This window comes from Falco rusticolus, chromosome Z (assembly GCF_015220075.1).
Source record: "Falco rusticolus isolate bFalRus1 chromosome Z, bFalRus1.pri, whole genome shotgun sequence".
NCBI classification, from domain to species: Eukaryota; Metazoa; Chordata; class Aves; order Falconiformes; family Falconidae; genus Falco; species Falco rusticolus.
The window spans coordinates 48,959,068-49,103,246 of record NC_051210.1 but is presented as its reverse complement, the minus strand read 5'-3'; the positions used below and the strand labels follow the sequence as shown (position 1 = coordinate 49,103,246).

The 144,179-nt window shown below is 40.4% G+C and overlaps 2 protein-coding genes across 3 annotated transcripts in view; both read left to right on the top strand.

The window, feature by feature from the left end:
* Positions 1 to 2,256, top strand: part of CNTLN (centlein) — a 191,432-nt gene extending 189,176 nt beyond the window's left edge. The window contains exon 23 of the mRNA XM_037372632.1: positions 1,500 to 2,256. Coding sequence (XP_037228529.1) covers positions 1,500 to 1,592 — 93 coding nt within the window. The 3' untranslated portion in view covers positions 1,593 to 2,256. The remainder of the gene's footprint in view (positions 1 to 1,499) is intronic.
* A 34,868-nt stretch (positions 2,257 to 37,124) lies between these two features.
* Positions 37,125 to 139,016, top strand: SH3GL2 (SH3 domain containing GRB2 like 2, endophilin A1). 2 transcript variants are annotated; one of them, XM_037373590.1, is made up of 9 exons: positions 37,125 to 37,319; positions 117,911 to 117,979; positions 120,201 to 120,273; positions 126,131 to 126,274; positions 128,087 to 128,220; positions 129,535 to 129,693; positions 131,214 to 131,317; positions 134,611 to 134,741; positions 137,529 to 139,016. In XM_037373590.1, exons 1-9 carry the CDS (start codon positions 37,275 to 37,277, stop codon positions 137,726 to 137,728), a joined length of 1,059 nt encoding a protein of 352 aa, XP_037229487.1. In that variant the 5' UTR covers positions 37,125 to 37,274; the 3' UTR covers positions 137,729 to 139,016. The 2 variants fall into 2 exon arrangements, with proteins under 2 accessions (XP_037229487.1, XP_037229486.1); XM_037373589.1 differs by lacking the exon at positions 37,125 to 37,319 and adding an exon at positions 94,399 to 94,479.
* The last annotated feature ends 5,163 nt before the right edge of the window (positions 139,017 to 144,179 follow it).

Below are 144,179 nucleotides of genomic sequence, written 5' to 3'. Positions count from 1 at the left end.
AAAAGGGAAACAATGCATATTACTGTATTTTTTCAGTAACTGCAAAGTGACTGGTGACCAACACGTAGGATTGCCATTACAGCCATTTCATGACAGATGCTTGCTATTAACAAGATTTTCCTTGCTACCATTTTAGGTTTTTTGTATTTTCCTGGCCTGTTCGTAATTATAAATATCAATATATTGATTCATATCTGTATATCAGTTCAGACATTACACCAGCATTTGTATTTGATAGACTTTTATGTCTGGGGTTTTGGTTTTGGTTTTGTTTTATATTTTTTATTCCACATATCTAGGAAACAGGCAGTACTCTATCTGGTGTAAGTACCGTACAGTTTTCTCTCTAAAGATGGAATAGAGAAGTGAAAAAATAAAATCAGAGCAGCGATACTCAAATGCAGAAACAGAGGGTGGTCTAGATGCAGAAGTATTGCCTTGAACTACAGTTGTGAAAAGCAGAAGAAACTGGTGATTGCCCTGCTCAACCAACTGCTGTATATTACCTAATCTATTTCCTGTGGCTTTATTAAAGTCAAATTATCTTTCCTTCTGATATGAGCATCGGCTGTTACTTTTGGCGTGGGGCTGACCCCTCGGTCACGCTGGTCTCAAGAAAGCTGACAGAGCTCTGTGAAGCTGACAAGACTTTTCAAGTGTAAACAGAAACTGTTCTGCTCTCCTCTGGCACAGCATCTGTGGCTGGAGCTGCAATGACGAGTGCTTTCTACCACCTCCAGAAGTACGTTCCAGCATACAGTGCACTGATGCACCAAGACTGTGAAAGAAAACCTCTTTAAGCCCTAAACCAATGACACTGAAAAATACACCAAATCTCATTCTTTGAAGACATTGATTGTGTAAATACGTCTTTTAGGTTGGACGAGATGTAAAAGGGATACAAATTCACTTTTCTCTGTAAATACGTAAATACAAAATTTTGATAGTGTGTTTTAGAGGAGCAGACGTTTCTGTCATATCCCAATCCATCAAGGCAATTGGAGCTTTTGGGGTTTTGGGGTTTGTTTTGCTTTGGGTTTTTTTGTTTACAAGTTTTCACGTGTGAGTGTAAGACAGTTGCCACAGTACTGAGAGCTGAACTGGTAGTTCTATCTCATCCTCCTGAGAGTAGTGAACATACACTACCTTTTCTGCATGCCCTAGAGATGACTGTAACCTTTTATTGATCAGCTGATTGAAGATAAATGACAGAGATGCTGGTACTGCAGTTTACATCATTAACATGGTCAGTAAAGCATGAATTGTTCAATAACGCGTTTATCTTTTTTCATTTTACTCTGTTCTTTTATCATTTTTATGGTAGAGAGCAAATTTTCAGACACTAACCAGGCAGGTGAACTTTAAAGATCAGATGTGTGCATGTGTGGTAGTTGTCAGAACCAAGTGAAATCTGATGGTTTAAAGATACTTAATAAATGTTTTTCACATGAAGAAAATAGAGTTCAATGATCATTTTTCTTACTATTTTTCTTTTTCAGTTTCCTTTTGCCTCATACTTAATGGATGCCATACTGGAAAAATTAAATGAGAAGAAGAAACTGGTAGAAGAGTACAGTTCTCTCATGAAATAAACTGTATGAAATTGCTAAGACCTATCTTTGCAAAGTGTGACTAAAATATGTGTTTCCTCCTGTCTTTCCTCTTCACATAAAGAACTGTCAATATGCATATCCAATACATAAGTAGAAACTCTGAACTAATTAATTGTTGAACAAGAGGAATTAATTGCATTCCTGTTCAGAAAGGAGTGTGGTATTTGATTCCCAAAGACAAAAAATGCTGCAAATCAATGCAAAGTTAGAAATTATTTTCCTTCAGGTCTGTTAGCAGTGAACACCAGTACAGGCTTTGTAGAAAGGGGATGTTTTTGCTACAACCAATACGCATCTGTAAAATTCTGAAAGTACAAAAAGCAGCTAAGTAGCTCCTGGTTGTACTAGTCAGACAGTAGAAGTAGAATTTGCGGAGGAACTGGGGATATCATTGAGATTTTGCATACCTAATTTCTTTTAGCTTCTTTGTAAGTCCCAGCTTTATGATATATGCTACGTAAAATAATATGCTTTATGTTGGAAAACATGAGAAAAATGAATGTAGAAAAAAGTATTCAATGTAGGGTAATACTCCTAAGAAAACCTGTATTTTCTTCTGTGTTGTAGTGTATTGTGTACAGTGAATTTAATTGTATTTTAAAAATTCAATTCAGTAAAGTTATTTCCAGTGTGGGGTTTTTCACTAGTAGTCCCAATTCATTCTCAGCTAACACCAAGCTGCAAGCTCTTACTTCCCTTGGGAAAGTGGTAGAGTTTTACCCAGTTGCTTCCATAGGATTTCTCTGGCAGTACTAACAAATAATTGCTGCTTCTTCACATTTCTGATGTTAAAAGAATTAGTATTCCTCCGGACCAACCCACCTGAAAAAAACAAAAGACCCAGGCTTCTGAATTCATGTGGCAATAACATTTAGCTCTTATATATGGCTCTTTGTCTGTGGATAGCAAGTTGTTTTACACAGGTATCATTATTCATGTCGAGTGGGGAATCGGAAGCAAAATCTATTTACTCAACAGAAGCATGAAACAGAGAAGTTTTCTGCATGTCAGTCCAGTGCTTTTCCTGCGATATCACTGTGCTACTTTTAATTTATGGAGTTCATTATTTGGTGGCTCTAAGAAAAGGATGAGGAAGACATCACTTAACTTCTGCTCAGTTTCATCTGGTGATAACCGGGGCTTGAGAGAATTTTTATTGCAGTTACTGAAAAATCACATAAACATATTCTACCTGCACCTGTAAATTAACACCTAGAACTAGCCCTATATAAAATAAAGAAATACATCTTGAGGAATGGTTGACCACCAGCTTTTCCAAAGGAAGAAATAAGGGAATCATATGAAACTATTAGGTGATATATTCAAAGCAAGCAGAAGGAAGCCACTCCCATGCAAAGGGAACTGAGCTGCGGAACTGTATGCCTCAGAATTTTACTGAAGCTAAAAATTTACATGGGCTCCAGTGCCAATAAAATTATGCCAGTAACAATTACGGAAGATAAATCCATCAAAAGACGTGGAAACCATGTTCATATGATTTTCAGCAATTCCAGTAAAATGTATTTGAAAATAATTTCAACATAACATGTATTGCTGGGTAGTGGTAGAGGAAAGAACTTCATGAGGCTGGAACTCTGTACAGATTAGCCCCTTTGTCTTCATTTCCATGCTCCAAAACACGTGCTGGTGTAAGTCTGATCCTGGTGCTGATCTTCTGTCTTACTGAAAAAGCAGGAACGTCAGCTAATTTACACGGAAGACTTTTTGAGACAATTTCCCAGACTAAGACCTTTTTCTTGTAACTTAAACATCTTGCTTTACTGGCCCTGCAAATTCCTTTTATCTCCTGGGCACCTGGGTATGGAGAGAGCTCTTTTCTTGGACTGACAGTAAACAAGAGCAGTGAATGCTTGTAGTGGGTTTTCACAGCAAGGTTTTGATAGTGGAGGGGCTACAGGGTTGGCTTCTGTGAGAAGCTGCTGGAAGCTTCGCCCACGTCCAATGGAACCAGTGCTAGCCAGCTCCAAGATGGACCTGCTGCCAGCCAAGGACAAGCCCATTAGTGGCAGTGGCAGCACCTCTGTGTTAACATATTTAAGAAGGGGAAAAAAAATATGCGCAACACAAAATTGCAGCAGAAGAGAGGAGTGAGACTGTGAGAGCAACAAGTCTGCAGACAGCAAGGTCAGTGCAGAAGGAGAGGGAGGAGGTGCCCGAGGCACCAGAGCAGAGGTTCCCCTGCAGCCTGTAGTGGAGACCATGGTGCTGTCCTCCTGCAGTCCGTGGAGGTCCAGGATGGAGCAGGTGGATGTGCCCAAAGGAACCCATGGGAAGCCTGTGCTGAGTCAGGCTCCTTGTAGGACCTGTGGATCTGTGGAAAGAGGAGGCTGTGCTGGAGTAGGTTTGCTGGCAGGACTTAGTGACCTCACAGGGGACCCATGCTGGAGCAGCCTATTCCTGAAGGTCTGCACCCCATGGAAGGACCCACGCTGGAGCAGTCTGTTCCTGAAGGGCTGCACCCCATGGAAGGACCTACGCTGGAGCAGTCAGTGAAGAATTGCAGCCCATGGGAAGGACTCATGTTGGAGAAGTTCACGGAGAACTGTCTCCCATGGGAGGGACTCCACACTGAAGCAGGAGAAGAGTGTGAGGAGGAAGAAACAGCAGAAACAGTGTGTGATGAACTGACTGTAACCCCCATTCCCTGTTCCCCTGTGCCACTTCAGGGGAGGAGGTAGGGAAATCGGGAATTAAGTTAAGCCTGGGAAGAAAGAAGGGTTGAGGGCAAGGTGTTTTTAAGTTTTCATTATATTTCTCAGTATTCTACTCTGATTTGAGTGGTAATAAACTAAACTAATTTTCCCCAAGTCTGGGGAATTAAGCCTGGGAAGAAGGGGGGTTTGGGGGCAATTTGTTTGTAAGTTTTGATTTTATTTCTCATTATTCTACTCTGACTTCAATAGTAATAAATTAATTTTCCCCAAGTCAGGTCTGTTTTGTCTGTGACAGTAATTGCTGAGTGATCTCCCTGTCCTTATCTTGACTGACAAGCCTTTTGTTATATGTTCTCTCCCCTGTCCAGCTGAGGAGGGGAAGGATAGAGCAGCTTTGGTGGGCACCTGGCATCCAGCCAGTGTCAAACCACCACAATGCTGCAGAACCAAATTATTATTTACTTCATCTGAAGAGAAAGCACAAAACAAAATCCTTAAACCCAGGTGGAGCCAGAATTACCACCATTTTTTCAAGGAATGGAAAATACAGCAGGTGTTGCTTATTTGCAGCTGTTTCCTTTGTGCATCATGTCAGGAGACTCAAAAATGCTCTGCAAAGAATTCTTCATAAATCTCCATGGCCTAGGCCCTAAGAGTGACATTTATTTTCTCCTTTTGAAAATTATTAGTGTCAGTAAGCCTGATAAGCTTGCTTGGCCAAAATATCGTATTTGGACTATACCAAACCAGGCTCTGCAGAACATACTTCAGTAGAGATACATCTGTTTCCTTTCATCCGAGTCTTCTGTAATTGTCTGCCTTGTCTCTGATGAGATACTAACTTCTTCAAGTCAACGTGCTCTTGCTCATAAGTGAGCCAGCAGAGCTGCCATCAGCACTTTTGCTCCATGGAAGAGACAGATGACAGCTCACTCTGGCAAAGTGAGTCACTGATGGCAGCAGCACAGCGCCTTAATCAAGTGACTATGTTGGGATGGCACATACTCTTCCAATGAAGGAAAAACCTCCCTCACTCGATCTAGCAAAAAGTCTTTCTAAAAGATCACCTGAAGAACTTTTTACCCTATGTTGTCATCACGGGCAACACAACGGCTTCACGTTGGAGAATTTCCATCAAATTAATTTATTAACAAGCTTTTAATTACTGATTCTGGTATTGAGAAAGAAACAAATACATGAGTGCCTTGGGCAGTCCCAGGCCTGGTCCCACACAGGTTACCTGCAGTGCCACCACCTGCCAGCTGTAAATGGATGCTCTGTCCTTCCTGCCTGCGTGTTAACCTGGAAGCCTCACCAAGGAAAAGTCTCAAGTTTATACTGAGGAAGCATGTGGTTAAGTACCTGATGTAAAGATTGGACACAAAATTATACAGATTTGCAATTTCTGCATTATTTTAGCTACCTGAAGTCTGCATGGCATTGCATCCCCAACCACTGCCTTGGGATATTCAGTGGGGTGGCCATATTTGGCCTGCACTAGCAAGCAGTCCTCAGAGACTGCTGTACAGACCTGGCTGCTTTCTTTGGCCGTAGGTCTTTAAGCTTGCTAACGCAGTAGCAGAGTTAAATGAATTCTCAAAAGAAATCATGGCAGCTATAGGGTTGCTTTTTCAGTTTCTAAATTTAGAATTACAACATACAGTCCATTTCTACCATTTATGCCGTTCTGCTCAGAGAAGCTAGTGCACACAAGCCTTGTGAGCCATCAAAAATGCAAAATGAGTGGTTGCCAGGTCTGTTTCCTCAGTCCCTCAAGCAGCCTGTTTCTGGCTGGTGCTTTCTCTTGAATGCAGACATGTGGAAAGAGGCAGAAGAAATCTCACGACATTTTATTTGCTATACCAACTTGTTCCTTCTGATGCAGAGAGGGTTAACTTAAAACATATATTTTAAGAAATGTTTTTTAAAAACCTATATCCAGCACTAATATTTGTAACTGGCTTTTCTGAAATATAAAAAGAAAACATTTTGAAAATAGGAGCACGCAGACAAAGGCATGTTTTCCCTTGGATTCTGGTGTGTCTGGTGTTCTTTCCATGGCATTTATCACTCTTTTGGGTCAGTGGTGTGTCCTTCATCTCACAAGCCAGCTTCTAATTTCCAAAAACATCAGACTGGGGGAGCAAGGCTCAGATTATAATTTGCTGTCTCAGTTCTGCAGTGAAAATTCTGGATCAGCCTACTTGGATGTAGACTCAGCTTAGAGCCTGGGAGCTTGGTGTCTCCCTTACTGTGCTGCAGGGGCGCCTTCCCTGTGGGAAGGACGGAGCCTGGGCATTGATGACATGGCTGAAGCTCTGGCCTTTAACTTCCAACACCTGCTTATTAAAGACAATGCCGCAGCACCCGTTGCAGCAAGACAGAGGTTGCTATTAGCAAGCCAGTGTAGGTAGAAGTCATGACGCCAGTCTCCAAAGGCTATGGGACACTTCATAAGTCATCTGCTTATTAAATTCAACAGTAAATAACTTTATCTCTTCCTCTTTGTACATTGTACCGAACAGGGTATCTTGATTCACCAAGGAAGATGGTTCCAGAGAAAGAATACATGTATTGTCAGGTACCAGTTTGTCTCTTTATAGAAACCTCTGGAGTGGCTAGGATGGGATGGGAGGATGGTGGTTATCACTTGAAGTAAAACCAATGTCTGCTGAATACCTCATTACTCTCCTAAAATTATTGAGCCTACCGTGGCAAAGATTTTCTTCCTTCTTACATTTTAAAGTGGTGGGTACAGTTCCCTGCATTTTAAAAAGATACTTTTAGTACAGTTTTGTAGTGTGCAAATGGAACCCGAGTACGCTAATGAGAAAAGGAGCAGGAAAACAACCCAAAGCATAAATGAGATGTTATGATGAAGAGGAAGAAAAATAACTATACTTGACAGGTGCCTGAAATTATAGCACTGCTAGTCTTTCTGCAAACTTTGCTGGAAAGGTCTCTAAGTATCTTTGATGTCTCTTCATCTTTTAAAGGTATTTCCATTCAACATTTCTGATTTTATATATACAAATGAAAGTGAAAGTATCAGCATTTTTCAGTGAAAAAGTTTTCATCTAGTTTGAGTATTTTGTAAGGAGAATAAAAATGCTGGTATTCCAAAGAAAACGAATTTTTACCTTTTTCTGCCACGAATATTGAAGTCTGTCTCTGCAATGAACATACTTGGGTTTACTGCTTATTTAATCTTTGACCCACCAACAGAAGAGGAGGGGGCTTCTGAAATAACCTATCTTACTACAAAATGATTAAAAGTACATGTCTGTATTATGTTTTATGAACAGTATAAAAATCCCTTTTTTGCTGGAACCAGGCTCAGATTACACATGCATGTTACAAATTTAGCAAAGAACTGATACTATTTTGGGGAAAAGTATTAGCTCGACACTTTCAAGATTATATTGCCAACAAAGCTAAATATAACAGATAATAAAAGCAGTGCTGTTTTGAACGAAACCTACAAATATCCAGAAAATCCATTTAATCTGTGTTTCTTTTATTAAGGTAGTAATTTTATATTTTGGTACTTGCTGATGTGGCCTCTAGATGGCAGACTTCCACAAAAAATGGGTCAGTGCTGGCTTCTGACAACGGCAGATGGCGGGTTCCCCCACGCAGCCTGGCTGGGACCTTGATTCCTGCAAGCTTCCAAATACTGTGTCAGACAAGCCTGTCACATAGCTGATATCTCAACATGTGGAATATATTGGCTATTTATAACCATTACGTACAGTGTCTCAAGGGTGGGTGAGTCCCTAAAATTTAACAACTTAGACACACACACACACATACATGTGCGTATGCACACAAGCATGTGTGTGTACACATACATGAATGTGAAAGCTTCAGAGTTGTGCAGAGCTTCAAAGTTTTTTAAATGTTCTAACCCTTTCAAAAATTTTCATTATGTACTCTAAAATGTCAGAATTCAAGTCAGAGCATCTGTCAGTAGTGACTTCTCACTTTATGTTTCTGTAGTACCATCTGTTTAATCCGCACAAGTCCTAATTTACTCTGACAGGAGTCAAAGACATGAGTCTTCCAAAACATAGATTTCGTATTACAAATTATATCCATCTGCTTCCATCCTGAGGATTCTCTATTAGACAAGTCACTGTGGGTGTCTCCCCATGTTCCTCAGCACTTCCTCATTGTCTGAATAATCTGGTTATATTCGGGGTGCAATTTTTAAGGCTAGGTATTCACATGATTGAGACTCTAGCTGGGTAGTGTAATTATATTATATGACCTAATGGTCACAATAAAGAGGAGTTCAGGGAGAAATCAAAAACATTCCAAAGTGCTCATGTAGCCATCATGCAGTGTCTCACTTTTTGTATTCTTGCAAAAGAAGGGGAAACCTGTTTACACTATTATGTTTTCTCTGTAGTGCCTTGAAGAAAAATATGTAGAATAAAATATTATGCCAAGTCTGCAAGTCCTTCAGCCATGTACTTCCATGCTTTGCTTTCTTTCATTATGCACTATTCTCGTACATAAAATAAGGGTCTATTTTTGCAATTTCCTGATTTGAGATTTAAGAATTCCCATAGTACAATTATATGAAATTTCTTCTGGTATAATGAACGCTTGAGAGAGCTGGGAACACTCCCTGACTTCTGCTATAATCACATATTTAGAAATTAGTTGTGTTGCTAGCTGCGTTAATTTTTTGTTACTTTCAGGAATGCAGAGAGGCTATGGAGTCAGGAAGGTCTGTGTTTTAATTCTGGCTGTCATTCCTTCAGCCAGGTTATTTGCCTTTTCTGTTTTGTCTTTGCTATTGAATTAACATTTAGCTAAACTACAAGGGAAAAGGGAGCTAATTTCAATAGCTGAGCCGTTGTACACAGTTTATGCATCACCATTGGATTGCTTTGTATGATTAAAACTGGATATGAAACTAGTATGTGAAAGCAGTATGTCTCCAAACAGGTAGGTCCAGAGCCCAAGAAGCAGAGTCCAGCTTGTTGAAGATATTGGCTGGATATCTTGAGGGTTTTAGGTCTGAGATAAATGGATTAATATTTGCATCCTTCTCAGCTATATAGAAATCCAGCTTTCTGTGAGGGCTGTTTTACAGCATATTTAACTTGCTGGGGAAATTTAAGGCTCATGTCTTTCTGAAAGAATAAGCTTACCATACTAACAGCCTATTCTGATACCTGTGACAGACACTATAGAGAAATAGTTCAAACTCCAAAAAAATAGGGTTTTTGGGTTTTTTGAGTCCAAATCAACAATATTGAACTTACTGCAGAGCACTGATTTGACATCTTCCTGAAACAGGATAACTCCCTTGGTAAAAGAATCTGTAATTCAGCCAATCCTAGCTTTTGAAGAATGACAGTCAGATTTCCTTCATGGTTGGTTCTTGTTGAACAAAACAGAATTTGCAGCTTAAAATGTCACGATTTGTATTTAAGAAGGTACTGAACCTGGGCTGAAGAACTGATGTGATGGAGAGTCCAGTATAGTAGCCCTATGATCGATAACTCTCACAACTCAAGATTTCCTATTGAAATTGTCTAGCTTCAGTTTCAAAGCTTGGCATTTATGACTATCAAACAATTCCCCCTGTGCAGGAAATCAAGGCTGTGAGCTAGACAGAACTTTAATTTTAAGTCATGGTGTGCATATGGGGAGGAGAAGCATGAGTGGACCACAATGGATCTTTGCTACATCTTTACACATTGCTTATTCTGCAGAAAAACTGTTTAAATTATGTGCCAAGTAATGGTCTCATTACACAATTATTATTCAAAAAGTAGTGCTATTTCCCTATTGTATTTGATCGTTCTCAAGTTACACATGCAAGAATCCATTTACACTCTTAGCTACAACTTTGCATTAGGAGCTCATGTTGAACTGGTTATTTCAAGGCATTAACCTTCATTCTCTAAGTATGGCCAATGTCTTTATTCCTTGGTTTATGACCACACTTCAGAAATAAGTGTAGGCAACAGGAGCTCTATCTATATCTTATCGATGTGAAAATCAGGGTTTACAGGTGTCAATTGAGAATGCAATGATTTTTATTCTAAAAATACTGATTTTCTCTATGGTGTGCCTTTTACAAATGTAAATGGAAGAATAATAATGACCTTATAGAAACGCTAAGATGAATGGTTACTTACACGCTTATTTATGTAACTTACTATCTGTATTAAATTTAATTGAAGGTGTTCTTATAGTTGCTAATTCTACACTTTTGAAAATTGGACTTCTAAGTTCTGAAGAAAAATAATGCTTCAAAAATGAAACCTGATTGTACTAGAAGAATATCATACACATAAGACATTTACTGATTTGGGAGTGCATTGCTGTGTTCTCCATACAGCCTACCCTTGAGCATCTGGCTCAAGACATGAATTTCTCTTGTCAATTTCTCTTATTGTCATGCATGTTTTCCTAGCACTAAAAAGCAAGTGAGGCTACTAGCTGGCACAAGTGAAGCACGAGCTACCCCCAGGGGTCTGTGATCTGTTTCAGACAGGACAGACAAGCTCGATGCTCTGAAAACCCAAAGACAGTGTGAACTGGGACTCCACCCCACCGTGTTCCCTGGGCCCTGCCATGTGCTTACTCCAGAAGCAGTCTCATGATCCATGTCCAATGTCAGCCCAGGAAACCCAAACAATTCAGCAGCCGCAGGAGACAAGACTGGAGATGGGCACTCCTACAGCATAGCTCAGCCTAGGACTGGTGCCTGAGCCCGAGCTCAGGTGGGCTTCTGAGCTGAGGCGCTGGGAGTGCTGGGTGAAGGTTCCTAGAAGAGCTTGTGTCTCTGAAGAATTTAGGGCTCTGACAGCATTTTTCCTTCCTTTTCTGGCAGAGCAGAGTTCACTCCCCACTTCAGCCCATCAGGCTCCATTGTGTTGCTCCTCTCTTAACTGTGCTTTTTGATTCCTTCCTCTTTCTTGGCTCCTGCTGTGGTCCTGACCTGGCTTTCCAAGCCTTCACTGGATTAACATGGCTGTGAAGTTAATGTTCATACGTTGTTCATCTAGTTGTTGTCTTCACATATTATTTCAGAAGTAATGCATACTAGATAAGAATGCCTGTGAAGTGAGTCTGAGCTACTAGAGCTCATGAAAAAAATCTAGTACAGCAGTTCAACGCTGACTGAAGATCATCTTCTTTAAAGTCAGCAAAGTGAAATGCCATGGTCTCTTCCTCTGTCAGTTCAAATGGAAGAATAAGCAGTGATATTTTTTTTTTAAATGTTCTGACATTAAAATGGTTTCCTTCAAAAGAAGACTTTAGTAGGGCTTCCTATGGAAGGAAGTGGTTACAGGGTGGGGTTTCAGTCTTTTAAGACTGAAACAGCCACGTCCTCCGGATAGGATAGACCTCCCCTCCAAAAATGAACAAACAGGGAGCACATTGTTTGAAACTGATCTGAACTGCCACTAAGACAAATAGGATTCAAATGACCTTTGAACACAGAATTTCTCAGATCACTGTGATCCTCTTCCTTTTCTGTTTAGCATTTGAAATTCAGTAACTGGATTAAAATTTGAATGTTTCTAAAAGATGTTGAGACAGTAAGTGGGTGGATATTGAACATGTGCTGTAAACTTTTAAGTGGTAAATCAGGAACTGAAGTATTAAAGCAGCACAGGTTACCTATTTTAGGTAAAAGACCTGCCTAACAGTGGATGGCACTGAAGTACACACTATGAGGCCAAGTAGGCTACAGGAAGTGGCTAAGTTCCACTACAAAGCTTCATTTTGCATGGAATTAACTGGATAAGGGGTTTTCCTAGTATTAACCTCCCCCAAAATAGCATCTGTATTTAAGGTGCCATGCAAAGAGGATTTCTAAGTCATCTGTGAGGTCTAATTCAGAAGTAATCTTGGCATTATGATGGAATCTCAGCAGACACTTGGCATAGTGATGATTTAATAATTTACTTTGGGACTTCAAGGAAGGCTTTGATACGATGCAGGCTAACATTCTGTCTGGTTTGATATGATCCTGGCTTACCTACTGACTGACATACACAGTTTGCTGAGACTTGAATATGTGCTTCCTGTTAAAGAGGAAGATTTCAGTATTCAGCAATATAAAGGGTTTGCAGTGGTGCGACACAGATGAGGAGGGGAACAGATTAAGTGCTGAACTTGAAGTACACTAGAAGTCACCTGGATATTAAACAGCCTCTTGAATCAGTGCTGACTCTGTTGCAAGAAGAATGAAGAACAATGATGCAATCAAAACACCAGATGAGCGGCAACACCTCCTTCCTGCCTTCTCATATCTGCATCTGCTGTGTATTCTACAGAAGGAAAGTCTCAAAACAATGCATTGTGGGGTGACTTCAAAGAAGTTGTCTTGCCAATATTTTAATTTCGCATTTTTGTTACTCTTAGAGCTCTCTGGATCTTGATATGTCTTGTGATTAGTGGAGCAATGAAAGGTCAGGATCCCTCCTGTTCTGAACCTGTCTTAAGACCTTGTCAAGTCACTTCTTGTTTGCTGTGACAGAGAGGCTATTTGCAGGAGCTGGTCGGATTCCTTCATATGGCTTTCCTTTAAAAAAAAAAAAAAAAAAATTAATAGGCAGTATTTTCCACAATTCATTGTTCTTTTCCAAACCATAATGATTCATTATGATCTATTTCTACTCTTGTGCTTGCATATGTGCTTTTAATTTTGATCCTTGCACTTACTTGGAATATGATTCTGTATTTAGTCAGAGATAGATAAAGAATCAGAGGCTGCTCAGTTATTAAAAAAAAATCACTTTCCTTGAACAGTAAACATGGCCTAGTAATAATTTTAATATTATAATTTTTATTGCAATAATTACCTGAATTAAATCTCCCAGCTTCCTGTATATGCAAAGTTTATTCGTCAACAGCTTCCTGGTGGCCTCAAAAACACCTTCTTTGTTACAGCTTTGAACTGGAGGATGTTCTGTGTTGTAGGTATAAACTAATCAAAGCCTAATTTTGATACCCTCAATCTAAAAAGTACCTTTGTCCACAGACTACTGAGATCTACAGAGTTTTTATCAAGAGTTGTATGATGGAGACTGGCACATCCAGATGCAGCAGCATCTGGAACCAGACTAGCAGCAGCATCTGACTGGTAATTAAAATTTAAGCTCAATGATAAAAGCCAACACACAGATACAAGCTATCTAATATTATTTGTGTCTTACATCCAAGGAACACTTTGCATCCAAAGAACTGAAATATGGGGACAAGACTACTGTGTCCATCTAGAGAGATGGAACAAATCAGTTGTAGTCCAAGTCAGGCATAAAAAACAGAACTGTTGTTTTCCAGTGCTGCACCACACAGGTCACAGATCCTGATCATATATGACAGCCAGTGGAATTCATGTTTCTTTTTAGCTGAGATGGGCACCCATGCTGCTTTTGCTACGATTTACTTCTATCACGCTGCTTTGCTGCACACTATCCTGTACCAGTAGGTTGTAATTCAGATACCTAAACCTAAATGCCAAGTGATTCTGTTTTGAATCTGCTGAAAGAACTGGAGATTTGTGCAGGTACTATGAAAAGGATAGGAAACCTCTGCAGCAAGGAGATAACCTGAGAAGCACATTTTAGTAGTTATGTCTTTTATGAGCATTTGCAAGAAAAAAAAAGCACACTAATATAGAATATGGTTTCAAAAAAGGTTTTAATCATTCATAAATGGAGATGCAAACCTATTGTAATTTTAACATAACCTTTACATTATCCAGTAGTAAAATCTGACATCAGTGACTCACTCCTTCCCTCCCTATTCCCTCCAAACCTCTAAGAAAACTTTGTGACAGCGACAAATAGTGGCTTTTCACTTTTAAGCTCTATTCCCCTGAAACCTGCTGACTGAAAAAAAGCAGTGACTCATTGTTCTTGTGTGTAGTTCTTCACTACATCATATTTATTGATAATGTGTGAAATGGTACACATATAAACCAAAAAGAAAATGCCTTTTGTTACGGTCTGTAGGTTGGAGTCATAAATCCTAAAACACTACTAAAAAGACAGTGACTTTCCAACAAGTGAGTGAAAAGTGTCACACTTTTTCATTAATTGCTGATGCCCTCAATTAGTCAATGACTTGGTTTAAAAGGAAGTGTGGGTGCATAGAAAAACAAGCCTTCTGTCTTGTGAAATATCCAATGGCACTTACTTTACAGGGGTTACATAGAAGTCTATCAAAACAGAGAGGAAAATAAATCAGTTGTAACATGTCTATAGGTGGTCCCACAAAATAATCCTGATCGATGCTCATGAAATTTTCAGTAGAGTTCAATCCTGAGTAGCAGTAAATTGCTTCTGACATTGCAGTGGTTTATATACCATTTTTATTGGCTTAATGAAATATACATGTGTACATTCTCCCTTGTCTGCCCTTGACTCTTCTTAATGAGCTCATCTTTTTGTAGCCTTCATTTGTCACAACAACCACCTTAAAGCAAAAGGAAAAATATAAACAATTTGATAACTGCTGCAAGTTAAACATGATATTAGATGTATTCTACATATTATGTATTATCAAGACTTCATACCATTGCCCATTCAAGCCATCTGTCCTAATTCTGCTTCTGAAAAAATATCGGTTGTCATTGAAAAAAAAATTATTAGAGAAAATTATTTGGCCATAATTATTCTAATCAGGTTATTAATTATTAATCAAAAATTTTTATATTAACATCTTATAACCCACCATAAAACCAAGAAGGCAATCAGGAGGAAGTGATCATTTTTAATGAAGAAGAGATCTATGTTTTAGATGTTGATTTCTAATCAAACTGAAGTCACAGGAGAAATGTTTGAGCTCACTCTGGGAATAGGACAATGCTGAGGCCTTAGAATTTAGTCAACATTTTATGACCCAAGAGCAATAATCTAGGATACCTTTCTGGCTGGTTAATCTGTGAATGGTTTTGATTTAGACCATTGTTTGATATTAGTGGTAGCTGAAGGGGAAAGTGCACGGAACTGAATTAATTTATTTAAATTCTGATGGTATTATTAGCTCAGGATAAGCTCATCACTCTTAGTCTTGTTCACCTGTTCTACCATACTTTCTGCTTTGCTAGGACACTTTTTGCCTCCAGTGTCTGCTGCATAAATGCCACAATTGTCCAGCCTTATTCCATTGCCAGAAGAAATAATTTTAGCACATGGCTGATGTCATCTTTGTACAATGAACATAACTTTGCTGATGTTTGGAAACTTCTGAATTGTATTTCTTGGCTGGTTCTCTTGTATATTGAGAATTTACTGTATATATTTCTCTACATTTTCTTGTATGTCTCTTCTAGCCATCTAACCTTTTATACTTGTTTTGTCTGAAACAGAGTTAATTTTACTTCTTAGCAGCTTGTATGGTGATGTGTTTTGGATTTGTGACTAAACCAGTGTTGATAACAGACCACTGTTTTAGCTGCTACTGAGCAGTGCTTGAACAGTGCCAAGGCCTCCTCTATTTCTCAAGCTGTGCCCCCAGCAAGTTGGCTGGGGGTGCACAGGAGTTTGAGAGGAGTCACAGCCAGGACAGCTGGCCCCAAAGGGATATTCCATACCATATAACATCACCCTCAGCAATAAAAGCTGGGGGAAAGGAGGAAGGGGAAACATTTGGAGTTATGGCATTTGTCTTCCCATGTAATCATTACACGTGATGGAGCCCGGCTTCCCTGGGGGTGGCCGAACACCTGCCTGCCCATGGGAAGTGGTGAATGAATTCCTTGCTTTGCTTTGCTTGTGTGCACAGCTTTTGCTTTCCCTGTTAAACCGTCTTTATGTCAAGCCATGCATTTTATCACTTCTGCCCTCCTGATTTTCTCCCCCATCCTCCTGAGGGTGCATGTCGGTGGATAGGTATGAGCGAATGTCTGTATGGGTCTCAGCTGCCCACTGGGGATAAACTGTAACAGTCTTCCTCAGACATGGTTTCTTAAAGGATTGCATGCTCGGTTACAGAGTGCTGTGAACTCTCACTTAGCTTCATTACAGACTCCGACTTCCTGTCCCTGAGAAAGTCTTACTGTTTTGTTAGGAATTCATTGTGTTCCTCCCTCCCTGCCCAACCCCAGTAAATCCTGTGAGCTTCTTGTCCCAGAATCTGCTCCTGATCCACTCTCTCAGTAGATGTCCAGCCCTTCAAAATCATAAGACTGGTTTGTTTGTTTTAATGAGGTTAGGCACTCACTGTCTTTGTGTTTTTTAAAAAATAGAAATGTTTTCTTACATTGCACTTTTGTATAGAGTGCCATTCTCCCTGGCTTCATAGAATTCAGTTGCCATTGCCCAGCTTAACTAAAAGGCATTCAATTTATCATGTACTTCAAAACCAGCTATTGTCTTCAACTTGCAAAGTGAACTTTTGTTTAAAACTTTTTCCAATATCCATCTCTACAGACTCAAAAGTCTATACTCATCTGCACAGACTAAACTTGTGGCAGGTTACTTTGGCTGGATGCCACGTGCCCACCAAACCTCTCTATCCCTCCCCTCCTCAGCAGAACAGGGAGAGAGAAGATAAGACGAGAAAAAAACTTGTGGGTCAAGATAAAGGCAGTTTAATGAAGAAGCAGCAAAAGTCCTGCATGTGGAAGCAAAGGAAAACAAAAGGTATTATTCTCTAGTTCCTATCAGCAGGTGATGTTTGGCCACTTCCCGGGAAGCAGGGCTTCAGCACAAGTAGTGGTTGCTCCTGAAGACAAATTTAAATAATGAATGCCTCCCCTTCCTCCTCCTTTCTCTTAGCTTTTACTGCTGAGCTGATGTCACATGGTGTGGAATATCCCATCGAGCATATTGGGTCAGCTGTCTAGCCTATGTCCCCTCCCAAGATCTTGCCCACCCACAGCCTACTGGGGAGGGGGTGGGAAGGTTGGAGAGACAGCCTTTATGATGCCTGGTGTGTTATGGCCACCTTTTCAGCTACCAATAGAAAGCACAGCACTATGAGGGCTGCTATGGGGCTCAGCCAGACCCAGTACAAAACCACAGTGGGGCTTTTAACTGCTTCATCTTTCCCATTAGAGTTTCTTTCCCCTGTAAGTGATGACCAGGCATTGCTTAGGTTGTGGTTTTACAGCCACCTAAGCCAACAGAAAAATTCACTGTCATTAAAAGTGACAACCTTTCCATCACTTTCCTGCTTTGGCTGCATGTTCCCCGTACTCCCTTTGGGCTAGCGCTAGCAGCTGTGTAGGTAAATGCAAAACGAATCTTCTTTCTTTCCTTTGATTACTTTTCAGTTGTGTCAGTTTCCTGACCCAGCTTGCTACAGAGATGCAGAAATGAGCAGTTCACAGTGTGCAGGGGAGCAGAGGAGGGCAGAATAAGTATGGACTTGGGGAGGACGAAGTGGCAGGAGATTCATCATGTCTTAATCTTCCTGCAAGAGATCTACTTTGCGTTCACCTGCATCAGCCTTGTCAGGCGACCTGTCCAGACCCAGGTGTAATACTGAGATTCTAAATTCAGGTTCTCCTATGTGTCAAGAGATTTTTTTTTCATCAGATGTAAGACCCCGTTTGACTTAAACAGAATAAAGACTTCACTTTGGGGAACACAGAAATCAAAGTAGTCCTTGTTGGCTGCTATGTGCTAGACATATCTTTCAAACTGTTTAAGCACACTTAAGAGTGCTAAGGCTGGGGATGATCCCAAAAGCAGAATTGATTGGAACCTGCAGAAAACTATGTAGCTTTTGTATGCTGTAAACAAGTAGTACAGGCAAACAGGATAGTCCCACTGTTATTACCGAGCATTATGAGCACAGCCCTCAGTTTTACCTTTGAATGTATAGATGGTATCAACTCAGATTCCGACCTTGTGGATACATCTACACTGCAGATTTGGTATGTAACCTCACAGGAATGTCAAGGTATGTTGGGTAGACCCTGCTTGGATGCCAGGTGCCCACCAAAGCTGCTCTATCCTTACCCTCTTCAGCTGGACAGGGAAGAGAACATATGATAAAAGGCTCATCGGTCTAAATAAGGACAGGGAGATCACTCAGCAACTACTGTCACAGACAAAACAGACCTGACTTGGGGAAAATTAGTTTAGTTTATTACCACTCAAATCAGAGTAGAATACTGAGAAATATAATGAAAACTTAAAAACACCTTGCCCTCAACCCTTCTTTCTTCCCAGGCTTAACTTAATTCCCGATTTCCCCACCTCCTCCCCTCAAGTGGCACAGGGGAACAGGGAATGGGGGTTACAGTCAGTTCATCACACACTGTTTCTGCTGCTTCTTCCTCCTCACACTCTTCCCCTGCTCCAGCGTGGGGTCTCTCCCATGGGAGACAGTTCTCCATTAACTTCTCCAACATGAGTCTTTCCCATGGGCTGCAATTCTTCACTGACTGCTGCAGCGTAGGTCCTTCCATGGGGTGCAGCCCTTCAGGAACAGACTGCTCCAGCGTGGGTCCGCCATGGGGTCACAAAGTCCTGCCAGCAAACCTGTTTCAGCTTGGGCTCCTCAGTTTCTATGGGTTCACAGGTTTTGCCAGGAGCCTGATCTAGTATGGGCTTCCCATGGGATCACAGCCTTCTTTGGGTATCTACCTGCTCCAGTGTGGGGGGTTCTCCCTGCGCTGCAGGTAGGTGTCAGCTGCACCATAGGCTTCACCACAAGCTGCAGGGGAATTGCTGCTCCGGTGCCTGGAGCACCTCCTCCCTCTCCTTCTCCACTGACCTGGGTGTCTGCTGAGTATTGCTCTCACACATTCTCACTCCTGTCTCTGGCTGTAGTTGTGCGGTTTTCTTTTTCCCCTTCTTAAATAGAGTATCACAGAGAAGCACTACACTGTTCCTGATGGGCTCGTCCTTGGCCAGCAGTGGGTCCGTCCTGCAGCTGACTGGCACTGGCTCCATCAGACACAGGGGAAGCTTCTAGCAGGTTTTCACAGAAGGCACCCCTGTAGACCTCCCCTCCCCCTCGGCCCCCCCCCCCCCCCGCCCCCCCCCAACAAAAGCTTGCCACGCTTTTTAAATTTTATTTTATAATTTTTATTTTATAGTATTTTATTATTGCCATAGTGCAAATGAGAACAGTGTAGCAAGTGCACCATGGATCTTTTCAGGTGTCTCCTTGTGGAAATGACCTGCAAGGTCCTAAATACTGGCAGAAGTATTCAGAAAGGAAAAAATTAGTTTTAAGTTCAATAGAAAAGTTGTTGGTTCCAGGACGCTTTGGATTAAGTAGCACCTTAAGCCAAGTTTCAGTAAATGCTAACAGTATTGTAGACATTAAAATAGTGAGTGCCCAATCTCATTTGAAAAACCAAAGAAACTGTTACAGCTATGTTCAAAACTATTTTGTGACACTGTTTCAGAATGTTTTACTCTACCATGATAAATAGAATTTTTTTGTTTTATGAAAAACTTTTCTTCCTTTCAGATAACTTCTCATGACATCTAAATAACCACATCAGTTTATTTCTTTTTTTCTTGGCATAAGGTACTAGAGTGCCAGTCATAGCCCCCATTGTAAAGAACATGGCACAAAGAAGGAGAGTGCTTTAAGGTTATCTAGTGATGTTGAAATCGCAAACCAGGTGTTTTAATTTGAAATCTAAACACAGAACAATGTTGTACAGATACAGGGAGTAGACATAAAGAAAAGCAATGCTTCATGTGTAGATGTGGTGCTTAGTGGTATGGATTAGTGGTGGACTTGGCAGTCCTGGGTTAACAGTTGGACTTGATGATCTCAAAGTTCTTTTCCAACCTAAATGATTCTATGATTCTATATATTTGTTTTAAAAGGCAAATCAAAAAGTCTTTTTTCTTTACTTCCAGATGAAAAGCATTAGTGCTTATCCACTGATAAGTAGATCATTGTGGATTCAAAGTCAGCAAACTATTCTGCTGTGCTCGATTTTCTATTTGGAAACTCCGTTCAGATTAAGATCACTGCACACATCAAAGAGGATACAGCTTTGGAAATCATTCTGTCATTCAGATTGCCCTTTGGAAACAACTCTGTCACTTTTGCACAGATAGTATGCTATTTCTTGTATTTGAGAAATAATTTTGCAATAATTAAGATTTCCCAACCAAAAATCTTGCCCTTATCTGCTAAGTAAGGCAATGTGCAAATCTCCACCTGAAGCCTTTCCATACATCGGCTTTTATATTTCAAATAAAAAATCTATTGCTAAACATTATCTGATAGAAGCATACACATGAAAATCTTTCTCACTGGTTGAATAAGACCAGACACAACATTGATCAATTTCTTTAAAATGATACTGTATTTGGAGTCATTAATTCCCCAGCTTTCTTTTTGAAGGAACCCATAAGCACAGGCCATTATTTTTAAGCAAGTTTCTTTGAAGATCTGGACATTTATTTTTTTTTATTTCCTTTCCACCGTGAGAAAGAACAGTATCCTCCCAACAGATGCAGGTAACTTCCTGCTACTTCCTTGTGATTTCTTTCCCTTGTGAAGTATAACTTGGCACCCAAAAGACAAAATACACATGGAAAGAAGAATGATTACAAAAGAATGAAAAGATCGTAAGAGAATAGTGTGTTTAGTGGATGAGGGTCAGGAGGAAATTACAAGGAAAGACAGTTTTCATGGCTTTGAGTTTGTTAATGACTGCTTTGAAAAATCATGCGAAAGACTACTCTTTGGATGGTTAATACAAGTTGGGTACCTTATCAGATACACCATACTTTAGCCTCTTTCTATAGTGGCATAACTGGAACTATCTAAACACATGAGAAAATTAATGTTAAAAGCAATGTAATGCAGAGATCACACTGAATAGGAATTGGGAAGATTTGGGATTTGGGGCTTTTTATAGGTACCCCTTAGAGTTGCCCTTTCCCACATGCAATGAATAACTCCAGAAAGCATGATGCTGAGATTTTGGAAGTGAAATAAAATAAGAACCTGTTAAGAGCTGTAAGAACAAAACTGCAAAAATCTTATTCTTTGAGCACAGAATCACAATATACAGTTCAAGGATTTCATTCCTTAGTTATTCTATACATTTTTGCTTTCTAAGCAGGTCCACTAATTGTGATGATGTGAGAGTTCAATGCATTAATGATTGTTCACTGTTAATGCTAATCCACTGACCTTAAGCAGCTTGAGCTGAAGATATTTATAGTTTGGCACTGCCTGAAGTCTCAAACGTTGAATGGGAAAGCAGTAAGTGCTTCCTTCGATTGTTCATTTCAGACTGTCAGCTTGGGCTCCTGGCATTCCATCAACATCTGGGAACAGCTGGCCTATTTTGTTTTGTATGCACTACTGTTGATAGAATATTTAAAATGACATTAGTAAGAATGGTCTGATGACAGTACTGTGCTACATGACCCATCATCCAAGGTCAGTTTCCAATTTTAAAGCATTATGAGAGAGGCAAGTGTAGGGCAGTACCACTTTAAGCAGTTCTTGAGACCCTAATGGGCTCTGAAAGACCAAACAACAGATGGAAAAGAACATCTAAAGCATTTCTTTTCAGAACAGGCCTAAGGCAAGTCATTGTTCTTTAGAAGAGGAAACAAAAGAGGTAGTTCTTTAATGCTTGGATTAGGTCATTGCAGAATCTGCCTCTTTTTTTTTTTTTTTTTTTTCCCCCCTTCTTTTTTTGTAAAGTTAGTTTCAAGAACCCAAATGCAATCTTGGGGGAGGAGACTGAATCTTTACAGCTTCCATCTCTTTTACAGTAGGCCTGACTTTCTCACTAGGCTTAAAATCCAGTTTGCAAAGGAAAGTGTGCACAAAAATAGGGATTCTTAAGATGGGTTTTCTTTTAACATTGATATTTAATTTAAGGAGCATAGACCAAGAAGTAATAATAGCAGAGTTCAGGGTATAATGTCGGTACTATGTTTTACTTAATATGGTGAGCAAGGACCGCACCCCTGAAAGTTTAAAACCACCTTAGAAGGTCCCACAAGTATGCAGACATCAGTACTCCCTTTCGATAACCAGACTGGCATACTTGGAGAAAGAAGTCTTCTGCACAAAGTCACTAAAGTTTTTAAATGTACCAAAACCCTGCCTGTTTTTCCTAACCATATCCTTTGGTCTAATGACCTACCTATAAAATATGCTTTGTGTGCATTTCAACAAAATACCATGGCTACACAATCAAATAAAGTTCACTTTTGCTGTTTACATACACAGTGTTTACTTCTTATGGAAGTCTCACTGGGACTTTAGCAAAGCATACCTACTCATGTTTAACTGGAAGGGGAGACACTATCCCTTTCCTAACATGTTAACCACATCTCTTTTTCCTTTTATTAATTCATCTTCTCTCCCAAAGCATCATCACTCACATAATATTATCTTTACAAAGTGAAAAACTTTCCAGCAAATAAATATTATTTTTAAATGTTGAATATTTATAACAGCAGAGTTTTTATTGATTTTGAGGTGTTGTTTTGGCAGTGTAGAACCTCAGTGTAAATCGTTGCTATATATAAAATACAAATTTACTGATTCATAGTGAATGTGGCATCACTGGCAAAGAGCAAAGATACGTTGCACTAGAGTACAAAACCACAAATGATGTTTCTTTCCAGCTATGAGGAAAAGGATTGCTTAGAAAGAGATTTTTGTTTCCAAAGGTAGCACACATTTTTCAGTTATTGATTTCTTACCTTGAACACTTCTCTTCCAGATACGATGTAAGCAGTCCTCAGTTCCAGAATTGCCTGTCGGACAGGAAATTTAGGTTACTTACAAGTTAAAAAAACAACAATCAAACAATTAAGTCTGTAACAAGTAGCTGCAGTCTTCCAATGGTAAATTAGTCTGAAGAGTATCTGAACTAGCTGCAAATTAAAAAAAGTATTAATGAAAAAAAGAGAATTCCCCAAATATTATAAAATAGGCACCACAAATTAAAATGCTTCTGTCTCTAATTAGCTCTTCTGTCTCTCCTTTTGCCCTCTGTCATGAAGTTTTAGGGTTATTTTTGTAAAGAATTAAATAATCTCTTCACAGTAGAGCAGAGTCTCTCTAGGGAAGAAATTGCATCCTGTGGGCTTATCAGGGAAGCTGTGAAATCCTGCCTGAATTCTCTTTCTTGAGATGTCAGCATTGTTTGGTGTGTGAGTGTCCATGACCGGTTTAATCATAAAACCTCCAGTTAGCAATAAGTGGAAGTATCTCTGTTTACATCTGTACCATTGTGAAAATCTGTCTTCTGCATATCTTTTGTACTTTTAATACAAAAAAAAATATATACTTCCGCCCCTCCACCTATGCTGTCTTCTCCTCTGTCCCCAGCCATATTACTGCCACCTAATTTTAGGCATCTGCTTTGTAAGAAGTCTACATCTAAGCTGGTTGTCTAGTTATCTCTTAGAGTCCGTTGAGAGAACAGGCCTATCTGGAAGGCAGTTCTTGTCATCTGAAAACATACAAATAAGGTAACTCCTACTCTAGAAGTAAATATCTCTTTTTGTTAATTAAAAAGAGAGCTGTAGAGAGAGATTAGATCCACCCTTAGCAAGTTTGTGGATGACACCAAGCTGAATGGTGTGGTTGATTACAAGGAAAGGAATGCCATCCAGAGGGACCTGGACAGGCTGGAGCGGTGGGCCTGGGCAAACCTCATGAAGTTCAGCAAGGCCAAGGCCAAGGCCCTGCACCTGGGTTGGAGCAATCCCAAGCACAAATACCGGCTGGGCACTGAGTGGATTGAGAGCGGCCCTGCGGGGAAGGGCTTGGGGGCGTTGGTGGATGCGACACTCAGTATGAGTGGGCCACGTGCGCTTGCAGCCCTGAAAGACAACCGTATCCTGGGCTGCATCAAAAGAAGTGTGGCCCGCAGGCGGAGGGAACTCTCCCCCTCTACTCTGCTCTGATCAGACCCCACCTGGAGTGCTGCCTTCAGCTCTGGGGCCCTGTCATGGTTTAACCCCAGCCAGCAACTAAGCCCCACGCAGCCATTCACTCACTCCCCTACAGTGGGACAGGGGAGAGGATCGGAAGGGTAAAAGTGAGAAAACTCGCGGGTTGGGATAAAGACAGTTTAACAGGGAAAGCAAAAGTCACGCAGTCAAGCAAAGCAAAGCAAGGAATTAATTCACCACTTCCCATGGGCGGGCAGGTGCTCAGCCATCCCCAGGAGAGCCGGGCTCCATCACTCGTAACGGTTACCTGGGAAGACAAACGCCATCACTTCAAACAGCTCCTCCCTTCCTCTTTCTTCACCCAATTTATATATACTCAGCATGCCATCCCATGGCATGGAATACCCCTTTGGCCAGTTGGGGTCACCTTTCCTGGCTGTGTCCCTCCCAATTTCTTGTGCCCCAGACTTTTCTCTTGCAAGGTCTAAAAAACTGAAAAGTCCTTGACTTAATAATATAAACATTACCCAGCAACAACTAGAAATGTCCCTGTGTTATCAACATTGTTCTCACACTAAAGCCAAAACCCAGCACTACACCAGCAACTGAGAAGAAAATTAACTCTGTCCCAGCTGAAACCAGGACAGGACCCCAGCATAAGAAGCACGTGGACCTGTTGGAGCGAGTCCAGAGGAGGGTCATGAAGGTTACCAGAGGGCTGGAGCACCTCTCCTGTGAAGACAGGCTGAGAGAGTTGGGGTTGTTCAGCCTGGAGAAGAGAAGGTATTAAGAGACCTAATAGTGGCCTTCCAGTACTAAAGGTGACCTACAGGAAAGATGGAGAGGGACACTTCATCAGGGAGTGTAGTGATAGGATGAGGCATAATGTTTTTAAATGGAAAGAGGGTAGATTTAGATTAGATATTAGGAAGAAATTCTTTACTGTGTGGGTGGTGAGACACTGGAACAGGTTGCCCAGAGAAGCTGTGAATGCCCCATCCCTACAAGGCCAGTCTGTATGAGGCTTTGAGCAACATGATCTTATGGAATGTTTCCCTGTCCATGGCAGGGCAGACAGGTAACTAGCTGATCTTTAAAGTCCCTTCCAATCCAAACCTTTCTATGACTCTATGTCTTTTTTTGTCGTGGTTTAACCCCGGCTGGCAACCAAGCACCATGCAGCCGCTTGCTCACTCCCTCCCACCCAGAGGGGTGGGAAGGAGGACCCGAAAGAAATGTAAAACTCAAGGGTTGAGCTAAGAACAACTTAATAGGTAAAGCAAAAGCTGTGCACACAAGCAAAGCAAAGCAAGGAATTCATTCACCACTTCCCACGGGCAGGCAGGTGTTCGGCCATCCCCAGGGAAGCCGGGCTCCAGGCAAAGCTCCCGGTTACTTGGGAAGACAAACGCCATAATGCCAAATGTCCCCCCTTCCTTCTCCTTCCCCCAGTTTATATACTCAGCATGACATCAGATGGTACGGAATATCTCTTTAGCTAGCTTGGGTCACCTGTCATGGCTGTCTCCCCTCCCAGTTTCCAGTGCCCCTCCAGCCCTCTGGCTGGCAGGGCCCAAGGAACTGAAAAGTTCTTGATTTAGTATAAACATCACACAGCAACAACTAAAAACATCCATGTGCCATCAACATTGTTCTCACATCAGAGCCAAAACACAGCACTCTACTAACTACTAAGAAGAAAATTAACTCTATCCCAGCTGAAATCAGGACATTGCTGTACATATCTAAAGCCAGGTGAGAAGAGTAGTGTAACTGAATATTTACAATTTTTTTTCTTTTTGTTTTCAATATGATATGCTTACATGAATTGAGAACGTCCATTTGTTTCTACCTTACAGATTTCCATTGCCTTCAACACTGCAGCACCTTCATGCAAATCAGAGTTGCACTTACAAACCAATGTGGGTTTAGCCTTGTGACATCACACTTGAACAGAAATTACAGGAATGCTAGCCCATTGGGAAAAATGGGGAAAATGCTTATGAGTTTACTAAATAGTGTGTCTTTGAACTGTATAATCTACCACTGAACAGTAAGAGACAATCTTGTTGCCTAACATTTTTTTTTGTGTGCAGGGAGTGGTGGTTCAAATATTACACAGACGACTACACAAGAACAGAGAAATGTGGTTATAGCATGTGCAAAAAAATGCATGGTTGTCAAATTACAGGTGGAAGCGGTTGTGGATCCCTGCAATAACTGGATATTAAACCTCTGGCATGAGCAGATTGATAAGCTAATTTCTGTATTCTCCTGAAAAGCATCACTATTGTACTCTGGAATACGGGTGTTTGTTGTGGATGTATATGCTGGAGGTAGGACAGGAAACACAAAAATGTAACTTTTGATTATAATCCAGACAGGAAGGAATGAAATGAGCTACCCGATGCTTCAAAGAGGTCATGTGTCACAGAATCCCAGAGATGATGCTATATTATAAAACATAGGCTAGCCAATAGTCATAACCTCTTTAGGCTACTCAGTAGAAGATGGGTTGAGAGGTTTGCACAGTGCTTAACATTCACTCTTTTCTTTTTGACTTTCTGCTTCCATTTCTTGTGGGGCATTTACATTTATTTTTATGGAGTACTGAACACTTGTACTGCTACTTGCATTATTGCACTTCCAGAGTTAATGAAGTCTAAATACTGGAAACTTTCTTAAAAAGCATTGTGTTCTGGCAGGAGGCTGCTGTCTGCTTTCATGAGGCTCTATCTCCTCTACAATGCAGTGCAAGCTCAGAAGAGGCATACAGGAACTCTGCCTGTTTCAGCCGGCCTGCTCAGGTTGCACCGATTCCCTCATGCAGGTACAGAAAAGGTTATGAGAAAATACAGCTTAATAATCCTGCAATATTTTTGTGAGTTACCCTTACATTTTTTGAGAGAATGGCTAAGAAGCCCTGTAGCAAAGGAGCAGATGCTGTAGTGAAGAAAGAAGAAACCTTTGTTTCCACAGTATATGACCAGAACCATTTCTTCGTTTTTGTGTCAGTGGAGGTGTGGGACTTGATATATATACACATACACACACACACACAAACATTATATATATATATATTTATATATGTTGGGGTGTGTCTGTGTGTGTAGAAGCAGCAGAATTTATTCCTTTTTCTTTTTCTGTCTAGTTTAATCCTTGAGGTTAGTCCAAACTGTGATTCCTAATCAATTGTATAAGCCAATTACATTTGCAGTATGACTTCACTGTAGCCACTGGAGATGCATTGATGGTCAGCCTTCACTTTCTGTACAAACTCTGTTATAACTCCAGTCTGATCAAATAAATGGGACAAAACCCCTATACTGGAATTCTGAAAGCCCCTCGTGCAGGGAAAAGACAAAATACTAATTATCTTGCTAGCTGAGAGAAGTGTACTGGTTACTTAATCAACAGAAAGGAATCTATAAAGTGAAAATTGTGCGAGTGATGCCAAGTTCTGGTTTGGATGCTCTGCCTGTTTCAGCTTCTCTTACCCAGTGATTTTGTGAAAGTTTGGTCACTAAGGAGAGGGTAACACAGGGCTGAGAACCTGGGGCATCCCAGGCTCATATTAACACAGGTACTTTTGCAGTACCAAACCAAGTGAATGTAGAAACATTCCACTTAATGGGGGCATGATGTATGCCGTGTAGCAAAGGCCTCTTTCTTTCCATCTTCAGTATCAGCGCTGTACAAGTCAAGGCACATGCATTTTTGATTGCGGTCCTTGGCTCAGTACCTAGTTGGGTCCTGTTACATGGTACAGTATGTAGCATTCTTATGCGATAATTACTGCAAGTTTTTTACTGGAGCTGGTAATCCTCCTCTAATTAGTGGAAAGAAACAAATTAACAAAAAAAACTCAGAAAGGAGGGAGAGGAAACTGAGTGTTTCATTCACACTACTAAATATTGAAAGTTTATTATCCAGTTATTATTTATCCAGTCATTATTGGGCATTCAGTAGTACAGAACAACCAATCAGTGCCCAAAACCTCACACAGATTTGCAGTAATGCTGTGAAAAACACACATATATGGGCAAGAAATTGCATATTTTGTTCTGACAAAGGTTAAGAAGTAATGGCACATCACTGAACCAGAATTCACTGCTTCAGCTGTTGCTGCAGAGCTGAAAGAGCTGTTTGTCCTTTAAAGATCTTATTATAATAAAATTTGCTGTGAAACTTCAGTTGTTTCATGCTGACTGCACAGGTAATTTGAATCTCTGAAGATACTTTCACCATAATAAATCCATAAAAATAGAGTACATTGGAGGTTCCCCAGTTCCATCTAGTATTTATGTAATTTACTCCTACCCCACCTGTCTGAAATGTTTTGTCCTCTATTAACCAACCAATGCTTCCACGAAAGAAAAGAGATTTGAAAGGTGAGTGGAAAGTCTGGAAAAACTGGCCAGTCACTGATTCTCAGGGCTTATAGTCTGAGGAGCCAGGAGTTTCTTTAGAAGGTCTACATTAGTTTGTATGAGACGCACATGCACCGCAATAAGACAAAGATAATAGGCTAAACGTTTCTAAAGGTTAAAATCCTTAAAAACATCTCCAAGGGACAAAAAATAAAACCAAATATGAAATGGTCATTTAAGTACAACTGGAAATATAGCACTGAATTGAAAACCTGAGTAAGATTTTCGCAACTTTATTTATACATATATATAAGCAATTGTGATGAGTTTTCACTGCACAGTCTCTGTCTGAACATTGTAAACTATAATGAACAAAACAGTGACATATTTGCACCAATAGTGAAATATATCACCATGTGTACATTAGACTAAGTTATCTGAAATAAGACTATGCTTGCTGCAGTGCTTTATTTATGAATCTTACTGATACAGTACTGTGAGGGACAGCTCACCAACACAGAGATCACAAGAAGCACTCATTGATTTTGTCAAGAATAAAAGATGCTTACATTTTTGCAGTCCTCTATCTCCTGGGAATCAGGGATGTGGCCAGGCTAACATCTGTGCAGCTTAGTAGCTGATAGTGTGTTGCAAATAGTGACAGAGTATGAGCAATTAAGCCTAACTCTATTGCTGATTAAATTTTCAATTAAAAAATCTAAGCTAGCTGCACATCTAAGGCACATTTTTTATTCTACTACACACACACAAACACAGGCATGTGTGTGCATGCCTCTTGTCTGCACAAGAAACAACCTGAAGGTATCCAAAATCCACTCCCAGGACTTCTGGCCCACTAAGATGCCAATGCCTAGACAATGCAGAAGCTATGTAAGCAGAGTAGCTGTAAGGTGCTCCAGCATGTCTGAAATTGAGCTAGGTTATTCTCTGCTGCTAGCTGCCCTAGCTAAAAACTGGTGCTAAACGCCCTGGCTAAAGGCCTCTGTTTTGTCTGCAGACATTTTTCTGATCTTCCTTAGTTGTTATATTGACAGGGCTGCTGCCTCAAAACATACATAAAAACTGCTAGTCAAAAAAATAAAGGTGTCTGAAAATTAATTTCATTTGTGTATCTTAATGATCTATTTATTATCCAGATTAACCAGCATCCAGTGAATGAAGGCTCTAACTACTTAACTACTTGCAAAGCTGAAATTAAAGGAGACTCAAAGATTGAAAAAAATCAATCCGTGCTATCTCTTCATAACAAGTGGAAACTTACTAGCTTACCAGTGGTGGTAAACTACAATGACAAGTTTCATGATTGCATTGTCCTGCATTTTTCAAATATGGAATTAAAATGGACAAGGCAAGACATATGTGCAGAACAGCACGATTGAGAACAGACCTCATTCAACATGGAAGGGAACTACGTAAGTACCTTTGGGAACAGACAGGACAGACAGTACCCAGCAATCAATAAACTTATCAAAAATGTGCTATCGAAAAAGGCTCTTATCAGCTAAGACAAGCAAAAAAAAAATCAGCAAGGTACTATGGAAAGCACACAGACCTTGTTTTCTGTTGAGCGTGGTAGCAAAAAACCTGCAGTGCTTTAGCAAACGCATGTTGAGCAAGTATACAATCAGAGTATTGGTACTGTGTCAAATTAAGCTTTGTGTACTTTTATAAAGAACTCTTGGACTTTATAGGAAACCTCATCTATCAAGAAAGAAAACTGAAGCTGCAAATCCATGAGACTGGAGATGGATGATTTGGAAGCGTAAATCTATCAGGACTGAACCTGGATAGTCTATGCTATGCTTAAAACAAACACGGAAATTCAGCTATTTAATTTGTAAGCTACTGTGTTTGGAAGAACAATAACACCTGCTAGGAACAATGCTGTTAATCCTGCTTTATTTTATTGGTTTGTGTGAAATGAAATGGTTTATGTAATTCATACAAGAGGATGGAGGTTATTGACATTTCTCTGTCCTGCTTCCTTCCTTGTTAGATGTTTCCACTGTAGAATGAATCATAGCATAATAGAATGGTTTGCGTTGGAAAAGACCTTAAAGATCATCTAGTTCCACTCCCCTGCCATGAGCAGGGACACCTTCCACTAGACCAGGCTGCTCAAAGCCCCATCCAACCTGGCATTGAACGCTGCCAGGGATGGGGCATCCGCAATTTCTCTGGCTAACCTGTTCCAGTGTGTCACCACCCGCACAGTAAATCCTGTTTCAGCTTAAAGCCATTACCTCTTGTCCTGTCACTACATGGCCTTGTAAAAAGTCCCTCTCCAGCTTTCTTCTAGGCCCCCTTTAAGCACTGGAAGTCCACAGTAAGGTCTCCCTGGAATCTTATTTTCTCTAGGTTTAACAGCCCCAGCTCTCTAAGCATGTCTTCACAGAACAGGTGCTCCAGCCCTCTGATCACTTTTGTGACCTTCCTCTGGACCTGCTCCAACAGATCCACGTCCTTCTTATGCTGGGGACCCCAGAGCTGAAGGCAGCACTCCAGGTGGGGTCTGATCAGAGCAGAGTAGAGGGGGAGAGTTCCCTCCGCCTGCGGGCCACACTTCTTTTGATGCAGCCCAGGATACGGTTGTCTTTCAGGGCTGCAAGCGCACGTGGCCCACTCATACTGAGTGTCGCATCCACCAACGCCCCCAAGCCCTTCCCCGCAGGGCCGCTCTCAATCCACTCAGTGCCCAGCCGGTATTTGTGCTTGGGATTGCTCCAACCCAGGTGCAGGGCCTTGGCCTTGGCCTTGCTGAACTTCATGAGGTTTGCCCAGGCCCACCGCTCCAGCCTGTCCAGGTCCCTCTGGATGGCATTCCTTTCCTCCAGCACGTTGACCTCACTACACAGCTTGGTGTCATCAGCCGACTCGCTGAGGGTGCACTCAATGCCACTGTCCATGTTGCTGACAAAGACTTTAAACGGCACTGGTCCCAATACTGACCCCTGAGGAATTCCACTTGTCGCTAGCCTCCACTTGGACATCTTCCCTTGCTTGGAATTTGTTACCTATGTCATTGTAACTCCTTAACTTCAGAGGCTGCCAAGATATCTCCTAATCAATGGAGGAATTAATCTTTTTAAGACATAATGCAATAAGGGATTATTTTGTTTGTTTCCTTTATGTCTCACACTTACACAGTGTCCTGGTTTCAGCTGGGATGGTTACTTTTCCTCTCAGTAGCTGCTGCAGTGCTGTGTTTTGGCTTTAGTGTGAGAACAATCTTGATAACCCACGGACCTTTTTAGTTGTTGCTGGGTAATATTTATACTAAGTCAAGGACTTCTCAGTTTTTCAGACCTTGCCAGAGAAAAGGCTGCAGAGGCACAAGAACTGGGAGGACAGGTGACCCCAACTGGCCAAAGGGGTATTTCACACCATGGGATGTCATGCTGGGTATATAAGCTGTGGGAAGAAGGAAGCAGGGGACATTTGGTGTTATGGCATTTGTCTTCCCAAGTAACCATTACACATGATGAAGCCCTGCTTTCCTGGAGAAGGCTGAATACCTGCCTGCTGATGGAGTGATGAAAGAATTCCTTGTTTTGCTTAGCTTGCATGCACAGCTTTTGCTTTCCCTATTAAGCTGTCTTTATCTCAATCCAAGAGTTTTCTCACTGTCAGTCTTCGAATCCTCTCCCCCATCCCACTGTGGGGGAGTGAAAGAGTGGCTGCGTGGTGCTTAGTTGCCAGCCAGGATTAAACCGCAACACAACACCCAACCATCATGTTTCATTCTTCTTTAAATTAAGCATTGGTTTAATGTTCACATGGTTATTCAGTGCCTGCTGATTTACAGCCCTTGAATTCCCCCATCTTTGCTAATTGACCTGTAGTAGACTAGCTCAGATTAGGTTTCAAATGAGAACTCTGACACATAAGTTTTAATTTCTGGCTTAATTTCTGACTGAACTATACAGCTTCTAAACAATTATAAGCTATTGACTAAACCTTCCCCAGCGCCCTGAAGTCCCACTCATAAAGGTGGTTTATATTTTTCGGTCTTATGAAGATAATATCAACAAAGGTTTCACACAAAATCATTGAAAGAGCACCATAAATAACTTCATAAATACACAAATTCTTCCCCAGTGAAAGCTGAATGAACACTTTAAGTACATTTTGGTATTTCTATGTTACTTACTTTGATAAATTTGTATTTGTAATGCCTGATGGTTTCTTTTTTTGTTTAATTATATTGACCTTTGATTTTCCAATGTGCTTTTATAACCTAAGTGCTGAGCAGAATGATTTGCTTCCACTGCACATTCTGCAAGGACCTAGAATATGCAGCCACACCACCTTCCCCTGGAATTAGTTTTTTCCATCCTCTGGCTCAAGTACTTTTTCCTAAAATTTTTATATTTTTTTTTTCATTTTGTTTTATTTTGGTAGGCAACTTAGCAAAGGATTTTGTTTTGCCTTACAACCCTCTGTGCTGTTGCAGTATTAGCTAACTGAGTTTTAAGAAAAAAAAACTTCTAAAAAGCAGCTTGTATCAAAAACCCCGTATGAATCAAATTCATTGGGATATACTGAAGTGAATTTTCCCACTTATTTCACAAAATGATTTTCAGAATAAGAATAGCTGTACCACCTTTCATAGAAGCAATGTATAGTTTCTAAAAGAGATATTTAACTTGCGTAGAATTTGGATGTGAGATTTACAAAGCAAACTCAAGAGACAATGGTGCCATTCTTCCTTTTGAATGAAGTTCTCCAGTATGAGTTAGAGAATATTGGTGCAGCTTCAATTCTTAGTGGCTTTAGAGCTCAGCTTTGTGCAGTAGAGCTGCATCTTTAAATTATGTTACTTAGGAAAGGAGTTACAACAGCATGGGAGTTATTCTGTCTCATGTCACTGCTGGAAGGTTCCCAGACTGCTAACTCTACCTCTGTTGCAAACACCCTAGCAGAAACTCTATCTGTAGAGACTGAAGCCGTCTGGAGCTTTGCTATGCATCTTCACCTCTCAACACTGGGAAGAAGACCAATTCCCAAATCCCTACAAATGACCTAATTATGTTGCCCCTTTACCCTCTGTAAAACGGGTTTAAGTTCCTTGAAGGAAAATAGGAGAACTCGAGAACTAATCTAAGAATGGCCAGATAACAGGAATGAAACATCACTGTAAATGAATTACATGAGGATTTTGAGAAAAAACTGAGCACATTTAGTTTGCCTGTGCTCAAATGAAGTAACAGAAACACAAGACTGAAATCAGGGTGCAAATCGAATGGAAACAAGGTTTAGACCATGTGTTAAAGAAAATACTGATGACTGCCAACATTCAAATGTGGCCAAAAAACAGTGGAAAGGTTGTTGTACCATTAGGCTTAATGTGGCAGTGCACTGCAAATTGCTACAATGACATTTATAAGGAATTTATTTACCATCTAGATATCCATAAAAGATTTTTACACGGTGTTTTGCTGAGTAACACAGTTTAGATTACTTATATTTTAAAAAAAGATGGTGCAATTTCATGTGTTCTGCTAGAGAAAGCCAAGGTACAGTTTTCAGAAATGTTCTGTCCCAATAACCCTGACAATGTTTGTCAGAGGTTCTGAAAATCAGGCAGCTTCAATGAGTAGCTTAACATATGAACTATCTCAGATTAGTTGTTCTTTTGAAGATCAGGTACAAGATAGTTTTGGTGTTTTGTTTTCTCTTTTTTCCTGTTTTCTTCTACACCTTCTCTGAAAAACAGATTTCATGACCAGGCAACTGGAAGAATAGAGAAGAATCTTATTCTAGATTCTTTGGAATGATATCATCGTGTAGGTTAATAAAAGCATCTATCTGCCACACTTACCTACCTACTATCAGTATTTACAAGGTCACACTAGAGCCCTTTGGTGATAAAAAATGCAATTCTTTCTGTGCAGATGGGTTATTTCCTATGTATTACTCCCCATTGTACTTGCATGACAGGTTTAAGTTAGCAAAGATTTTTGCTATTAAAATCATCAGATAATGCAAACAAATATTGCTAGAAGTAGCATGCAGTTCTAAATTTGCAAAATCAACTATATGTAACATAAGAACAGATGTGATTAGCAACCTAAAGTCATAACGGTGTGCACAAAAGACAGGATTAGGGTTGCACTGATAAAAGCACTTACTGCATTTGGTTATTGCTTGCATATGCAACAATGATGTTTCCTTTATTTTTTTATTGTTAGAATTTTATTTTGCCATATAGAATAAAAAGAAGTGCTTAGCATATTACATTTATTTATGTTAAAATGGGATTTGCATTTGGAATATATATAGACACATATACGTACATGTAGATCTCATAAATACATACAAATATTTCAAAATGAGATGTGATACATTATAGGCAAACATAATTTGCTATTGTTCACTACAGTGTATTAAAAACAGAAGTTATCTCACTGGAGCAGATTTAAAAGCATTATTCATGTAGATTGCTCCAGGAGATGAAGTCAAAATGGCATGATATACTGAAGGGCAGACACTAAATTAAGTTCTCTTTGGCTGACAAGGGTCACCATTAAATTTACTCAAAGTAGTTTTAAGTCCATTGACACTGACACACATAAATTTTGTTGTAATAAAGAAAATATTTTCCGCTCCCAGGAATGTAGATGTTCTAGGAAAAAAAAAAAAGAAAAAGAAGTGTGAGCATGAGTAAAAGTGTTAGATTCAGCTCGGAGAATACAAATATGCATAGCCAGTAATATACGGTGAGTCAGGGCATTCAACTCCTTTTTGGTCTGATTTATAGCCAGGCAGCATACTAGTAATCTCAATCAACAGTCAGTGGAAGCTCCAGGGGCATAATACCCTTGAAAACAAGGCCTTGTATCACCAGGCTATCACACAGAAACTGAATTTGGTGGACCTTTCTATGCCCACATCGTCTCTTATTTATACTTCTGTTCACCCAGTTTGTACGTAAAATTTGCAGCAGACAGGAATATACTCTTTTGAAATAGCCAGCAAATGCCAGATCCTGAAATGTAACTTATTCAATTCTTATTCAAAATTTATTCAATTCCACTTATCTGGTAACATAGAAATATATTCTAAATTTTCTATAAATAATTAAAATTATGACATATATAATTTTCATAGGACTGCTTTCTACCTCTCACTGTGTTTTGCAGACAATGGAGCCCTTTCCCAAATACTAGGTACAATGGGGGTTTTCTGTCAAAAGCACAATGGCTCGCACAAGAAACACCCACTCCTTTCCTGGAATCTCCATATGGTCTCACTTTTCATACTTTAAAATAATATTAACACGAAAGTGGATGGAAGCATCTCTATGTGGACTTGGGACTAGGCCAGGAAGTGGTGCCTGCTACCATGCCCAGGACAAGGCTGCGGTAATCTCCCACTTAGTTTGTCGTTCTTCACTTTGGTAATATACCCAAAAGCGCCGATGCGACTCGTGTTCAAGATCCTTTCCCTCATTGCAAGTCACTTCCAAGAACTGCATTAAGTCAGTAAGACTCGGTGATCTGGAGGCATTGCTCTGCCTCTGGATGCCCTGCTGCGTGGTATAGTTGCTTCCCCAACACCTCATAGACCCGAGACAGGAGCATCAAGCCTGTGTGGTGGGGGCACAATGGCAAGCAAGTCCACGTAGAGTTTAGAAACAGCTTTAGGTACTTCTGAAAATGTTGTCACCCTGTCTGACTAGCTTGTGTTGAGCATTTGTTGTGACGGAATTACAAAGCCAATATAGGATGGCTGCTTTCAACCCGCTGATAAGAGCTTTGTGCGAGTGTGCATCTCCGTCGTACTAATTTGCAGCACACATATGCTGTGACTGGTCCAGCCTGCAGAGAGGGATCATTATGTTTGGATCACATTGCTCATGTTGTTTAGCCTTTTGCTGGCAGAGCCTGAGTTGTTAATTACTGTTTTGCTAGTGTTTTTAACACTGAACAGCTTAAGTACACGACTTTCACCTGGGTTCTAGACGTTTACCTTCAAGCCAACAGCCACCCCAGCAGGTTAGGACAGGCAGGCTTTAGATTTGCTTTTCTACACATCTCTGACATTGTGATGGGAGAAAAGCACTTGTTGAGGGATCCCAATTAGGCAGGCTATGACTAGCATCTGTGGTGTAAGGCAAAGCGGGCCTGAAGGAGCTGGTATGGCTACAAACGTTTCCTCAGCTATCTGGGCCACAGCGATCCTGCGTTTGCTACAGCTCTTTTCCTCGTTACCGTTCCACCGATTCCTTCCCTGCGGGCTCCTTTACACCGGTGGTGCCGTGCGGGGCCAGGCGCCCCGCTCCTGGCCGGCGATGCTGTTGAGACGAGGCCGCGGCCCGCGCAGGGCCAGGCCGCCGCGGGGTCCGGCACCCGTGGGCCGCACGGGGCGAGCGCGTACCCCGGTGCTGGGGCCACTCCAGGGCGGGGGGGCCCGGCCGTCGGTCCCGACCGCTGGGCCGCCGCGGGCGGGCGGGGTGGCGGGCAGGGTCCCTGGGGCCGGCGGCCGCGCTGCGGCGGCCCCGCTTGGCGCCGGCGGCGGGTGGCTGCGGGGGCGGCCGGCACCTGGGGGGCGGTGGCGAGGGGCGGCCCCGCGCGCCCGGTGGAAGGCGGCGCGTCACCCCCCTGACGTCACGGCACCCCCGCACCGTCGCCACCGTCTGACAGCCTCCACCGGGCGCGCGGTGCGTGCGGCGCGAGCGGGCAGGCGGGCACCCCGCATCGCCCCTCGGCTCCCCTCGGCTCGGCTGCCCTCGGCTGCGGCGCCGCCCTCGCCATGTCGGTGGCCGGGCTCAAGAAGCAGTTCCACAAAGCGACCCAGGTACTCCCCGCCCCGCGGCGGCGGGCGGGCGTGGGGCGCACGCGTGGGTGCGCGGTGCGGGGTTATGCCCGGCTGTGCGCCCTGCGCCCGTGTGCGTGGGCATGCACGGGTGTGCGAGGCGCACGAATGTGCGCGGGTGTGCGAGGCGCACGAGTGTGCGTGGGCGTGCACGCGTGTGCAAGGTGAGTGCGCTTGGACGGATGTTGTGCACGGGTGTGGGTGATGTGCGCGCGCACGAGTGCGTGAATGTGTACGGGTGTCCGTGGTGCGCGCGTGTGCGTGGTTCACAGGTTTGCACGAACGTGCACGGTGCGTGAATGTGCACGAGTGTGGGTGGGTCTGCACGGGTGTCCGGGGCTTTGTGTGAGTGCGCAGGTTTCCCTCAGCGAGTGGGCTGTGCAGTACACGCGTGGGTAGGCCAGGGGCTGCCGGCCGGCCGCATCGCCGCCCCCCCCCGTCGCCCCCCGGCTCCGGCAGCGCTGCGACAGGCGGGCAGGGGCTCCCGGGGCGCGGGAGCGGGCACTGAGCTGGCCCGGCGGGCCGGTGGGGCACGGCGGGGCTGTGGGCAGCCAGGGTGGCCGCGGGCCTCGGACCTTCGTTACCGAGGGCTGCACGCCGTGTTCCCACTGGCGAGCCTGACTGTAAATCAGCAATAAACATTACCTTTTTGTTCTGTTTTCCGGCTCCAGAGTACAGCTGAAATCTGAATGTTGAGGTTTGGTCCTGTTGCTTTAGGCACAGTGTGATATTGCAGGAAGGTCAGAGTGGATGCTTCACCAATCTTAGAGTTGTTTCATAATACAAAATCTCTGTGTTGTATTCTGTAAGGGTACTGTTTCTGAATTAGGTTCTGACTCAGCATGCTTTGGCGATAAATCTAAAATGGTTTCATAGAAGTCAGGGGAATTTTTTTGGAATTCAGAGTTTTGAGAACAAGACCAGCGTTATGTGACTTTTTTGTGGTTGATTTTTTTTTGTTTGTTTTTGTTGGTTTTTTTTTAGTTTGCTTACAACTAAGTACAAAAATCCTGGTTATTTCCTACTAATTGTGTTTGCAGGCGTCTTCAGGTACCAGTCTTGGTCACTGTAAGCGGTCTGTAGGTGCAGGCATGCAAGATGCAGCAGCTGTTACGCTTTCAGCACCTGTGTTTTTCCCTTTGTCATCCATCTCATCTCTTGTTGCACTGTGGGGAAACGTTACTGAAAGAAAAATTCTTAATACAAGCTCTCATCCAAATTCTGATTCTCAGTGCCTTGCATTCGCAGCAATACCCATTATGATTCTAAATGCAGTGGGATATGTCAGGTCCTGCAGGTGCTCATGCAGGCATCAAATGACATTGTGTCTCACCTTTCATACCACATTGAGCTGCATCGTTGTTAAAGTAAGCTTCACAAGAAACCGGCTGTACTCATGACAGATGTAGGAAGGAGCAGTTAAGGGTATCTGAGCCCATCCTGCAGTGCCCATCTGCTGCTGCTGCTGCTTTGTTATTTCTCCCCCCACTACCTACAGTGCTATCAGAAGCCCAGGAATCATCATTGCGGTACTGAGTTCTGGTAGTTAAGAACTACATGTCTGTGTTATCCACATTTAGCAAGCAGGCAAGCTGAAGTTCACTTTTTAATAACAGAAGTCTCAGTTCGCTATGATTGTAAACTAATGACCATGCCTCCACAGCAGCAGAGGTAAACATCTTTTTTGGAGGGCCCATGGTGTGAGAGGTCTGTGCATGCTGTTCTGTCCTTCAGACGACACTCCCACACTGATTGTCAGCAATAATGTCATTTAGAAGGAAAGGTTTTAGCTGGCTGAAACCAAGAAACTATGTTTTTAATGCCAGATTTAGCAGCCTGACATCAGATGACCCAGGAATTTTTGGGCCCAGCCTTGACTTTCACAGACTGTGTGTATGCAGGCCATGAAGACGGGAATGACTCACAAGTAGGTTGCGAGACTGATCTGTTTATTGGCTTGTTTTCAGTATGAGTGAGAAATCCAGGACTTAGTTGTGCTGACCTTACTCTAGGGAGTAATCCTTTTGGCTAGGGGTTAATCCCCAGGTGAAACATGGATTGACATTGCTGGTATGAATGAAGCTTCCCAGATAGGACCAAAGTTTGGAAGTTTTAAAAATTCTCGATTATCCCTTTGGTTCTTATTCATGTAAGCACATGTGTATGATGTGCTGTCATAATAGAGCCCTAAATCATACCAGAAACAATTTCAAGTTATTTCTCAGGTTGCTATGTTCTTTAACCCAGTTCGGCATTGTGAAGTCTTGAAGTCTTTGGTTTAGTTTCTTTATATCTTTAATGCTATTTTTCTTGTTGTAATGTCAGTACCCCTTATACACAGAGAGTTTATGATCATGAGTGTACAATATTGTTAATACAAAATACAGTTCCAGTTAGAAGTGTAAAGATTTGTGGCCCAATTTTAATGTTCTTAAGAAGTTTTTCTCTCATCCAGAAGCCCACTTTCCATAGCACAGCTTAAAATTATGTGACTTCTGTGTCTGGATTATTTTATACAATGTAAGCATTTTGCTTTCATTCATCGTTTTCTGACTTGTAAAATGTCAAACTAGCTTGCATGAAATAGGGCCATTCTGTTTTTTTTACTAGAAGCCATGCTGAAGAACTTAATGCCTGTCAAATTCCGTGCACCGACTGCAACAGCAGGGAGTCATTGAAAAACAGGAGGAAGCTGCTCCTTCCAGAATGAGTGGAGTGTTCACCCTTTTGCCTTTCATAAAAACTTCAATGGTTTTACCTCTGTGTGGCATCATAAAGTTTAGACAAAATATTCCTGAATTTGTAAAAGGAGGGTCAGCCTGGAAGTAGTGACATTCATGCAGAATTGCAAGGTGTTAGATTGACAGGTATGGAACAGGTTAGATTATTAACTACTTTATCCCAAATCTGGGTTCTTCACCTGGCATGCAAGAACCGATCCACACACAGAGTCGCAATGCTTGTTTATTGCCTGTCTGTGCAAAGATGGGTGCTAGGTGGTAAATCCACAAAGCTAGTGCACCTCTTAACACATGGTGAAACATGTTATACTCTTTGAACATTTGTTGATAATTATGTTTAATCACACTTAATTCTCGGTTGTTCTAGGAGTATCTTCATTTATAGGTATAATACTCTTGCGCATGTTCTGTGGAGAGGGGGCTTTGTTAGTAGGTGGCTGTCTTTGCTCCAGGGTGGATCTTTTAGTATGCCAATTAGGGTAATTTAACATAGTTCAAGAAATTTTCTGTCTGGTCTCATTAACCATTTCTCCTGGTGTTTATCTCGTTATTTCTTAGCTTGACATATTTATGGTGTCTATTCCTTCTCCCAAGGCCACGTCTTGTTAACTGTTTGTAAGGGTTAATTAATATCCTCTGTTTTTCAAGTTCTTTCTTGGTTTTCATTATAGATATTGACTTTTTTTTTTTTTTTTAATAAATCATTCTTGTATAACTGTTACCCACAGAACACTTAGGAAGAAGTAACGCTATTTGAATGTTAACTGTGCTGCTGCAAATCTGTCAGACATCCTGCTCCAAAGGTTTTTTTTCTAGAAATGGGCAGCTAAGTGGTGTGCCACCAAAAGGTCCCTTTTTTATTTAGGCTTGCAAAATCCTCTGCCATTAGTGCTATGTCAGTGTGACCAAGAAGACTGTTACTTCCTATAGGTCTGTATACAGTTTTAAAACCACCAGAGTAATTTTGGGTCATACAGATTTGACAGTCTGGGGCATTTGAACAGAGTTGTTTTAAAATAGCGTGAGCTTTGTTTCCACATGACTGCATTCATTGTATAATATGGCTCTTGTGAGGCACAGTCAAGACTAAGCTTTCAGAAAATAATTTCATACAGAAAGAAGTGAACAAAACTCCTGGGAATGGCCACATCCAACTTTCCCCTGGGAACCACTGACATTTAAACATCAGTCTGAATGTGGTGATTTGAACAAAAAGGCCTGTAATATGATTTATTTCCTACCACTGTGTTCTGCTTTTATGATAGAACATGATTTGTCTTAACACTAGGACAGAAGTCGCCAGTTTGCACAGTTTTATAGAGAGACAGGTTTATTACTGACAGAAACAGCTGAAGACACAACTTCTACTCCACTCGTAGTTGTCAGTAACTTGTTACATGCCCTGGTTTTCGGGTGGAAAATACCATGCTTCCTCTGTAACAAGGCAGCCTGTGAAGAGCACAGTGAGCGACTGACCCTAGTGTTTAGTAAGAAGCAAATGAGACTCCTGCCTTGCTGTGGTATTACCCACATCATGGGGATTCCGCATTGATTCAGATCTGTCTATATAGGTTCATTCACAAAGAAGAGCACATTAGGGTTGAAGCAGAGTTTGAAATTGTTGATAATCTCTTTTGAAAATGCCCTGGAAGAGTGTCTGGTTAGTGTGGATCCAGCAAACCTTCTGTGTGGACCACTATAAACATGAGAGTAGTTCCACTGAAATCAGTGGGAATATGAGTGTGACAGAAATTCATCACCTTGTCAAATGATTTTTATGTTGTGGTTCATCTAGCTGAATGTTTGTTAAATTCGTTGGTCAGAAATGTGTAAAATATTTTTCACTGGGGTGAGGGAAGCAATCCCTTATACACAGCATGCGTTCCACATTTGCTAAACTCTCAAACTGCAACAAACCAATTGATATACCATTCCTTTCGTATTGATAGAGAATGTGGACAGTGATGTGTTGATACCAGTATTTCCCTAAATCCCCATCAAGTCCCATATTCATATATTCCTGACTGTCCCACGGTGTTGAGTGGGACCTGTGCATGCTTGTCACATGGATTTTTCCAGTAAAAGCACGTCCCGTGGCTTTTCCATCTGACTGTGACTGAAGCTGGGCTCACACTGGGTCTGCCTGTGTCCTTCCATGTTTTGCCTCAGCCTTGCCCAGCAGGTTATGCTAGTTCCCATGTATGTATGTGAGCTGGTCTGTGAAGCTGGACAATGCTGTATTTTTCCTGGTGTGTCTGCTGCACTGTGTGTTGCTTATGTTGGGTGCAAAAGAGCTCCATCCTCCTGTGGTGAGGAAGCTTGTGAGCAGGTAGAGGAAGGAGAGCCATTTGCAAGGTGGTGTGGCTCTCAGGATAGTGCCCAGACTGGGTATTAGAGACTTCTCTTCAAGAGCCATGTACCACCAACAGTCTGTTGGTTCTGTCAGTGCAGAGTGGTACGTTTTGAGATGAAGGAAATTTTTGATCTGGGAATAAAGACTATTTTTAGAGGAAAGCATTTACTTAGCTGTGGAGGGAATTATTTCTGCGGCAGGTAGGGGAGACTCTTTCTGTTTGTGCACTCTGGCTTGATTGCCAGATACAGTATTCACATTTGGCATCATTCCCATGTGGCCCTTTATTGATACTACATAATTGAAAGGGTGAAAAATTGACTGTAATCTAAATTGCCCTTTGGTTGGATGCTGTGTAACCCTTCTGAGTTGTTGATGGCCTAAAAAGCCTGTTCCAGTTTCTAACCCTGTTTCTGAATCTAATTGAAAGAACTGTTGCTTTGTGTACAAAAAATATAATAGCTTGTTTAGGGGGTAGGATTTCTCAAGCACCTGTTGCTACAGTATCTTTCCAACTGATATATGCAGTTTCCGGTTTTATGTATAATATGTATGTATATATAAAGCTGGAGCACTGATTGACGCCCATCTGCAATTTTTCTCTCAGTGATCTGCGGAGGCAAAGAATATCTGTGGAAGCGATGCTCAAAACACAGCCTGCATCAGATTTTTTATTTGTTATCTTGACTTTCATCTTTGCTGGAGATGTTACATAGCAAGGAAGAGCTGCTGCTCTTGTGCATTCATGCAAAACAGTGTCTTTAACACTTAAGTGTGCCCTGGTGACCATGACTAACATACTGATTGATAGTGTGCTTTATGAAGGTGCTGAAGCAGTGCAAACAGGTTTAACCAAAAAAAAACCCCAGATTTTGCAGTGGTTACTGTGCAGAACATTCTGTAGTTCTACATGCTGTGGAGTGCAGATGGAAGGGAGGTGCCGGGTTGGTCTTAGACATTTGTTATGGAGGATGGAGGGTTGAGGGGCTTGAACATATACTGTCATGACCTATTAGTGTGACAGTGAAGTCTTTGACTTTTAAAAGCTCAACAGGAGGGAGGGAGTTGAAAATCTGCTTTGCAGGCCACAAGGGACTGTTGCAACTCTGTAGTGCATCTGCAGAGAAATTGCAAATCGACAGCATTGGGTGGAAAATGCCCTGATGAAGCAGGCCCATGGCCCAGTGAAAGTGTGTGGTACTCTCAAGGGCAGCTGAAGCATCTTTTCAACAATCTTTTCTCCTGCAACTAAAAATCTTTGTGCTGCTTTCTGGCAATTTCTGTGACTGTGGTCTTCATTTTCTTCTCACTTAGTGGTCCCTGATGGACAATGGTGGTGCCAATTCTGTCTTAAATATCTGTAGGTGTGCAGACAAAAGAAAACTGAGCGACAGCATGGTATTATTGTGACGATCTTTGCCACAGCAGAATTACCTAGCCTTCAGTGCTTGTCTAATCCTGCACTTAATCCTGGAGACAAAATAGTAGCTTTTTTAAACCCGAGGTTACAGCACATGTCACAGGAATCCATCCAATCTGTCACAGAAGTGATGGGAATTAAAATAACCTTTTTTTCTTCTGAAGTGAAAAAAGAAAGGATGGAAATTCATATATACTGTGCAAATGTTTTTCATAAGCTTTCCCTTTATGGAGTCTCTGTAGACGTGCATAGGAGAAAATAAAAAATGAGAAGCGGCTGTTTGAAGTTCAGCATAATTTCAGCTTGTCTGTGGATGGAAACCACCGTGGCAGACCTGGACAGAGTGAGTCATGTGTATGTAGCTGTAACAGATGTATTACTGATGGTGCTCTTGTGCCCATGATGGAGGGCGTATCTATATAACTAAATACTGTTTATTTCCTATTACATAGACTGAAATTGTTAGCTGAAGTAGTCGTTGCAACATCACTTGGGTCACACCAAGAAGCAGCAGCAGTGTAACCTTGCTAGTGGCAGCCTGTAATGGTGGCTTGGTGTGATGCCAGAGGGGCTCCTGAAAGAACGAGAAAGTCAACCACTGGCTTGGTTAAGGGGCCTGTCACCAGAGGAGGGCTGGTGAAGTAAATATGCCACTGTTTCAAAATAGATAGGTGCCACGCTGGGTTCATGGTCAGCAAAACAGCAGGTATCGTATTGATGTGATTTCCCATTGGGCTGTGTTTTGGTCATACGTTCCTTGGGTTTGTTATCACTTTGTCAAATGGGGATACTGTACCGAATCCTTTGTAAGCAGAAGTTCTAAAATAGAGAAAAGTGTTGGCTTTTCCCCCTGCTGTGATGGCAGAAAAGCACTTTACACTGTTAAAATGTTTATATCCTCCTCTGCCTTTTTTTTTTTTTGTGAATTTGATTTTTTAGTCATTTGTGTTATTTATGTATTTATCTACCAATTGTTAATTTTTTGATTGCCTAAATTGCAGTTCTTACTTGCCGCAAAAGGTCTTTAAATATTAAAACAGTTTATCTAAACATTTTAAAATAGGGCTTGTTTTTCACCTTTGTATTAAGAAATAGGTATGGTGTTGTGCAGTAACAGGGAGGATACAATTTATTTTCCATTTTAAAGTGTCCTTGAGCATTAGACATCATTTCTGATCTGCTTCTGTGGGGAAGAGTGCCACCACAACAAAATAGTGTGAAAAGGGGTTCAAAAAGGAATGAAAGTTGTTGGGTTTTCTTCCTTAGAAAGAAAATTCTGGAAATTATTCTTGATTTTATCTTTCATGTCTTTCAGTAGACTTAACAGCTCTTTTAAGCAAAACTAGCCAATTAGGTACTTTTGCTGAGTTCTGTTCCAGTCTGTACAATTTTCAGTCTTCAAGATATATGCCAAAAAATCCTTTTCATGTAAAATCAATCTAGATGCAGCAAACGAGTTAATAATTCATAAGGTATAAATGTCAAAAATAATGCTTTTCTTTCAGATGAGTCACTTAAGAGTTTGTCTGTCTTGGAAAGTTATAGCATCATCGTCTAAGGACTGAACTTGACGTGCTGCAATTTTACAAGTATAACTCTAAAATGGATGGATTTCATTCTCCCAGTAGATGAACAGCTTTTCAGCTTAATTGATTTTGTTTGGAAAGGGATCTGAGGACAGCCAACTAGGCCCCGTCCTTCCATTGGAATAAGAGTGTTTGCACAGAGCTGGCCAAGGCATTAAAGATGACCAGTTCGTGTATTTTTCTCAACCAGTTCACCAGCTGAATTTGTATTTCTCTAGGAATGCTATCTTTGGCGTCAAATCAGAGTTAGTTAAATGTGGGTCTGGCTTAAAGTGAAAGGAGGTTTCAGTACTTACGAGCAGGTCCTAACTGAGCTGTCTGTTAGTTGCTTCATGCCATTTTTTGCATTGTCAGGAACAGATGGAATTTGATTTTACTTTCTGCTGTAATGAAAGGAAGTAAGGATGTTTAAAACAGAGCTGAGGCACAAGGAAAGTTCAACAACTTGCAGGTATTTTTAGCAACCAAAACCTTTGAATGTGGCAATGTGCCTTGACATGCAGAATATATATATATATATACATATATATATATACACACACACACGTGTATATATGGTTTACTGATTAGACTCTGTCATCCAAGGAGCCTTCCACTAGCATTAACACGTGGAAGTTTGTCTCAAGAAGGATGGCTAGATCTTATGGTACTTCTGTTACTTAAGTTTAAATTTGTTTTTTAAACTATGACCATACTGCTCTGAGGCTGGCAGGGAAGTCTCCTTCCTTTTCCACAAAAGTGCTGAAAACCATCCTGCTGTATATGAGGCAGTTCCACTGCTGTCAGAAGTGAATATGACTTGCAGGTAGTAGTCATAATGTACCATACGTCTGCCCTGTCTTAAGTGTAGACAGGTAAAATGGGAGTTTCTGGAGGAGAAGAAGACTTAATTGCTGAAAGCAGAGGCAAGCTTAGATAGGTGAAACAAACTGGACAAAACTGGTAGAGGAAAATGTTTTTTTCTGCATTAAAAAAAAAAAAGATTACATCACCTATGTAAACTGCTACAAAAGGGCACATGGCAGCAAAAATTAAGCTTTGCATGATAGGAATGGAATTCTCTAACTAAAGTAAGAGCCACAAATACCTGATAGCAGAAGATACATGACTTTTTTTCTTTGTTTTGCAGTGTTGTAATTCAAAATAATTTAAGTCAGGCTTATTTGGGATGTGTAGTGTTCACGGATGTCACGTCCCTCCTCCAAGGTCTGGATTGGCACATTTCAGAATGGCTACATTGTGGTGGCCAAAAAACCTGTAATGTTTTGTCAGGGTTTTGGTATTCTCTGGAGAGAATTCTGGTTTTTATTTAACTGTAAAGATGGGAGGGGAGTGAGATATTCCAAAGGAAGATGAAAGAGGATTAAAGAATGGAAAGGTCCTCAAGAGGAATCCCCGAAAATGTAGCAGAGGCAAATTCTGTGCACTGGTATGTATGAGTGACTCTGGCTAGAGGCAGAAGTGGCAGGTATTAGTGAATGAAGCCAGCACTTTCTATTTGCTGCTTCATTAGCCTATTGTGTCCAGGATCCTCAGTTCCTGATCATATCCAGCTTAAATAACACCAGTGGGTTAAAGGGGTAAGTGTGGATGTAATGGTGTCCGTTGCTATGCATAGAATCAAATGTGACTAAGGAAGGGGAAAGCCTACATTGTTTCTAAGATGATGATGATCCCATCTGTTGCAGATTTCCTGTCTCATGGGGAGGAAGAATAAGGAAAAGGAAATACTCCTCCAATCCATGGCTCTGATTTGGGAATAATCTTAACAAAAAGTGCTGGACAGTCACTGGAAAGTAAGCTCTCCGTGACTCAGGTGCTTGTTCCTTCCCCTAGGGAGTGTTTGCTGTCCTGAGTAGGCTGGCAGAGTCTTTGTGTTTTGCACGTGTAAAGTTTCCCCAGTGCTGACTGCTAAAGGTTCTGCTGGGTTTTGATCAGCGAAGCGCCTGCTTCAAAGCGTCGACTCATTCAGACAGTTCAGTGAAGTTCGGAACTGTCCTGGGCAGAAGCTGAGCTCTGTGTCAGCATGTTCCTGGGGCTTTGCAGCGCTGTGACGTATGCGTGGGGGCCTGAGGTGCTGTCAGTGACTGAAAGCACCTGGCTGGGTTGCAAAGGCAAAATGCGCTAATGGATTTATTAGCTATACACATATATGGCTTTTCATGATGAAAGGCAAGGTTGTCCCCATTTGTCTTGCTTCTCCGTAACCCTGATGTAGGAGGGAAGACTTACTTTAATGTGAGAAAGCATTGGTGCAAACTCTTAAGGTAGGTTTCAGTGTATTTTTAGAAAATCAGCTATCCTTCTGTTCTGTGTTGCTCAGTGCTTAGCGTAAGTGACTAAATTATCTGTCCTTCCTCATATCACTGTTAATCTCTGGACATACATGTACTTGTGGCACTTAAAGTCTAGAAAACCTCAGCTCCAGGAGCTTAGCTGGGGTTTTGGCTGTTGTGTTTCTTGATGCTCATCACAGATATACTGGCCAAGAAAGCAGCCGAGCACGCTCGGGTTGACTTTTTTGACTGGAGCCTACTGGTACCACTGCAGAATCCATTTTAAAAATAAAGTAAGTTCCTGAGATAAAAACAAATTGGAACATGGATGGACTTAAATTTGAAAATACCTGCCAAACTATAGGAGAAAATTCAGTGATGTCCGAGGGCAGGTGTTACTCTAATTTCAGTTGTTGTGATTTTGTCTCTGGTAGGGTAATTGCTGATTTACTCCTCTCATCTTGAGAACAAGATGACTTCCCAAATTGTACATTAAAATCAGCTATATGGGATTTTTAACAACTTTTACAAAAAGTAGGCAGTTTTCCTGAGCAGGTTTGGAAGGTTCTCTAGACGCATGCAGACATGGTGCTGTGCGTGCTTGTTCACTTGTATTCTGTGAAGGACTTTTTCTCTCTCTTCTTGCACAGCACATTGGAGCAAGAGAGGTTTGAAAATTTAATGAAGCTGCAATAAACCAGAGTATTCTAGTTCCATATTTTTCTCATTTGTGTTTGCAGATTAACTACCCTTGTGTCCAGGGAAATTTCTTGATCTATAAGAACTTAAACAGATTCACTGCTGTAGACTTTTTTTCCCCCGATTTCCTTCTGATAATTGTTTAAAACCTTTGTAAAATATTATTACTGAGAACTGTATTTCCTTTAGACTCTACATTCATTTTCTTGCAGTGTAATTAGTTGGGAAGGTAAATTAAGCAGCTGAGGGAGAAGCCATGCATGTCAAATGAGCTTTTTGTTAAAGAATGAAGACCAGACCACTACAGCCTTGTGGACAGCTGAACCAGAGGTGAAGTTTGTTTGAATCTTAGGGCATTTGTGATCACTTGAATTGAGCAGGTAGGAGAAAGCCAGCAAAAGGCAAGAGTAGGACCAGGTGTTGACTTTGCATGCTGTGTTTTAGGAATTTTATTAGCACTACACTGAGGACTTAATAGAAGAGCATGTGAGGAAGATTATGACGGTTTTATTGTGTTTTCTATTCTCTAATGCAACATCATGCAAGTAGGACAGTACACTGGCTGTGTCACTTTCAGAAGTCAGCATTTGATTGGGGTGTCAGTTTTCTGGCTTAAAGTCTCCACTGTTGCCCTTGAGAGTGACTGGGTTTGTGGTTATAGATCTGAGATGCGCAATGTTGAAACTTGCTGGCATGAGTAAGCATGGATGAGCTAATGACAGCTTGCTCTGTAGTATTCCTTAGCGAGAGGCTCAGAGTGCTTTGAAGTATTGTTGCCCCATTTTTACTTGCATGGGCTTGCCTTGGAGGTTACCTTCTGTACATTGAAGAAGGAGGTGATAGCCGTTTCTGGCTTTCTTATGCTAAGCTAAGACTTAAGGGAAGGATACGGGAACTCAGTCCTGTTCTATCATAGATAAACCTACCTTCCTGACAGAAAAGCTCAGGGATGGGATTTTGATCAGGTGGGGTGGGGGTGGTGGGGTGGGTGGAGAAAAAAAGAAATGAAAGCTTAGTAAAACAGCAGATTTGTTTCCTGCCACAACCCTCCCCAGCCTGTGCCAGCAGGGAAAACTCTACAGTGCACTCTTCTGCAACCATTTTTCTTCCCACATCTCTGCTGCAAAGTGACCAAGAGGGATGAAAAAGCAACCTTTGCCTCTTTTTCTGTGCCATCCTTTGACATCTGAGGAATTTCTGGCAGAGTTCGTGAGCCTGATTTCCTCTGCACCGTCTCAATGTCACCAAGGAGCTGGGATTTAAGCAGTTAATTCATTGTAACTAATTGTGACTCCTTGGCTGTACTGACATAATGTGGTTGGTTTGCAGGTGGAAAACCTAGGGTATTGTTCTGACACCTGATCTATTCTTAAACAACAAGGGTGCTGTCATTTGCAACTGCTCTAAATTATAAAACAATGTAATATGGCTCTTAATTCTTAAGTGTACTTAAAAGGCAGCTAAATCAGTTCACAAAAGCAGACAGTGTTCTTTTAGTAGCAAAGGTGTTGCAAGCAAGCAATGCATTACCAAGACAGTCATCAAAAATGTTCCTAAAATTTCATCTGCCACTGATAGTTGTTGCAAATGAACAATGAATGTGACCTGGTTGTTGATAGGAGACATTCACTAATGTATGTGCTGTTTGCCTTTACTTAGCAGCAAGAAAACATTCTGTGGACTAAATTCTGCTGATTTGGGGTGTTTTGCTTATTTATTTTATTTTAAGTGTTCAGAGGTAATTTCTAACAAAGCTTTTCTTTTTCTTTTTCTTTTTACTTTTTTTTGAAATCAAGTATTTTTGCAGCATATGATCCCAAACATGAAGAAAACATTACAAGATCAAGATGTTTTAAAAATTAACAATGCTGTCTCATTTTTCTTTTTTTTTTTTTTTCCTGAATTGTCTTGACATCAGGGTTTAAATTGTTAGTTCTTCTGACCGTAAAAGCTAATGTTTTGTTATAGCCATATGATTATAAGACTTAAAAGTTAGTTATGAGGGGAAAACAATGCATTGCAGCAGACAGATGACAGCCATATCAAAGACCTGGCAATAATTCCTCTGAGCTGTTTTGTCTTCTTAAAACTGAGCTCCTTTGGGAGCTGTTCCAGTTTAAAATGTGTGCCAGATCTTTGATGGGTGCATGGTTGTGGCTGTCCATTTTGCTTTCTTTCAGATTAAGTGATGTAGCAGCTGATCTGAACTTCTGAAGCTATGTTGGTATTGGAAAGCAACAGTGCAAAATGCATGGGTCTGTAGAACAAAACAATTGGCACAGAGGATGCAGTGTCCCCCAGTGGAGGTGTATGATTTATTTATAGTTTGATTTTGGACTATTTCTAGTCTGGTCCTGTGAACTGAATGCCTGTTACTGGTTGAAGCACATCAGGTGAGCTCCTGGAGAGAAATTTCTGCTTCAGTTTCATTCGAAAGAAATCCAGGTCACACGCTGTAAGACTGCTCTGCAGTCTGAATCTTAGTAGAGTAAGTGGGGATGACCATGAGATTTATTTAAAAATAATATTAATAATAAAATTAATAATAAAGGCATGAATTTTAACTGCCTTCCCATCCTTTACTTGCACTGCAGCTAGCTTGTTGTGTGTGGTAGGAGGAAGATGGGGACATACTGTACATGTTACTGATCTGCACTGAAATGATAATGCACCTGCAATCTGGAAAAGGTACTTGCTAGTTGCTGCACATTTGTCTTTTCAATTTATTTGCACTACTTAAAATACTTTTACAAGCCAGGTGCTTGTGAGAACTGCAGGAAATAATCCAAGTCCAGGAGGACTTTCCTATGTTGTGTGAATATTTAAAGTCTTGTTTTCACACAGCTGTGAACAGCTCTCTGTTCAGCTGATGCATTACCTTGAGTTTTAAATTTAGTAAATTGCTTGGCTACTGCTAACTTCCTTTGCAAGCAAGGGTGTAGGTAGATAGAAGGAGAAAAGTAACATCATCCACAGGGAAAAGAAGTAATTCAGATTTATGGACAGAGATGGCTGTATTTTAAGTAATGGTGTAATAGTGAACAGATGTGGCAGAGCAAGTTGCTTTACCTTGAGCGCTTTGTAAAGAACTAGGTTGTATCTTCTGAGACACAGACCTACATGGGGGCTGTTACAGAGCCATGAAATATTAAGAAGCCATTGACTGCTAAAAGCAGTGTGTCTCGCTGTGATCTCTGGTACTCTGGGTACTGTCCTGCCATCAAGGAGCTGATCTGAGGTACTGGATGCCGTGCTACAGCACTGATTGTTCACATCGCCAAAGTTTGGATCGTGGAAACCCAGGAGGCTGTTGAGGAACCACTTCTGTTGCTCTGTTGTGAACTCTGATATCTGCCTTACTTGGCCTGAAAAGTAAAGGATCCTTAACCACTACCTTTCTGTGCAGCCAGATAAAAGCTGGGCAATAGATATGCCTACTAACTAAGGGATCCCCACTGGCACTGCAAGCTTTGAAGAGATTCCTCTCTCCCTGTTCCGTGTCACTTTTGTCTCCCCAATAATATGCCAAAGCTGTGATACTGAAAAACCAGCTGCAAGCTAGTGAGGAAACTCTGTGAATTCTTGGTCTCTTGATATGCCAAGAAGGATAGTTATTGTAAATGTGGTCCTTGAGGCAGATGTTTAGTTATTTGGGTTTTATTGCTGTTACGTATCTCTTTGTTTATTGCTGATGGGAACCATTGCTGTCAAACGACCAGAGCCCAGTTAGTAGAGTGGAGTATGGTCTTGCCTTTGCTAGTCTTGCTGCAGGGGCATGCTGTGTAATTCCTGATGTGCCAAATTGCCCAAATACACAGTGCTGGTGAGTAATGGTTCTGCCATACCTGTCTGTTGTCACTGATTTGAAATATGTTGTTTTAAAACTGTGGTTTGCAGCCAGAGATAGACCCACAGTTTCACTGAGAGATACCAGCTGAGATTTTGCCATTGATCAGGTATGCAGTGGGGCTGGAAAACCTGATGGATTTAATCTACACCCAAGAGGCAAAGCTTGTTGTAGGAACTGGAACATCTTTGTTAAATAAGGAAGTCCCTGGACTCTGATGCTGCTTGGATTCTGAAGGCTTAATCTTTCCTGATACTTCCAGTCAAGCAATGCACTTCATCAGAGCCACATGGCATGAATTTTAACTGCCTTCCCATCCTTTACTTGCACTGCAGCTAGCTTGTTGTGTGTGGTAGGAGGAAGATGGGCACGTACTGTACATTTACATGATTTTTAAGTCCTTATATTTAACTTCTTTATAGAGTTGAAGATTTGGATGGGGAAAGTTTATTTGGACAGGTAAATGTTCTGCACTGACAATAAGTTGATCATAATGCATCATCTTTTTAAAATTTGGGCTCGCTACACTTCCCCAAAATTCTCACAAAAGCTTGAGAAATTGTAATAAACACTGCTTCTCATTAATAATTTCACCAAGGAGTTTGTAGTTTTGTTGATATATATAGTGAGAACCATTCTCTCTTTAAACAGATTGGTGTACCTCCTATTTAACCGTAGTTTACTCCAGACATGGAAGTTAAAGGCTTTTCCACAGGGGTGCTCCCTGAATCTGCTTTTTTTGTGTGAACTTTCTTAAGTTGCTAGACATATAGGTGGAGCAGAGTTGGCCCTGAGATGCATAAATGTGACTTCCGGTTTTAGAAACAGAGATAAAAAGCACCGTAGGGTATCTTCTGTTTTATCCATGAAAAAGCTACAGCTAGCATGAAAAAGTGTTTTCTTAGTAGAAGAGTAGGAGACGCCTTGGAGCACTCTACGTGTGTCTCCTGGGCAGTCATGCTGTGGTTTACAGTAATCGCTACAATGGAAAGGAAGAAATTATCCTTGGAATCGAACCTTTTGTGCCCATCTTGTCCTGCATTATTGGGAGGACTGTAACCACTCGTGGAAATGAAGTTGTGTGAAGACTGTAGGATATTTGTTCTCTGTTTATGCTGCCCATAGCAGTTCAAGTGTGGAAGTCCTATTGCTAGTACATAGGTGAAGCAGTGCCAGTCTGTGCAATTTTAATCGTTGTTCCTACCCACAACTGTTTTTCCTGATCTTTGAAATGGAGTTGTGGATTTCAAAAGATTTGGAAGATCACTGGTGAGAGAGCAGTTTGAAATAGTACTGTGTGTTTTGACCATGCAATTTTTGGGAGCCTTTTCTTTGAATTTGAAGAAGAGAATTTTTTTTTTTAATGTCAGAATGTCGTCTAAGGCATGCAAGGTCTGAATCATAGAATCATTTAGATTGGAAAAGACCTTTGAGATCATCATGTCCAACCATTAACTCAGGACTGCCAAGTCCACCACTAAACCATGCCTCTGAGCACCACATCTACACGTTTTTTTGAACACTTCCAGGGATGGTGATTCCATCATGTCCCTGGGCAGCCTGTTCCGATGCTTGACTACCCTTAAATGGTACTTTCCAAGTAATTTTGAGGGAAAGAAAAAAAAAAAGCTGAAATTCAGGAGAAAAAAAACAGTGTTATTTTTGCTTCTTTTTAAACACACTTCAGCATTCAACACTACAGAAGTTGTTAAAGGATTTTTTTTTTAAAAAAAAAAAAACAATAACAGTTTGCTACACAGCCCTGAAAGGATTAAAGAGATGCTCCTATTGCCCATTCCCTGAATAGTGTTGGAGCCATGCTGTTCTTCATCTGTTGTCTTTCATAGCTGCGCTCCTCAGAGACAGATTTCAGTAAGTTTTAAGATATATACTAATATGTAATATAAATAATAGCTTTTGTGCTTTTATTGAGACGTGAGGATAGAATGGTATGGTCATGCCAATAAAATATATAGGTAGGTAATTCTTTTCATGGATCAGTTAGATATCTTGTGTTTGGTTTAGCCTGTATTTCCTATTTATGATACTGACTCATGGAGCTTAGCATGCGTTGAAGCCTGAACATATTGGTGAGTGGGGTGAGGAAACCATTAACTGCTCTAATTCCTTTTATTTTTGTGATGGGACATTTGTATCCCTGTAATAAAATGATACAGTATGTACGAGTAACTGCATCAAATACACTGTTTTACTATGTATGTCATTATATGTCTCTCTGGTTGTATAGAGTCATTGTGATCTCTACAGTCTTGCTTGGTAGAAGCATGTGGATGTCAAAATTTTGAAGGCTTCATAGATCTTTGAGGTTTCTAGAAAGATATTTTTGTTACAGAGTGCATTAATGTAAAGTGGATAGATTTTTTTTTTTCATCTTTCTAAGTCAAGTGTCAGCTCCATGGTGTACTTTACTATCGTGCTGCAGAAAGGGTGCTTATCTGTGCTTACACAAATAGCCTTCATGAGAGCTCTCTTCCTTTTGTTTACTTGTGTTTTCTTGCGCTGTTATAATTTTCTGCTCATACGACTTATAAGCATTGGTGGACAGCACTGCGAGCGATCGTGGTTTTTTCATGTGAACTAATTCCTTGCAAAGAATTGTCTAAGCAGTGGACCTCAACCTGAATAAGCTGTGTTGTATTTTTTCAGTGGTGTGTTCAAGGGAGCTGCACACTGCAGAGGTCTAGGAGGACGTGTGTCTAGGTGATAACACAGAGATTGCTTTGCCCTCAGACTGCTATAGCTCATGCTGCAAATAATTTTAAGGATAGGCATCTCCTATTGGCATCCTACTTGCATACCCAGTCCTCTACCTGACTCCTTGCTGTGAGGACAAAAACAGTGTGTGAAAGGCACTTCTGTTATACATCTTCCCAGACACCTTCCCTTTATACAACAGTAACTTGGTATGCACAGTTTTACAGCTCAGTTGCTTGGGTGACATCATGAAGAGTTGGTGTGCCACTGAGACTAACCCAGCTTTGCCTATTTTCAGATGCTTTGGCAGTTTGCTCCTTTTGGGTGATACTGTATATGGCAATTACTCTTCCTCTGTTCTGGTCCTGGTCCTCTCTCAAGAACTGTGAAGGTCTTGGGAGCCACAGAAATAACATTACTTGTACTTGCTTTTTTACGCTATGAATGTGTTTGTTTTTATAGCAGTTCTCCTGCCCACATAACCTTCATCTTCCCTGCTAATTGCACCTCTGCATGCTCTGCGGAAAGGCCTGTGAGTTACTCTTTGCTTCTCTGTATTTGGGCATGGATTTAAAATTCTGGAATCCAATTAAGAGTCTCCCCGTAGACATGCAAGCCTTTTTCATTTCATGTTCCTCTGCTTTACTTGTCCTTGTGGAACTAGGAGTGAAATTACTGCAATGCATCCCCTATTCACAGATCTGTATATGATTATGTGTCAAGCACTCCAAGCTACGAGGATGTGCGCATTATGCTCATGCAGAGGAGATACAGGCTTTTGTGTATGTGTCCGTTTTTCTCATGTGTCAGCATGGGAGGTATTTAGGTGTATACATCCTACCTCTGGTAATTTACAGTACCTCTTTGAGCAGACTTTAGAATGAAGCGGAAAGTCACAGAAAATGACACCTACTGCTACCATATGACCAGTGCAAAATATCTAAAAATGGTGCTTCTGTTATATATGTGCCTGCTGCAAACGTAGGTGAAAAGGCAAAATGTGGATACTAGCAGAAAATACATTAGCATGCTTTTTGGAATAGAGTTAAGCAGAGCATTATCCTGTTACAAATTAAAGGATGAAAGTGACTTCTGAAGTGGTGATTAATATTTTATCTTGCATATCCAAGTTGCGAATTATGGTAGTTTAATGAGACAAGCGGTACTATTTTGATGTATAGCATGGTCAGCTGTGAACATTTAAAAAGCATGAAGTGGGCCGTTATGATACTGAGAGGCTGGATTAAAAGCATGAGTTCCTGAACTGGTTTTGTATTGTTCTTGATTTGAAGTTTTGGGTGTTCCTGTTTCCAAACCTTCCAGTGATTGCAGGGGCTGAATGCTTACTTTACAAGGCCATGAGGTAAACATCTTCATGTAAACATTTCCTTTAAGTTCTGGAGCTTTTGGGAAAATACTAAATAAAAATGAAATACTTCAAATTAGTGAAAGCTCAGAAATGTCAAATCAATAATTTCCCCTGTAGAGTAAATATAGTATATTGTCGCAGCACTCTCAAAACTAGCCAGCTGCAGCAAGGTGTTTTACCATCTCATACCAGCACACTCTTCATGCCAGTCCCTCTGCTGCCTTCTCCTAGTCCCTCCTCACCCAGGGTGCACTCTCCCTCTCCTCTCTGCTTCTTCCCTCTCTTTCTTCCTTGGCTGCTCCCTCTTCGTTGGCTGCCCAGCGTCTTCCCAGAACCAGCCACAGCTGCACCTTATCTACATCGGCCAACCCACCGCCCCTGAAGCCAGCCCACAGCTGTATGTTATCAATGCTAATTACCCAGCTTCATTCCTCTACAGTATATGACTTTTTTTTTTTTTTCTGTTGTTGGTTGGTGTTGAGTTAATACCCTTCCCAACAAGTGGCCTCAACTGCTCCTACTAGGTCTTGCCCTTGAGGCCTCTTACCATCTTGGTTGCTCTCCTCTGCCCTCTTAATGCCTTGATGTCCTTCTTAGATTGAGGCGCCCACAACTGCACACAGTACTTGAGGTGGAGTGTGTGTAGAGTGGGACAGTCACCTCCCCCGACCAGCTAGCAATGCTGAGCTTGATGCACCCCAGCACATGGTTGGCTCTTTTGGATACTGGGGCACGCTGTTGGCTCATACTAAACTTACCACCAACCCAAACCCCCAGATTTCTTTCTGCGGGGCTGCTTTCCAGCCTTTCATCCCCCAATTTGTATGCATAACCAGGAGTATGTGTCCCAGGTGCAAAATCCTGCACTTGCTCTTGTTAATTCCATGCGGTTGGTGATTGCCCAGCTCCCTAGTCTATACTGATCTCTCTGTAAGGCCTCCCTACCCTCAAGGGACTCCACAGCTCCTCCTAATTTGGTGTCATCGGCAAAGTTACTTAATGTACATTCAATTAATGTGTCCAGATCATTTATAAAAAAAACTATTAAAGAGCACTGGCCTTAATATTGAGCCCTGGGAACCCCACTGGTGACTGGCTGCCAGCCTGATGTGACCCCATTTACCATAGGTCTGTGAGCCTATGTATTAGCTAGTTGTTCACCCATTGTATTATGGGCTGGTCTAGCCATGCGCTGGACATTTTGTCCAGGAGGCTGCTGTGAGAGACAGTATCAAAGGCATGGATAAGGGATGCTTTAATTAATTACTACTCATCCTCTCCATTGCATAGTGTGTTTTTAACTACTTATGTTCACAACAGCAGAGCGTAAAACTTCTTTAACCAGTCGTTAAGGCTGTCAGGAAAATTATTCTTGAGTCCCCTATAAAGTTTGCTTTAAAAGTCACCTCCTCCAGTTCTACTTTGTGAATTGTTTTCCCATATATAAAACTGTCGAGATGACTCACCTGCAGTGGGTGATCTCTTCACCTCAGTGGAGTAGTTTTATAAAACAGCATTGCAGCTTCGTTCTTCTGCACGGTATAGAGGCAGTCAGCTCTGGATAAATTTCCCAAAATGTGCTCTGCATGTCAGATCCTCTGCCTATAAGGTGTTGTTCAGTGGCAGTGGGAAAGGAAGGCTCCAGCTAAACAAGGATCACTGTACCAATATGGAAGTGTTATGACCCTGGCAAATATCTGTGATTGCTGTATTAACAATACCATTGTGATTAAAGCCACTATGAGGCCCACACAAATAAAACAAACTACAGAAAAAAAAATTGCTTTGTTGCTTCTGTGCAAGTGGCTTCTTCTGGCAGGAGTCAAGTCAGTTCCCAGGCAATACTCAGGTAGCTGTGTCAGGACGAAGTATGCAGTATGGATCTGCCTGAAGTGATTGGTGGGTGTGAAAAAGGAAGGACAGGAGAATGGTCGTTTAGGGTCACTCACGCTGGCCAAAGAGCCTGAAGCAATAATGAGTTAGGGAGAAATGGAGAATATGGAGCTTGGAGAATAGACAAGGCTGCAGAAGGCTGCTCAGAGGTACAGTGTCTATGTACATCTTGGAGATCAATCCAGATCTACCGGTTCTTATCGGATGCAGGACCAAGTATTCAGGCACTGTGCAGGTAAATGTTTTGTCTGGGCTCCAGGTTTTGATTTAAGGCTAGGAAGACAGAGTTTGATTCATCAAAGTAAACAGGAGCTTGTGAGATATTTATACATAGCATATAAAAGTTTTGTATTGGTAATTTCTGTAGCTTAGTTCATTCCTGCTACAGAAGATGTATGGAAATTTTTGAGATCTTAAAATCCTAATGTTTATTATTACTTTATTGTAATATATTATAGAATTTTTGTTCTACATATTATGGGAGAGAAAGTAGATTATTTTTCTACTTAACTTCTGCACAGTCTTTTTCTTTGAACTTGAATTCTCAAATAAGTGGTTTTTCCTTGAGCTACTTCTGACATGTTGAAGACTATTCAAGACAAAAATATTTTAAAGGTTTGGTGATGACGTGAAATAATACATACAGTGATGACACCAGCTACTGTGGTGGTGGTTAGAACTATCTGTGATTCTGAGGTAAGAGTTAAGTCAAATCAAGAGGGCTATGGCATGCTCTTTCACTAGTAAACAATAACTGAACAATAGTTAAAGCCCTGTTGGGCTTGTGGTATATTTAAAGCACAGATATGTGCTTGGAAGTAAGTATTCTCTGTATGACTAAATGAAATATGAGTAGATATATGTGGCTTTGTATCTTCCAAGACATCCCTGACTCTCCCTGCTAAGTTCCAAATCCAGTGTTTATTCTTTTTGCTGGTGAGGCCACTGGATGATTTGTCCTGTGGAGATGGTTCTTCCTAGTATTATAATCATGTGATACGGGAGTAATGCTTTAACCCTGTAATGCTTTAATAAAGGGGTCCTCAAACTATGGCCCACGGGCTGGATATGGCCCCCCAGGCTCCTCAATCTGGCCCCCAGTATTTACAGACCCCCCCGCGCCCCCCCCCCCCCCCCGGGGGTTGGGGGGGGGAAACCAAGCAGCCGCAGATGGCTGCCTGCCACTGCATCCGCGCCAGCCCCCTGGTTAAAAAGTTTGAGGACCCCTGCTTTAATACTACAGAATAGAGTATTTTTTGCTGAGAACTACAAATTTCTGTCAGGTGTTGATAGACTGCAACATTTATCTGTGGGATGTAGAGGATGTAGACAGAAAGTGCTTATAAACGCTTGACTGGGGCACAGAAGTGTCAGTTTGCACTTGCAAGCATTTTTTAAGCCAGAGTTTGATTGGCTGTCTGCTATTCTTTTTTTAGGCAGCTTCAGTTTCTTAGAGCAGAGAGGTTATTTAGAAGTGAAAGGCTCTGAAAGCAAAAAAGGCATCCAGTGACGCTGCAAAGCACAGCGTGCTTGTGAGCGAGTAGGGTATAGTGTTGTAAGAGCAAGGGAGCTTACCTGGTGATAAATTCCATCCTTCCTTTGATAGTGGTACAGAAGACCACCCCTCTGGGCCTTTTCTGGAAGCCCTGATGCTGCCTCAGTCAGCAAAGTGAGTTTTGGTTCAGCTGGCCAAGTGAGGGACTCCTCAGGATCAGGGATGCAGGTGGTAGCAGAGTTACCATTAAGGGAAAAAATAGGGAAGGCTTTGGTTGCCTGTCATCCTGGAAAAACACTGTGTCAGGAGACAAAACCAGGCTGTGGGTGAGCACAACAGTGATGATTAGTGGGTGAGACTGGTAGATGCAGCCCCGCTGGCATTTTAAGCCAAATGAGAGTATTTGGTTTAAAATACTTTATCCCTCTCAGGACCTCCTGTGGAAGCAGTCTAGTTGTGCAAATATAGGAGCTGGGCATTTAATTTTCCTAAAAAAAGGGATATTGAGTAAGTCCTTTCATATAAATAATAGCTTTTTCATAGGAACAGAAAGACCTCTTGAAAATTTGGGTTTCCATTGTAAGTTGTCTAAGAGGGAGAAACAAACATTCAAAACAGTAATACTTGGATTAAAAAATGCGTTTTTTTAGAGTTGGTCTGAGAGAGGAAAAGTGCTGATCCATTTCCAGATGGAATGCAGTCTTTGCAGGAAATGCTGACACACTACAATAATCCCCTTTATGTTCACACAAGGAACTTTAGGAAACAGTGGTAAACAATTAGTTAAGAAATGAGTCACATGTGGTAATATACAAATACTTTTGACTGTACAGTCCAAATTATGGCAAAGACAATCAGTCTTTCAGTCTTGTTTTATGTGATGAGAGCGTCTTTGTGACACAATGATGGCTAAAGTTCTGACACATTTCAGGCTCTGACATGATCAGTGATGCTCATTATCAAAGTGCCACAGCACAGCTAAGCCACGGTAATTGTTGTATTGCACGCTTTTTGTCTGCAGCAAGCATAAATTCAACTTAATTTAGTAAATAATTTTAAACTGCTTTTGACCACTAACATCTGCAGAATCCATCACTGTCAAAGGGATTATTCATTGTTCAAGGCTTTTAAGCTTATCTTTTCTCTGCTTTTCACCCCTCAAACTATGTGGAGGTCTACAGAGAGGATCTGCAGAAAGTGGATCTTCATGGAAGATTCAGGAGAATTGTGTGTGGTAGGAATAGCTTATCTGATTAAGACAGAAGGGGGGATGATTTGCAACGTATTTTGGAAATTCAACAGCATCAATAAAATGATAACTTTGTAATTTAACTTAATATATAGGAAAGTCCATTTGACATTTTGGTCATGTTCAAAATACCCAAATCTCAGTGTACATGCTTGAGATTTAGGTACTTGCTGTGCCAGGTAGATGGATTATTAGTGAACTAAGGGTTAAATGACTTCTGATGTATTGCAGTTCATAAGTAGAGGAAAAGAAAAAAGGTTACGCTGTTTGTCAAGGGAGTTTTCAAATGAGACAGTAAAAATAAGTACATTGATTTCTTGACATTGTGGATGAGACTACATAAATATATTCATTTTGAGCTTTGGCAATTTGGGAATCACAGAAGAAGATACTCATCTGAAAATCCAGTATAGACCTGAAATATGTATCAGTGTGTAATGGTGCTGTCTGTGGGACATTACAAGGTCACATTTCTTCTAGGCTTCCCCAGAACACTGCTGATTTGAAAACTGAGTCCTCCTCTGTACCCTCCTTTGTGCTTACTCATGCAGAGATCAGTGACATTGGAATAGTGATGCCTCTTTTGGAACGTTTGGTCCAGTCTGTGGTTTCTAGCATAGAGTGTGCTATGTGTTGGTGTCCTGGAGCATATTGCTCCCCTGTGACCTCTCCTTAAAGGGAAGCTGCACTTATTGTCAGCTCTCACTTTTGTTTTATTTCAGCCTAATAAAAAGCTGTGGAGAAGCTTGACTGTGGTCTGCTTTTACCTTTCTTCCAGCACAACACTATTTAGTTCAATTTACATCCGTTTTCCATTCAGAAATATTTCAGATGTCTACTACAAGAGGGAGACTGAAGGAAATCTTGTATTTCTGTGTTCCATCTTTACTTTGAACTCTCCTGATACTAGTCTTGAAGAGGCAAGTGGAAAAAGTATTAATTTGCAGGAATTAACAACACACGCTAAGAGAAGAAAAGAAGTTCAGGCTTTTTGAGAAGTCCATCTTGACATAATCATGTTGCACTAAGCTGGTGGACGACAGATTTGGTACTGTTCATGTATGTGTTTTGGTGGCATATAAAGGCACAAGCATACAGGAAAAAGGGAGTGTTCACGAAAGTATCAATATGACATCTGCTTTTCTCTAAAATCATGTAATAGTGAGTAATAGTATGTAATAGTATGTAATAGTAGTGTTAATCATTTAATACTAATTCTTGCCATGGTAGTGATGTCCAATATTTAATTCAATAGGAACCTGAGTTCCTTCTGTCAACGTGGCATTCACTGTTTGGTTCTTCAGTGTTTTTATAGTACCCTCTCTAGAGCTTATTTTCATTTTTGATGGAACCATACATATTTCTCTTAAGCAATTACACAGAGAAATAGTTTGCTCTTAACAACAAAACAAGAACTTGGCTAATTAGTACTGTTGAACTAGTGGAAAATACCCACCATTTTTGGCAGCAGATAAAAGGTTTATTTTCCATTTTTTCTTTTTTCCCACTAGAAGACTTATTTTTTTAAAAAATACCACCATCAGTTGCCTACTAGATGAACAGAATTATCTATATTTCCAAGATGACAAATACTCGTTTCAGTGGGGAAATCCAGAGCTTCAGCCAAAAACTTGTGGGTTTACTACTTTCTTATTTTTAAAAATTTTACTAATTTACTAGCTTTTACTTTTGCAGACTAAGGGAAGTGGAAATGGGAAAATAAATTTGCTGAATTCTTTATTCTCATTTTTTTCTTGTCTGAAAGGCAACTACAGGGAGATGTGGAAGCTGGGAATAGCATTGTCAAAGCCAGACCAAAGGCCTGCAGAGTTCTGCTAACAGCAGTGTGGTTTGGCTTTTAGCATCATCTCTCACTAGGATGGAGGTACAAGTGACGTAATAGAAAAGGGAAGAGGCTGTTCTGAGTGTTTATGTTGTATGTACCATCCCTCTTCACTTAGTTATCAGTGCAGACTGCTGCCAGTAGTTAAAAGGGAATTGAGGAGTTCACAGCAGCCTGTTCTCTGCCTTGACACCTTGTGGCAGCTGGCTTATGGGTGAGCTGGAAGCAGTGATGCATTGGACACATATCTTAGGATTTCTTTGCTGAAAGTCTACAGGGATGTTTAAGGAAGCTGTGTGATCTCGGTGGTGGTAAGAGTGCCCCTGTCATTCTAGATCCTGCTAAATCTTTTGACAGAGATAAGTTGTCATTAGGGCTTGTAAAAAATTCATAACCACGAGTCTTGTGCTGCTGAAATGAATTTTAGACTGCTGATGGGTTGAAGTAGGAGAAAGCAGCATGAATTTCTTAGTTGTGGGAGTCCCATACTCACACACACTGTGCATGGTACCAAACAGGTTTTTGTAGATGACCTCTAGAAGGGTGCTCATTTGGCTCAGCTTGGTGACATATGGTGTCTTACGATAATTCAGAGTTAAGCTTGCACTGTGATTCTGAAAGAATTTGAGCTTTCAGTCCATGAAGGCTTTGTTCAAGATACCAGGAGTATGTCTGCTGTCATTTCAGTACGTGCTTAGAAGAAAGTAATCTGGGATCATGTGTTGACTTCTTGCTCGTCACAATAGCCAGGAAATGGAACAGACTTTGTAACTGTCATGTGGGGCTGGATCCCTCTGTAATTGAAACTAGTGGGAAAAATTGCAGTTGTCTTCAGTGATGGAGAGATCGGCCTTAGATTGAGTGTGGGCTGCTTAGAAATTAAGGAATTTTTATTCTGTTAGCAACTTTCTCAGGCATTTCATGCCATAGTCTGTCTATTGTAATCTGACAGTTACACAGTGTGGGCATCTGAATATCCACTGGTAGCCGGAAAGTAGCTCAGGGACAAAGTTATTTAATGGGCATTTTATTACATTAGACGTGTCCTAATATTTCGTGTGTTCTCTGTGCTGACAAGAAGTGTCGCTAGTGCTTTGAATAGTGATGTGGATTGAGACTGCCCGAAGGGAACAGTGGCATCGTCAATGTAAGTGTATTGTTCAATATTATTTTCCATTTAAACCTCATGCTCTTGCAAAGGAATAAAAAGTTAATAACACTTTGCCATTTGGACATGGCATTTTTAGGATACAGAGAACACAGCTACAATTTCTTATGCTTGCTATTCCTTCACTTTCTCACTATTAATAGTGTGGAAACAGAAGTACTTGGGAATTTGCAGTCAGATAAACAGTGGTTCCTCCAAGAATTCACCAAGGAAAAAGGGCATCTCTGCAATACTTTGCCTTGCTTTGCACTTCTGGTTATACGTGAATGAACTTCAAATTCCAGACTACATCTTGAGAAGTTAACTTTTTCAGTGTAACATAATCAATTCATTTTTATATGCATATAAACAGAGGAAGACTTATTACAGTCTCAGCCAGAGACCTTGGCTCTGGCTCCTGCTTAAATAGTGATTGCTGTTGCTGACTGTTGGGTGCTAAATGAGGAACATCCATGACTAAAAGTGCAAGATGGTTCAGGTTAATCTTGGATCCAGAGGCTCCCTGGCTTGGGGTTATGACTGGTTTCTATGCTGCAGAGAGAGAGTATAGGAAGGAGCTGTCATTAGTGGATCAGAGCTAAATCATTCTGTCCATCCCTTCAGAAATACTTGCACTGTTGTTATTGGGGTTGGCTCAAACAGTGGTAAACCCTGGGGCAACGACAGCAGAAGAAATTCTCTGTTGTTTTTCTGAGGCACAGCTCATTCAATTCCTGATGAGCTGTGCTTGGAGCATGTTTTTGCTGTAGAGGGTTTGTCACTGTCCTCATGTCCAGATAGTCAAATATGCTGTTGAAGCTGGGTCGGTAGCACTGATCAACACATTATCTCTTGCTAGGACTTACAGCAACTATGCTAAACCTTTTTAAACTTGTTCTTGAAAGAACTATATTGGTTGTTTGCATTGGTCTGTTTTTGGGGTGTAGAGCATCATGTCAGCATGGGAGTGTCAGCAGTTGTTAGGAAAAATTTAGAGATGGCACCTCTGATGCCTGCAATGTCTGTGCCTGTATGCAGTTTCTCTCCCGTGTCTTGCACGGTGAGCACTCCCTTTGCCTCTATTTGGTGTGATGTGGGGCAGCTCGAGGCGGGGGGCTGATCGCTGAGGGGCAGCGCTGTGCCCCCCACAAGGAACGCTGAGCTCTGGGAGCCATTTGGGTCAGACCCCAAGCCCGGGGCGGGCAGCTGGGAGGTGCTCAGTGACTTCAGCGCAGCATGGGGTCAGGCCCTCACTTAACAAATCTCAGTTACCATCAGCTGTAAGCAGTGAGGGAGGAAGGGGGCAAGGGAACCATGCTTTGCCCTGTGTCTCCCTTTTCCAGTTGATTTAAGAGTATTAAAATGCTTACATAACGCTGCTGCTGCAGTGTCCCAGGAGGCTGGGCCAGCAGATTGTGTGCTGGAGGTCGCCTGATCAGAGACATTTAGGTTTATGAGCCCTTGTCAGACGGTCTCGCCCCCTACCCTCCTGAACTGATTTATTGCCAGCTCATAAAGTGGTGCAAGCTACTTTTATTCGCTCGATTTGCCTGATAGGAAGTAAGACTGTATTTATTCATGGGGTTCGATAAGCTTATGGGGGGTTTGTGGCTTATCCGTAGGTTACATAATGTCCCACAAACACAGGCTGGGGGCTCCGATGGTCTTGGGCTGGCGGTGCTGGGCTGGTGCTGTGGCACTGTTGTCATGGAAATACGTATCCGTTCATTTAGGATCATCTCTTCCATTGCACATGGACATTTACAGAAGATGTTAAGGACAACTCTTCAGAAGCCAAAGCATCTAGAAAAAAGACCTCTTTTTTCATTATTGTTATTATTCAAAGTGCTGCATACATGGAAAGTGAATAGGTGATATCCCAAAATAGTTGTTTTGCCATTTCTAAACTTTCAGATACCTTAGTGAGAACTGGTTTTTGCCTGAAATCTCTCCAGTTTTGTTTGCTTAAATACTAAATATTAATGATTTGTATTATATTTTAAAAATACTTAAGAAAATTTTTGTGACCAGTAGCTGATATGATAATCCAGTAATAAAGACTCTTAAATTCTTGGATATTTGACTTAAAGATCATCGTTAAAATTTAGCCTTGAAAGGATTTTTAAACTGTTTTCTTTGTACTTTATGAGCACTGCTGTTTTAAAAGTCCTTTAAATAATAGCATATTTGTATCAGGTAGTGCTGCAGGTATTTGTGAACTTTGTATCCCTTCTGAAGTTCATGTATCTGGTTTCCGTTATTAGCACTGTTTTTTTAAGGTAATTGCAGTATTTCTTTGAAGCGTTCAAAGGCTGCTTACAAGATTTTCGTCTTTATTAGAGAAGTATGAGAATAATAGGAATGGAGACATGCTTACTGGGGGATCTTACACCGCTTGGATGGTGTTTAAAGACGTTTTTCTTGAAAGAAACTTGTATGTGGAAACTTTTTTTTTCTAAATATTTTTTCTCCAGTTTGGTATAGACTGACTTATGGTTGTAGACCTACTGGCAGAGTACTGTGTTTCTGAAGTACACTGCTCACAACGACAGCATCTTATGAAACAGCAGTACTGTAATGGCAGTATAAAGCAAGGAATTCCATTTATCAGCCTTTACAATGTCCCTTTAAATCTCTGGGCTCTTGTGACTCCCTTGAATCATTTATGCTGGTTCCTAATCTGCTAGAAAGGGTTGCTTCAGAGAGAGATTGTAATACTAGTCTGAATTCTGTGAAAGACCAAGAAATCTGAGAATATACTACTATAATACAACCAGTTAAACAGTAGTGAGCAAATTACCAATGTACAGCAAATGTTGCTTTCTCCCAGGATTATTTCCACTGAAGTCATAAACAAGAATAGAGCTGTAGGGCTCCTGTGACTACTTATAGATGGTGAATAGTGTTTCAAAAGCTTTCAGATCTTGCAGAAATTATTTTCATCATGTTTGACAAATGAACTTCTGATGGCTGTAATACAAATGTACATTGGGAAAGCACAACATTTAAATACATGTGGGTTACTTATCATTGAAGGCTTACCTGTGAGCTTTTACTAGTGTGCATTTGAGTGCTTATTTATGTCAGGAATATACTTGCTTCTGTATGAAAGAGAATGTCCCTGTGTTGAAAAGCTGTCATGTAGATGCTGTTAAACATGTTGTGTTTCCATAGAAATGCCACTAGAAATAATGCATGAAAAATAAGAACTTTTGGTAAAAAATCATTATCATACTGTAATTTAGAAGATTCTCAGATTCAGGCCCAGAAACCAGTTAATACTGGAAAGATTATTTGTTTCCATTTCTGAATATATGGAAACTTCACAAGTCACAGTTGCACTGGAATGATATTCTAACTTGTCATGGATGGACTTAGAGCAGCCTGATTTTTAATATATTGAGCTATTAACTGATGCTTTGAATAAAAGTCATCAGTGTGCAAGCATGGAGATACATGTTCACAGATGAGATATTCCAAAAGTAACTGTCATGACTGCATGAAGAAATAAAAGATGAGTAAGCAGTGAAAGTGTGAAAACTTAAAGAAGTTCAAGTTGTTGCAAAAATTTCAATCCATATAGGAGGAGATGCCATCACTTAGGCTCTGATCTTGCAAGGATATTTTACAAGGCATGATTCTGGTTTCAGTCAAAAAATATATTAGAGTGCAGGTGCCTCATTTTTGTGTGGAACTGATGCTTTAGCCATGGAATAGTTTTAGTCAAGTCACTCCAAAATCGGTTAATGTCTTCTAAAAATAAATAAATCTGTCTGCAATAAAGCAATTTACTTTTGCAAAAGTATTGGTTGTTTTCCTGTCTCTGCCTTGTCAAGAGTTTCTGTGGAGTTACCTTTGATAAGATGAAGGCTGCACCCTAAAAAAAGATTCTCAATAAATTAAAACATTTAGTGAAGTTATGTATTAGGCACATGGGAAATGCTTGGATCAAATGTGGGTGGGTAGTCAGTAAACGCATTTCACCGTAAACTGTCTTGAAGTGTTTCAGCAGAATCTGGTATCCCATTTACTGTATCCAGGTGGAAAAAAAAAATCACTAAAATAAGAAATTTGCAAGTTCTTATTTTGTACTAAAAGCTAAATGAAGATTTTGATTTTAAGCCTATATGGAATCATATCAAACCCTAGGACTTGTGCTTTGAATAAAGATTTCTCTAAGTATACTATGGAGAACATGGCAAAGAATCTCTTAATGCCTTTTTGCAAGTCAGTGTATAACCAATTGAGATTTCTGATAGGAAAGAGGTAGGCAGAAATTGAAATTGAAACAGCTGGAAAATGAAAGTACATAGACAGAGATACTACAACCACCCCTGGGTAACCTTGCTGTTTCCTACTGTAATGCATTTGTGAGCTAAATAAGAAAAACATATACCGTTATCTATAACAGTAGGCCCTTCCCACAGTCTTTCCCCCATGGGCAGATTTTAGGCAGAAAATGGCAAATCAGTTACAGAGTAAGATACAGGAGATGCATGCAAAACATTCTCAAAAAAGTTGAAAATGTCAAATTTCCATGCTTTTAATCTATACTAATCTGGGGTCTTAAGAATAGTAGTTACTTTGAGAAAGAACTGTCATTGTTTAGAAATTAAATTTGTGTTTTGTTTTGTTTTGGGTTTTTTTCTGGAAAATAGTAGCCTTTTATAAATACTTCCTTAATGTCATAAATTGAAAAAAGCTGGACATAGGAACTGAGTTCAGTAATAGCAGCAGTGCTGGCTTTCACTAGCCCAACAGTGGTTATCTTTTTGAGTGAATGAGTAATCCGCAACCTAAATTGAACCCAGCTGTCTTAGCTTGTTATTTAACTGCTGCAGCTTCTGGATAAGCATGTGTTCGGCAGAGACTTCCTGGAGATTATCCATGCCAGTGAATAGGAAATTGTAAAACTCTGATATTGCCTAAGAGTACTGGAAAAATTAATTTGCAGTCTGATGATCTGAGTGAAATACTTAGAGTTGATGCCTTCTAATTTTGATGTGTTATGATTGTACCAGTAATCTTGAGACCTTTCCTTTACATATAATCTTCTAGGGTTTTAGTTTTTTGTGTTTTTTTTTTTTTTTGGTTTTTTTTTAGGAAATACATTCATGACTCATCATGAAGCAGATGGAAATTGGCAGAAATACTGGTCAGTATTTCTCAGCCTTTATCAAACTACATGCAAAGCTATGCTTCAAAAATTGATGCTTATTTCTGAAGGAAGGGAAGGGTAAACTGTGAAGTCTTCAGCTAGCCAAAAGCAAAATCCCTGGAAAACTGACATCTTAAAGATGCCATTACCTCTCTGGTTCTCTGTGTCAACTTGTATCAAAATGGAAAGACATCAGTAATGTCAAGTCCAGAGAATTTCTATGATTTTAAATTAAAGCATTGATTTTGGAAATCTATGTGCACATCTTTGGAATAATTCTGCATGCTTTCTAGACCTAGAAAGGTATGAGAAATACTTTTGTTTTTTATTTGCGAGTCTGTGAAACCTACCATATGTATACCCAGAAGATTCCTCTGCCTATCAGAAGAGGTAAATGCAGAGATATGTTTTGTTTTGAATGGCTTTTGTAGTCTTCCTGAGCTGTTGCATGTCAGTTTTCTGAAAGGATTATTTCCACTGGTCACTCTCCAGTGTGGCTTCATTTTGAAATTATGGGAGGAACTGCATGGGTCTTATATAACAATCCCTTATCAGTTAGTGGTGACTTCTAGTTAGTGATAAAATCATACTCTTCCACTCTCCTATTTAATTGCCAGCTTGCATGTGAATCAGAGCCCCAAGAGGATTTTTTCCCTTCTCCTTTTCTTGGATTCTGAGTTGATTTTCGTCTTAGTTAAAACTATAACCAAAGGAGAAATTAAGAGAAGGAGGAGGCTCATAGTCTTGTCATTTGACACTAATACAGTCTTTGCTTTCTACTGTGGTGGTAGTTGCCATTCTTTACTTGACAAGAAAACATAAAGAACATGGAGCTTGGTATGCGTCCCTTGTCCAGACACAAACAACTGCATCCAAGAATGATTAAATTTTTTTTCAGCATTTGGATAGAGGTTGTAGTTTTGCTATTTTTGGTGGGGATGTGTTTGTTTCAGTTTTTTTCCTAGTGCAGAGTCAGTGTTGTTCACTGGAAATGAATTCAAAGACCATGCAAAACCCATCTTCAGTGGAGCTAGTACATGGTAGTAAACGAGCAGGCTTAAAATGTTTTCAATAAAACTCTATTTGTGCTTATGATTTTTATTTTTCATAGAAATAAAACTTTCAGGTAAAATTCATTTTCACAAGAATTTTCAGCTCCTTAAGTAAAATTTTAACTTATTTTATTAAATTTTTAAAAAAGTATGATTAGGAAATTTTTCCTGTGCTTGGGAGATGTATTTCAGGTGTATATTCCCCTTTATGGGCTAAGCTCTCAAGCTGGACTACAGCTGTGTGAAAAGGGGTATGGTCTGGTATGATATATAAGCTTATGCTATTATACTTCTGTGCTATATATACTTATGCTATTATACTTATAAAGCTTTTCAGAGAAGACTGGGCTGTATGAGGATTTTAGATTATAATTCTTAAGGACAGCATAATACCTTTTCTGAGTCATGTTTTTCTACTAGTAAAGGATAGAGCACAGGTAAAGTGATGTATTTTGACTATGTTTTATTTGATGCTATTAAGAACATTTTAAGATGATTATCAGACAATAAAACTAGCTTCATTCAGCAAGTCTGCTAGTTCTGTTGAATACAAGAGAGATGAAAATGATACCTTGAAAAATTAATGTGTAAATGTTACTTCTTGATGTGGTCCTTTGTGTTAAAGTACTAATGAAATTTTTTAATTTCTGTTTGTACGGTAAGTCTTGATGCCTTTATTCAGTCTTTACACAAGAAGTACATTCATTGGCTTCAGTAAGCCCTTACCTGACTAGTAACAGAGCAAAACTGTACATTCAGTTGAGGGTGGGCAGGTCTGAGCTTAAATCAGTTGGTAAAGTGGTGGAGACGCTACTTTTGTGACATACTGTTTTACCTATATTTTCTTTTCCTTGCTGCTGGTTTGTTTCTGAAGATACGTAGGCAATCAAGTAATGTTGCTGTCAGATGTGCTTTCCTACAACGTAATAGCTGCTAAAGTACTATGTCATGTAGATGTCTTTCAGTGGCTGCCATCCTATTATTTCTACATTTCTCTTCACACAGTTAACTTTTATTTTTTGGTAAACAGGAACAGAGACTGAAGAAAAGACTGACTAGCCCATATTTTTCCATGGTGGTTTTGGTTTTACCAGGTAATTTTGTATAATTGTCATCTCAGTGCCTCCTTACTTAGGTCAACTGTATTCCAGTACTTGGAAATGTGTTTAATTGTTGGAGCTTGGGTGTTCTGATGGAGTGTAGTAGTATTTTGAGTATAGGATTATTTAAAGTGCCCAGATTTCATTGATTTGTAATCTGCTTGTATGCTAAAAGCTACCTATCTCTGTTGCTTTATGCAAACAATCTAACAGAGAAACCCAGCTAATGAGGACAACTTGCACTTAGTGCTTAATATTAGAATCTGGTAACAGTATGTTGCTGACTTTTATGTCCAAGAGCAAACCAAACAATCTGTAGTTTCCCCACTTGGAAAATTAGTGGGATGTCAGTCATTCATCTTGAAATCGATTTGCACTGATACTTGGATGTCTTCCACCATGCCTCCAGAATGAGTCTTTTATCACTTTCTGCAGAGAAAACCACAGGCAGAAGAAATACTGGTGAAATTCCTCTTTACATAATGTAGTGTAGTGATACTGTGAAGCCACCAGAGTATATGCAGTAAGGAGTGTATGTTATGTAAGTGATTTTAATTACTTGCTTATATAGCTGTCTCCTCATCATCCTGAGATTCTTCTTCGCTCCTGTGAACTACAGAAGAACCTTTAGGGGTTTTATACAGAATTTTTAAGTTTTGTGATTATTTTCCAGAGTCTGTGATGGTGCGCTCTTTTTCACATGCTTTTTATTCAAACATGATTCACAGTTGAAAAGCAAGGCAGAAGTACACATTTTTATTGCAGTGGTGTAAAGTTTACAGGTACATAGCATCCCAGCATCATCTTCTGATACATTTACTGGGCTCCTCTGAGGTCCAGACTTTCTGCCATGTAAGGCTTGGCTAAACATTTATGTTTTTATGAAGGACAAGGAGGAACAAGTTTAAAAGGATACAGATACTCCAGAACAGATCTCTGTGCTCTAGAATAAGAAACCTTTTACCATACCATAGTAACTGGTAACATGGCTTACTATACTTCTGAGTTATACCAGAGGCTCCTTCATATGATATGTAATAATTTTTTTTGTGGACTAAAACAAAGTCCATTTTTGAAACACTTAAAGTTTTTTCAAGTAAAATAAAAATGTGATATGAAGAAATTGATACGGAGTTTATTGCTTGGCCGACTTCGGTGTTTCAACAAATGCAAAATAAATTTAATAAAAAGTTGGAACCCACAATAAATCACTGTCTCACTACACACTATCAAGTTTTCTTGTTAGCTGCTAAATTAAGCAGGCAGTAGCTGCTAGCTGAGATGCATATAGGCCTGCAGTCATGTATTCTTAGCGAGTCACTCTGATTTTGCTTACCTTTGTGTTACCTACAATAATTATCTCACCTAGTCATTGCTATGTATGACATTCATCTGCTTATTGCACCATTTCTCCAGTCTGAATTCCTTGCTAGAAGATACATCATCATGGTCTCTTAGCAATGAATTTTATTAAATTGTTGTATTTGTCATTTCAAGGGGTTGATGCTTGTAACCCTTTCTCAAGTGGTAAAAATTGTGCTTCTGAACTGCTTGCTTGTAACCCTTTCTCAAGTGGTAAAAATTGTGCTTCTGAACTGCTTACAGGAGCATGCTGTCTGCTTAAGCATCAAATTTGAGTAAAAATTCAGGATTTCATAGAAATACGGTAGTTATACATTGCTTTATAAAGTCAACGCAGTGTGACCTGAAATGGTGGATACACTGGAAGAGCGTTATGTTCTGATATTAAGGAATAAGAGCAGAAAAAAATGTGTCTCAATCACTATGCATCTTTCCCCTCTGATTCTGGCCAGTTTGGATGCAATTCACACTGGTCTTGGACAACAAGCAATAGCTGCTTTTTAGTGGAATCATGTGATTTTTGCTTCCTCCAGACTGAAGAAGTGTCAGCCACAGTTCCCTGTCAGTTGACTTCAAGTACTTCTGAGAGCCAGTCTTATCTTTGACTTTGTGCTTTGTGCGCAGGCATTGTTGGCAATCCAATTCAGTAATGAAGCATGCATCTATTATTTTTTATTGGGGGCATATCAGGGAAATGGATCGTTAACTTACAAGCCATTTTTATTCCTGCCTAGATTTACCATTCTCTTGAGTCCAGGGGAGAATTTTGAAATTCTCTATATAGTATGTCTTCTTGACTAACAAAGTTTTGTGAAGGTGCTGCATTTCAGTGTTAGGAGGTGCCTACCTGTGCAGTTGTGTAGTTTTACTTTGGTAGGTAGCTAAAGTTACCTTTTGTGGTTTGGGGGTTTTTTTGCATCCTAAGTGCAGTGATTTTTTTCTTAACGGTGTCAGGATTCAAACTTAACTTGAGAAATAAAAGTCTGGCGTATTCTGTTCTCCAGTACAAATGGTAACAACGTATGTTTTGCAGGCCATTTATCATTACAGCTGGATCTGAAGGCAGATTTAACTGAAATCTGTCCCTGAAATTGCAAACTTGAAGTCCTGACAAATCCTGTTCAGCTTACCTCTAGGCCAGAATGCATCCAGACTTTTACTAGTTTTTAAAAATCTCTCAATGACTTCAGTTCTGTTTGTGTGGATAACCAGTTGAATGTATTTTTCTCTACTGCCTTCACCTAACTATTCTCTGAGGGCTTGGAAAGCTGCTAATGGAACAGAACCCCAGCTGTGGATGGAACATGAAACATGGGAAGAGCAAACAAGACTAAAAAATTAGCGTGCTCTGGTGCACGTGTGTGTGAGTAGAACTTTAAATGGTCTCCAGATGAGTGGATTGGTACATTTTCCTTTTCAGCAAAACATTGTGAACAATTAATTCCACAGGACACAGGGTCTGCTGGCATCTGTAGGAGCAAAACAGGTTTTAGCAGTAACTACATAAGAAAAGGGGGAAAAAAAGGAAATCTAATGTTTTGGTTTCCTCACAAGGTATTTAAATGCCTATGTGTTCTGGGCCAGCTGGTTCCAATTAACCCTGTGCATTTAGAGCAAACGATCCAAACAGGTTTTGGAGACATCTGCTGTAGTATAGAAGAAGGGGAATAGGAGGGACGTCAGTTTACAGAATATGCATCAATGTGTCCAGATACTGTGACCAAAAAGGTACCCTGTCTGTCAAATACAGTCAAGCAAGGAATTTATGTGTCTGTTCCTATGCTCTTTATCATGTTGGTGTAGCTAGGCCCCACAAAGCAGAACTTAACAGCTGTTCATCTTTTTCCAAGAGGAATATGTGTGGCATCGCATCTGTTGAGTCTAACTTCACCCACGTTTTGCTTCACATTAAGAAGTTGCCTATAATGCCACTGCTTCCATGAATTTTTGTGGATGCAAAGTTCTTGCAATCATTTTTGTAAAAGCTGATTTCAAAAAGGGGAGAAGCATGCAGAGAAAATGGCCTCATAGGAGACTGAGAGATTTAGCTGAACAAATCCTGTTTCATACAGCAAGAACACATTTCACTGCCTTCCATGGCAGCAGCTCAAAGATTTTTATCAGGTTTTCACAGATGAGGAAACTGAGGTAACAGGATAGGCCATTTACTTGGTCAAATTGTAAGACAGCTCTCCTGTCCCCCCAAAAAATCATTTGTATGGGATGTGCATTTTATGTTAGTAAAATCAAAGGGTGTTTTGTTAAGGCTTTCAGTGGGAGAATGGATCATGTAGAACTCTCTCAGGATTATTGATACAGCATTACTCATTTATATCCAAGTAGAAAAAATCAACCCCAATAAGCATAGTTTGCTTGGAAGAGTTATATTATTGCTACTGTTGTGCAGGCAGAGAAAATCCTTCTTACAGAGTTATTGCTCTGACAGCTTCATCTGTAGAGTTAAAAAGCAGAGTGAATCCATGACCTACAAATGGCTAGCACATTATTTTTACCCTTCTGGACTTGTGAAGCCCTTAACAGAGAAAAAGATGTTGCTACTAATGCTTCAGCCTTCAGTTTGAAGAGATTGTACATTGAAAAATAAAGGGAAGGGAAGTACTCTTACCAGTTCCTGGTTTTGTTCAAAATGGACAAGCTCAACTTTTTATATTATTGTCATGATCACATAGACACCTGCACATTTATCACTGTTTCAGTTAAGCCCCATAGACTTTAACACCAGACAGGATCACTCTTAACACTCTAAGTTTTATTTAAAGACTGTTCCGGGCATGATAAAATCTATTTCCAGGAAAGTGGGGCAGAGGCATAAGGATAAAAGCAGAGGTGTGATTATCTCACAGCTACTTACATCTGTATTAGTCAAAATCCCTGGCAAGCTACCCAAATGTACTTGTTCCCTTCCAGAGAAACAGACACTACATGTAAGTGAATAGCTTGTGTTAAAAATGTTAATCTGCTAATTTAACTCTGCCTTAGTTTTCACATTTATTTCATTTAATCACTCAGTGAATATAATCCTCATAAGCATCTTGCAAGAAGGAAATGTACTTTGTGAAACTCCAAATTCTTGACAGACACGGAATAGTTAATGGCTCTTGATGTTCAGGTATCTCCCTATCCGGTTTAAAAAAAGAAAGTCTGCAAGTACTTGACTTTATATTTGATTATTCATGTATCATCCATAATGAACAGAAGCAATAAATCATCTCTAACTCTGATGATCCTTTGTAATACTCACAGCTTAAGAAGCAGGTTCCTGTCTTAAATCTTTCTAAAAATAACGATTTGACAAATGACAGGAGGATCTCTGTGTCTCTTTTTTCCTTTATGACCATGAACTGTATCAGTGAATTTGAAATTAACTAACAGGTGGCACTGCAAACTCTTTAAGAAATCAGTCTCTTGGAAATCAAACATGAGCAATGTTCTCCCCTTGAGAGATTGCTTTGTGCCTGTCCTAGGTGATGATCACAGGCCATGATCGTAGGAGTTACTTTATGATGGAGACACAATGCTGTGTAGTTGAGACTGTATCTAGATTTCTTCAGATGACTGAACAGTATCAGCACTTATCTACTTGACTTTTAAAGAGACGAAATATTCCAAAGCAAGTTTGTCAAGTAATTTTAGCACATGGAATATTGCAGGAGAGTGTGGTGTGTAGCTAATGTTAGGCGGAGAGGGAGCCTTGGAAAGTGTTCTGTTTCTTTTGGAGCTGTCTTTAGGAGAAGTGGTGCATCTGTTTCATTTCAAGGCAGAATTAAAATACATATCTTCTGAAAAATGTCAAGGACTGGTAAGTGGTGCTTTTTCACCTCCTGCTGTCATGCTGTGTGTCCTTAGAAGTGCTCTTTTTTATCTCTAGTACACTGCCTTTTGATAGTTTTACTCCAGAATAAAAGAAAATTTGAATGTTTATGTGGGAAATTTTGATTAAGTGTGCTTAATCTCATTCTTTAAATGCAAGTGAACAGGTATGGAAAGAGCATTTGCTATTGTGATATATGCACCAGCTTTGTTTGTACCTAGCATGATTACGAATTGCATTGTTACTATGTTGCATTTTTTGATGACTATAACAGAGAAGTGCACTTCTTTGTATGTAAATGAATTATATCTGAAGTTCCAGCACTGGCTTCCATTACTGCTGGCTGCTATGGTGGATGGCATGTTTCCACATGGGGCCACTAATGAAGAATAACTGAGGAGTAGGTGACTCCTCTGGGGAGGAGGTGATGACCTCAGATACCCTTTTCTTCAAGCTGAGCTAGACATCCTTGGGAGCTAAATGTCACCAGTGCAAGGATAAGGTCCCTCTGCAGCTGCAAGGCCCGATGCCCTGGTCCTGCAGGTTGTACATGGCTTACATGAATGACCAGGAAACATTTTGATACGTATTGCAAATGGCAGACTGTGTGAAAACTCAGCTGAACAGTAGTCAGCATCCTTGAAGCTGACTCTGGGTTTAAATGCGGAGGACAGCAGTTTGCCTGGCCTGTGTGCTACTAGATGCTGGCCGGCAGCCCCCCTGCTCCTGGCAGTGAGTGCCAGCTGCTGCCCCGCTTTGCCATTGGGTGGGATTTTTCTTTTAATGAGAAAAGGGACCATGGCCAAAACTATCTCTTTCTGAGACAGTTTAGCTAACTTGTATTCTTTGGCATTTCTAATGGAAAGTACTGTAGTAGTATACATAGTGTGAAAATGCATGTTTCGTAGATCGAGTGTAGACCTGCCCACAGCTTTACAGCAGTAGTGGTGGGTATGAACTGGTGCATTTTTTGTGCTGTTTAGTTACATCTGGAAAGAATACCTGTTTTATCGGTGATGCCTCCTCTTCAGGACTTCCACAGCTCATTAAGACCCAAACTTCTCCTGTTTGTTATGTGATGCGACATGTCTGGGTTAGCTTCTGGGTCCCAAAGATGTGGGTTTTGCTTTGTGTGCTTTGCTCATGTTTATAGGGGTAGTAACCTGAGAATCCTCATTTCGCTATGCTGATGTTCTTCTCAGCTTTAAAAAGCAGCTAAGGTTTTAATGCTGCAGTAGGGCATTTAGGATAAAAACTATTACCTCATATAGCACCTTACTGTAGCACCAGGGCAGACAGTCTAATAGGGCTTTGTAATGCAGATACTGTCATTAGAACCGAGTGAAGCTGCATAGTCACATTACAAGTGCCGAGAGTAACTGCCATAAAGGCAAATTCCAAAACCAGAAGTCTTGAGTTCCCATCTCAGTATTCCTGTGGGGTGTCTGGACCCATTTTCCCTGCTCTACACTTCCTTTTGTAATCTATGACTCGTTTTGTGTGCTGTATATTCATGCTATATCACTGAGAGATAAGAAGCTAGAAGTCTCAAACCACTGAAGAAATAGAGCCTTACTGCACCTTTCCTTAGCATGTCTCTGATTCTGTGCTTTGGGGAGTTGTCCTCTAAATCTAAAATCTAAATCTAAAAAAAAAAAATCTAAATCTAAAAAAAAAACCCACCACAGAATAAGAAAGGAAACATTGCTGCTGGCTGAAATAGCATAAAGCCCCTCCAGCTTAAAAGCTAATACAGACATTTTTTTAAAGCATTCTGCATCATCAGGTTAATCCTTCAATACTCGGAAGAATAGCTGACCTTTCAGCCCTTAACTTTGTGGTTAGGCAGTTCTGGTAGACCTTCCTGTAAAGTCCAATGTGTCATCTTGTATGCTTGGAAAGCCTCTGGCTGAAGCTGGCTTTGCCACCAGATAAACATGGTTGGGCTGAAATGCATCTACCAGATTTAACAAAACCTTGACCCCAGGTGATATATTTTCACCTTGAAATGTTCATCTTTTTTGAGTGTGTCTCTGACATTCTGCATGCTGCAGCTCAACATCTTCCTAACACAGGTAATGGGTTTATTGCAGATGTCAAGCAGCCACCATGTCCTAATACATTTCTATAGATTTTTGTGCTGTACCTGCATTAAGTAATAATAATTCTTACAATCTTTGCTGCAAATTTTAATATATATATATACACAAATATGTGTGTGTATATATATATATATACACATATATATTGAAATTTTGAAACTGTTTTCATAGGACCATAATGTTTCTGGAACACATTCCTGTTTAAGCAAGGCTTGTTTCAGTTTGATTTAAAGAAACGTGACTAAGTTAGTTTAAAATCTCATTACATGTTAAAAATAGTGCAGCTGCTGATGGTAGGCAGACTTTTCCTACAGCTAGATACTCTATTTGATGTTAATTTGGAAAGCTCACTGCAGGCAGGGAAGAATAGAAGAAAGGTCTTGACCTGTGCTTTCATACTCTAAGAAAAACCTCCAAAATTCACAGAAATGCTTCTGTACAGCCCTTACTCATTGTTTTGCAGGCTACATCTTCTGCAGGTAGGGGAAGGGGTAGCTTCATCAAGGAACAAGAAGAAATGCAGCTTAAATAGTAACCATCCTAACCACAAAGTGGGTTTAGGTTCTCTCCAGCTGCTCGACTTCAACTGCTGCAGAAATAGTATAGATTGATTGATTTCACTGGAGATACTCTCACTGAACTTCAGCTGGGGATTGAACTTGCAGATTCTAGAACCTCTGTTTACTTACTGTGTGTACCCTATCAGTATCATTAAGAGGAAGAAATGTGAATTGATAAAAGAGCTGAAGGTAAATTAGGATCAAGTCCTAGGGTGGAGTAACATACTTCATTGATGTAGTGAGTAGCAAGCTTTTACGTACATCATTAAAAAGTAATAAAGGCTCTGAAGCTGGCAGTTTCTGCAGGGATAAATCCCCATACTGGTCTCACATAAATAAGAGCTGAGTCCTTATGCGCAAAATAGAAGAAATACTCTCATTTCTTGAAGTGAAAGCAACATAGTTGTAGAAAAATAATTTAACTGTGGTTTTTTTTTTTTCTTTTGCCCCTTAGATTTATTTCATTCATGATTTTGTGGCTTTTAATTAAGCAAGACTTTCACAAATTCATAAAGTTTTCCCATGGCATAAAAAAAAAAGTCAAATATGCTTGCAATTGTAATAAATTGTTACTACAACCGTATCATACAGTAGCAACTATTTTAAGTGTGACAATTTTTTCAATTTTTTGTGCATTTTATTAAAAATGGACTTTACCCTGTGTTCCATGATGCTTTTAGAAATGGTGTCTTTGTAAAGACATTAAGGAGTACTTTTGCTAGGGGTATGGAAAGGCAATCCAAGTAACAGGTTTTTTTCTTTTATATAGTACAATTGTAAATGTTTAGAGAAAAAAATCCGTCTTTTTACTGTTCACATAGCATCATGCTCAGAGATGTGGGTTTTTTTCTTACGTTTTGTCATAATACTAAATATACTAACTACATAATACCAAGATAAAATGTTAGTCATAAAAAGTTAAGACTTTTGAAGTAGCAGTAGCCATGACAACCTTCAGTCTTCTGGGTGCAGTACAAGGTCTTTCACAGTGTGGTTGGGTAGCTTATGCTGCAGGTGGCTGGAGAGAATGTTACTGTATATAGTAAAAATAATTATGACTTCATTAGAAGAGTACTTTTTCCAGGTCATGCAACAAATTAGCAGCAAACTGCAAGTCAGGAAATTAGTTGTAAGTGCTATGCTTCTTCCATCAAAGAATAGGTAGGGACTGTTGTGCAACCAACGACTATTAAAAGAGGCAAGTTTTGTGGATTTTTCTTTCTCTTTTCTGTTTTCTTCTCACATTCTGCTTCCTTTTCTTCCTTTCCTCCCTTCCTTTTTTTTTTAAATTTTTTTTTATTTTCCTGTTTTCTGCGCTTGATCATCCTCTGTACTTAGTACACACTTCATGACTGAAATCAAGTAGGCAATTTTGTGCACATTGACTTAGGTCGTGGGAAGAGGGGTATGAATCACCTGTGGTGGCACTTCTGTTGCTGGGCTCTTGAAGCTGAGACTAATTGAAAATAACATGAAGTCAGAAACTGATAAATTTGCTGCAGTTTCAACTTGATAAGTTAATTAATACTGTTTTCATATATATAGTGCTGCATGAGGCTAATATTAAAGATAGGAGTTTTTCAGGTGAATGCCTGTAGTGGTAGGTCTTGTGGTTACAGCCTTACAGTAGCTTCTATAGTTTTAATCATATCTGGGAGTCAAAGGAACCTTTCATCCATCGTTATTAACATTTCAGCTACACCTGTGAATTTGAAACAAATGTCTAGGTGAAAACCAAGCAAATAAACTCTCTTTTTTTAACTTGCCTGGAGATGTGCATGTGTTTTAACGTCATTTGACTTGTATTCATCTTCAGCTGCTTAATTCTCACTATAGTCAGCTGGAATAATTCAGGTGTCTTGTGATACACATCTTTCATGACTTCAGAATTGAAATATGATGTATTTTCTGAAGGGACCTAAGGACATGTGGGGTTCACCAGGGATATATTTAGATGAGTGATGTTCTCTCAAGCACTTTTGGTAGTCAGCAATGCAGCTAGGAATGGCTGAGTAAAACTGTCTCTACTGTAGTGGGAAAAAAATCCTTTATGCAGAGGTTAAGCTTTGTACATAACCCCAAAGGTGTTTATGATCATTTATTCTTGTGAATCTATAAATAATAGATTAAAAGGATATCAGGAACTGTAACTGCCAAACATAAAAATTAGGGCTTTCCACAATCTTGTAGAGTTGTTATTAAAATAAATTAAACCATAGTTTTGGGGCACTCAGTTTAGGTATTAATGAATATGGTGGGGAAACAACATTGTGAAGAATTTAATCTTTAGGCAGGATACTGTTTTGTGGTAAGACAGTCCACAGATTGCACAGTAGAGCTAAAGCAAAGTAAAAACCAAGTCTTTCTTAGATGAATAGTGCTCATTCGGTACAGCGAATGAGAAAATCATAATAAAGCTGAAAATGGCTCAGAACCAGTAAAGGTTTATATATATCATACTGGATATATACAGAGAGTCTAATTAGAGTTACATAGTAATTTTAATTGTGTCATATCTTGTATTTTTTAATAGGTCTCTGTAAAACCTGTTACTCTCACAACAATTTTATGCATGCAGTTTACCTTTTATATCTGTAAAATACAAAGGTGTGTAGACAGTTTTAGAAATAACTGTAGATAAGTAACACATTAGAAGTAAAATTATGGTTAGAATTAATTACAGTTTATATTATAATAAATTTATAAGTATAAATTCATATATATTCAATCAAAGAATAAATATCTTCAATTTAAGACAATTGCTTGATTAATTCTTTGAAGTTTAGGGAATTTTTGCTTTTCAGTTGAACAATAAGAACACAGCTAATCTGTATTTTTATAGAGTCGTTTGGGAAGGAAATAGGAAAAAATTGTATCCAGGCAACAGCACTTTAATAATTTTACAGCTCCTTAGGTCCACTTGGTTTATGCAAAACCATTCCTCGGCAGAAAACAACATCTTGCATAAACTACTTACTTTGTACAGGTTTGTGTGCATTTCTGGTGGATGTAAGCGTTCCTCCCCATTAATACACAGCTAACAGTTAATAAATTAACAGTTAGTTAACTTGTGCCTGTATTCTTAGAGACATACACATCAGGCTGCACTGGCAGCAGTGTGAAGTGCAATGGATCGATAGGCAGTGGTCTTTGTACTTGAATGCAAGTGTTAGGTGCTGGCTTTCAAATGGCAGAAGGAGATCAGCGTAAAAACAAACAAAAAATAGGATCTGGTGGCATCTGCTTCTGGGAGGAAGCCAATGCAAGAGCCTTCTGTTCTTGCTCTTTTGGGGTAGCAGAGACCTGTCCCTGAGCCCACGCATGGTGACCCAGCCTGCTAAGAGAGAGGCCAGCGGGGCATTTGCTCTAGTTCCCCAGAAACAGTCATGGAGGGCAGGGGACAGGGTGGTAATGCACCATGGACCGTGACAGTTAATGAAGTTGTGCGTGCAGAGTGAAAACCTGGGAAATTCTAGGGAGGGAGGAAGAATCTAGGGAAGAGGAAGGTTCACCGGGGCATTTCAGACTATCTGGTGTGGGGACAGACTTGTGCATGGCAGCCTTTCGCTACGGGAACTAAGGACAGCCCGGCATGCGTGGTGGTGCTGCCCACACGCTGTCAGTACCAGCATCTCTGTTAGCCAGGTCAAACTGGTCTCTACTGGAAAGACCCACAGAAGTAAGGATCCTGCTTGTGGTCCAGCATCTTCAGTTAGAGTTTGCTTTTCCTTTTTGTTCATTTGTACAAAATAAGAGAAGAGAGAAATCTGGCCCCAGGAGGGCTCCTTGTGATCAGCACAACATCCTGATACAGCGCACAAACCAGCTGACATGCTGCTTATTTGTATCTCACACAGCAGTGTGAGCAAGCAGGGTAAAAATGTGATTATAATGGTAGAGTTCATATATTAGTTATGTAATGGCCCCTATTTCTTTACTGAACCTGAACATAATTATGTTTTCTTATATGTTTGACTGTACACCTGCATAGAAGGTTAGTAACTTCTGTATTGGAAGACAGTCTTCTCTAAGGTGTTCTAGCATATAGTATGTGAGCATGTCAAGGGTGAGGGTGGACTGCATTACCTGTACTTTAAAGGGTGATGTATGTCTCTGATTTTGCTTTGGAACTGTGGCAGATGAGACTACTATGTTTCTTTCTCTTTGGCATTAGTACGAAGCTGCAAGTTTGTGACGCTCCACTAAATCTACCCCCATAGGGCTATCACTTCCGATACCACATTTTCTCAGGATAACCAGTTTTTGGTATGGCTTTTCTGAAACACTTCTGATAAAGTTTTAATATTTATTTTTTTTTATTTCCAAGGCTGTCCCTTGGACTTTAAAATCTTTTTTTTTTTTTTTTTTGTTTTTAAACTATAAGCCTATCTGTACCACCATTAAAGAAACCTGTCTCATATACTAAGAACAACATGCATCTTGAGGGCAAAAATGGGAAAAGGGGTAAGTACAGAAGTATGTTGAGATCTTGTGCTTTGTGGCACTAAAGTTTTCATTATTCCTTGAAAGGAATAGCCTAAATAGCCAAGTTTTTCAGGAGCTATTGTTTTTGGCTAATTTAATGAAATAAAATGCACTGACATTTTCCCAAGTATTTCAGGATGACTTGGGAAGCTCATTGAACAGCCTATAACCAATACTAGGGTACAAAAGTAGAAAAAGAACTTGCTCATAATTAAGTTGTATTTACTGATGAGAAGTCAGTACACCTCTGTCTTAATGGTCTTAACATGATATTGCAAAATATCCTGTAGTTCTTAAAGGAGAACAGAGTTTCCATTTTTTCTTTTGTTTTATAGCTGCTTGGGATCACCTTATTTTGCAACTGTGGAAGGATTTACTTCTATTTTAACTCGTCTGAAATATTTTTTTCAACTTCTACCTCATTGAATGTTTATGACAAAGACATACAGTGAATTTAAAACACAGATGATTTATTAAAGATCGGGTAACAACCTCTATTTAAAAGCTGCTAAACTTTTTTTCATGGCAAAAGGGATAATCTTGAAGTTGCATATCTTTACAGAGATATGCAGTGTGCCGTGTATAGTGATCCCATGTAAATCACACACTATCTATACTGAAACATTCAGGCAAAACTGACTGTGAAAATTATTTATTTTTAATTGTGAGTTACCTGAAAATCTGTGGAAAATTGTTCATAAAATAAAGCTAACCAAAACTGAAAATTGACTTCTGGTTGTCCTTGCTTGCTTTCTCACAGTCTGAAGGGGTGAAGTATCTATCCATCCTTGGACAGTATTTGCTTCAGAGACTCCCAGTGCCCACCTACCCTCTTTATTTTGGAACTGTCTGTGCAACACTGCGTAGGAGATACACCATAGAGTCAGGCCTGGTGTATTAGTTTTCAACCTCAGCAGGCCAGATTCTGTTTTTACATTGTATAGAGCTCTAGAGCAAAGCTGTCATAGCTTACTGGGTTCTGTATGTTTCTTCAGATAAACTATTTTCTTGCAACATATGACTCCTATGAACCATGCAAAGCTGAGAGGGAGATGTGGGACCTCCATCACTGGCAATCTCACAAGACAGCAATTTAGTCTGAAGGCTAATTCAAAGGTTCAGCAGAAGAGAGAGAACAGAGCTGACCTGCTGCTCCTGGTAAGGAACTAGTGAGCAGTGTTCTGTGTAACTGGAGCTCATGGAGGTCACTCTGAGCCTTGCAAATAATGAATTAGAGCAGTGAAGCTGAGAAATAGCAGACTTAAATCACTGTCTCAGGACTTTCCTGCCAAAGAGGCATCTCAGCTTGAAAGCACTCCACAATTGACTAAAGTGTTTTGCTCAGTGCTGTGTTAGGGAGGCTGTGAAAAGCAGATATTTCTTCCAGAAAACAAAGCAGAATTTAAAGCCCCTTCAGGGCTGAGATTTCAGTGTCACCATTAGCTAAGTCAGAAAGTTTTTGTTATGTGAGAGAAAGGACTGATAGTTTCCTGAAGCAAAATTCTGTTTGATATAAAGAAAAGAGGATTTAAGACTAGAAGTCTACACTATGAAGAGACAAAGACTTGTCTGTCTTGGCTTTTATGTCCTCAGCTGTCACAGTGGGTCTCTGTAGGCAGAGGACTTTCTGCATAGAATGTAATCATAAAGTTATTTTTCTTTTGCAGATGGTGGTAGGGAGAAATTTAAATTGTGTTTTTAATTTTCTGCTTTAAGAAAGCACAATGGTTCTCATTCTTACACTGCTGCAAAAGCAATGTAAAATAGTATAAACTATTTACATGAAAAAAAAGAGGAAAATCAGTCCTGTCAGTTGAACTGGTGTTTACACGTTTGAAGAAATTGCTTCAAGAAAGCTGTATTAAAAGGATGATTTTGGATTCTATGAAGCAACATGTGGACATATAACAAACCAATTAATGTAATCTAGTGTAACCTAAGATCTGTGAATATATTTTTACATGATTTATTAAGGTCATTAAGTGACCTGTCTGAAGGCCGTTAAATAACTCAGCACTGGTAATGAGGTTAACAGACTTTGGTCTTAAAGATCATCTTGTATCAAGATGAATGGTGTAGGTGGAGCTAAAAGTAATGATGCTTTTGGTCTGCCGCAAAGCCTTCTGCTAGCCTGCTTATCTCTACTCAGAGAATTGATAAAATAAAACCCTGACCACATATAGGGAATTAATTAGTCTTTTAACTTCGAGGGGTGTTGGCTGTGAACACAGAGTGATATGGCAGCTTATAAACCCAGCTTCTGCTGTTACCAATCTGGATGTATCTAGACTGTTGTAGGGGTTTATTCCCTGAAAAAGTAGTCTCTCTGGCAGTTCATCTGTGTCTTCGATTAAAAAAGAACAAAGTATTTTTTCTCATGGGCCTGTTTGATAGCATCCTTGGGATTGTGTGTTCTGGTAGGTCAGAAATTCAGTGCAGCGTTTTGTCTGTGCTGTGTTACAAACGGAATGTGGTAATGCAGTGTATTTGCAAATGGATTTGTTTGTGTGATGTATTAGTGTACAATTATATCAGTATCCTGATTCAATACGTACAAAACAAGAGCACTGTTTTTGAAGTATGTTCCCTGTGAGCCAGTTTCATAAATTGAAGTTGCTTGCTAATGAACTTGGCTTTTTCTTGGTTTTTTTTTTTTCCAGCAATATTGTTTATAAATTCAAGGTTTCTTTGATATTCAAATGGATTGGTATTGGCAGAAAGTGTATTATAATGTTTTGTTTACACTGCAGAATTCAAAATATATTGTTGTCTTTTCCATTTTCCACAGAGACCTTCTGGCAATTCTACCTGTTGGTAGAATTGATCCTGGCTGAATTAATTGGTACGTGAGCCAGCATGTGCTAGACTTCCTCAGGAAAACGTAAAGAACTGTACCAATTATCTTTGTTTCAGCAATCTGATTACAGGAAAATTAGTTTAACATTCCTTTTATTCCATTAAGATACGTTATTTTAACTTCTGGAGAAGAATCCTGCACTGTTCCTTCATCTGCAAAGATTTTTAGGTTCTTGTTCATGGGATAGCAAATTTGGGGACCAAAAATCCTGGTTTATATTTGCAACTATATAGGAAGTATTCTCGCAACTAGGCAGTTCCCATTAAAAATAACATAATTTAGGAAAATTAATACAACCTGTATATTTAGTTACTTGAATACCCAAACAACTTTTAACCTTAATATCTACAAAAATTCTTGGAGTTTGATACCCATAAGACTGAAGCTATTCAGCTTTGACTAATAAGATACCATTAGAGACTTACAAAATAGTAAAGAATTGGTACAGAATTCTAGGGTGGGAAGACTCTGAGTTGTGACCTTCTGGTGGCATTTTGTAGATGTGATGTGCAGAGGCACTGCATCATTTTGTTACAAAGGCATCTTTTTACCTCTCAGGAGGTAAAGAGAGTATTTATTGTGACCCTCACTTTCCCATCAATCTTTGTACCTGTGCAGCGAAATGAAACTGCAGTGTTTACTTTCAGAAATGAAACCCTATGGATTTACAAACTGTCCCAGAGTTTGCAGATGTTTTCTGCAGGGCACATTGTGGAATGTGTACTGCATACGAGATGTGGAGCACGGTAAGGCCCACATCTCTGATTGTAAACCCTGAAACAAAGGTAAGTTGTGTAGATCAGGCTTCAGAATTGTTTAGAGGGTTGGCAGTCAGCTGTTTGAGGACACTGATGTTATCTAAAGGTTCTTTCTAACATACTCTAGGATTGAAAATACTCTAAAAACTACAGTGCAGTTGTGAGATTTCAAGTATGTCACGGAGAAAAATGTATGTCATGGAGAAAAATGTGAGGAAAGTTTTTTTGACTAGTAACTGTGGTTGGCATTTTTTCAGTTTTACATACAAGCTGTGTGCTTCTCTCTTAATTTGTGAGGAAATATATGTATTCTGATGAGCAGGTATTGAACTGGTGTATCGTAGGTTACCTGCTTAATTGCTGGTCACAATAAACTCAAAAACCCATCAAAGATCAGGGAAAGATCCGAGGAGTGATGATTGGTGAAGGAACTCCTGTAACCTAGTGCAAAGTACACTAAATCAGCATTTGGCATCAAAACCCACCAAATAAAATCAAAGACCATCAGAGGTGAGTGGCTGGATCATTGTACTTAATGCAAAAGCTAAGATGATTTAAGGAAAAAAACCTCCCACCCCAATTACTAATTGAGAGAGGTCCTCCTTATGGTTTCAACTGACAGCAGAGAAATCCTGTACTTTTTTGGCAGAACTTTTGTACAACTTAATCCATTACCAGTCGCTGTCCCATCAAAAGATACAGTTACTTCTCTGACATAGAGTCTCCCCATCTACTGCATGCAAGAATAACAAGTAAGAGCAAAATTATGCCTCTTGCAGGAAGTTTGTGAAACAAAATCGATTATAATGTGTTGCTGAGACCATTGCCAAGTGCTTAGGTGAGATTATGGATGTTGAAAGGCTTTTCCAGTTCAAGGTCTTGCAAAAATTCAGCTTTCTTTTTGTTGCCATGAAGATCTTTTCCACCATAAATATAAACACAGCAAACATTTTAGATAGTGCAGAAGAGCTAAATGGATGGAATTAAGAAAAACAGTTTGTACTGTATCAGATTCCAAGTGTTACTGTAAATTTCATTTCATACTTAAAGGAAAAATGTCTTATCTAATGGTGTCATAGTTTAATCTCAGTCAGCAACAAAGTACTACACAGCTGCTCACTCACACCTTCTGCCACAGTGGTGTGGGGAGGAGAATTGGAAAAAAGGTAAAACCCGTAGGTTGAGATAAGAATGATTTAATAATTGAAGTAAAATATATTACTACTACCACTAATAATGTTAATAATTGTAATGAAGAGGGAGATAATAGAATAAGAGAAATAAAACTCAAGGAAACAAACAAACAAAAACCAACCCCAAAATGATGCACAATACAAATCCTCACCACCCACTGACCGATGCCCAGCCAGTCCCTGAGAATCTTAGCAGCCTGATCCACCTGATGGTTGTTTTGATGCTCTTCAGCGGCCCAACTCTTGGGTACGTGAACATCTATGTGACATACCTTCACAACCAGGTTCTCCATCTGGCCAGTGATACCTTGCCACAATGCAGCAGCCCAGGTGGGTTTACCTTTGTGCTGCCAACTGCTCTGCTTCCTTTGCTGCAACCACCCTCACAGGACATTTGCCGCCATCCGTGAGTCAGTATAGAAGTAAAAGTATTGGCCACCTTTCTTGTTCACCAATGTCTAAAGCCAGCTGGATAGCTTTCACCTCTGCAAACTGTCTCGATTCACAACTTGTCAACTTTCTGCAGCTTGTCATAGGGGACTCCATAGCAGCTGCCTTCCACCTCTGATGCTTTCCTACAATATAGCAGGACCCATCACTAAACCAGGCATACTGCTTCTCATTTTCTGGTAATGCGTTATGCAGTGGGGCTTCTTCAGCATGTGTCATCTCCTCCTCTGGTGACATTCTGAAATCTTTGCCTTCTGGCCAGTCCATGATCGCTGCCAAGATTCCTGGATGACTGGCATTTCCTATGCGAGCTTGTGTGAGAGCGTGACCCACTTACTCCATGTAGTATCAGTAGCATGTTGTGTGGAGCAGACCCTCCCTTTGAACATCCCACCCAGCACAGGCAGCCAGGGTGCCAGCAGGAGCTGCGCTTCAGTACCAATCGCTTCTGAAGCAGCTCAAACCCCTTCGTAAGCTGCCGGTATATCTTTTTCAGTTGGAGTGTAGCGAGCCTCAGATCCCCTGTATCCCAAGCTCCAAAACCCTAGGGGTGGGCCTGGAGTCGGTCTCCCCTGGTGCTTTCTGCCAGAGGCTCCAGGCAGGGCCGTTCTCAAGTGGTTTGTCTGAGTTTGCCTCCTGTGCAACTACAGGAAGTACGTTGGTAATTTCTCTTTGCAAAAGTCCTAACATTAGTACTGAAGAAAGACAGTGTTATAATCATGCACATCTTTTCTTGCCATTACACAGCCAGCCAGTGCACACGGGGGTTAATTTGAGACAGGAACAAATGTTGAATCCATTCAGGATATTGAATATTTGCTTGGGATGTAATCCTTGTCCAGTAGCTTTATGTACTGCTTGAATTAAAAAAAAAAATGTTTTGGGTCTGTGTGAGACTGAGGAAAAATAATAACGTGAAACTTGGTTTAGATGGTTATTAGAGGGAAAGAGTTCAATTAAGGGCATGATAAATCATTTTAACACAGTATTAACTCTTTTTAGGTCCACGTTAAATGCTGTTTCTATAGTAAATAATCTGTTGTATGTGACTATTGGTAATAGCACAAAAAGATCCTGATACCTGTCCAAAGTCTTAGGGTTTTTTATAATAAAAATCCTTATTCCTGGGTCTGTGGCATCACATCCCTTTCTTACTTAGTTTCTACTTAATAGAATCATTTTAATTTGGCTGGTGCCTGTCTGGAAGCCTTAAGTCAGTCACAACATGAAAACTGGACTATGGAGCATGTGAAGGATTCAGCTCTGCAGACCTTCCCGTAGTATTGAGAGTGCTGTGTCAGCCTTGCTAATTGCAAAGATCCGCCTGAAAGTATGAAGAACACATCTTTCTGTTGGCAGGTGTGACTGGGTTGTGTCCTTCGTGCTGCAGACCTCAGGGCAGGCTGCTCAGAGGCACTGTCCTTCAGCTAGCCAAATTCAGACCAGTCCTTCCCGACTACCCAAGGCATTTTGATGCCTGTTGCAAAGGTGGATTCGGCTCAGTGTTGAACTGTAAGTGGAGTATAGACCTTCAGTTTATAAGGAGAGGTGAAATTCACCCCAAGAAGAAATTGCTCCAGTCTCTTTCTAATACACGTACTAGTAATTTTCCTTCCTGTCAACTTCAGCTGAAATGTAGACCACAGAATAATGATGATAGTGCATATTCTCTTAATATGTTAGAGATTTTGCTGGTATTGCCTCCTTACCTGAAAACCACTTGTTGGTCATTTTACACTCTCTCTGGGACTCAGCTCCCTCATGTCCAAACCACCTGTGCTGGTATTTTTTATACTGGTGAATATGAGCTGCACAGCTCACAGCTCCATGCTTACATTGCTGTTTCAGGTATCCTTTTTCATTTTAGATTGATGTAAAAAATCTCTGCACGCATTAGCATTTCTTTTGCTCTATGTAAGTTTTGTTATTCCGGCTTCTAGCAATTTCTCTTCAGTTTTCTGTTTCTCAGCTGTTTAATTTTCATAATAAATTAGTTTGTTGCTAGTTGCTTTTGTCTTTTTTTTCTGCAGCTTTGATGATTGATTATATTGTCTTTACAGTTCTGTTCCATGTGATTTTCACTTGCACTTGTCAGTAGATATCCCTTTCATTTCACAAGTAAGAAAAAATAAAATTTTAACCTGTATTTCTTGGAAACAATACTATTATCAACTTCACTGACAGTTTGAGATTTGTAAAATGACATTATAGGTTTGAGAAGTAATTGTCATTTTTAACATGACATGTCATGGTTTAACCCCAGCTGGCAACCAAGCCCCATGCAGCTGCTTGCTCACTCTCCCTCACCCAGAGGGGTGGAGAGGAGAATCAGAAAGGAGTGTAAAACTCGAGGGTTGAGATAAGAAAAATTTAATAATCTAAACAGAATAAAAAGGTAAGAACAGTAATAACAATAACAATAATAATAATAACAATTAGGATGGAACCATGGGGAAAAAAGGGTAAAATCCCAAAAAAGGGAAAAGGAAAAAAAAACCAAAAAAGTCATGCACAGTACAGCTGCTCACCACCCACTGACCGATGCCCAGCCAATCCCCGAGCAATGATCCCCCCTAGCCAACCCTGCAAGTGTATATACCAAGCATGACATCCCATGGTATGGAATACCTCTTTTGCTCGTTCAGGTCAGCTGCCCTGGCTGTGCCCCCTCCCAGTCTCTTGTGCCCCTCCAGCCCTCCGGCTGGCAGGGCCCGAGAAACCAAAGTCCTTGACTTGGTATAAATATCACCCAGCAACAACTAAAAACATCTGTGTGGTTATCAACATTATTCTCACATCATAGGCAAAACACAGCACTTCAGTAGCCACTAAGAAGAAAATTAACTCCATCCCAGCTGAAACCAGGACAGTAACTTAGAACTGTTCATTCCTTAGGGAATTGACAAATACATTAGCATCTGAAGAGAGAGAGGGTGTTGTAGTGAACTTCTTTGAACTGCTTGTCTTCTCCAGAAGTGGGGCTGAAGTGCAGTCATAATCTGTAGTGCAGAAAAAAAAGGAGAAAGGGAGGAAATAGCAATAATTCATACACAAAGGAATCTGTGCTTTGTTTCATTCTGCATCTGAGAGTCTGAACTGTCCCATGTCCTGGTCCTGTCTAGCTCCCTGGCTGGTCTGTACCTCTTGCACCTTTAAGATGATTTCCTGCATTTCTCTTCCTCTTTTTTTCTCTCTCCTCTTTTTTTTTTTTTTTTTTGTAAGGGCGTCTGTGTAGTAAAAGTGTACCAGTGTCTGGCAGGTCAGCTATTAGTAACAGTGACCTGAAAATCTCTGGCCTTTAGGCTTTAAGATCACACCTCTGCTGCATCAAGGGCACTGAAAGTATTAACCGGTGTATGTGAAGTCTTTGCAATGTCATGTGGTCGATAGCACTAGATCATGACCAGCAGCACTTTCTACATCTAAGCTAATGCACTTCAGCCATTCTGAGACCTTTCGTAGACATAGATTATTAACCCTGGGTAATGATTTCATTATATGAGCAGGTGGTCTGTAAGGTGAGCTTGAAACCAAACACATTTTCTTTGTAGGGTTAAGTGAAATTAAGCACTGAAGTGAGAGTGTAGTGTACGCACATCAACTCTGCAAAAGGTGAATCCAGGGAGAATTATTTTCATTCACGAAGTCTGCAGATACTCTTTAGTTGTCTATTACAGAATGACATTTAAGCATCTACTGCTGTTTTTAGTTTTGGTTTTAAAGCTACTCTTTGAAAAGTGTTTATATAGCCCTTACAAAAACTGAAAATCCCTTTCAGTTTGGTAGTGTTAGATGTCAGAAGCATGGTGAACTTGCAATAAATTGGTGGTGTGTCCAAGAAGAAAGAAACCCACACCACCATCTGTAATGAGAGAGCTCTGTCGTGGTTATGAAACACAGCTCAAACATAGCATTCACTGAGTCATAGCTCTACCACAGTTCATATAACTGTTGTAGGTGAAGCTAAACTGTGTACAGAGATGCATCTTACAATTTTTCATATTAAGGATTAGCTGGGCCTAGGTACAGATATGTAACTTGCAAAATGAAGCAGAACCATGGTTCATCCTGAACAGTCTTCAGACAAGTATGGTAACTTCTAATGTGTCTCCAATAGCTGCAGTAGACAATAGCAAAATATGCCCTGTGTCTTTAATATAATTAATGTAGAGCTTCATGTAATGGTGGTATTCTCCAGGAAAATAAGATCTGTATCAGCATCTTGAATATCCAAGGATAGTTATGAGATGTCCCTGTTGACAGAAGCTGGCTAAATTAACAACAGCAGTTACAGGCTGTACACCCTTCTTATGCATGTGAGTTAAAGTTTAATCAACACAGTTATTTTAAGGAACTGTCTTGTAAAGAAGAGAAAGCATTTTACTGGAAACCTTTTTTTTTAATAATTAAAAATTTATATTGTGAATATACATTGAATATGTTTTTTATCTCTGAGTGTAAATAGGGATCCTGAATAAAGAGAGATACACACTATAATTACATACATGTTTTACAAAGGAAAGTAGTAGCATTCCCCTTTTTCTGAGAAACTAATATACCAGCAGGTGAAATAATGTGCCCAAAGCAGTGCAGCACTGATCACTGGCTGAGACTTGGGACAGGTGTTCAGATTCTTCACTGTCACTTTACAGTAGCTTTCCTGAATTTCTTCTATGTGCACGTTATAGTGACATAATATTGTTACATAATGTTGCTGGTTACAATATATGTTTATACTTGCACTTTTAAAAGTTTCAGACATAATATTTAATATATATGGTTGCATGTTAATTTAATTTTCATTTCTGTGGAAGTCCTGTCTCTATTAATTTCTGATTTGGTAAAAAGCGCTCTCATGTGCCTTTTCAACTCTGTATTTGATGCAAATAATGTATCAATTCGATCAAACTGTGCAGCCAAACATTCTGACACTTTCAGTGCATCTTTTCCTTCTGTCTCATCAGAATAGCAAATTGTGTATTTTATGTACAGGAGCTTCAGTGTTTGTGATGTCTGTTTCTTTAGTGTCACTCCTGCTGCACATAGATTATTCACCAGAAGTGTAATTAGTAAAATACTTCAACAGCTGAGATTACTGGCAGATAGTTCATCTCTTTTTTACAGATACTTAAGGGAGAGAGACCTGTGAGAGTGGGGGAGAGAAACAGCAGCAGTACAGAGAAGCTGGGATTTGAAGAAGGGAAATACAAGCGTGTGTAATGGCTGAGAGGAGCACTGTGTTACCTGCAAACAGTGAAAAAGCTTTAGAGGAAACTCAGGGGGAAGAATAGAGTTCAAGTCATTGGACCTTGGATTACTGTTTTACCGTAGGCTAGTGGTACACTATGGCCAGATAAGGGAACTGTCTGTAGCTGAAAATCTGTAAGCCTGAATGGGGCTGGACGTCTTACTGTACCTGCAATCTTGCATCTTTTACAGAAACACCTTTTAAAAATACCCTGTGCCCTCCTAGTTGGCGTAGGAAGAAGTCAGGCAGCAATTCCTTCAATAGTGGGGAAGTTTGTGCACAAAAGATGTGTCAGGATCTGTTTTGTATCAGGGCTGGGGCTACTCGAAGATGCTTCAAAAGTCATCCGCAGGTATCAAGGCTTTTGTTCTGTCTTTCTGCTTGGGTCCTGTTATTTTTGTTGATGGCATTGTATAATGTCTGTCTTGTGACTCGTGGCTTACCGGACATCTTCCTAAAACAAAACTAAAAGAGCTAACCTGGTAATAAATTGGACAAGCTAGTAATAAATGCTTCTTGTGTGGGAAGTGAGAGCAAGACTGTGAGTGAGAGTAAGACTGAATTATGATACCTCAGAGAGCACCCCTCAAACCCAAAAAATGGGGAGAAAGGCACGTCAGGATGGATATATGACTGACTGCACACCTGGGATTTCTCCGCTCTTTAGCTGCCATTGAAAGTGCTTGCAGAAAAACAGAAGCAAGTTGAGGTGTGGATAGCAGTTTCAAACTTTCTACTGCTCTATTGGTAATGTATTTCTTCTCCAAGACATAAATTTCTGTAAAACCTAAAATTGTATAATAGTAATTAAAAAATGAAATAAACTTGGAATGAAGACACTTTTTACTTCTGAGTTGTTGCAATAAACCCATTATCTATGATGATTTCTGTGTGGGAATGGTTATTAAAGACATTATACAAATCTCTGTATGATTAATACTGTTTCCTCTCTGCGCAATGCTAATTTAGGTCTAACACAGGAATGAGGCTTCTTTGTATGTGAAATTGGTGACAGGTAGATGTTAAATATAAAGCATATGTCCACTACTTTGCTGAGTAAGTGTGTTTACATGACCTTGTGACCTTTCTTGGTGTGAATTCACCATTTCGTCAAATAATTAGTGCTCTTTTAAGAAAAACAAAAAAGTTGATGTGTCATTGATTTGACAGACCCGTCATATTTCCCAATGTTTTCAACAGGCATCACTATTGGAGAGTACAACTTTTACAAAGGTGTTGATTTGTTGTTTTTTTTTTTCTTTGAGTGTGCATAATTTTGGGTCCTAGCACTCTCTTTTTGATTTTTTTTTCAATGCATACTCACAGTTAATGAATCAGTACAAGATGATGTACTGTGCCTCTGAAACTTTATGTTAACCTGTGGTGCTTGGTGGTTATCAGCCTTGAAGCCAGCAGATTTCTATTTCTGCATGTATTTTGAGATGACACTTCTGTAGCTGTGCACTACGGTTGTGGCCTAGTGATGCCCTGCTGTCTTAAAAGCTTTTCTTCTCTAAATATTTAATTTGAGCCAAGCTAATTTAGGAAACCTGTGCCACTGGCATCGGTACAGAAATTGGCCTAATGCAGCAGTCAGCTTAATGAGCCTGAAGACAAGAACTTAGATATGTTTTTGCACGCACTATGTGCATGCAGCAGCTGCTCACCTGTCAGGAAATACCTTATATTCAAATCAGTAAGACCTGCCAGTTTTACTGTAGCAGAAAGCAATTAAAATTTACTTTAGCAATTAACCACATAGTGAAAAGATTATCCTTCATTTCTTTAACAATATTTTTTTTTACAAAAACCTGGTAGTAATTATGTGCAGTCTAAGGACATATTTTTGTATTTGCACACTATTTTTTACATGCAGATGTAAACCGAAGGGAAGTTGTGAGCAACTACAACAGAATTAAGTAACAATTCCCTCTAGCATTGTATAAAATGTTAAATGATTTGGTATGCTGCCATTCCTGTGCGTAGTGTTCAACTGGACTTTTTACTGGGAACAGAGTCTGAAGTTTAAATACCAAATTTGTGGTATGTTTCCTACAACAAAAGATCTGCCTATGGGTTGGGTCCAGTCGGCATATCAGACCCTCCATTCCTCTCATAGTGGAGTCACTGGATGATCCAGCTATTTTTTCATTCATCTAATTGTTCGTGCAGACTGTAGCATCTCAGCCTGGTTACTGGGATGCTCTCAAGAGCCTTGGTAAAATTACATTAGGTGACATTTTCTGTGCTTTCTTCATGTCCAGATTTAGTCATTCTGCCCCAGAAGGCAATCAGGTTGCTTTGCCTTTGATAAATCCATGCTGACTGCTTCCAGTCACATTCTTCTCCTTCATGTCCCCAGAAACAGCTACTGAGAGGACTTGCTGTATGATTTTCATAAGGACTAAAATGAGACTGTAGTTCCCTGGATCTACCTTCCTGTCCTGTCTGGAGATGTGTGCAATATTTGCACCAAATTGTTCTCCCCCAGTCTTGCATGACCATTCCAAAATGATAGGGTGCACCCTTGGTATGATGTTGGCTGGCTTGCTCAGCAGCCATGGATGCAGCCCATCTGATCGCATGGATTCATAGTAGTCACATTCTCTCAAGACAGCCCCGACTTAATGCTCTTCCACTCCCAGTAGCTCCGCTCCTCTGAACTGTGGCATAAAGTATGGAAGACATTACTAGTGGGCACCAAGGCAGTGAATGCACTAAGTACATAGGCCTTAGCAACCCCCCTTGCAAGAATTCCTGCCCTGTTCAGCAAGGGGCCTCTTACTGCATCTCTTGTTGTCCCTTGCCAGTTCTGGCTCCAGCTGAGCTTTCAAGATTCCCAGCATGGTCCCTGCATAGCCAGGCAAGGTTCCTATTTTTCTTCTTTGTAGCCTGTCATTGCTGCCATTGCCTGTATACAGCATTGAAGCTCAGCTGAGAGTGCCCTCCTTCACCAAGCTGATCTCCTGACATGTTTGCCTATTCTTCCGAGCATGGAGACCATTCTTGTGCTCAGAGGTGGCTGCCCTTCAAGGCCCGCCAGGCTTGCTGTGCTCCTTTGCCTTCCTTCACTGCCTCCCGTGGTTCCACATCTACCATTTCCCTGGACAAGCTGAGGTCACTTGCTGTCCACAGCACTGTGCAGTGCTCCTGTTGATAAGCCAGATTTCCCAGAGCTGGCTGAGTATCTTTGATGTGGGGCTGCACTGTGCAGTACAGACGTGCACATGTGCCTCAGTGGTGTCAATCAAGACATGTTTGATACTACTCACAATTTAGTAGCTTTGTCAACATCCTTAACATCAGCAGGTTTTGTTGCCTCTGTTGGTCAGAGTATTTCCATTAGGTAATTAGGCATGTAGAGTTGAAGATAGAGTATGAGAGTGGGATGTCTAGACGCCAAGGTTTCACTTGCTGACTTAGTCCTTAAAAAATTCTACGCAAAGGAGCTGGGGTAAAATGCAGCAATCCTATGCAGTGCATTGCAATATTTGTCTGAAATATTCACAAAGCAGCAAAACCTGTCTGAAAACCTTTACCATTTTCTTGATTGGAAAGACTGACAGAAGGAATGGATGATTATCATTCTGCTGTGAATAATTGACACTTATTTTAGCCTTTGTCAAAGCTGATGATTTAAAAGTAAAACCTTTTATTAGGTGTAGCAGGCTACCATAAAGTAACTCAAACATCTCATTACAGTGCAGTCGAAATAGGTAGTTTATACCTTGTGGCTACATACAAAAGAAAGGAAGATTTGCTGTGTCCTAGCAGCAGCAAACCGTGATGAGTGCCAGAACGCCTTTGCCTGAGTAAGCACAGTTGATCATTTAACTTCTCAAGAGCTATAGATGAATGGCTTTTTAATGGGTAGTTAAAACAAGAAACTTTATATTATCACGTCCATGGATCATGAAGAATTTTTTTTGCTATTTTTGCTGGGCAAACAAATTGTTTTCCACTGGTGTATTTAGTTACTGTAGCTCTCTCTTTCTGGTACCTTTTTAAGTGGGAATCACCCAATGAAAACTCACTGATGCCATGGTAAGGCAAACCTGGTGGGTTTTGATTTACACATACGGAGGGAACCACACATTTTGCATTGGTAATGTTGTCTTCTACACTTCTTACCTTACTTTGTAACCTGAACATATTGACTGCTGACTTAGTTCTCAGTGCTGTCAATATTGTGATAGATAATGGGTTTGTGAACCAACTTGTCATCAACCTCCAGAGCAAGGTATCTTCCATAGCATCTATTAAAAGCACAGCACACCTAGAAGCTCTGTAAGGAATAATTCATCAGATAAGGAAGAGCATGATTTTCTTGCTGTATGCAACTTTTTGAGATTTTGAGAAAATTTCCTAACTTGCATGACACTGGAAACAGTTCTGAGGTAGCAGAGAATTTTGGTGGAAAAAGCTGAAAGCAGCCTACTGAAATATGTACTGTTCATGCATATTTCTCCTGTGAACTGGCTGATCTTAATCTCTCCTTTCAGACCTCTTCCCCTTTGTGTGAGTTCCTTCTCCCCCTCCCTCACCTCCAAGCATAACTTTCACTGAACAGCTAAGGCTGTGAGACGTCAGAGACCCATGTTTTAGTCTCCTTTGTAAAAGAAACTCTTTGAACTTACAGTGTCACTTGTTATGTCCGGTTTTGAACAGAATTTCTGTCCTGGCATGGAGAAAACATTTCTCAGGTTATAGTGAAATGTAGAATCCTGTAAAAAAAAAATAAAGTCTTTTGGGCCAATTGGCATTATCTGTCAAATAACTATTTGAGAAATTCATAAACATCTTTAAATTTACTGTATAGTATACTGGTAGTTTCTATTTCTGGTTGCCATCCACAAACCCTAATCTATGAAGATCTTTCTGCAGTTATTAAAGGCATTGATGCTGTGGGTTCCCAACTGTTTTTATGAAGAGCATCTGAATGATCAGAACCTGTTATGTAGAAGAAATTCCGGGGAAGAACAAGACATTGTTACATAGCTGTAAAATCTGAGCTGTTTAAACAGAGCTCAGATCAGTCATTTCCTTGATTGTCTTACACGAGATGCCCAATGTTGTAATAGCTTCAGTTCTGTTGCTTTGTCTACAGTTTGCAGGAGGCTATAAAGCTCATGTGTAATGAGGAAGGTGAAAGGATTTTAATTTTTAGACTTATCCTTGGGCAGCTTGATGCTGGAAAAGTTTTGCTGCATTTTGCTTGTCAAAATGAAGGTATACATCTCCTCAGCACTAGTGTCAAGCTGATAGTCTTGATAGATTGAACTAGCATGATGATGTATACTCTGCATAAAAATAGTCTTGGCTTTACCCAGGCAGACTTACAGCTCAAATAAGCAAGAGGGTGAAACATTGAGGAAGAAAATACCACTCTCCAAAGAACAGTAACATAGAAACCTTAGCAGCCTCATTTCAAGAAATGGCTAGCTCTGTCAGCTTGGATGGTTAATGCATCTGGTTCCAATCCTGCGGTCTTTTAGAATTATAAATAGTATTTCTTCCTGTGTCAGAATAGCGAAATCGGAACTATTAATTGTTTCAGTTTGGTTTATTTTTCTAGCTTCATATTTTACAATGATTGTAAAAGTTGTTGTTAAGTTATTCAGGGCACAACGTCCTTATTTTAAACTTTTTTTTTTTCAGTGATATTCCCACAGTATAAAGAAGCAAACATTCATTTGCAATTCTAACTTCATTTTGCTCTGTTTGACAGAAGCAACTTCAAATGTCAAGGAAAAGTGAACTGGAAAAAACCCAACTTCACAAAAGAACGTTATACAGCAAGTAAGAATTAGAAACTGATGTTACTCCTAAATACAAGTATAGTGTTTGTTACAAGAGCAAATTACATGCTCTTTTGCATTAAGCACAGTAATTTTTTCTTCAGTTTCCTCAGTAATTTATAGTAGCATTATCACTTAGAGTGGCAGTGCTGTGGTAAGATAAGCTTGAGAGTGAAATGGAAACCGTAGAGCACCAAAGCCTTCTCATGTCCCCATTTTCTGCTGAACAAAATAGGTCATCAGTCACGAGAGCAGAGTGCGCTGCCAGCTTATCTCAGCAAATGACTGCAGTTGTACTGATGCTGAAACTGTAAAAATATGAAGTCAGGCTGGCTTGTGCCGGAACTGATGCATGAACAGATTCTAGTGTGGTATGTGATGATGGGAAATGAAAGAAAATGGTTGGGTAGCCACCAGGTCATGTGAGTTTCTAATGATTTTTCTGACAGCTCCACCACTAGACACTGCCTCACGTTCGTGGTGAAGAGCAGGAGATGGTGTATAGCTTGGGGTAGCCTTTTTTCCCTTAGAAAGAAGACTAGTCTTTGCGGTTTTGGCATTTTAAAAAGGAGATGCTGTTGGCCTCAGTTTTCCTAATCTTTTCCCCTGCATGCTGTCCCCTTTCAGAAGCATAGTGGCAGTACCAGTTGTCTATTGAACATTTATGTGGTGCTGGAAGGCAGTCTTTGCTAGGCTTCTGTTTCCCCACCGCTATAAGGCCACAGCTTGTTTTCCTGTGTGGCTCTTTCAAAAGTCCTAAGCCAGACAGGATTCAGTGGGTCATGGCCCACCTTGTCATGTCCTGCATATTGGTAATGGAGAACCTAAGGTTTGACAAATAAGAAGTGGGTAATAAGTCTTGAGAGCACCACCAGTATATGTACCCATACAATTTCTTTAATCTGCCCTGATTTGTCAGATTGTGTATACCAAGCTTATTTTCACAGTGTTACTTGTGTGTGGTTCATTCGGCTTTTGAAAAGGGCTACTATATTTATATGTCAAGAGTATTCTCTTTTTGTAGCTCCTGTTGAATGTTTGTTCATGCCTGTGTTGGCATTGGGTGGCAGGCATATGAAATTAGCAGATCATAATCAGAAGGCAGAACATGACTGATTTGTAGATGCTATCACAGCTCACGCACACTTTTAAGAAGATACAAAAATGGTTTATTCTTCTGGGTATTACCATTTCACACAAGAGCTAAAGGAACTGGGACACAGAGAAAATGTTATTCACAGGTTCATGCATATTCACAATGTGGCTGATTTATTGTCCACCAGTTTACACAACTTCAAAGAGAGTGACATATTCAGCATAAATGAAGTACGAAAAATGAGATACTGCAAAAGCCAGTTTGACTGTCTGTCTCCGTACTCCCTAGCTTCAGTTCTAGATACTCTTCAGCCACTACAGTCCTCTCAGTTTTGCACTGCCATTGGCTAATGGTGGAAGAGAGAAATACTAGCACTTACATATCTGCATTTATGTATGTATATTATATACATTTTTTTATTATTATTTTAAAAGAACAATAACTTCACCTGTACTCATGTACTGCTGGTTTTCACATGTGACATGATGACCAATTATGCAGCAAATTTCACACCAAATTATTGTTAACAATATGGAATCTCAAGACACAAATAGTTCTTTATTCTTAAGGAGAGGGAACAAATTTTCTTTTTTTGGTTGCTGTAATGCCATTAGTCCTGTAGAGCTAAGTATTAAGGATGGATGCACCTAGGAAAGAGATGGGTATACTGTTTTAGTGCTTTGTAGCCTTGAATTTTGTGTAAATAATTTCTGATCTTCCACATTTGCATTTAGTTTAGTGGATCAAAATGCTTTTATTTGTGTATTTAGGATATTCATAGTTAAAGTGTAGCTATATTTTCACTCATTCTGGTACCTTAAAGTCAGTCAAAGAGAAAAACCCTCCAAGACCTGATTTGAAGTTTTAGAAGGCCCTACTATTACAGCCCTGGGAGTGCAGGGCAACATGTCCTCCGGGCATGCTCACCAATTTACTCGAGAGTACACATAATATACAGTAGAGTACTTGCACATTCACAGGGTATTACATATGCATTTCCGTTCACGTACAAGATTGCTTGTAAGTTTCTCACTTCTAATGCAAACTAGTACACATCCTCAGACAGCACTAATGAAGTTTTTTACTATGACACTCCCCAAGTGGAGGTTTGCCCTCTCTTGGTGGGACTATTTTAGTCAGATGTTGTGATCTCCCACTGCCACAGTTACTTTTGTCCTACCTTCAATCAACTTTCTATGAATGCCAACACTTTATCAACTTGCCTCCTCTTGTGGCCAGAACTTCCTCACTTAGAGGCTTCTTTCTGTGTAATTTAAGATAACTGTGTTCTTTTCACCATCCATTCTTTGTTTCCTGTCCTTCCCAAGGCTGACTGTCTTGATTAGAAGTCCCTTCATTGGTCACTTTTCACATCTTTAGAGAGTCGTCTTGGCCTAAACTTTGTGCACAGATTTGTTTAACTTATAAGCTACACACTAAATCAGAGTTAGTTCGGGAGTTTAGACATCTTGTCCCTTACATGGCAGCTGGCCGCCTTGGCCACCTGGGCACACTGCTGGCTCACGCCCAGCCGGCTGTGGACCAGCACCCCCAGCCCCTTTCCCACCAGGCCCTTTCCAGCCGCTCTGCCCCAGCCTGTAGCGCCGTGTGGGGCTGCTGTGACCCAAGGGCAGGACCCGGCACTGAGCCCTGCTGAACCTCACAGGAATGGCCTCGGCCCATCGCTCCAGCCTGCCCAGCTCCCTCTGCACAGCCTGCCTGCCCTAAGGACAGCAACACTCCCCCCAGCCTGGTGTCACCTGCAAACTTACTGAGGGTGCACTCAGTCCCCTCACCCAGACTGTTGATAAAGACATTAAACAGGACTGGCCCCAGGACTGAGCCCTGGGGAACACCACTTGTGACAGCCACCAGCTGCAGGTCACTCCATCCACCACCACTCTTTGTGCCCAGCCATCTAGCCAGTTTTTTACCTGGCAAAGAGTACACCTATGTGAGCCACAAGCAGCCAGTTTCTCTGGGAGAATGCTGTGGGAAATGGTGTCAAAAGCTTTACTGAAGTCTAGGTAGACAACATCCACAGCCTTTCCTTCGTCCACTGAACACATCAAATATTTTAAAGCCCATCAGTTCTGCTGCTTTGCTTGATCCTGTATCAATAATTGTAAAATTAAAAAAATGCAGTGGGAATTTTTCTGCCCATCTCTGTGGTAAAAGGTCGGCTCTGGAAGCTACAGCATGTTTGCCAAGAAGCAAGTTTTGCCACCCTTCCGCTAAGAAAATCTGGACTTTCCAAGCATTCTAACTCCAAGACGTGGTGGAAACTGTGATCCTCACTAATTAATCCATGTGGTGTAGGGAAGAATATATGTATGGTGAAATCTGATCACAGGTGATTAAATGACTTCACATAGGTCAAGCTCAGTCAATCAAATACCTCACTGGAAAAAAACTGCAAAGCCTGCAGTGTGACAGAGACCCACCTGCACACAGGCTGAAGTGGCAGCTGAAGCTGTCTGTCAGGGCACAGTGTCAGCTGTAACACAGTTTCTGTCACAGCACTAGCTAAACTAGCCAGCTGCAACAAGGCTTTTACCATTACATACCAGGTTAACTTCAGTAAGTAGTTCCTGTGCCTGGCCCCAGCACAGCCACCAATCCCCCGCAAGGTTTCAACAATTCATCTACTGTCCCTGCTGTTTCTTCATCCTTTTCAGGCCAGTCCACCCTTCTTGCCTCTGCTGCATCCAGAGTCTTCCTTCTCCGGGTTCCTCTTCCAGCCAGCCTCTCCTCATCTGGGCCCCCTTTCTTCTCCATGCTTCTCCTAGGGCCCCTCCTTGTCTCTACTACATCTAGAGTGCTCAATCTCATCCCTGTGCTTCTTCCAGATCTCTCTTCCTCCAGTACTCCTCTTCCATACCCCTTAGAGCTATTTAACTACTTAGCAGGAACCAGCCACAGCTGCACATTATCCATGTCGGCCAACCCACCGCCCCTGAAGCCAGCTCACAGCTGTATATTATCAATATTAATTAACATGCCTACATTCTTCTATAATTCCTCTACAGGGTTCCTTGTTTGCTAGCTGTCTAGAAGGCTGTGAGGATAAATGCATTTAAAATATCTTTAAATTATATAAATGTGAGGCACCATTGTAAGCAGGTAACAGTGAAAAATCCGTGCTTCTCAGAGTCTCAGTAGCCTGCAGGTTGTACTGCGATGGATACCAGGAGCTTGTCACGGAATGTTTTGTGCAGGGTAGTCTAGGATCTTTTCTAGGTCTGAAGGTGCATTAAGAGAGCTCATGACTAGCAGAGCGTATTTATAGATTTCAAACCAGCCACCTCTGTGTATATTTTCTGCTTGTATGTTGTCTTTGGAAACTAATTCAAAAACTAATTTTAAAGCAAGAGAAACAGCGTGAAAGGTTTGGGATTTCTCAATAATTACTTTCTACCTTAGACCGAGTACGCTGCTAAGCAGCTTCCCAGGCAGAGTAAGCTGGTGAACTATTTAGTAGCCATTTCTGTCTCTGTTTCTTTTACATCCAGCTGCAGGTCTGAAAGCTGGGAAAGCATACTAAGCCTAGCTTATTCTTCCTCCCACCCCTGCCAAGATAAAACTGTTTTGGTGTAAGGAACATGTTAGTGGTGTAGTTGTCTGCACAACAGACAGTAACTCTGAACACATTGGTAGTTAGGTTAATTAGGCTCATTAACTAATTACATCAAGAGGCTACTACTGGTTTTCTATTTATGGTTAAGATGCTTGAATTCAGACATTTGAAAATCTCACCTGGTCTGCATTTTTTGTTCATTTTTTGCTTTTACAACCCCACAGAATTGTGTAAATTTTTGTATTGAATATAAATGTTACACTAAATTTCATCAGCAGAGTGACATAAAGTGTCATACATGCTTTAATATCACATGCAGATGGCAAGATATTTGCATCCTAAAATTCAAGACAAATTTTAATCCTTACCAGTATGGGAAGTATGAGGAGGAGGGAGGGAAGAAGTGGTGTTACTTTCTTCTATACTGTAAGGCAATTGTCTTTAAAAATATTTTTCTATAAGCTACTTAAAATGGAAGACAAGTCTTACACATTTAGAAGATATGTTTTACATGTCCCTTACCTCTTGTTCTGTAAAGTCTGCAGATACCTTTTGATAAAACTTGGTACCTCTGGAATAGAACCTGGCACAAAACAGATCAGCACCTGGCAAAAAACAGATCAGCATCAGACAACACAACATAAATGTTTTTAAGAAAATGCATGAAAGCGGAGTTGGATTTTTCACTGACAGGGGCAGCACAGAGCATCTGTTAGATTTACTTATGTCATAAAATGGAAGCTGGTTTGTGTATGTTACACCAGCTGAAGATTGTATCTGCTTTATGCACTGCTTCCGTTGCTCTTTTCACATCTCCCTTTCTCCTCCCAGGTACTCTTCTGCAGGTAGCAGGTAGTAACCTCCATGTGTTTTACAGAAACTGGAAAGCCCCTTGCATGTGGCAAGGACTGTATAGCATGCTTTATGTCAGCTGTCTACCACAGAATAGATTCAGTCCAGAGAAGATAGGTGTCAGTGAGATGGCTGTGGATGTATAGGCAGGCAGGGTCTGTGAGAATGGGCCACAAGGGCTGCCTTTCCTAGTCTGTCAAAGACAAGCATGGTCTTTCTAAATGGGATGAGACAGGTTTAAACCACTGCTATGTTACTGTACTTGACATGAATATGCAGCTCTCTTTCTAAAAAAGGCATTTTTAGGATGGTCCCTCACCTGCATTAATGTGCTGAATCAATCAGGTGGGGTTTTAGTACCGAGTAGTATATTCCCATATATACATTTCTGCACTGTAAGCTATGAATATTATTCCCTTTGCATAGCTATGATTTTATTTTGTAGTGCACTGTCTAAAAGGCGACTGCCCTTTTTTTTTTCAGATGACATGCCTATGGTGTGATGTCAGCATTGAAAAAGTCTTCTCATTATTTTATGTGGAGGCTTCTGTATTTTTCAGACTTTTATCTCTGAAAGTAGTCTACCCATATGTGCACGTGCGCATTGGAATCTACCTTGCCTGTTTCATTTTCTGCATAGGCTAATGCAGTGTGAGAACACTTCCATTATAGATGGTGGACTTGCAGAGGACTTCCAGACACTGAAAGCAGGGACTGAGGTAACAATAGATTAACTCCCAAAAGGCAGTTCAGAAGAGAATCTGTTGTCACTTTTCATATTTTCCTATTAAGCAAGAAATGTAAGCAGTTCCACTTTTGCATCTTCCTAATCTGTTTTAAAATTAAAGGGCTATAAATGACCCTGCACGGCCAGTTCCTGAAGACTTCATAATATTTTTAGGGAAAGTTTATGGAATCTAATAGCTTTATAAAACTGAACTTACTCATTGCAATAATTTATTCTCATATAATGTTAAAATTACAGGGCATATAACCTGGCAAAAAACCAGCAACTGAATTTGCACTTTAGAAAGAACATTCTTCTTTTCTGTGGAACTTCAGCTATGTATGTAATTTGAGCCACAGTGTCTTAAGAGCTTCAGCTGCTTTAAGAGGCTGAAAGACTGACTATGACAGACTGTAAAAGACTGTAAATATCTTGAGATAGTCAAAGGTGTAAATATTTACAGTTTTTAGGCTGGCTACAGATCCTTTTACCTAGGCCAACATTCTTTCTTATAATATTTTCATCTAGATTCCATCGTTCAAACAAATTTTGAGCTAACATTAGCAAAAAGTGCCTATTTCATTGTTCTCTGTCAAAAATCTCTGTATCGCTCCTGGTAGTAAGACACTGCTTTGAAAATTAGGTAAAACCTTTAGGTTTTCATTTCCCTTTGTCCTTCTTAGAGAATCAGTATCTCCAATACTAGCTAGAACCATGGGCACATGTTATTACTGCATCTGTAGCAGAGTTTGTTGTGTTGATCCATATTATATTATGATCAGTCCTGACAGTGGTCATGAGCCAGTTAGTGAGATCATTGCTATAGCATGATTCGCTTCCAGGGGATTTTATGCTCATTTTTCTCATTTCTTCAGTACCTCTTAAAATTTCCAAGTAAGTGTCAGAGCAGCAGGCTCAGCCCTCCTTTTGTTTTATGCCAGGTGTATTTGTATTATTGCCTGGACTTAAGGGGTGCTGCTGGTGAATTGCAGTGGTGTTCAGATCAGAGCTGTCTTGGGTCTCATGTCTGTTTATGCAGGTTTTGTTTTCTTACGTTTTAAAATGTCCTTTGTGATTGGTAGCTGATACAGTGGTGAAAGGAGGAAAATTACCATCTTCAAATTTAAATATTAATCCCCTAGGGCTGTGGCTGTGCACTCATTTTGGTAGTAATGGGCTACTCCTCCTCACTGCTAGGGACTCTTGACAGAATCCCCCTGCTGACCTTGCTGCAGCTGTGGAAGCAAAGATGATCGGCTCATGGATGCTGTGCAGTGTGCTCGTACACAGTACAGTGTCAGGCTAAGTAGTGCCTTTTTTTCTCTCTTATATCTGGATGTTTCATCCAGTCCTAAGTCATCCAGTCCCCTTTCTCTTTTTTTTTCATTTGTACACCTCAGAAGCACAAAAAGGCACACAACCATTTCATCAACCAAGGGCATCACCCCAAAAATACCCAGAGACTGAGCATTACTTTGTACTGTAGTGCTCTCCTGCCCCTGGTAACAGGCCCGTGCTTTGGCACAGACTGCTCTTACACAGTGAGTGTGAGACATGGGACATGAATTTAAGGAACGGTCATTCAGCTTCATTTATGTAGTGCTCCGAGAAAAACTTTGAACTTAAAGCAGATCTGAGCAATTTCTAAATGTGCTCCTATCGAAATGAAAATGGTGGATGGCTTTCAGTTGCTCTGTATGTAGTTAATAAATTATCAACACTGCCAGCAGCATAAGCAACTACGTAAATAGTTTGGACTGGCACTTCATTATCCTGTACAGAACGCAACCTTTTAGACATTGTGGCCATAGGAACACCAGAAATAAAATATGCATCAGTACCAGCAACAGCTTAAAGACATACTTTCCCTTACAAACTCCTTTTAACACCTTGTCTTTGGCAGATAACTATTAATTTACTGGCAGATTCCAGCAAATGCATTTTCAAATGTATGAAAGACAAGTTCACAATAGCACAGTTTGTACAGCTGTTAAATCAATGAACCATGTTTAAGCCATGTTTTATTCTCTTGGCCTCTAACAGCTTCAGAATGTTCCTGGCATTCTCACATTTCCAGATGTTAAGGACTAGGCTGACTTGCACCCAGCAGAAGTCAAGCTAGACCAGTATACATTGTGTAGAGTTATGAAATATACCTTATATGGGATTTAATTGCTGTGCATTTCTTGTGCTGTTATTTCCCCTTTTTTTCGGCCTGAGTATGCACTATTGATTTCTGCTAAACTGTAATTAATTCCTGTACTGAGAGGAAAAACATTGCAACACCCTCAAAGCTTTAATACTCTGTAAAAATGAGTATTAATTTTTGCCTGATAAAGCCATGTGTTGTAGTGTGTGCTTTACCAATCAACAGTATGACATTTCATCACTGCTTGCATAATGCTGCTTAGATATTTGGATACCATGTTTTGTAGAGATCTTAGGAAAGTGTAGACTGTGCCCTTGTACTCTTCACCTGCTGTGCCTGCATGTGAAATACTCTAGTTTTTCAAAGCTGACATTTAGTGCTTGTAAGTTAGCTGGATCAGTACCCAAGACTAAATGTTACTCTTCATGAGGAGTGAATGTGATCTCTGCCTCCCAGCTGGCAGCTTAAACCACTGCTGCAGCAACAGTCTTGTGCTGAAACGCAGTAGGTGAGCTGAAGCAGCCTGGTGACATGGTTTAAGAAACTGCGGGACTGTTTAAGCCATCCTGTAGCCAGATCAGGTCTGCTGTGTGCCAAGTGAAGCAGTGGGAACTAAAGTTTCTGCTTCCTTATTTCTGCTGAACTTAGAAGCTATGTGGATAGAGGAAGCATGAATGTGTGTATTCGTGGAAAGAGGGATCATGATCCATAAGCATGCTGTACCTGGGATCCAGATTAGGATGCTGGATGGATGGATACATGCTCAGTGTTCTCCTCTCTTTTTCTGCTCTGTTTACTGTCAAACACCTCCATATATGTTTTTAAGATCCATAGGTCACCTGCCTGAAAGTGCAGCAGTAAAACTTAAAGCTGCAATTCTCTCTACCCAGAGGAAGCATCTTTCCCCTTAAAGCTTCATAAAAAATTGCTTTGGAGACATGAAAGAAGTATGAAAGTTTGAATGAATATGTAATTTCATGATTTACACTCACCTTCTAAAATGCAAACCCAACATATATTTATGGCAACAGAGCGTGATGGGTCAGGAGGTAGCAACGGATAGCGTTCCAGATGAGAAAGCTGGTGCTGTGTACCTCTCTAGGCAAGAAATCTGAGAACCACCAGAACTGTTAGTGTTCTTGTATTAGTTTTGCCCCTCTCTCAGAGTTTCCTTATCACCACCAGCTGAGTGAGCCACTTAACTTTGAAGAAACAATCAGGCACCTACCAAATTTTTGGCACTCAGGGAAACAGCACAGATGTCCCCTTCTTCTGTGGCAGGGCAGGGCAAGGCAGGGCAGGGCTCCTGCTGCTGCTGTGTGGAGAACTTGTAAGGATTGTGGGTCTGAATCCAGATCCCTTTGCACAGGACTAAAAAAACCTGTGAGCATTTTATTGCCCACAGGTTCACTAAAGGGACTGGGTCATGGTACTGTTGTCATCACAAGTAGAAATACTATATGGGAATAGATAATGTATTGGAATAGATTCTCTGCTCCTTTTCTGTACTGCAAAAAAAGGAGATTGGCACATCTAGCTAATACAGCCACCTTTTTAATGCCAATTTCTCTGTTCTCTCATACTGGTGGCCTGCTGAGGAGTGTTAAAAAAGCACACAGTGTTCTGACTGTCCTCAGGTCTCTGGCAGTTTCTGAGCTTTTGCCAGCTTCTGTTTGCTAGCTCCTTAGGTCACTAAACTGCAAAGGTGCTGGGGTTATGACCAGCTTTCTGGCTGAAAAACGTTGCAGAGAACTGACCTACTAAAATGTGTGTTTGGTAAACATGTGAAACTTCAGTAATAAGTTTAAATGTGTGAAATGGATTCTCTTGGTTGTGATGGATTCACTGCAGTGGAATGCATCATACTGATGTAAATTCTTGTCTGCCCTAGGGATGGTTTACAGCGGATGCTCCTGTGCAGCGACTTTACACACAGAGACAGAGTGCAGGGCACTACTACACTAGTACTTCCTCAGCAGTTCTGCCCCTTCTCTCACCCTGCTATATTTCACTTACCAGTGGACAGCTTCCGATGTAATGCAGTGGCATTGCAGCAGAGGCTCTGCAGTACTCCTGTTAGCGCAGGAGCTTGTGGCATAGTTTCATATTGTCTTATAGTGCTGAATGTGAATGACTCCCCCCTGTGATATTGGAATTGCAGGAATTTTGCAGTGTTGTCCTGGCTAGTAGTCAAAAATCAAAATGCTAGATCAGATTGATCAAAGAAAGGATTGATCCAGATACCACCTTCCCTCCCTTTTGACTGTTTTAACTGAAAATTAAAAACAAACAAACAAAAAAACCCACAAATAAGGGTTTGCATCTAAATGAGGAGAGTAAGAACACAGAACAGGTTCTCAGTGTGTTTTTCTTACACTGCAACAATGCTGAAGGTTGGAATCCTGATCTCTTTTTATCCTTCTTGAGGAGAAATAGTTCCACTGAGCTATTTTGCTTTTGCTCCAGACTATAATTGGTGTTACCAGAGATCCTATCCCATGAAGAATTTCCTTTGTGACTGAACAAGCTTTAGCAATGGTTTGCCTTTAGCATTGCCAGTTCCGGTGTTTTATGTACAGCACATCTATAGCCAACTTCCCTGGCTTTCTGACCTGCCTTCAGACTGTTAGAAGAGCTCTTAGCAGGACTGTGGGTCCTACTACTAGCAGCTGTGAGGACTAGCAAGACCAAGCTATTGTATAGATATATAAAGGGTATGTAGAAGACGCTTTGTGAGATGAAGGCAAGCCAAAAGAGTCCAGTCATAGCCTTCCCTTTTCTTCTTGAGTTTCCATAATTCAGTTCACTTCCTGCTCTTTGAATAGTTGACATTCTGCATCCAAAAGCAGTCAAGGGAAATTTAAGGGAGAATAAACCTACTCAGCCTGTGGCTGGTGTGGTGGAACAGGCCAGTGAACGATGATTTCTAGCAGGAAGAAAGTTATTTTAGTGCTGTCATGGGAGGGAGTATATTATGTCCTGATTAAATACATCTGTTGAGTGACAGAAGGGAAAAGGAAAAGATAATCTCAGGCTTGTCTGGCAGATGCTTACCTTAACTACATCATGAACGTTTCTGCTAGATACCCTCCTGATGGCAAGCAGTAGCAGGTGCAAATTAACGTCCACAATTTTCCCATGTGGCAGGCAAGTTTATTTCTTCATTTTGCCAAGAAGAAAGCAAATCTTCAATGTCATAATCAAAGTCTCAGTGCAAACAGGTGATAATGAAGTTCCCTGGAGATTCATGGATCTCTCATTTTTTCCCCTTTTGCACTGTCTTCATGACCCCTTACAGCTTCTGTTGTAGCAGTGGAGTCACTGAGAATGTTCTGATGAGTTCCATCTGGCATTGTGGACTGCCCTCGTAGCAGTCTCAGCTGAAGAAGAGAAATCTACTAATGAAACGTAAATGAGCATTACTGTATCTTAAATGTGTGTGAAGTTGGGATCCTACTGTCATTTTACTACTGAAGTGGCTTGTTCTACATTCTCATGCCATGACCTATTGACAGCCCCTATTTTGCACAAGATGTTTACAAATTAAAAGAAAAACAGAATAAAATTCAAAGAATTTTAAATGCAAAGGAGAGGGTGGTAAGCTTTCCTGTCTTGTGAAATCTTTTGTGTTTAATGAAAGTGGTTTTGCTCAGTTTCTCAGACAAATGAGTGCAATGTCAGTGTAAGGCTAATCAGACACTTCTGATGAGGTCTATCAAATATGTTGAGTTTCCTGAAGCTTTCCAAAACTAATGATACTGGATCATCTAGCTTGTAAATCATGAATTACCTCATCTAGATGGCAGTTTGGAAAAGCTTGAGCAAAGTCGCTCTACCTCGGTTGAAATCAGATGTTAATTTCCTTTCCAGAACAAGGTAGAGTGCTATGATCCAACACTGATGTTTTCCATAGCCTTTTAGTATTTCTGAAGATAAGCTATCTCCAGACCAGTCTGAAAAAGGTCCTTCTTTTCTTTTATATTCTGATGTCAATTGGAGAAGAAGTCTAAAATACAGCTAATTTACATATGCTTTTGAGGTGTTGTTTTTCTTTTCTTTTAGTCCTTATCCTAATTTATCTGAAATCAGCAGAAAATCTCTTGCTTACTGTTATTGCTAAGAGTGTGATTTGCCACAAGGAAGTATGCCTCATTATCTGCAGAGAACCAGGGCCATGACCATAAATTTGAATTGCAGATGTCACGTGTTTTCTTTGGTAACAAATTCTGATACTATAAATGCCAAACTGTGCAGGATCTAACAGAAAGAAAGATTAGCCTGCAAGAAGCGGTGTTGTCTTACTCTAGTATGTGAAGTGGCAAAGGATAGAAAGCCCATTTTTGGTTAGAAACTGTACTTTTTATAAACGTTCTTTTTCAAATGTTTTAAAGCCTACAGTATTGGCAGACCTTCACTATGTGTACAGAGTTCTTCCTAATAAATGACAGACTTCCCATTAAAATTTGTATTTCTCACTACTTTCTTTTGCAAGTCGGCTATGTCTTCTTCATGTTTGCAAAGCTAACAAAGCATCACAGTGTTTTAGATCCTATTTGAATATCTTCAACAAACCTGAAGATACTTTGGTCTCTGTGCTGCCAGAACATGAACGCTTACAGTTCCAGGCAAAAGTCAAAAAGGCAAAAACTGCACGGAAGAACTATAGTTCTTCTGTATCTGTGGAACAGGCACTAAGCAATCAGGAATGAGGAATCAACAGGGTGATTTGCATTTATCAAGCACGAGCTACAGAGAGTGTTATTTTTCTCCAGCATGAATTTGTCATCTCCATTCATTACTGTTTCCTGTAGCTTTCATATTAATAAAATTTTGTTCCTACCACCCTTTCCACTGTGTGGCAATTTTATAGGAGTATAGTGCCAACAGCCTTCCTTTTAGGAATAGATAAGTTGTGCCATGGAAACAGAACTATGTGGTAGATAAGGAACATTGTGGAAGGACGATCTCCAAAATACCTGAATGGGAAAACTAGTCTAGGATTGCAGTAATGATAAAAGGTATAAAGAAGTAGATCACAGTCTGCTGTGTGCCTTAAAATGTTGCTGTGCTTTGTAGTTGGAGCTATGGATGAATGCCATAAAGAGACTGTTCATTTTCAGTCTTACGGAGGTGTGACGGCTTTGCAAACTGGGCATTCAGTTTGCATCGTAGGCAAAGACAGTGTATTGTGGTGGTAATGTATTCAAAACTGGTTTTCTGCTTCTACATAGAAGCAAGGGTGCCTTCTATATGTGCTACCAAACTAGTATTTAATGAAATTAATAAAGCTGCAGCCTCAGGTGACTACATTAAACTAAGTAGTTTAATGCTGATCTTGCTGCATTTTCAGGTTTGGGTAGTAGCATATCATACTGTGTAAGGCTTTCTTGTAGCAGTTGCGTGAACTTGTTCAGCAGGCACTCTAGTATGCTGCAGTGTCATAGTACTGAAGAGCATAATTCTTAAGGAATAGCTATCTAGTGTACATTTACGTTAATAGTTTTATGCTAATATCTTGTGAGTAGTGAGAGATGACAGCGTCAGATTCATACCGTCATTAGAGGACTGCTGTGTGGAGTATTGTACAAGTGATCGTCAGTGTATTCTATAAAAGGCAACTGGAATTTTTAGTATATTCATAGTGACTGCACAAGCATTTTTTTTGTCCTGTGCAATGTGGTGCGTCATGACATAGCAGTACAAAAAAAATCTTAATTGAACAACTATATGAAAAATGGAGCAAATGGCTCCATAAGTAATACCTAACAAGGTTTGTTGTTTCACATCAAATCCGTCTACCAAACCACATTCCTGCCACTATGGTTTATATTCCAGATCCTGTCAGCATTTACAAAAAACCCCCACCTTTTAAATATTATCTGCCAGGGGAAAAAAAAAAAAAAGTGTTATTTCCCTCCTGCCCACCCCCCCAAGTGTAGCATTCATGCCAGTTTTATTGTCCCTACTGAAACCATTCTGACCAGCAGATGTTAACGTTCTGCCTGATTGGAAGTGGGATCTTCATAAAACTGGAATTTGAACGAAGACACATAGCACTTGTTTTCAGTCATATAAAATATGGCAATCCCAACTGCAATAGGTGTAGAAAAGGTCTGCATTTTTTTGCTGCACGAAAATGTTTTCATGACATTTCCCCCTTACCCAGATAATGATGAATAGGTAATCAATATTAGAAAGAGAAGGCATGATCACAAAATAACTAAATAATGTTGGCTGTGGTATCAGATTAGGTCTTGATTCTTCCATGTGACTAGGAAAGGGTGCAGTATTGCCATTTTTAAAGACAACTCAAAGGGCCTAATTTTCATTCTGTTGTAAAGCAAGAACCCTGAAACCTTGACTCAAATGACATGGCAAAGACAACTTTTGTTTTCTGGCTAGCTGTAACTGTTAGCTGGCAATGTTTCTGGCTGCTTCACATCTTTAGCTCCAGAGCAGATCCTCAGCTTATGTAAACTGGCACAGCTTCATGACCTATAATAATAAAATCTGACAATCTTTAGAGAATGCTGGAGTGGTAGCTTTAATGAAATGCTTTAACAGTTCATTTGGAGGATGGGTAGAAAAGGGCTGTAGAATATCTCTAAATTTAGGCAATACAGTGATGAGATAGATGTGGGCTCTGTTGCAGATGCTTAGGCTGCTTTTCTCAGGCCCACTGCTCCCACCTGTCACCTTCAGATTATGGCCTTGCAAAGAGGGCTTAGTATTCTCCTATGAGTAGATTTCCCCCTTCCGCCCTAAGGGGCAAGAATTTTTGAGGGTTTAGTTTTTAATGTTTGGGTTTTTTCTTAAATTTGAATCCTTAATTTGAATTCTCATGGCAGACTGCTGAGTGGCTCCTTCAAGAAGAAAACCAGTATTTAAATTTTCAAGTGGGATTTTGGTTCAGCTGCTCTCTTCCTGCGGTCTGTCAGTGCTTTTCCAAATCAGACTTTTGTCTGGATAATGGGGGTGGAGGTACTTCCTTGAGGGCCTATGAGGTAACTGTCCTGAAAGAAGACTCACCCAGCTCCAGAAGGGCTGAAGACTTCACAGCTCCGCTCACTCCTTTGACTCACTTCTGTTGTCAGTGACAGTACCTGACGCAGAGCTTTAAAAATGAATTTTCTGCTTGGTACATAGCCTTATTAGTCACCTTACATGAGTGACTTATGACGGTGATTCTGAGAGTAATATTTACAAAGTGACCAAGAGTGGAAAGCATGTTTAGAAGAGAAGGATGACCTACCTTTTTGACATAGTGGTGGGACCACTCCATCAGGCTACAGAGCTGCACTATAGCTGCACTGTAGACACACTAAGAATGTGTCATACGTTCCTTAGCTAGACTAACGATGAATATGAAGGGAAGGAGTGATTGCTATGGTTTGCAGATGTGAGATGGGATCTTTAGGGCATCTGTGGAAATGATAAGCCATGTTGTTGGAAATTCTCATCAACTATGAAATTATCCCAAAGTGATGAAAAGTAAAGCTACCGCTAAAAAGGTCTGGGACATTAATTACCTTTGGGTATTTTGTATCCTTGGAGTTCAACTTCAGTTATTAAAAACCTGGTTTGCATATTTAAGTACTAACATATTTGCATACTGTTGTTTTCAAGGACCTACAACCTTTATGGTAGAAAGCTCCTGTGCAGATTTTGCCACATCATATGTGGTGGGAGGTCCATTCATGGGTTGGTGAAGAAAGCTTCTGGTCATTTGTGCTTCTTTTGTTACCATTTTTCACAGAAACTGCAAATGAATGGCACCTTTTAGGACACTGAGTCTATCCATTGTCCACTGCAGAATTGTTCCTAACAGCAGTGAGTTTAAGATCTATGATTTTTTTGTGGCACTTCGCTAATATCTGTAAGGCATAAGTTCACTAATACAGACCACACAAACTCATATGCATTCAGATTAATGACAGGAAAGTGCCTGCATGGATTTGCACATCTCTTCTGTATAGGAAAGAAGGGATAAGTATAGTTTGTTGTTTTTTCAGGATGTTTCATAGTATTGATGTCTCATTAGCGCACCATTTTGGGAACTAATTTTCGAGGAGCTGACAGAAAACAAACAGAGCTGGTAGCCATTTCCCATTGCACAGATAATTATAGCTTGCATTAATAAGTGCTTGGCCATGCTGAACTTGCAGCTTTGTTGGAGTGAACTGGAGCGAATTTGAAATTAGTCGAATGTCTGGATTTTGTTAATGGCATGTAAGTGATTGACTGTGACTCCTCCTCTTCTTTATACTAAAAGCAAGCTATGGAAGAGTTAACACAGTGATTGAAACCAAGAGAAAAAAAAGTACTGTTTTTCTTTTCTCTCTCCGTGTTTATTGTAGGAGTCACTTCACTGAAATCAGTAGATACGCTTAGTTAAAACAGTCTAAAGATGATTCAGAGACATCTAGGAAAGTTTGTAAAATTATGTGTTCAGTACAAAAAGCTAAAAATGGATAGAAAACAGAAAGTCATATGTCTGATGAATTTCTTGTGACAAATACAAGCCCAGTGAATGATTAGTACATTCAGTGGATCATATGCACCTGACTTAGTTACGGAATTACACCACTAAAACACTTTGTGACTGACAGTGCAATTGCTAAAATCTATTTTGAATGATGCTGCATAGCAGTTACCATTCAAATATGTTACTGTCACTTTTACTGACAGTAAGGGGAAACTCAGTTCGGTGTGTTCCACTGAATTAGGGAAATGAAAAAGTAGCACAAAATCATTTTCCAATTAGTTTGAGTATTTTTTTAAAAAAAGGACTATTGCTAAAGATACTGCACCAAAGTTCCTTTTCATTCTTTTTAATAGATCTGTCAGCTGGATATGTTATGTGTAACTCCTGTTAACCTCAAGCTCTTGCATGGTGTGAATGTGGGTTTTTCCATATCTATCTATCTCTTTTATTTATAAACCCAATTTTCAGCAACAAAGGTCTGGCTGTGTCTTGAATCACTATGTTTCTGACAGTTCTTAGGCATGGGTGCCTGTTGTCTTCTGTGTAGCTAGGGTCAGCCTTGGGATCTTCTTCTTGCTTTGTGCTTAGGCATGATTATTACTGTTGATGTTGCTTTGATACCCACTGGACAAAGCAGCTGGGGCCATGTTTCATCCCCACATAAAATATTCAGAAATATTTTAGTGCCTTGACTCCTTCCCCAGTTCATTCTATCTAGTCACCTCCTTTTTCATCAATACACACAACCATGGATATTTCTGTCTGCTGAATACAGAACTGTCCTTGTTGATTAATTGCTTGATAAGTTCTGAGATACAGACATTCATTCAACTGAGGAATAGAGGTGTGGTTTTGCAAAGACATAACAGGATGTACTTCTAACACCAGCAGAAGATTGGGTTTGTGAGACTTAAGCAGTAACATACTATTTTCTGATTGTTTAACTTAAGTTAAAATGTGTTTGAAATTTTTCAAAACGAATAATACGTCTGACTGTTGTACCAACATACAGGAAAAAAAAAAACCCATCTCCTCAGGAAAAGTGGCTAGATTTTTCAGTTATTGCTGAATGTGTTTGTTGTTCTTTTTTTAACTGCAGAAAGTGAGTGAAAAAGTAGGAGGTGCAGAAGGAACCAAGCTAGATGATGACTTCAAAGAAATGGAAAGGGTAAGTCTAAATACAGATGTGTATATTAATTATTGCCATTCATTTTTCTTTCTAGGACAGGAATTTCAAAGTTTTTGTCCCTGGATGACTCAAATAATTTTGAAAGACTTAAATTTATTCAGCAGGACCGAGCGTTCCATTTCTTATTTCTTTCTAACCAAGACATAGGTAATATATTGCACTCTATAATATTTCATTCAGAGACTGAGGTTCAGGTAAGCTACAGATTAGTCTCAGTTAAACCATTGTAGGAGATCTCTGAAAACAGAGAGTCCATCTACAAGATGGCAATTCCAATAGCAAAGGGTGCCTGTAGTTCTCAGCTGTTTGACCATCAGTCAAGAGGAGCAAGAGCTAGCTGCCAAATGGGGCTGACAGTGGCACTGGGATACTCATTCTCAGGTTCAGAAATCCTGTTAGGCAGCCTCCACTGGCCGAGTGCCGTGGGTAGATGGGGCTTATCCCCCAACAGTCTGCTTCGTGAGGCTGGCAGTGGTAGCACTGAGCGTTTTTGTGGAGTGCAGGCGATAAAAAAGAGCCAGCTGTGCGTGGTGGTAATATTTCAGTTGGAAGGATCAGTAGGGGCAGGATTTTTTCTGGCTTTGATTTTGAAAGGTACTATCAAATCTTGTAACACAAACTACTGCTAGGTGATTTGTAGGGGATGTATCTGACATAGAACTCTGATCAAGATAAACAGAGCCTATTTATCTGTACATTTGTATAGTGAGACGGCGAAAAAAACCTTTAATGGAAAATAAAGGAGAAGGGCGTATTTTTTTTACATTTTACAGTGAAAGTACAGCAGAGCTGGTTTCTCTCCTTCTGCCCAGCTTTGCTTTGAATGTGCCACAAGTGTAGGCACTGCTGTCAGAACTGGAACATGTTAACGAAGATTCAGAAAACTGATGCAAGGTTTAGAGTGGAAAATAGGACATTGCAACAGCCAGGGGTGAGTCCCAGGTAGTGCTTGTGGGTGGCATGCGTTGGCAGCCCAGGAGATAAGAGCACTGAGAGTTGAGAAGAGAATGGAGTAAACTCATTGACTGCCTCCCAGTTCCCCACCTGGCCCTGTATCCCCTGCCAGCTTTTCTGCAGGCAGTGAACATACTCCTGCCTATGCCCAGCCTTCTGTTCCCTTGCCCCCACTCTCCTCCGCAGCCTTCTAGCCATTTCTGGGCTCCTTACCAGACAGTTCAGCTACAGTCACCCAGGGCTGGCAGACCTCCTTCTGCTTCTTTGTGTAAAGCATAGAGCAGGACCTGGCAGATGGCAGTGGCAACAGGAAACAGGAAAACGTAAGTCACAGCATGCTGCAACCAACCTGTCTCAGGTGTTCTTTTTTTAAAATAGGAACTTGCCATTATGGTAAAGGAGTTCACTCAAGTTACCCTGCAGAGAAATGCAATGTGTCTTCATAAATGCAGAGTACAGGACAATTTACAGGGATCCCCAAATCTGCCTTTTTTCTTTGAGGCCTGATTCTGGGAGGGAGAGTAGTTGCATACTTTGCTATATGCAGCTTAGGAAGCTAATGCAGCATACTTCTTAAAAAAGCAAGAATTCCTATTACAGTAGAAGAAAGTAATGCTATTCGGTTCTAAGTATTTTAAATTCCTAAATACAAAATAATTTTCCATGGAGTCAGCCAGGGGAAATAAATGGTCAGTGCATCCATGCTGATAGGTTTCTTGAAACTGAAAACTGAGTGGTACCAAGCCTTCCTTACCCCATTTTTACCAGACCTCACTCGGAAAGAGATAGACAGCCCATTTTATCATTGGTAGTTGGTTTTGATTGACATCAGCTTTCCCCTCATTTTGCCAGTTATTAGGGTATCAAGGGTGGCTAATTCTTCAAATAATTTTCAGTGATCATTCTATCAAAAAGTTCTCCCTCTTGTGGACGCTTCACAGTGTGATGTGAAGTATCAGCATGGTACAGTGAGTTGTAACGGAATTCCTAACACATCCTTATGTACTCTGTGCTAATGGCCTCACTTAAGAATGGATGTGCTATAAACGGAAATAGTGGACTCATGCTTTGGTAGTTTTCCAGATATTATTACCATTCTGGTACCATGGCTGTTCTCAGGGATACAAAAATAAAATTATTACAAGAGTTAAAAGAATTTATTAGAAGAAAAAGAAAGAAGGAGAACATCTTCCTTTTGTCTAACATCTTTTTTTCATTTCTTTCTGTTTAACTCTCTGTCCTTTAGAAAGTGGATGTTACCAGCAGGGCAGTTGTGGAAATAATGGCAAAGACAATAGAGTACCTTCAGCCCAATCCAGGTAATGTAATTTCACAGTCTCACACAGTATTTGTAGCACTTTTTGAAAATACTCTTTCTCACCAGTATGTAATCTGACAGATCTCATCCTCACTGGTGCAGTTAAGATGAACACAAAATTGGTGAATTTACTGTGAGGTGGAAGACAGGGAGAGTACAGGCTTCTGTGTTGTGCTGTCAGGGGTACAGAGACTGTCTTTGGAAGGGTTGTTTTCCTTTTGTGTGTTGCTTTAATTAAGGGGGCAGCATATGCCTGGAAACCAGATGTATTTACCTGCAGGCATCTGAATGCCCGCGCTGTGTGCATGGAGGGCTCCCTGGGCGATGGAGGTGGTTGTAGACTCCCCAGGGATGGCAGGGCACAGGCTGGCAGCCAGGGCCCATCCCACTGCTCCAGCCAGGTGCAGGGTGGCCTGGGGCACAGGGGCAGCAGCAGCCCTGGGCGTCAGGCACCTCCCTGATGTAGTAATGGGTTTGCGTGGCAAGGGCTTGGTAGTGGGAGGGCTACAGGGGTGCCTTCTGTGAGAAGATGAGCCAGCTGACTCCAAGATGGACCTGCCGCTGGCCAAGGCTGAGCCCATCAGCGAAGGTGGCGGCACCTCCGTGATAACATATTTAGGAAGGGGAAAAAAACCCTTGAGCAACAAATTGCAGCAGAAGAGAGGAGTGAGAATATGTGACAGCAACAAGTCTGCAGACACCCAGGTCAATGGAGAAGGAGCAGGAGGAGGTGCTCCAGGTGCTGGAGCAGAGGTTCCCCTGCAGCCTATGGTGAAAGACAGCAATGAGGCAGGCTGTCCCATGTGGCCCACGGAGGACCCCACGCTGAAGCACATGGATGCCCAAAGGAGCCTGGAACCCATGGGAACACCTGTGGACCCACAGAGGGAAGAGCCCTGTCTGGAGCAGGTTTCCTGCCAGGAACTGTGATGCCCTCAGGGGACCCACGCTGGAGCAGTCTGTTCCTGAAGGACTGCACCCCATGGAAAGGACCCACGCTGGAGAGTTTGTGAAAAATTGCAGCCCATGGGAACAACTCCTGTTGGAGAATTTCATGAAGGACTGTCTCCCATGGGAGGGACTCCACGCTGGAGCAGAGTGTGAGGAGCCCTCCTCTTGAGGAGGAAGGAGTGACAGAGATGACAAACGGACCACGACCCCCATTCTTCCTGTGCTGCAGGGGAAGAGGAGGCAGAGAAATCAGGAGTGGACTTGAGCCTTGGAAGAAGAGAGGGGTGGGGGAAAGCTGTTTTGAAGCTTTGGTGTTATTTCTCATTATCCTACTGGGATTTGAATGGCAATAAATTAAACTACTTTCCTCAAGCTGAGTGTGTTTGGCCCATGATGATAATTGCTGAGTGATCTCCCTGTCTTCATCTCAATCCATGAGCTTTTCGTTACATTTTCTCTCCCTTGTCTAGCTGGAGAGGGGAGTAATAGGGTGGCTTTGGTGGGCATCTGGTGTCCAGCCAAGGTCAACCACCACACCCGAGTCCTGAGTATGGGGACAGGCCAAGGCCAGGCAATCAGCCCATGGGTGGGGATCAGGACAGGCACAGTGAGGATGTCTGCATGAGGCATCCCTTTGTTCTGCAGTCCCAGTCATTCACCCTGTGTGAGGGACAAGCACCAGGCAGTCCTCGCAGACCACAAGAAGAAAGACAAATTTCTGAAGCAACTTCCTCCAGGGTACAGGAGGAGACATAATAACACCTTTCACCTGGTCCTCTAGTGATCTACCATCCTCCTTAGACGGTGCAAAAAAGGATGGTCATGCTGAACTGGAGAAAAAGGGCAGATGACCAGACATAATCAGAGATGACTAAATTGAGCCTTTAAAATAGAAATAAATGTTTGGTTTTCATGGGGAGATGAAAGAAAAGTTTTGTGATTGGGCTGATGGAGAGCTACATGCTCCTCTCTTGCCAAAGGAGCCTCACAAGTAGGGGGTGATCTGGAGCTGTTATAATCAAGTAAACCTTTCAATTGAAGAACTTCAAGATTTCCTTAGTGATCTAGGAACATAAGAGTTTTCATACTAGCATAAGTCAATGCCAGCTTCACTGATGGTGTCAGTGGAGTTAGGCTTGTGCAAAATTAGCATGAAGATGAGGCCTTCTGCCTGTCATAAATGTCTTCAAGTTTCGTGGGAGTACAGACCAAATTCAGTCATTCAGTGTTAGGAATTTGTTTCCTATAAGCTGGAAACAAATTTGAACCAGTGTGAACTCCAGTGTGGTAGGATGAAGGGCTGTTGCAGGTATAGCTTAACTGGTGATATTTTTATGTTAGATTGCAGAGGAAAAGAGGGTAATTTGATGATGCTGCCAGTGGATTGAAAAAAGTAGGAATAATATTTACAAATTCAGGAGCAGCTAGAACAGTTTCTATGTCAACAGATGAAATACTATTTATGACTTGAGTCTACAGCTTCATTGCCCATTGTCAACAAGCACTCTGCAGGAAAAACAATAGGATTGATAAACGTTATGGGGCTAGTGATAAAATTGTTAACTACTGTCAAGCTGCTGTTGTGCAACATCACATAGACTGAATAGTAAGCTTTGGCTGTTTAGTGCTTCTCTGGCTTCCTTCCTGACACATCTGACTGATTATGATTGCTGTGAATCAAGAAAGAGGCTCACAGCAATGGCAGAGAGCAAAATTTCTGGAGGTAGCCAACAGTGTGATTTCAGGCAACTCAAGCTGATGTTGCTTTGTAGTGCGCAGGAAAGAGCAGTTTCCATGTTCTAGCTACACATCCCTTCATCTGCTTGTGGCATGTGCAAGTGATATCAGAAAATTAAAATTGTAATAGGCAAGAGGAAGATTTACTTTCTTGCATATCAAATGAGATCATGTTATTAATTCCATGGCTGGGCAGTGGTATCAGTTGGAGGAAAAGAGGACTGACTCTTTTCAGTTCTCACCTGATCTTAGGTTGTTTATGCCAGTTGCAAAAAGGCTCCCTATAGTGAGAAGAATTACATGGAAGATTTCCTTCTTAAAGTTGTCCCTGCAACTGTATTACTATTTTTCTGGGGCATCAAAAATGCTGATTTCAAGTATCTCCTGTTTGCTTTCTCATTTTCATAAAAAATAGAAAAATTACAGCGGAAGAGGGAAATTTAATTAAACAAAAATCTTTAACAGCAATATTTAACAGAAGAGTTTCTTTAAAAGTTTGCCTGGATTTGGCAGGGAGAAGAGGCTTTGGGATGGAGCACACATTCTGTTACTTATATAAGTAAGATGTGCCCAGAAAACATCAATATGCTTGGATAACATGGTACTGCAGTGCTAGAGATCAGCTGGCTTCATGGTGTTTTGAAGGATCAATAAATGAAGTATGCAGCATTGTCTAACTTCACTGAACAGTTAATCAGTGCTGGAAGAAAAAGGAAAGGGGGAAGGGAAGGGATGGAAAGAGAAAGGAAAAGAATATTAAAGACAAAGTGAATTTATTGAAAGATGTTGATCTGAGGTTAGTGTGAATGAGAAAGATAGCTTTGTAGACTTCCCAATTATAATATAAAAACCTGAAGGACAGCTGAAAATAACTGAAGCTGAGCATGGTGAAGGCTCAAAGACTTTCACTGCAGGTGTACATGACCATAATTTCAAGAAAAAAGAAGATGCGGGATCAACAATATTGAAAGTACAAGGTATGAGCAATTGAACCCACTGCTGAAGTTTCTTCTGAACTCTTTTGGCAGTATTCTTAGGGTTTGCCATGGCTCTGTTAACACTTTATATTAAGGCAAATAATTAGCGACACCATGAAAGTGAGAGAGAGAGAGTACAAATGGGAGAAGAATCAAGCATTCAGGTCACTTCCATGTATACATCTCTGCCTGTCCTCACTCAGGGTGAAATATAGAGAAGAAAGCGTGTGGCACTAGCACAGTAAAGCAACGGAAATGAAAGGGCTCAAGAGCTCGAGATGGGATTTTAGATTGACTGAGCACAAACTTACCTCTGTTCCCATGGAAGCTGCTGGAGCCAACTTTAAAAGAAGAAAAGTGGAATGAGACCATTGGTGGATGTGTTCTAATATTTCCTACTAAATCAGGATTCTAATGTAATCATTATTAAATGATTAGACGAATCATTGAAGCATGAAATTTTCATGCTTACCTTTCTCTCTTCATGATTTATTTCTTCCCCCTTACCTTATTGTCCTTTCATTTCTTTCATTCTTTCCTGTATCTTTTGCTTTCTACTCTTACCTACCTGTCCAGAATATAGCCTTTTCAGTTTTTTTATATTCCCACTTACATTTTTTTCTTTTATTTCTGAACATACGCCCCCATTTGTTCCTGCTTTAATTCAGCTTGTTGCCTCCATTCCCCTGACTGATTTTGTTTGGGCCTTACGGTTTTTTTATGCTTCTGTATTTTCCCATTGCCACTATCATTTCAATGCCATTTTTAAAGGCCAGACACTTCATTAAAATGAAGTTTCTTATACTGAACAGTCAGCCAGTCTGCTGACAGTAGTTTTGTACTGGGTAGAAACTGAAGGCATCAAGAAATTCAAATGCTGAAAAGCATGGTCTGGCAGCATTCAAGGGTAGTGAGTAGGCTTATGAAAACAAAAGTACTATATGTTAAAAATATGTTATCCTTTCATAGCTACTTGTCAGGCAAAGTAAGTACTGCAACACTTGCCTGATTTTTCTGTATCTGTCTCTGTGGCTATGTCTGTGCATACATTTTCGTGTCACAAAGCAAAACATTCAACAAAAAACATCTCATGATATGCACTTTCAACAAATTAAGAGCAAAACAGTTGTTGGCTCTAGTCTGCTAATGTTTTTGTTTTGTTGCAGAAATGTGTGCAAGGTTAAGTTCTGAGCAATGGAATCAGCAGACAACAGTGTGAGCTACTAATATTTTATAAACAGAAATATTAACTCATAAGAGCAACTTACAAAGTCAAGCCTTTGCAAGGAGCAAGATAGAGGCATGCATAGTTGCCTTCCTGTAGCACACACAATAACATACATAGAAACACCCACTGAGTCAGCTTTGCTGGCAGTGGGATTTAGTTGGAAAAATTTGAAGTCAAGTGCCGTTAATTAATTCACTCTCTGCAGGCCAGTCACATTCTGTACTTGCAAAAATTCCCTAAAACACGTCATCAAACAAATCAGTTCTTCTGTCTTTGCTGTCTTTGTTTTCATTAATTATGATAATTGTATGCCTTCTTCCGATCTCAGTTGTGTATCTGAAATAAAATACAAGCTGAAGTACAGTTGAAAACCATATTGAAGCAGGAGTTTCCCCAAATCCCTGTAAAAAGCAAAAAGTGTTTCAAAGTTTGTTGGACATGATGTTTGGGGACATAGGTTTTATTTAATATTGTACAACATAAAAATTTACAAACATTTAAAAAATGTGGGGCACCAGAGTTTAATCTTGAGTGTACCTAGTCTGGACTTTTCCTTGAGAGGAAGGCTGGCTCATCTCCTATCCTTCTGGTACCTGAGTATTTTAAGGTTAAGAATTTGGGGATAGCTTAAAGATTTATTATCCACGTGAGTTGTAGCATGTCAAATGTGCTATCTTGGGAGTGTTCCTGGGCTTTCTTCTGTCCAAGTCGTTTCAAGGGAAGCTTTGTCTTAAAGTTAAGGTCAGAGCCCCCTCTCTAGCCTACCAGCAGGAAAAAAAAGTCAGTGACCAACATTTCATTCCTTTGCTCTAAAAATAATTGATGATAACCAGGGCTTAGTCCTAAACTTAGATAATGTCCTTCAAATACATTGCAGGTAGCTCAGATAAATTTAAGGAGTTCATTCCTGTCTTGTCTAGTCAAACTGTTGCATGTTTGTAACTTCTATTACTTGCCTGCTTCAGCTTCCAGGGCTAAACTCAGCATGATCAACACCATGTCAAAAATTCGAGGGCAGGAAAAGGGACCAGGTTACCCTCAGGCTGAAGCCTTGCTGGCAGATGCGATGCTGAAATTTGGCCGAGAACTTGGAGAAGAATGCAACTTTGGTAACCTCATTACTTCCCTTTCCATTACAATGCAATAAAAATGGCAGTAAAATTTAATATAACTTTTATTATTAAAGTGTTGCGCTCTTATAAAGGAAGAACTTCTGCATGAAGTATCAGCATTCTGCTTCATCAGACTTCCCCTTTAAAGTTGGTCTAGGCCTGTCGAGTATCATTTGCAGATTTGCAGTCGAATTCTTTCCATTTGGACCCATATCCACATAGACTTTAGGCTGCCTGTCATAGATTATGTTACTGGGCATGTGTTGGGATGAAACATGTTCGTGTTCAGAAATCATATTATAGTCTATGTGTGTGTACAATAAAACCCTTTTGTCCTCAGAATCCTTATAATAAATGTTAACTGTCTTCATTACAGGCAAGGAACAAAGGCTAATGTTTTTTTAATAGACTTTGACCTTTTTTTCTGACCAAATTCCACATTTTCAGGCACTAGTGAGTACTCCTGTCTTATGTGTCAACCATTCCTCCCTCCAAGCCCCAAATGGGTTTACAGCTACCTCCGTCAGAAATGTTAAACTGAGACTTAACATCATGTTCTTCAACAGTAGAGGTCTACTTAAAAGAGATGACATTCACGACAGGATCCTTTGTCTTTCTGTCCTATTTATGTAGGCCTCTCAGTGGCCATTTTTGTATGGCAACACACAGGGTCGTCAAATAGGACTGAAAATTCTACTTCATATTTGAATCTTTATAAAATGTTGTTTCTGGCACAAAGATATCGGTAATGGAAAAGGTACTTTCTTGTTTGTTTTATATAATTTACTGGTTAGTTTGGCAGATGTGAGTCAATTTGTGCTGCAGACTACTGAATTGGTTTTATAATTGGTTGCCTCTCATTTGCTAAATTTCAAACACATTTTTAAAAGGAAAATGAAGAACTAAGAGAATTTTGTTTTTGCAAATTGCTGTACATTCCTTAATGATTGCAGTAGCACGCAGAAAAATACATATGGCAATTATTTTCACATTGTTAACTAATAGCAGCTGTTGTAAGTGTTTGTCACTCTTCATCCGGGTCTGGCAGGCTCTCTGGTTTTGCAGTGCATTGCTGGCATCCGCTGCTTGGGAGACTGCTCCTGATTTCTCACATTTTTAGGTTTTCAGACCCTGTATACTCTTTGAAAATGCATTTTTTTCCATGAACATACATCTCAAACCAGGAGGGTATTTTTGAGCTTCGTGCTTTTGTTTTTATGCAGAGGAGGTAAACCAGAGTGGTGGCTTTTGTGGCCCTCAAGTTAATATTGGAGATCTCGGAAGGCATCTAATTATTCCTGACTTTTATGAATTTGAGTAGGTATATGAAGATGATCATTTCATCAAAAAATTTTTTAATCTAAAAAAAGTTCTGTGAAATCATTAAGAATTTTTACATTTGATACTATCACCAGTTTCACTGATACAAACAGGGATACCTATACTTGCATCAGAGCTGTTTTTGTACATGGTCTGGTGTCTGGTGACAGCAACACTGCAGCAAATACGGGTAATTCTTTTTTAGCATGTTTGTTTCACCAGAGTGGCGAATGAACAGGTAATGAGGGGTGTGGAGGAGGCTGCCTTGATGCAGCATGGATCCTCAAGTTCAGCTGTGTTACAAGGCATAAACTCTGGGGGCTGCTGAAGTGTGAAATCCATGTTGCCCTTTCACACAGTGCGTCGTGCTCTGTTTCTTTCCTGAACTTGAGACTTGAAATGTTAACTGAAATTTCCATGACTCAATTCCATTCTACAGTGATTTGGAATGAAGTTATTTTCAGATAAACTGGACGTCTTTTCTTTCAGGGCCAGCACTTGCAGATGTGGGAGAAGCTATGAAGGAGCTTTCTGAAGTCAAGGACTCTTTAGACATGGAAGTGAAACAAAACTTCATTGACCCACTTCAGAATCTCCATGACAAAGATCTGAGGGAAATACAGGTATTGCCCTCAACGTAGCTTTTTAGTAATGCCAAATGAGCAAGTTGCGTATATGTTCAGAATTTATGTTAGTTGTGTAGTTTAAAATGAGCTTTCAGATTTGCAGATGATCTAATTTTAGTCTTTTTTGGTTTGAGTTTTACTTTTCAGTTCTGTCTCTTGTGTTGATGGTTTAAAAAGGGAAAGATCAAAATCCTAATTTTTTTTAAGCATCACCAAGCTTATGCAGGCATGAACCCAGTACTCTAATCCTACCATTTGGAAGCTCATTTCACTAAACAGATGAACAGATGTTTACATTCAGTTTTCAGGTGTATGACACATGAGGGCATTTTGGTAGTTGCCTGTAGACTGGCACTACTCTCTTATCTGCATGAAGACTGTTTCAAAAACATTCCCAGGAACTTTGAACACGAACACTCTTTGCTTGCACGAATTACATAATTAGTAATCCAAGAACCAGCCAGCATTTACCGAGAAAAATCTGTTTGCACACATACTTCTGTGGACACAATGTAGTTTTATAATTGTGGAAGTTAAATTGCCTCCCAATTCAGCAAATCCTTATCTGTATAAGCAGCTATTTTTCTGAGCTCAGTAAGGCTTTCATATTGTTAAATATATGTGGAAAAAAGATGTCTTAGGCAGTTTGATATAATTTAAAAAGTTGGCAAGGTTATAAATATCATAATAGGTGACGAATTGATTCTTCTGAGGGAAAGTAAACATCTAAACTAACCATGATCATGCTGACAGCATTAACTTTTGGCCATCTTGATATGGCAACTGCTAAACACATTGACATGAATGTTATGTCAGTTAACAAACTAGTAAACCTTTAATAAAAGATAACATAAAAGATCCTTCAGCGGTCTGATGGAAATGATAATATTTTCTTTGTTGCTTTGTTTATGAGAACTGTTAAACAGGCAAAAATTTACCAACTTGTCCTTTTAATAGAGTTTTCTTTTAAGCATCTAGGGAAAACCCATAGCGTTCAGGTAATTCTGCACCAGAATTAAAAAGCTGGAAACTTGGTGATCTTTTGTACAGATGGCAATTGCAATTATCCATTCTGTGCGGCCTTTTTTGAGTATTGAAAGTCTGTCATTTACACAGCAGCACACCATCATTTCTTAAGTGATATGTAAAACCACTTCATTGTTCTGTATTACTCCCCTCTGGGGAAGGGTTGTTACACAGCAAACAACACAGGCTTGCAAATGTACATGGACTAACTGGTTACAATGTGGTATAAGGAGGGCTGGGGAACATCCTTTTTTCTGTGCTTGTGTTTGTGTTTTTGTTTTCTAGCACCACCTAAAGAAAATGGAGGGTCGACGCCTGGATTTTGATTACAAAAAGAAAAGACAGGGCAAGCTGCCTGATGAAGAACTTCGCCAAGCGCTGGAGAAATTTGATGAATCAAAAGAAATTGCTGAATCAAGCATGTTCAACCTTCTGGAGATGGATGTGAGATATCCCTTGCTGATCTTTGAGCTGAATCTTAAAAAGAGAAGGATACAAGTTCAGCAGTGAAGGCAGTCTGAAGCAGTGTAGAACTTGAAATCTGTATTAAATCCATGATGCTACAGATTCCTGTCGCTGTACAATGGGGAAGCACTTGCTTTCTCATTGGACTCAGTGAGAGGCTCAGAAACCACAGTAATGTACCACCTACACATTAGTGTAGGACTAATTTTATAAGTATTTTATAGGTAACTGAGCTAAAGAACATAAATCCTCGGTAGCATCATTGTGCTTCCTAACTGCATAGTATTACTTAGAAAACAAAAATATATTATTTCTTAAAATTAGTTACATGTAAGTCATGACTTTTACTTAGCTGTGGTTTTAGGGTTTGAGCCAAGGCTTTTGCTCAAGTGTGTGGGCTGCTGAGATGATTGGTGAAGATCAGAGATGATGAACTCACAGCCCCATGGTCTGTGCTGTAAGCAGATGCAATAGTGACTAAAAAGGCCAATTACTGTCACTGCTTAAATCTGACTCTGCAGCATATTTTGTGCTTACGGACTGGCTTAGGACTGAGCATCTTAGTTTTTTTAATCTATTTATAATTAATGTTGAAACTGTAAAATCAAGTGAGAAGAAAAATTTCTCTTTTGGAGGAAAAAAACATTTCAGCTGAAGTCTGTCTTACAGAATATGTAGTCAAAGGAAACTCGGTTTAAATATTTCTGTTGAAGTAAATGATTGGATATATTCAAAGTTTAAATACACATCTAATTCTAATTAATTCTTCAGTTTGTTACCAGATTGCTGTAAGAGGGGCCATAACAAACCTGAAAATATTTGCATTTAAAAACTAAATACAGCTGTGCTGAAATGAAAGAAGTGTAACAAATTTGTAGTTTTAATCCTTGCAGTAACATCCAGCCCTGTGTGGCCAGATAATACTGACTGGCACTACACTACTCTGTGTCTACCATGGAAACTGCTGGCAATTGCATTGCCAACACAAGAGTTTTGGATGTTTTTTCCCTCATGAAGTGGAATGCTATCTGCCTTCACTACAGATATTCTAAACCCCAAACGTCATAGTATCATCCCATTGTTGTCTGCTTCACAGGCCAGAATACAACAGAAGCATGACCTTAGTCCATATGGTTTTGTGCCCCTCAAAGGCAGGGTGGGGAACATATATAATGCTTTCATGGCAGTCTCATTACGGTCCTTTTATTTTCGTAGCGTATGCTGACCAAGGTAGGTCTGTAGGTTGCTGTTTGAGTAAATCAGCCATGGAGATGATCAGCAGAGAAGGGCTTCATTTACTATTCCAGTTCAAGTCACAACCAGTCATGGTAGTGAGTAAAGACTGGTACGTAACTGTTTGCATACTACAAAGATGAATCAGGTGTTTAGAGAGATAAGTAAAAATGCCTTTGCAGTGTCAGTGTGACAGTGGTCTTTACTCGCTATTGCTGAGCTGTTAGCACTCGTCTAAGATCTGATGCTTTAATGTCAATCCTCAGATTGAACAAGTGAGCCAGCTTTCTGCTCTTGTACAAGCCCAGCTGGAGTACCACAAGCAGGCCACGCAGATCCTACAGCGAGTGACTTCTAAGCTGGAAGATAGGTAAGCACTTTTTGTAAGTTTGTTGAATTGTTTTTTTTGTTTTACAGAGGCAGAGAACCTATGAATAGAATGCAACACTGTTACCTTTTGCAATCTGGTAATTGTATGTTTATGAAAACAAGGGCCATTTCATTAGGTAATTGCAGGCTAAAGTTTATATGTTTTGGAGATGCATATACTTCTGAGTATGATTGAGTGAGGACCAAGCTCAGGAAGGCAGCTCAGTGAAGCTGTTAAATGTGATTTAACTGAAATCAAGTGTTTATAAAATACTGGTAGTCAGTGAGACTTACAATTTGGATTCCTTACCATTCCTGCATGTATTCACAAAGCACTCTCTGAGAGATGATGTTAATGATTGCTATTGAAAAAGAACATCTTGTTATGTTCTCATCTATGTGAAGATCTTCCTGAGCCAGGTAGTGAGACCCCCATCATTTGCAACTTATTAAATATTCTTTTTTTTCCAGCTTTATTATCAGATCAAACTTGATACAAGGCTTAACTGATTTTACCTCTTCCATCTCTTTTTCTGTAACTGCAAATGCTATCTCAGAATTGATACAAAATCTTTTAAATAGAATTTTAGAATTTTGGGGTTAGAATTTTTGTTTTTATTAAAACAAAACAGATTGTACTCCCTTGAAATGAGGAAAATAATGTTTGTAAAAGCTTATCAGCTTCCCACACATATGTCCTTCTTCAAGGAAACTTAACATACAGGAAGATTTCTTTAGTTCGCATGGTTCTAGAGGACTCTTCCTAAAAGTTAGACATAGTTACCAAGAGCAGACAATGTTCACATACTGTGTGAAGGCAGCTTGTTAATCATATATGATTCATTGCTGTTTTCTGATGTCATTAGTGTAGATCTAATGTTTTTGGGTACTACTGTGTCTGTCAGTGTTTATTTTCTCAGAGCACACAGTCTGTAAGCCTCATCCAGTTCAAAGTCCTAAAATTTCTTTGCAATTAGGAGCAGCGCTTGTTTTGTTAGGTAGGCTGCCCAACAGGCTGTTTCTGGATAGTTTGCAGTACTGTCTAAACAGCTAACAGAATGATTTTCAGCACTTCCAAACGAATACTGCAATTCCGTTACTTTACATAAGCATTAAAAAATCCCCAGGAGCAGGTTGTTATATATTGTTACATATAATGTATACATTACAAGACAAAGTGAGGATACCTTTCTCCGCAACAGATTTATCTTTCTGTATCAATTCAGATAATCCTTTGTCCTTTTGAAACTTCTGCTAAATGATCAGTATCTTTATTTTAAGTTTCAGCTGTTTTCAACAGCCTCAGTCAACCAACCTCAATCAAACTTCTGTTACAGATCAGCTGAAGTAAAACTGCATAAACGTAGTGTGCATCCCTAATTGTAAAGAGTCTGCTGGCTAAATCATCCTTTGTCCACAGCACTGGGCACAAATTAGAGCACAGTGATATATGCTCATGCCAACATATATCTTGTCTTTCCCTGCTGGTGGTATGCAGGCAGCAAAGAATGCATGGCCCTGGGTTTTAAGGGTTGTTTTATTGACCTTATGGACTAGAAAATAAATAATGCTTTACTTTTAAGCTGAGAAAATTTGTTACTGTTCACTCTCAGTGATGTCTACAACACATACTGCCCATTTTCTAGATCCTTTTTTAATAAAATGATGTGAATGAAACTTGTTCATGCTTTTCTTTGGCATGGACAATGTCTTCTAACTGCTAAGACTTTCATGTTTAAAACATTGTCCAAAGAATTTTTAAAGATATGAGTTAGACTGCAAGACCATGAAAAATTTTAAAATGCACTCAAGTCTTCTATTCTTTCTGAGCTCTTTAGCTTAGGCTTCAAAACTTTCTTCAGGAACTGTCAGTGCAATAATTTTCATTTTTCTTCTACACATTAGTGGAAGGAGTAAGCTTCCTTAAAAAATGCCACAATTACAGGAACTGGGACTTCAGAAACTTGACAAACATTGGGAGATTTGCAATAAAAGTAATAATGGAAGGTCAGAAAAGGCTTTTCCTTTCAGACTCTTTTTCATCAAGCAAAAGGAGGCTGCAGTTTCCAAGTGAACAAGTGACAGAGCAACTGGGAAGCAGGAGTGGTTTCCTTGGAGATGTTTCTTTTCTTAAGAAACATGGCTCCTGCTGAGCTTTTGGGTAATTTTTAGCAAGTCACTAGAACTGTCACTTTCTAGTTCATAATCTGTATAAAATGGTGTTTGTTTCACAGAAGTATTAAGTGTAATGGAACTTGTTTAACTGTTTCTTTCTTCCAACATTATGGTTTTGAAAAGGTAACTTCTGTTAATGAGTGAAACACAGCAAAGCCTTTTTATTTGTTTATTTTGACATCATTAATTTATGCTTTCAATATGTTTTATGTTTTCGTTTATGAAGAAGAAAAGCAGTCTCTGGGGACAGACTAATATTAATAACATTTTGGGCGAAGAGGAAACCCTTGTTATGAGGACAAAACCCAGTTAAGTTAGAAGCAGTTCTTTTAAACAGATAAATGAAAACATGCTATCAACACGCCTGGGCCAGATCTAGATAAACTTAGGGCAACCAACTTGTCCTTTAAATTCAGAAGTCTTGACTCAAGTATTCTTTCATATGCAATATTAGAAATATATATGGCAGTTTTCTGCATAAGCTCCTCTGATTCTGTTGTCATCCCTTCCCTGGATGTTACCCTGGAATTTGAAAATGTACCCTTTTCTAGTAATTCTAGATTTCTCAATTAGAAGAATAAGTTGACATCAATGATACATAATGTTTTAATTTTGAGAATCAGGAAAAGTGGAGTTGTGTGCATTTGTGAAACAAGTATTCCAAATTACAGATTACTGAAGTCTGCAACTGAAGTCAGTACATTCCCACACAGTCTCCTCACATAATGACAAGAGTTGGCATCAACCAAGTGACTAGTGAAGGCTTGCCAGGGACAGAAGCAAAAATCATGCTAAAAATGGGAGATGTTTGTACAGCTCTTCTGTAAGCATTGCTCATCACTTAACAAGCTTTTCCCCATTAGAAGCGCTTTGTTATTGTTAGACAAAAAGAAGCCAGACAAAATGCTATGTTCCTGGAGGGAACTTCATGGCATAGTCACATCAGGTGGTTTTTGGTAATTTAAACTAAAGTAAACAAAAAAACACTCCAAATGCCAGAATGTGTTCAATCTGGATCATTGGTGGATGGCAACTTCAGCCATGGAAATAATGTTGTTTGGTGCATCTCATCTGTTAACAAGAATCTAACTCTTGACATTTAACTTCATGTTTTGGCAGAATAAAAGAGGCATCTTCACAGCCCAGGAGAGAATACCAGCCCAAACCTCGTATGAGCCTGGATTTCACAACTGGTGACAATACTCAGCACAATGGAGGAATATCTCATGCCACCACACCCAAACCATCAGGTAATGGCAGTAGCAATGTGAGAAGAAAAGCCAGCTCTGTCTGAAGTTTTGCTACAGTGCAGAAGTTCCAAGTTCCATGCTTTCTTCTAGAGATTAGTTCTTCCATATTGAGGGAAAATGAGAAGGAGGATAGTATGGGTATTTCTTTGTAAAGTGTTCACATCCCCAGGCAGGAGAACAGAGATGGATCAACCATTGCTTTAAGTGTGTCTTTGGGTCAAAAATTTTCTTAGTCCTATGCGATGGTATGACCTTGACTGGATGTCCAGGTGCTCACCAAGCCACTCTATCAGTCCCCTCCTCAGCAGAACAGGGGGAGAGAAAATAAAACAATAAAACTCGTGCGTCAAGATAAAGGCAGTTTAATAAAGCAATAGCAAAGGTCGCATGCAGAAGCAAAGGAAAGCAGAAGGTGTTATTCAGTACTTCCCATCAGCAGGCATTGTCCAGCTAATTCCTAGGAAGCAGAGCATCAGTACACAGAGTGGTTGCTGTGGAAGATGTATGTCTTAAATATGCCCCCCGCCACCACCCCCTTCCTCCTCCTTTCTCTGAGCTTTTACTGCTGAGCATACATCATATGGTATGGAACATCCCTTTGGTCAGTTTGGGTTAGCTGTCCTGGCTATGCCCGCTCCCAAGATGTCGCTCACCCCCACCCAGCCTACTGGTAAGGGGGGAGGCTGGAGGGGCAGCCTCGGCTGTGTGGGAGCGCTGCTCAGCAGTAGCCAAAACACTGGTGTGTTATGGCCACCCTTCCAGCTACCAGTACAAGGCACGGCTCTGTGAGGGCTGCTGTGGGGAGAATCTCCACCTCAGCCAGACCCAATACATCCTAGAAGCTCAAAGAGATGCTGCCGTGCTAAATTCACCTTAAAATACAGATCTTTATGAAACAGGCATTTAGAAAACTGAAAGAACAAATGGAAGTTTTCCATGAAAATGCAGAACCCTGAACCCTTTCGCCCCTCACCCACCCACCCACCCAACCTCCATAACTTTATGCTACTTTTTAAAACTAGTTATTGCAACACAAAAAGCCTGAAAGTAAAAATCACTAAAAGGAAAAACAAAGCCATTTGGATTATTTTCTTTGTCCAGTTGGGAGCAACATAAGCAAGAATAAGCATTTGTATGATTGTGCATAATAGTTATCTTAAAGAAGTATTTATTTCACACTAGCACATGCCAAGAAAGCTTTATTATTCGTTTCTCCCAGTAATGATCTGTTTTCCCATGTTGCGGTGAGGACTGTCTTCTGCCTAGACCCTGACCTCAGTTATTCCAGTTTACCTCAGTGACAACTGCTAGCACACTCCACCTTGCAAGACTGGATATTTTTTCACTAGATCTTTAATCAGTATTTCCTTCCTTCCCATCACATGTTTTATGTTCTCCCAGGTACAGGCAGCAATAGCATCTCCATTTGGCACCTGCAACAGGAAACTATCTTGCATGATCTTGCAAACTCCTAGTAAGCTCCTTACTGTGCTAGTGAGGAGGGGGATACAATGGAGAGGCCTTGTGTGTGAGTGTGGTTTGAGTCTTGTATGCTAAAGATCTCCTCGTGCAGCTCTCATGCCACTCACATGCGTAATTTTCTACCTCACTTCTTTTTTGCAGTGTTTTTTAGCACTTGTCTGTGCTAAGATAGTGCAGACCGATGTTTCTGTGTCTCTTCAGCATTTTTGTATGAGAGAGTGATATTTTTGCAATATTTTTGTCCTAAAATAGCTCAAGCATAGGCCTTCTAGACATAGTGAGTGTTTGAAATGAATATACAGAAAGTTCGAATCTGAAACTTATCCATCCTGAAGCCAATACACATGGAGAAGCTGAAATATGTATTCTTAAAAGTGCCATTATGGTGCAGTGGCATGTGTTGGTTCATTCTGACCACTGGAAGTGCATGAACTTTTACTATGGAAAGTCAGGTAGGGATATAAGATTCTTTACAATTTAGTGCTGCAAAATCCGAAATATTTTGACCAGTAACAATTTTGCTTTCGGTAGGCTTGAAGCTAAAGAGACTTCAGGGAGGGGGAATATGGGAAATAGGAAGAATATTTATTAATTTCATATAATGTTTGAAAATCTAATCTAACTAATAACATAATAATTTCCATTAGCCATACTAAAGGTTTTATGGTCAGATGTTCGTGAACTAACATATTAGAAAGCTTTCAATTTCAAACTAGTTCTGAATCTGTCCTGGTGGCCCTTCAGTCGGGTGTTTTGTGGGAATGGGGAGGAAAAGTGTTTGGAAACCTCAGATTAAAATTCAGAGGATTAGGAGCATCTAGAGTGGTTTACAGTATAGCTGTACCAATGAAGTCTCCAAATAAAGGACAAAGACGCAGTTGTATCTTCACTGTTGTTCTAATTACATCATTTACTTGAAGTAAATAGACAAAGCATCTCTCTGCCAGTAAAGCTGGAAATACATTAGAACTTCTGCTTTACGTTTTGTGTTTTACAAACAGATAAAAACTAGATTCCAAACTGGTCATAGTCATGCTTTTAGGTGTGGGTTTGACTGTAGCTTGGTTCTTTTAGGATTCTCAGACATTTACTAGCAGTCACATAGGAAAACTGAAGGCTGCCAAAGCTGATAGCTGTCTTGTAATGAAGTTTAGCAGTCCAGATTTAGATGTTACCAAAGAACTGTCATCAGCATCTGAGTGATATGAGAAGCAGCAAAATCTGTGGTAGGTACAATGGTAAAAAGGATATGCTGTAACTGTTGGGATTTTTAAGCAGATTGGTTTTTGTGTTTCTTCTCCACAGGTGCTCACATGGATCAGCCATGCTGCCGAGCTCTGTATGACTTTGAACCAGAAAATGAAGGCGAGCTGGGATTTAAAGAGGGTGATATCATTACCCTCACTAACCAGATTGATGAAAACTGGTATGAGGGGATGCTTCATGGCCAGTCAGGTTTCTTCCCCATCAATTACGTTGATATTCTAGTTCCATTACCCAATTAGGATGGCTGTTCCACCACCTCTGACCCAGATAGTTGTGTCAGTACCACTGCTTTCAAAATGCTGCTTCTTACACCTTGTAAGTGCAAACTGCAGGGTTTAGAGTCATCAGTTTCCACGGAGCATCTTTGGTTTATGTGTTGTCATGCTGCATGGTGGTGATACATACTATCTTCTGAGCCAGCATAGTGTGGGTTAGTTTATTGGCCATGCTGGCCTGGTGGTAACCAGAGCCGTTACTGAGGTGAAGCTGGGAAGATGATGGCAAGCAAAGCAGGTAACTCATAGTAAAGTAGCAGGAAGTGAAGGTGGTATTGGGAAGATAATACCTATCACCACTGTATTGCTTTTCAGTCTTAGTTCTCTATAAAAGAGGAAAACGTTCTTGCCATTTCATCTTTTCCTTCCTAATGATGCAGTTCACACAAGTCTAACATTGACTAACCAGAACTGTACCTTCCAACCAAACTGGCTTGCTCTTCTCACAGAGGCAATGTAAATGTAGACCCTCTGGTTTCTCATAAAGCAAACCACTGTACTGTGTGTCCTGCTGCTCTCTGCTCATTTTTACGTTCTTAATTATTGTTAAAAGGCCTATTTCCATCTAGAGGTAAACTGTAAACCATAAAATGGGGATTCCTATAGTAAAAACCTTGGACCATAAAGCACCTGAATTTGCCCTTCAGGAACTTTAAGCATGCTCACCAAAAATGCCAGTAAGAGGGCAAGATGGGGAATAAAACTGGCATTTGTTAACTGTTTCTTGTCAAGTCTTGGCACAAAATCATGCTGCTTAAGCACCAGATATCCTTTGTAAACTCATCCACTGAGGAATACAATAACCAACCAAACATGACCCTCACTTCATTTGTTTCTGTCTACCATGTGTTCTTTGAACATCATTTGTGCATATTCTCTCCTCAATGAGGACTAAATAAAACTTACCTTTTTGTGTTGCACAATTAAAGACATGTGGCTGTATATGCAAAAATATTTTCCATATGTTTAGTTGGTTCACTTGTGTTCCTCTGTCCTGCACTTTGTGCATACAGTGCTGTGCCTAGCTTCTTGGCATTCTTTTGGTAACAGTTGCAGAAGTTCTGTTAGTTTAGTTATCCAGAGTTCTATTTATCTAAATTGTACAGACTCTCAGAGATTTAATGTGCTGCTTTGAATGTGCCACTTCAGTACTGGATGATGTGAAATGAAGACAATTCCCTACTGCTTAATGTATAAACTATATCATGGAAAGTATTGATATTTCAAATAAATGCTGAGATAATAACTAGAATAATGTTGTGGATTATTTTTTGCTTTCAAATCTGTCATGCTAAGCAGCTAACAAGAATTTTATTTCAGAAGGCAAATTCCTCATTTCCTGCAAATGTGAAAAATACTTTTTTTGTCATTATCATGTTGCTTCAGTCAATTAAAACTCATATGTATAATACCCCTTATAAACAGGAGAAACTGAACACTAAGCACATTAAATCAGTGGCATGATGACCAGCAATCTTGTGGATAGGAGGTTGTTTCTCATTAAATAATGCTGGTGTTCACAACCCCCCCTAGTAAAGCTTAAAGACATGCTAACTTATAGTTTAATTTTTATTTCATATGACACAGCATTTTATTTCATTTTATATTCTTTGTTGTACACGTACTGTGGTGGATTAGCCTTGGCAAAGGGCCAGACACCCACACAGCTGCTCACTCGCTGTTTGTCCTTAGAGAGAGGATAAGAAAGTTGTGATAAAGACAGGGAGATTGCTAACCGGTCACTGTCACAAGCGAAACAGACTTGACTTGGAGAAAGCTAATTTATTAGCAATTAAAAGTAGATCGTGTATAGTGAGAAAAAAAGGACAACTAAAATAGCACCTTTCCTGCCCCATTCCCCAAGGTCAAAGTCGCTCCTTTGCTCCTGACTCCCTCCAACCAGCAGTGCAGGGAGATGTGGAATGGGAGGTTTATAGTCAGTCCATAACAGCTTCTCGCTGCTGCTCCTTCCTCCTCAGGGTTTTCCTCTGCTCCAGTGGTGGGTCCCTGCGCATGGTGTGATGTGAATATCTGTGTCATGGACTGCCTCTTCCTCATCTTCCTTTGACCTTGGTGTTCCCTCTGCTGTTTCTCACTCTTCTATTTCCCCCCTCCTCTCTCTGCCTAGCGTGTTTTGCCCATTCTTAGGTTTTCTCTGAGGCACCACCATCTTGCCTGAGGGGCTCAGCTGTGTCCTGTGGTGAGTCCCTTTGAGCCCCCCACTGCCAGCGCCTTGTCACATAACCCCACAGGCCTGTGTGTAAGAGATGTCCCCAGGCACATTGACAGAGACTCTGGCAGAGTAGAACAAGGCAAGTCTGACAGAGGTGGAGCCTCATCCAAGGCTCAGTTCAAGGTCAGGTTGGACAGGGCTCTGAATGACCTGATACGGTTGAAGATGTCCCTGCTTATTGCAGGGGTGTTGGACTAGATGATCTTCAAAGGTCCCTTCCAACCCAAATAGAAATACACCCACACACACAAATATATGTACAACAACTGTTACTTTTTTTACAGTTCTGACCTAAATCCTAGGACTGGCCTCTTGAGTCAGTTTCTGTTGGTGATTGGAAGTAATCTGTTCCAAACAGTTGCATTAATAGTGACTTACTACAGTTAAGAACTATGTTGCAGTTAATTATGTTAATTGTCCAGGCCTAGCAATCACAGGTAGTGCCCTAGCATTCCCCTATTTTATCAAGATTATGATTGTCTAGTGTTTTGGAGAGCGTGTAAACATAAGGCAATTATCTTAGAGATAATTTTACATGGTTTAGAGCAAAAGGATAATTGGTGTCCCACCCAGCTGAGGGGGCCTGTTTTTTAAGTTGTAGGGAGATGTTGCATCTTTCAACAAGAACTAGGCCAGAAGGAATGCAGAGAATAGTGAAAAACGCTGTTACACGCCATCACTTGATAACATTGGCCCCAGTCTTGACATGTTACATGATTCTTGGCAGTTCCGTGTGCTCTGTTCTCTGTCTCGTACAGGTAATCCCTGAAGAACGCTTTATTCCTCAGGTGGTAAGATCAAAATCTGACTTGGCCAAGGCAGAGACTGCCAGGGCTGACAAAAGTTTGCATCTAAAGCTTCAGTGTTAGGATAAAGGGTGTGATCCAGGAGCTGGAAGAAAGCAGGAGACTGCTTTCACATCTCAAGCAGTTCAAAGCTCTGTGTGCAGAGCCCTGTGACTGTTCCATTCCAGAAGTACATGAGATGTTGTTGATGGAGGCAACATCATTTTTTCACTGGCAGACTTACAGCTTCTGTCATCCTGCTTCTTAAGGTCTATGTTTTCAGAAACATTTAAAAAATGTGAAATGTGACATGTATTCCTAATTACCAAACTTGGCTGTAGAACTGCTGCTTCTCACAGAGGAAATCAGGAAGTCTTCCAGCACTAAGCTATCAGCTGCTGAATATAGCTAAAGGTTTAGGTTTGATCATTTTTGTTGGGTGTTTTGTCAGTTGAACCTTAGGGTTCCATGAAGCTTTTACCTTCTTAGACTTTCTCATTTATTGTGAAGTGAAACTTCCTGAAAAATACGGAAAAAAACCCACCCTGCAACAGTTCCCTGAGCAGTTCTCTATTTAAATAAAGAAATGATTGAACCAAACGAGGGCGGGTTTTTTCCTCTTTTAAAATATCCCTTCGCTCCAGATAGAAAGAAGATGATAGTCACACCCAGAATTTTATATTTGAATCTTGGCTTAGTGATTATACAGACAACTCTTTCCTTATGATCATAATGCTTTTCCAACATAAACTACATGGACAAGACTTGAAAACTGCTATGAGGACTTCTTTTCTGGTTTCACATTTGTAGGTCTTTCAAATCTTTATGGCTACTGCTACGCCGAGCGATAGTTCTGTTTCAGGGTGTATCCTAGGCTTGCCACATCTACAGGCTGAGGAAACTGGCTAGACTTATGAAAGCAGGAAACAGGTAGTGTACAGGTGAGTTTTCTTCCCAGCGTAGGAATAGGCTGAGTTTGAGATGGGCAAATGAAGTAAAAAATTAGGGCACAATCCCAGATAACACTGTATAAAAACAAGTGCATTCTGTAGAAGTGAACTTGATCTTAATTTTCTGTAAAGCACCAGTAGGTTGTCTTAGACTTAAACTCAGAATTTCTAGAATGCTCTGTAATTATTATTTTATTATTTTTAAAGTCTAAGTGCTCTGGTAGTTGGACACAGACCTGGAATTTCCAGAAGACTTTGCTGTCCTTCCTTGCCATTTGGACTAAAATGCTGTGGAAGATGGGGATAGCTTTGTGATATATTCTTGCTGTGCACTGTGAAGTACAGATAAATTCTAAGCTATTTACCTTCAATAGTATCTCTCCTTGGAGATAAAGCACAAGGGAGTGGGTCAAAGCAGCAGTAGCTTCTGCCATGCCTTTCTAGAGCTGCTGGCTTTGGAAAGCCCCTGCAGCTTTGGGACTCAAATAGAGAACATCTGCCTTCCAGATGCTGCTGGGGCAGGCGGTGGACAAGCTGAAGTCCCTGTGGTAAGACTCCTCCCCTGGCCTGCAGCTCATTTGGTAGGGTCATGGCAGCCAGCCTCATGCTACTCGCACTCACTTGCACAGTGCTCAGGGCTTGTGCCTTTCACTCTCCCTTCACCTTCTGTGAAACCTGGAGTTGGAAAGAAGCACTAACAAAGCAGGGAAAAGGAAAGGGGGCTCAATGACCTGTGTTTCTCTGCTCACCTACAAGCTGGGAGGCTCCAGGAGGGTCTGGACAGCTCTCTGACAAGTTCTGCTTTCCCAGTACATGCAGAAACAAACTGGTGCCACTTTGGGTCACTGCCTGAAACTGGAGGATTCAGTGATTTACCAGCCACCGTCAGCAGTGCTCATTTATGGGACTTTCCTGTGCCTCAGTAGTCACTGGCATGTCCTTTGCTCAGAGCATCCATATGGTCAATGAGGTCCTGAAGTAGGCTCCAGCTGTAATTCAGAGCACCACAAGAGTTATTTTACTAATGTTTCTAATGATCCCCATAGTCACTTTGTCTCGTCCCACACCAGAATGGCAAGAGGATTTCTGGGGAGATGGAGAGCGTGTGCAAAGAGAGAGGGTGGCTCCAAATTGGGACTCCTTCCCAAGACCTTGGGTGTCTGCACATCCCTGGACTACGAGTCTGCTTGGCACCCCATAGCTACTTCCCATTTCTTCTCCCTGCTGTGGTGAGCACCAGCACCAGGCTCCACAGGCTGTGAGAGAGACCTCTTATAGGCCCCTGTTAGCGGTACTCCAGGTGCTGTGCTCTGGCTCCACAAAGAACACATACCACATACTTTGGTTTGAAACCATGAACCCATCTCTTGTCCCACTTACAGACCTCTATTGTGACATGTTACCTTCACACTTTCTAACCTTTCTCCTCAGGGACAGGATTTGGCATTTCCCTTTGCTGAAGTTCATGAAGTTCCTGTCAGCCCATTTCTCCAGCCCATTCAGGTCCCTCTGGATGCTAGCACAACCTTCTGTATCAGCCACTCCTCCCTGTTTTTTATCATCTGCAAAGTAACAGAGAGTGTACTCTGCCTAATCTTCCAGACCATTAATCATAGAATCATAGTGTCGTAGAGTCTAGGCTAAAAGGAACCTTTGAAGAACATCTCATTCCAACCCCTGACCGTGAAATGGGCAGGGACATTTTTCACTATATCAGGTTGCTCAAAGCCCTGTCCAACCCGAGTTTGAACACTTCCAATGATGAGGCATCCACAGCTGCTCTAAGCAACCTGTTCCAGTGTCTCACCACGCTTACTGCAAAACAATTTCTTTCTTATGTCCATTCTAAATTTACCCACTTTCAGTTTAAAACAGTTACCCTTTGTCCTGTCACCACAGGCACTGGTAGGAAGTCTCCCTCTGTCTTTCTTACAAACCTCCTTTACATACTGAAAGGCTGTAATAAGGTGTCCCCAGAGCCTTGTCTTCTCTAAGCTGAACAACCCCAACTCAGCCTGTCTTTATAGGAGAGATGTTCTAGTCCTCTGGCCCTTTTCATGGCCCTCCTCTGGACCTACTTGAATGAAGATGTTGAACAAGACTGGATCTGCTACTGACTCCCATTCATGGCTGGCCTTCAGCTGGTCATTGTGCTGCTGAACACAACACTCTGGGCCCAGTCTTTTAGTCAGCTTTCAGTCTGCCTCACTGCCCACAAATCTAACTCCTACTTTATCAGTTTGTCTACTTGGATGTTAAACCAGAGAGAGTGTTACAACACAGGACTCTCAAGATAATGATGTACACATTTCTGTAGCACTTGCTTGTATATAGCAGACCACAGTCTCCTAGAATATTTAGGTTCTTAAATAATGGGCAGATTCTTAAATATTGAACACTTTAAGTATGAAATCTATTTTCATGTTAGTTGGTGAAACTTATTTTCA

What these genes read in the sequence shown, in the direction of transcription:
- SH3GL2 (XM_037373589.1), top strand. Translation starts at nt 94,414, where the DNA reads ATGTGTCAGGATCTGTTTTGTATCAGGGCTGGGGCTACTCGAAGATGC. An exon ending in AAGATCTGAGGGAAATACAG is followed by an intron (nt 128,221 to 129,534) that starts GTATTGCCCTCA and finishes TTTGTTTTCTAG; the next exon opens with CACCACCTAAAGAAAATGGA. An exon ending in ACTTCTAAGCTGGAAGATAG is followed by an intron (nt 131,318 to 134,610) that starts GTAAGCACTTTT and finishes ATGTTTTGGCAG; the next exon opens with AATAAAAGAGGCATCTTCAC.